Source organism: Hordeum vulgare, chromosome 6H (genome assembly GCF_904849725.1).
Source record: "Hordeum vulgare subsp. vulgare chromosome 6H, MorexV3_pseudomolecules_assembly, whole genome shotgun sequence".
In the NCBI taxonomy this organism is placed as follows: Eukaryota; Viridiplantae; Streptophyta; class Magnoliopsida; order Poales; family Poaceae; genus Hordeum; species Hordeum vulgare.
Window position 1 is genome coordinate 88415830 of NC_058523.1, and position 144179 is coordinate 88560008.

The following is a 144179-nucleotide window of genomic DNA, read 5'->3' on the forward strand; positions in this document are numbered from 1 at the left end:
AAGTTTCCATGGGCATGAACAAAGTTCAAGGCTAGCCCCCACTTGAACAATGCTCGTCCTTCTCACTTTCACTTTTCTTTCTGAAAAAGTTTTATGTTCCAAACTTTTTTTGTTTTTCATTATTTTAAAAGCGAATAACAGAATAAAATTACTCTCTAAAACTTCTGGGTTTTCTCCCTAGAAGCACTTTCTTTAAATCCATTAAGCTCAGCATATAGTGCTCAAGTAATTGATCCACCCGACTACCAAGGTATATCAAAGCCAATTTGAATTAACAATGATTTTTAATTTAGTAGTGAGCAAAAAGTGATACATATCATGTAGAAACAAAGTCTAGCTCTCTTCCCATGCATTGGCATGTCGTAAAAGAAGAAATCATTCACACAAAGTAAAGGCCAATACATAGCATAAGTAGTCTCTTGCAATTTTATCATATTGGAAACATAGAGAGGTGAAGATTTGGTTGCTATATCATAATAATTGCAAGTAGGAGCAGCAAGCACATTCATATTGTATACATAAAAATCATCACATGAAGTGGCAAAATGCACCCCATCAATATAATCCTGAATAAGTGCAAACTTCTCTGATATGGTGTACTTGGGAGAATTCAAAAATATAATAGGATTATCATGTGTGGGTGCAATAACAACAATTTCATGCTTAACTTAAGGAACTATAGCAAGTTCATATTCATAAGTATAATTCATATTGGCATCATGGCCACAAGCATAGCAAGCATCAAGTTCATCAAAAAGGGATATTTCAAACGAAACCAAGGGATCATAAAATTTATTACAAACCTTGGGAAATTTCCAAGGTTATTTGACCTTTTAAAGACATTTAAGTGGTTTTTTATCCATTTAATGACCGTAATTGAAATTTGAAATACATGTACATGCATCAGCTAACCATAACGGTTTGAAAAGTCATATATGTGTACTTTTTGTGTGTGAGTTAATTTCATGTGCAATAAATTAGGATTTTTTTTTCAAACATATTGCTGTCACGACTTGGACACATGGATGGAGTGCCATGATAACACAAAATAAGAATCCTTGCCATATTTGAGGAAAGAAAATGTAAATATCTGGCAAGACAATCGGGCCCCACACGACTGACACTCTGGTTCGCGCCTCGATGTTTTGATGGTGAGTGGCGCGGCTTATTAATTAGACGCGGTTTTGTATTGCAAATCTTCGGTTTTAAGTATAGTACTCATAAATTCCGGCTATCGGCGTTTATACTGTTCCCATCGATCTAGATTCCGGCTACCTTGATCACGTCGTCCCGCCTGCATTCTCATCTACATCCTCCCCTCGCTCCCCTCTCTCTCTCTCTCTCCCTCTCTCTCTCTCTTAAATATCTGTCATGGTGCCACCGATCTGCCCATGCGCCGACGAGGAGGCGCCGCCCCCCGAGGACTTTTAGTCAAAGAGCAGAGCCAAAGAGGACCCCTACGGGCCGTTGGATGAGGTTGTGCCTGACTCCTAACTTTGGAGTGGTTCTGGGACCAGTACGATCTTTGTGTGTGGAAGTCGATGCCGCCGTCTGAAAAAGGTAGGCAAGTGGCATTCAAGAAGGAGTTGGCGGAGGAGAAAGCCATGTACCAGGCGGTTTGTGAAGCCCGTGAGGCAGCCTGGAAAAAGGAGGCGGTGGAGCATTGGGGGCGGGGGCGTCGTCGTGCGAAGGAGGTGTACACAGATGATTACTTCACGAGGAAGGTCAAAGTTGCTAGGCGCCTTATTGCTGCGTGGAGGTGGGCCGATAAGCTCGAGCGTGCCACCTACGAGGATCTCTTGTGGGTACTCAACCAAATGGGAAGATCGTTTGTGCTTGTTGACGAGCAAGATGCAGATCGGTACGTCAAGCGCTACGAGGTGGAGGATGTGGATTACTGGCTTTGCATTGGGAAGACGCCGCACACCAGGGAGCTGGTGGCGAGGGGCTGCCAGAATACTTCCGACAAGAGGGATTATTAGTTTTAGTATTGTCGGTTTTCAATTTTATGCATTGTATATAGTAGTTAAGTATCATCACGTATAAGTGATGATATTGTATATATTCTGTGATGAAATAATGAACAATTAATATATATTATGAATTCCATTTTTCTATCTATTTTTGAATACTAACTTGTATCTAGCTATTATCATCCACATATACAAAATGGAAAGCATATGCACACACATTGAACCAAAACATATAAGAACGAAAAACAGAGTACGCACATTGAAACAGAGCAATATTATGATTATTGTGAATACATAGTGATCCACGTCGAAATGACTCAACAAAACTAAACGTGGCCATCACCAGCACCCTGGCCTACGGTGTCTCTCGGCTCCGCCTGAACTCATGCACGCGTTCGTCCAAGCGGTCGACACACTTCCGATACATCTGGAGGATGACCTTGAGCTCCAAGTTGGCTATTTAATCGGAGATCACTAGCTCAAGGATGCGACGGCCATGTTCCTCTACTGTGCCCAGGTGGACACCTGGGCCGAGGTGGTCGAGCCTAGCGACCAGCGCGTTGATGACCCACAAGTATAGGGGATCAATCGTAGTCCTTTCGATAAGTAAGAGTGCCGAACCCAACGAGGAGCAGAAGGCTCTGATAAATGGATTTCAGCAAGGTAATAACTGCAAGCACTGAAAGTGGCGGTAACAAGTGATTGTGTAGCGAGGTGAAACGTAGCAAGCAAAGAGTAACAAGTAACAAGTAGTAGCAACGGTGCAGCAAGTGTCCCAATCTTTTTTGTAGCAAGGGACAAGCCTGAACAAAGTCTTATAGGAGGGAAAACGCTCCCGAGGACACACGGGAATTTCTGTCATGCTAGTTTCGTCATGTTCATATGATTCGCGTTCGTTACTTTGATAGTTTGATATGTGGGTGGACCGGCGCTTGGGTACTACCCTTACTTGGAAAAGCATCCCACTTATTATTAACCTCTCTCGCAAGCATCCGCAACTAAAAAAGAGGAATTAAGACAAAGTCTAACCATAGCAACGCATAGACTGGGGTTTAAGCTTCTATCACTACAGCAACCCATCATCTACTTACTACTTCCCAATGCCTTCCTCTAGGCCCAAATATGGTGAAGTGTTATGTAGTCGGCATTCACATAACACCACTAGAGGAAAAACAACATACAACACATGAAAATATCGAACGAATACCAAATTCACATGACTACTTATAGCATGACTTATCCCATGTCCTCAGGAACAAAAGTAACTACTCGAAAAGCATAATCATATTCATGACCAGAGAGGTAATGAGTAGCATCAAAGATCTGAACATAAACTCTTCCACCAAGTAATCCAACTAGCATCAACTGCAAAGAGTAATCAACCATACTAGCAACCTTACAAGTACCAATCGGAGTTGCGAGACGAAGATTGGTTACAAGAGATGAACTAGGGATTGGAGAGGAGATGGTGCTGATGAAGATGCCTCCCCTCTGACGAGAGGAGTGTTGATGATGACGATGGCGACGATTCCCCCTCCGGGAGGGAAGTTTCCCTGGCAGGATCGTCCTGTCGGAGCTCTAGATTGTATCTGCTCAAGTTCCGCCTCGTGGCGGCGGCGAAACCATGAAAAAGCTCCCGAATGATTTTTTTTCCAGGCCAAAACCCTTCATATAGCAAAAGAGGGGGGCTAGTGGGCCGTCAAGCAGCCCACAAGCTTGCCCTGCGCCACCAGGGGGGTGGTGGCGGTGGGCAAGCTTGTGGGGCCCTGGTGGCCCCCCTCCGGTAGTTCTTTCGCCCAGTATTTTTTATATAATACGGAAAAAAATCCACGTAACTTTTCACGGCATTTGGAGATGTGAAGAATAGTGGACTAGGATTTTCTCCTTTTCCAGTCCAGAATTCCAGCTGCCTGAATTCTCCCTCTTCAAATAAACCTTGCAAAATAAGAGAGAAAAGGCATAAATATGGTACCACAAGTAATATAACAGCCCAAAAAGCAATAAATATCAACATGAAAGCATGATGCAAAATGGACGTATCAACTCCCCCAAACTTAGACCTCACTTGTCCTCAAGCGAAAACCAAGTTCCATAAACATGTCCACATGTTGAGGGACAAAGGTGTCGATAAAAGATAATACGGACATGAGGGCAACATGATCACACATAGAACAACAATATATCATAAAGATTCTTATGGGAAAGTAACAATTCCTTCACAAAGCAAAGCATGAAGAAAAAAACCATACCGGGAAGTAACCAACAATAGTCCATAGTCATTGAAGCAATTGCAATTTATCACAACATTAGAAAGAGTCAAATAAGAGCTTGGAAGGCAAACCCACATACTCAATCATCTCTTTTGTTTTCCAGAATTGTTACAACTCACGTGGTACTCATGGTGTCAAAGTTTTAGCTGGACACAGAGGAAGATAGGGGCTTATAGTTTTGCCTCCCAACAATTTACCTCAAGGGTAAAGTCAACAACAATAAAGCATAAGTACTCAACTCCAAGTTGATATATGAATATAGATCTTTCCCAAACATGTGACGGTAGCCAAGACAAAGGAAAAAATAGGGAATTGGTGAAGATCACCATGACTCTTACAAGGGTAAAAATTAAATGTACAAGATAGGCCCTTCGCAGAGGCAAGCAGAGGTTGTCATGCGCTTTTGAGGTTTGAATGTGTGTCCTCTTAGTGCGGAGGAACGTCACTTTATATTGCCTCCTGTGATAAAGAACTTTATTATGCAGTCTGTCGCTTTTATGTCTTCCTCATCACAGGTTCGTAGAAAGCTTATTTTCCACACACTAATAGACCATACATATTAGAGAGCAATTTTTTATTGCTTGCACCGATGACAATTTACTTGAAGGATCTTATTCAATCCATAGGTAGGTATGGTGGACTCTCATGGCAAAACTGGTTGGAGGTTTATGGATGCACAAGTAGTATCTCTACTTGGTGCGGGAGTTTTGGCTAATATGAGGTGGAAGCAATCGTCACATGCTAAGGGATCTCTAATCATATAACATTGTTTGGAACCAAGCAAACACAATTCACTATGTTGTCTTCCTTGTCCAACATCTACTCATAGGCATGTAATAGTTTGGTGAGTGCTCACAATTGTAAAAAGTGCCTAAGATGATATATTTATATGTGAACCTCTATTTCCTTATTACTTCTTATTAATTGCAACAATGACTGATTTCTATGTTGATTTATTCTCAACAAGTTTCAATCATCATACGTGTCATATGTGAAGTTATCACTTTCCATAAGATCATCTCATGATATTTCATGCTATAATTCTTTTGATACTTTTGATCATGGCACAAAGCAAAGCCCTTGACTAAGACACTCTTTATTATATAGCTCGTAAGCTCGAATACATCGGGGGAGAGACAAAAGCAATAAACTCAAACTAAAAACTTGTCACACCCTGTTTTTCACCACAAGTATTTTACGTTGCAAAAATGAGAGCTTGTTAAAACTTTTTCAAATAATGTTGTGAGTGCAATGTCAGCCCTTGTTTGAGTGAATGCTTGCTTGTTGATGACTCAAACCCATGAAAAACTTATTATTTTGCTCTCTTCGAAACCCCTTTTTCCTTTATATCAAGATCACCTTCATCATGTTGGGATACACTACTAGCTCATGAAGCCAAGTGGCACTTCCAACCAAAGTTGATGATCTGATCCAAATGTTATTTTCATTCATTAAAAACATTAATTGGTGATTTAAAATATTGTTTTCCTATTTTATATCTATGTCTGTTTCTAAGGCCAGTAATGATATTCCCACAAGGAAAATTGCTTTCATGCCTTAGCAAATTATGAGTAAATTCATGGAAGATCAGAAGGACATATATTTTCCATATATAAGATTTTCAACCCTATTTTATATTAATATTATTTGAGTAAAACCCTGAAAACCATTTCTGTCTGTTTTAGCTTTTTGAGATGTTTCCAAAGGAAATGATCTCAATAAATTCCCATAAAATTACAGGAGCCCTCCCAAGCCATATTAGGTGCTCACCTAAAATATCACCTTGATCCAAGGGGGGGAAGTGCACCTAATGAGCCCAAAACCCTCTCTGTCCAGAGTAGAGTTGGAACAACTCTACATTGCAAAGTTTCTCCAATGGAGCTGAAACTTTGCAAAGGTGTTTGACACCCCAAATGAGGACTCCACACCAAAGATGTGATTTGTGAGACTCTGGTTGGCCACACTTCCTTTGTAAAGGACAGTACTGGTCATTTTCAGGCATTTTCAAGTTTACAAAGCTAAACTTGTTCAATGGAGCTCAAATTTGGTGAAACCCCATGTTTTTACCCCAAGACCAAACCTGTTAAGTTTCATTTCCAGTGGTGGAGTGGAAGCACCCCAAGTCACTGTCGAACACCTACTGACAGGAAGGTAAAAACCCTCCTAGCCACTGTTTTACCCAATGGCAAGGCCCAAAACTTGGTGGGTTAGATCCCCAGAACACCCTGAGCACCCAGTCAATCAGCCCCTCCCCAACTCCAAGCACAAGTGACAAGAACTTCAATTTGAGCCGCAGGGCAGTACTGGCAACACTAGTGTTCCTTGCTCCCTTGACCAGCTCGGGCTCCCACTAACACACAACGGCTAGGCACACACCCAGCAACACTCAGGACATGGAGGACACGTCCCAAGTGCCCCAGAGCGCACCAGCATGCCGTGGCATGCCAAAACTGCGCTCTGCGCGCGCTGCAGAGAGCCCATAGCAAGGGGACGACGCCCCGGCCGGTCCCAACCTCCCCAGCTATGTCCAAACGCTCCCCCGACAACCATTCAGTGCAAAGCTACCCCCAGGGACCCTCTCCCCTCGCGCAAGAGCTCAGGCGACGCGTGCCCGTGCGCGCCCGACGCGGCCGAGCATGCACGATCGCTGCGGCTCGACCCCACTCACTTTCCCTCTGCGGCCGATGCACGAGGAGGTCCTAAACCACGTCCCGAACCCATGGTTTCGCGGCCAGCACCTCACTGTGCTCGCACGCGCGCCACGGTGAGTCACCGGTGCGCCCGAGTCGGGTCACCGTCGGTGGCCTATAAATAGGCCCCCCCGGAACCCCAGCACCCCCAGGCAGCTTCAGCACAACCAGTAGACTCCCAATCGAGCTCGCAGAGCCCTGGTGCTCGAGATTGACCGAGGCCCCTCCGCCTCGAAGCTCCGGTCGATCTCCGGCTACACGTAACTCCTGCGCTACCCGACCTCCCATTACACTCCCCTTGATGCCATGACCATTTCCCCCAACTTTCCTGAGTGAATTCGTGCCCCTAGCCATTGGTTCGACGCCGACCCGAAATCCTTCCGACACGGTCACCTCATCGCCGGCGACCCAGACCACCTCCGGTGATGTCTCGACCATGAGCAGGTAGGCGGAGGAACGAGGGATCCATTCCCGCTCCTAGTTTGGCCTGAGGACAACGGTAGCCTCGCCGGCGTCCCTCTCCACCTCTCTGGCTAGAGGTAGGAGAAGAACCCGACAGGTGGAGCCCACCTGTCGGTGTCCTGGGGCAGCCAGTGCGCGTAACCGCTGACGCTGACCCAGGGGCCCGCAGGTAGGTTTGAACCTGGCCCGTGCGCGCGTGGTGGCCTGTCTGCTGGCTAGGCCGGCTGGATCTCCCCTGGCCTTTTTCCTTTTATTTTAATCCAACAACTTAAATGATTTTTATAAAAATATTTAGCCAGTAGAAAAATATGATCCTTCCACCAGTAATTTTCTAAAAATGTGTAGTAATTGATTCTGTAGTGTTTGACATTTATCAAAAACATAAACTATTTTGGTATAATAAAATGATATTAAAAGCATTTGTTTGCTTCTGTTTGCTTTGAAATAAATATGCTTAGCTAATAAAAACTATAGGAAACATTTTCCAAAATAATAAACTGAATTTATTCAAGCTTTGCAACATTTTTAAAAGCACTTTGTGATCTGTTTTAGTGAGAGATATTATTTATTTATTCCTTTCTCGACGGTAGAGTTACCAAGTGACGGAGGATCCGGAGCGGAAGACCTCGAAGACCCCGGATACCTAGCTGACCAAGGCAAGCAGCCCTTTGACCATGACTTGAGCACAAACATTGTTGCATGCTAGTATAGTTGGTATTCTCCCGTTGCATGTGATCACGATGCCGGTTCATCATTGTGGTGATGTTACCGAAGGCTTCTTCGAAGCACTTGCATGGTAGTGATATTATTCATATGGCTCCTCGGAGCACAAGCATGATGAGCTTGACCCTACCATCTATGAGGATCATGCTACTGTCATGTTGACTAGTAGAGTAAGATCACTGCATCGAGCTTGACCCAACCCCGTGAGGGTCATGTTAATACCATGTTGACAAGTAAAGATAGAGCATTTTATCATGAGAATGATGATGAGTTAAATCAAAGAGTTTATGAAAACCCCGTCGGGTGCCACTAATGCCCGAGGGTGATGATGAGTTGGTGATCACTTTTGGTGAAGTGATGCACCGGGTATTTTGCGTGTGTGGTTTCGGGAATGGGATTAGATTTATGATGTGTCGACCGTCCCAACCTCTCCAGTACGACCACGTTACCCCTTTATGGGATGGGGATTTGTTGATTACTCTGGTCGGTACTAGCAAAGAGCCACATTACTAGTGGCGGGAGTGATCGGTGTCACTCTCGTGATGGGGTCGTGCCAGGTAGGACGACTATGCCATTATTATGAGTTCCAGGCACACCGTTGGTCCCTGCATGGTTGATACAGTCCAGAGTCGGTGCTCGTAAGACGTACAACATGTGGGCTGGGTACCAATCGAGTGGACCTCTTTGTCTAGTATCGTCATGGGAAAGATGATGATCGGGTACTTACCTCGGGTATACGTGATATACCGCGAGTCGTGGATGACACGGAAGTTTCCCGTTTCTCGTGGGTCCAGCGTACTACCTTTGCAGAGTGTCAAACTATTCGAATAGTCGTGTCCACGGTCAAGGACAGTTGGGTGGTGCTGCTTAAACTACATCCAGCGTTTCCGCATAAACCAAGTGTGTGTGTGTGTGTGGTGTTAAAAAGGTGTTGTTATGATAATCACAATAATATGATCAAGTATGGTGACTTGACATATAGGGTAAACCCGGATGGTTTAGCCCTCATTAATACATTGAGGTTATGACAAGTCAGATCACTTGGCGTATAGGGTGAACCCGGTGTGTTCAACCGTTAGCAGATATGTTGATATGTGTAACCTGTTCTTCAAGAGTAGTTCTTTAACTTGTTGCATATACCTGATCATTCCACCAAATTGCATTCCATTAAAGATGCATGTTACTGTTATTCTTCACTATAAATGTTCATATCATGGGCTGTTTGCGAGTACATTCAAAGTAATCATTGGCTTGCCACTGGTTATATTATTGACCAGACATGGAAGGACCGGAGTTTGGCGACAAGTACGCCGTCGTAGACGAACCTGCGATCTAGGACGCTTCCAAGTCAGAATGACTGTCGGTGTAGGCTTGATGGCATGGGCACCGCTTAGCCCTTACGAGTTTCCGCTACTCGATGTATCTGTTTAATTTGGCTTTAGGCCTCGCTCTTGAACCCGACCTTCTGGTCGTTTGATGTAATAATTTTGGTACTTGGATGTAAGACTCTATTATTCAGTATCTGTGTTCACTGAACATTGATCCTTGGGGTCACTTGGCACGGCGAACTCGAGTTGCTAGTCGGGGTCCCCACAGAACTGGTATCAGAGCCATCCTGACTATAGGAAGCCTTAGATAGCATGGACGTTAGCCGACAACGTTAGAACGCCACCCTTGCGTAAGACTTTTGCACATACAACCTTCTGACTTCTCTCCTATGCCTTGTAGATGGGTGCCGTACGTGAGACGCTTCTGGAGACCGGCTTTCCACTACTCCTGGAGGATTGTCTCGAGAAGTGCCACGTACGTCGCATGCCCATCTTCCTCTACCACGAGCACTGGTTCAACGTCGACACTAAGAAATATCACGTGGACGTGATAGTGAACGCTAATGACTCCCCGTCTAGTTGGTTCTTTGAACGACCACAGATGGGAGAGGTGATGTTGGCAGTGGAGACGGCCCCACGAGAGGTGCTCGTGCGTCTCCACAGCATTCTCCCTGAGATGGATAATGAGCCTGTCACTCGTTACCTACCCTTCATTAAGGAAGGAGTGGATGGGAGTTGGACACTCACCCCAGCCACGGAGGATGGGATGCCATTAAGGTTTCAGACCTACTTCAGCCTCTCGTCGGACACCCTGACGCACTTCCTGGTTAAGGAATCAGCCAAGCTTCGCCAAGAGCTCCACCTAGTCAAGGGCCTGCTCCACACTGAGGAGATGCAGAACCGCAAGCTAAAGAAGGCAGGCGCACCTGAAGGGAGGACAGCTGTTGCCACTAGGGGTGGTGTGTTTCCCATCCAGGCAGTCCCTCTTCGGAGTAGCCGCCTGACATTGGAAGAGTACACTGAGATCTTCGCCGCCTCGCCTAAGAGACGCCGTGATGTGAGGATTCTTTCTTCCACTCCTACAAAGGAACAAGAAGTTGATGAAGTCGAGGACAAAGATGAGGATCCTGTTGAATCCGCCTTTTAGACCGAGCAGTCCGTCGCGTAGGATTTAGCGTAGGCAATTAGGAGTACCCCGAGCAGAGGGTATCCATGTATCCATTTCTAATTTGCGTATGTGTGCATGATGTAAGTCAAGATATTGCCTTAGGCAGCCTGTAAGTGACTACATCACCTAGTTTTTATGAATGCAATTTCCAGTTTGTCAAAAACTTTGGTTTTGAAAACTTGGCGCATGCACGTATTGGACCCCCTCTTACTAGGAGCGAATCCTTGTATTCCCGAGCAAGGTGGCATTTTGACCTGTCTGTTTCTATGACAGGATGGTGAACGCAACCCGCAACAGCACCTTCGGCAACCCCGGCGCCGGCTCCTCAGGGACGCCGCAGGGAACCGAAGGAGAAGCTCACGCTGGAGGTCAGCACGAGCAGCCTAGAGACCTTCCGCCACCACCTCCTCCTGAGAACTTGACGATGGCTCAGTTCCTTCAAGCTCTTCGGGAGGAGCGTCAAGCCAGCAATGCTGCTATTCAGCAGCTGACTCAAGTCCTGGTGGACAACCCGCCACGGAATGGGAAAGGCGGTGGACGCTCTACTCTTTCTGAGTTCATGCGGACTACGCCCCCCATATTCACAGAAACGACTGAACCACTGGACGCCGATGACTGGATCCGCACCATTGAAGACCTCCTTGCGCTGGTCAAGTGCACCGACGATCATGAGAAGGTCCTTTATGCTTCTCACTGTCTCGGAGGCACCGCCTGGGCATGGTGGGATGGATTCCAGATCATGTGGATAGGGCAAGTCATCACTTGGGTGATGTTCAAGGAAGGATTTCGCGCGGCTCACATTCCACCTGGACTGATGACCATTAAGAAGCGGGAATTCTGAGCCTTGAGGCAGGGCAGTGGAACTGTTAAGGAGTACCTGCAGAAGTTTAACCTCTTGTCGAGGTACGCGCCTGAAGATGTTAACACTAAGGCCGCTAAGGTGGAACGCTTCATGGAAGGGTTACAACAGTCCCTGCAATACCAGCTGGTGGTTTATGACTGCCACACTTTCAGCGAGCTGGTTAACAAGGCGCTTATGCTGGAAGACAAGCGTCGTGCAATGGACGACACCCGCAAGCGCAAACTGATAGGCAGTGGAGGGCCCAGTAACGCAAGACCAAGACCATGGCAGTCAGCACCTGCAAGACCCAACTTTCAGCAGCAGCAGTACAAGTACCCGGTGTTCCGCCAGAATTATCAGCCTCAGCAGCAAGCCAAGCCAGTAGTCAACTCGCCGAACAATGGTGGAGTCAAGACCAACCCTCCGGGGCAACTCACCTGCTTTGGGTGTGGTCAGACCGGGCACTATTCCAGGCAGTGCCACAACAAGAAGCCCGACGCACTGCGTCCCAATGCACCCAACCCCGGTCAAGGTGCACCAGGAAGGAACCAGCCCCCCCGCAACCAGCAGTTTAATGGCAGGGGCCGGATCAATCACATCACTACAGAAGAGGCGCAGGAAGACCCGGACTGCATTCTGGGTACGTTCCTCGTCAACTCAACTCCAGCAACAGTGTTGTTTGATCGTGGTGCCTCACATTCTTTTGTTACTCAAGGGTTTGCGGAGAAGTGTGGTTTAAAACCCACTCTACTCCATGGGCAGATGGCAATTCAAACCCCGGGAGCAGTATTGAGGACCAACCTAGGGTGTAGAAGGGTAGAGATAGTTATCAATGGGACGAGTTTCTTGGCAGACCTCATTGTGCTTAAATCGCAAGGTGTAGAAGTAATCATCGGCCTGGATTGGTTGGCCAAGCACCAGAGTCTTTTGGACTGTGCCAACAGGGCCATTACCATGACAAGCAACCAAGGGGTCAAGGTCAAGTTTGTCTCTGAGCCAGTATCGGCTCAAGTGCCTTGAGTCAACAGTCTATCCGAGGTAGAGCTTGATCAAGTGCCTGTAGTGTTTGAATACCCGGACGTCTTTCCTGACGAGCTACCCGGAATGCCTCCTGACCGAGACATCGAGTTCATCATTGAGCTCATGCCCGGATCAAGGCCGATATATAAAATGCCTTATAGGATGGGTTCCGAAGAGCTGGCAGAGCTGAAGAAGCAGCTGGATGAGCAACTCAGGAAAGGGTTCATCCGTCCGAGTGCATCACCTTTTGGATCACCTGTTCTGTTTGTTTCAAAGAAGGATGGTACCATTCGACTCTGCGTCGATTATCGTTCTCTTAATGAAGTCACAATTAAGAACAAGTACCCGGTCCCCAAGATCGAAGACCTGTTTGACCAGTTAAACGGGGCCAGGGTATTTTCCAAGATCGATCTTCGATCGGGATATTACCAGTTGAAGATTCGACCCAAAGATATACCCAAGACTGCATTCGTGACCCGATACGGTCTATACGAATGCACTGTCATGCCCTTCGGTTTGACAAATGCCCCAGCCTACTTCATGTACCTCATGAACAAGGTCTTCATGGAATATTTGGACAAGTTTGTCGTCGTGTTCATCGATGACATATTAATCTTCTCCAGGTACGAAGAGGAGCATGAGCAACACCTGAAGTTAGTTCTGGGAAAGCTTCGAGAGCACCAACTTTATGCCAAATTCAGCAAGTGTCAATTCTGGCTGAACGAAGTTGGATCTCTGGGTCATACCCTGACGGCACGCGGTTTGGCCGTAGATCAGTCCAAGATTACTACAGTGACCAACTGGGAATCACCAAAGGACGTGAAGGATGTCAGGAGTTTCCTCGGGCTCGCGGGATACTACCGCAAGTTTGTAGAAGGATTCTCCAGCATCGCTCGACCTATGACTCGGCTCTTGAGGAAAGGCCGAAAGTTCGAGTGGACACCGGCGTGTGAAGCAAGCTTCCAAGAGTTGAAGAAGAGGCTAACTACTGCCCCGGTATTGGCTACCCCAGACATCAACAAGGAATTCGTGTTATATTGTGATGCCTCTGGAACCGGGCTCGGTGGAGTCCTGATGCAAGATGGTTGGGTCGTGGCGTACTTGTCATGGCAATTGCGACCGCATGAGGAGAACTAAGCCCCCCATTATCTCGTGCTAGCAGCTGTAGTGCATGCTCTGAAGACGTGGCGACATTACCTTCTAGGGAAGCGATGTGAGATATATACAGACCACAAAAGTATGAAATATATCTTCACTCAAAGGGAGCTGAATATGAGGCAGCGGAGATGGCTTGAGTTAATCAAGGATTACGACCTCAGCATTCAGTATCATCCCGGCAAGGCGAACGTGGTAGCCGATGCCTTAAGTCGGAAGGCAGACTCCTTGAACGTCACGCTCAAGGAAAGGTTACCCGTCTTGTATGAAGAGATGGAAGGCTTCGGGCTTGAGATAGTCGAACCAGGGTACCTGGCCAACCTCAAAGTCAAGCCTACTCTGGCCGACAACATCAAGGAAGCCTAGAAGGGACACAAGAGTATCGAAGGCCTCAAGAGGAAGGTGTGAGAAGGCAAAGCCCCAGGATTCTCGATTGATGAGCAAGGAGTACTGTGGTACCGGAAGCGCTTGTGCGTACCTAACAAGGCCGAACTTAAGGACTTGATCCTGCAAGAGGCTCAGGACACACCGTACTCTATCCATCCAGGTGGTACCAAGATGTACCAAGACATCCGAGAACGATTCTGGTGGCACGGCATGAAGAGAGAAATTGGCTCCTATGTCGCTAAATGCGATGTATGCCAGCGAGTCAAGGCTGAACACCAGCGACCTGCTGGATTGCTGCAACCTCTTCAAGTGTCGGAATGGAAGTGGGATAAAGTTGGCATGGACTTCATCACCGGGTTGCCCCGGTCGAATAAGGGTCATAACTCCATTTGGGTCATAGTCGATCATTTGACCAAGGTGGCCCATTTCATCCCCGTTAACACCACCTACGATGGCAGCCAGCTGGCCAGTCTGTACATTCATCGAGTGGTGAGTCTCCATGGAGTTCCCACGGAGACCGTGTCCGACCGCGACACGCAATTCACCTCAAGATTCTGGAAGAAGTTTCAAGAAGCTCTCAGAACCAAACTCTCCTTCAGTACGGCTTTCCACCCGTAGACGGGCGGACAGACCTAGAGGGTAAACCAGATACTTGAGGACATGCTCCGCGCTTGTGTTTTGACTCATGGTGCCAAGTGCGAACACTGCCTTCCGTTTGCTGAGTTTTCTTACAACAACAGCTACCAGTCCAGTCTTCGGATGGCCCCATTCGAAGCGTTATATGGGCGGAAGTGCCGCACCCCGCTCAATTGGTCCGAAACCGGTGAAGGACTAGTTTTTGGACCAGAAGCACTGCAGGAAGCAGGGGACAAGGTTCAGCTTGTCCGAGAGAACTTGGAGGCAGCTAAGTCAAGGCAGAAGAGCTATGCGGACCCTCGCCGCAGAAACGTGGAGTTTGTTCCCGGAGAGCAGGTGTACTTGCGAGTCACGCCTCTCAAGGGGACCAAGCGTTTCCACGTCAAGGGGAAGCTAGCTCCAAGGTTCATTGGACCCTTCAAGATCACGGCATGGCGCGGGGAAGTAGCTTATCAGTTGGAGCTACCTCCTGAGCTTTCGGGTGTGCACAACGTGTTCCACGTGTCACAGCTCCGGAAGTGTTTACAAGTGCCGAACTGTCCCGATGTTTACAAGGACATTGATCATCAAGCTATTGACCTTCAACCAGACCTTACCTACCGCGAGAAACCGATCCGCATTTTGGATGAAGCCGAGCGTTGCACCAGAAGGCGCACCATCAAGTTTTTCAAGGTTCAGTGGAGCAACCATACCGAAGCAGAAGCCACGTGGGAGCGTGAAGACTATCTCCGATCAGAATTTCTCGAGCTATTTAAGCTTAGCTTAGGAATCTCGGGGACGAGATTCTTGTAAGAGGGATAGGTCTGCCACACCCTCTTTTTCACCACAAGTATTTTATGTTGCAAAAATCAGAGCTTGTTAAAACTTTTTCAAATAATGTTGTGAGTGCAATGTCAGCCCTTGTTTGAGTGAATGCTTGCTTGTTGATGACTCAAACTCATGAAAAACTTATTATTTTGGTCTCTTCAAAAACCCTTTTTCCTTTATATCAAGATCACCTTCATCATGTTGGGCTACACTACTAGCTCATGAAGCCAAGTGGCACTTCCAACCAAAGTTGGTGATCTGATCCAAATATTATTTTCATTCATTAAAAACATTAATTGGTGATTTAAAATATTGTTTTCCTATTTTATATCTATGTCTGTTTCTAAGGCCAGTAATGATATTCCCACAAGGAAAATTGCTTTCCTGCCTTAGCAAATTCTGAGTAAATTCATGGAAGCTCAGAAGGACATATATTTTCCATATATAAGATTTTCAACCCAATTTTATATTAATATTATTTGAGTAAAACCCTGAAAACCATTTTTGTCTGTTTTAGCTTTTTGAGATGTTTCCAAAGGAAATGATCTCAATAAATTCCCATAAAATTACAGGAGCCCTCCCAAGCCATATTAGGTGCTCACATAAAATCTCACCTTGATCCAAGGTGGGGAAGTGCACCTAATGAGCCCAAAACCCTCTCTGTCCAGAGTAGAGTTGGAACAACTCTACATTGCAAAGTTTCTCCAATGGAGCTGAAACTTTGCAGAGGTGTTTGACACCCCAAATGAGGACTCCACACCAAAGATGGGATTTGTGAGACCATGTTTGGACACACTTCCTTTGTAAAGGACAGTACTGGTCATTTTGAGGCATTTTCAAGTTTACAAAGCTAAACTTGTTAAATGGAGCTCAAATTTGGCGAAACCCCATGTTTTTACCCCAAGACCAAACCTGTTAAGTTTCATTTCCAGTGGTGGAGTGGAAGCACCCCAAGTCACTGTCGAACACCTACTGACAAGAAGGTAAAAACCCTCCTAGCCACTGTTTTACCCAATGGCAAGGCCCCAAACTTGGTGGGTTAGAGCCCCAGAACACCCAGAGCACCCAGTCAATCAGCCCCTCCCCAACTCCAAGCACAAGTGACAAGAACATCAATTTGAGCCGCAGGGCAGTACTGGCAACACTAGTGTTCCTTGCTCCCTTGACCAGCTCAGGCTCCCACTAACACACAACAGCTAGGCACACTCCCAGCAACACTCAGTACATGAAGGACACGTCCCAAGTGCCCCAGAGCGCGCCAGCATGCCGTGGCATGCCAAAACTGCGCTCTGGGCGCGCTGCAGAGAGCCTCTAGCAAGGGGACGACGCCCCGGCAGGTCCCAACCTCCCCAGTTATGTCCAAACGCTCCCCCGACAACCATTCAGTGCAAAGCTACCCCCAGGGACCCTCTCCCGTCGCGCAAGAGCTCAGGCGCCGCGTGCCCGTGCGCGCCCGACGCGGCCGAGCATGCACAGTCGCTGCGGCTCGACCCCACTCGCTTTCCCTCTGCGGCCGATGCACCACGAGGTCCTAAACCACGTCCCGAACCCATGGTTTCGCGGCCAGCACCTCACTGTGCTCGCACGCGCGCCACGGTGAGTCACCGGCGCCCCCGAGTCGGTTCACCGTCCCTGGCCTATAAATAGGTCCCCCCGGCACCCCAGCACACCCCAGGCAGCTTCAGCACAACCAGTAGACTCCCCCTAGCCACCCAATCGAGCTCGCACAGCCCCGGTGCTCGAGATCGACTGAGGCCCCTCCGCCTCCGAGCTTCGGTCGATCTCCGGCTACACGTCGGCTCCTGCGCTGCCCGACCTCCCATTACACTCCTCTTGACGCCATAACCATTTCCCCCAACTTTCCCGAGCGAATCTGTGCCCCTAGCCACTGGTTCGACGCCGACCCGAAACCCTTCCACCACGGTCACCTCGTCGCCGGTGACCCAGACCACCTCCGGTGACGTCCCGACCACGAGCAGGTAGGTGGAGGAACAAGGGATCCATTCCCGCTCCTAGTTTAGCCTGAGGACAACGGTAGCCTCGTCGGCATCCGTCTCCACCTCTCTGGCTGGAGGTAGGAGAAGGACCCGACAGGTGGAGCCCACCTGTCGGTGTCCTGGGGCAGCCAGCGCGCGCAGCCGCTGACACTGACCCCAGGGGCCCGCATGTTAGGTTTGAACCTGGCCCGCGCGCGCCTGGTGGCCTGTCTGCTGGCTGGGCCCGCTGGATCTCCCCCTGGCCTTTTTCCTTTTATTTTAATCCAGCAACTTAAATGATTTTTATAAAAATATTTAGCTAGTAGAAAAATATGATCCTTCCACCAGTAATTTTCTAAAAATGTGTCGTAATTGATTCTGTAGTGTTTGACATTTTGGTATAATAAAATGGTATTAAAAGCATTTTTTTGCTTCTGCTTGCTTTTAAATAAATATGCTTAGCTAATAAAAACTATAGGAAACATTTTCCAAAATAATAAACTGAATTTATTCAAGCTTTGCAACATTTTTAAAAGCACTTTGTGATCTGTTTTAGTGAGAGCTATTATTTATTTATTCCTTTCTCGACGGTAGAGTTACCGAGTGACGGAGGATCCGGAGCGGAAGACCTCGAAGACCCCGGATACCTAGCTGACCAAGGCAAGCAGCCCTTTGACCATGACTTGAGCACAAACATTGTTGCATGCTAGTATAGTTGGTATTCTCCCGTTGCATGTGATCACGATGCCGGTTCATCATTGTGGTGATGGTACCGAAGGCTTCTTCGAAGCACTTGCATGGTAGTGATATTATTCATATGGCTCCTCGGAGCACAAGCATGATGAGCTTGACCGTACCATCTACAAGGATCATGCTACTGTCATGTTGACTAGTAGAGTAAGATCATTGCATCGAGCTTGACCCTACCTCGTGAGGGTCATGTTAATACCATGTTGACAAGTAAAGATAGAGGATTTTATCATGAGCATGATGATGAGTTAAATCAAAGAGTTTATGAAAACCCCGTCGGGTGCCACTAATGCCCGAGGGTGATGATGAGTTGGTGATCACTTTTGGTGAAGTGATGCACCGGGTATTTGGCGTGTGTGGTTTCGGAAATGGGATTAGATTTATGATGTGTCGACCGTCCCAACCTTACCAGTACGACCACGTTACCCATTTATGGGACGGGGCTTTGTTGATTACTCTAGTCGGTACTAGCAAAGAGCCACATTACTAGTGGCGGGAGTGATCAGTGTTAGTCTCGTGATGGGGTCCTGCCAGGTAGGACGACTATGCCATTATTACGAGTTCCAGGCACACCGTTTGTCCCTGCATGGTTGATACAGTCCAGAGTCGGTTCTCGTAAGACGTACAACATGTGGGCTAGGTACCAATCGAGTGGACCTCTTTGTCTAGTATCGTCAGGGGAAAGATGATGATCGGGTACTTACGTCGGGTATACGTGATATACCGCGAGTCGTGGATGACACGGAAGTTTCCCGTTTCTCGTGGGTCCAGCGTACTACCTCTGCAGAGTGTCAAACTATTCGAATAGTCGTGTCCACGGTCAAGGACAGTTGGGTGGTGCTGCTTAAACTACGTCCATCGTTTCCGCATAAATCAAGTGTGTGTGTGTGTGTGTGTGGTGTTAAAAAGGTGTTGTTATGATAATCACAATAATATGATCAAGTACGGTGACTTGACATATAGGGTAAACCCGGATGGTTTAGCCCTCATTACTACATTGAGGTTATGACAAGTCCGATGACTTGGCGTATAGGGTGAGCCCGGTGTGTTCAACCCTTAGCAGATATGTTGATATCTGTAACCTGTTCTTCAAGAGTAGTTCTTCAACTTGTTGCATATACCTGATCATTCCACCAAATTGCATTCCACTAAAGATGCATGTTACTGTTATTCTTCACTATAAATGTTCATATCATGGGCTGTTTGCGAGTACATTCAAAGTACTCATTGGCTTGCCACTGGTTATATTATTGACCAGACATGGAAGGACCGGAGTTTGGCGACGAGTACGCCGTTGGAGACGAACCTGTGATCTAGGACGCTTCCAAGTCAGAATGCCTGTCGGTGTAGGCTTGATGGCATGGGCACCGCTTAGCCCTTACGAGTTTCTGCTACTCGATGTATCTGTTTAATTTGGCTTTAGGCCTCGCTCTTTAACCCGACCTTCTGGTCGTTTGATGTAATAATTTCGGTACTTGGATGTAAGACTCTATTATTCAGTATCACTGTTCAGTGAACATTGATCCTTGGGGTCACTGGGCACGGCGAACTCGACTTGCTAGTTGGGGTCCCCACAAAACTAAAGACTTATTCCTCTAAAATAAGAAATAAAAACTCAAAAGGAAAGAACTAAAACGAAGGTAAAAGGAAAAGATATAAAGGTGATACGATACCAGGGCAACTCCCCCCAAGCTTGGCAGAAGCCAAGGGCATTGCCCATACCAATGCTTAGTAGTCTTCCTTTGGTGGTGATGGTGGTGTTGCTGTCGCCTTTGATTCGAAGAGAGCTATCAATCTTTGATTTATACCTTTGAGATCTGTGACATGGTTTTCCAGCAAAACAACTTCACGAGAAAGGGAAATATTGCGAGCACGAATTGTTTCACAAAACCTCAAGAGTTCAATCAAGGATGGAGACAACACGTGGAGGAAAGGTTTGAGAAAGGCTACCCCTTCAACGTCTTCAATGTTGAACATAGGTTGAACCTCCTCCCTAGCTTGGGTTTTGTCCTTAGCTTGGTCCCTGGCTTCCGTGACTTCTACTATTTTCAGATCAGCATCTACTTCCTCATGAACCAGGTGAAGATCATTCTCCCCAACAGATTCCTGAGACATCTTTGCTCTAAATCTGCGGTAGACAACAAGCTCGAAACGAAATAGAGGAAAACTGCGCGATACGAAGATCAAAACCTTCGGGCGACTATATATTGATTTTTTTTGGGCCAGAAGGAGTTCTCCGCAAGAAAACGGAGTCCGGGAGGCACACGAGGTGCCCATAAGATTGCCGTCCGCCACCAGGGGGTAGGGGGCGGTGGCAGGGCTTGTGGCTGCCTCGTTCGCGCTCCGGACTGCTTTTTATTTTTCTAATTTTCCAAAAATTCCAAAACGGAAGAAATTTCCTATTGGAAAAGTATCGGAGTCCAATTTCTTGCCAAAACAGATACATCTTCATTTTCAAGGTCTGAAACAGGCTGATAAACATCCCTTATGTACTCCTCTAGAGTTATGACACTGATGATATTGGTCTCAACATTTATGGGAGTACCAGAGATGTAATGCTTGATTCTTTGCCCATTTACCACTCTAGGAAAATTTCCTTCCGTGTTATTGATTTTGATGGCATAGGAACGATATACTTCCTCGACAACATAGGGACCTTCCCATTTGGAGAGAAGCTTGCCTGCAAAGAATCTCAAACGAGAACTCTATAGCAAGACATAGTCACCTACATTGAACTCTCGTTTCTGTATTCGTTTGTCGTGCCATCTCTTAACCTTTTCCTTGAACAACCTGGCATTCTCATATGCCTGGGCTCTCCATTCATCTAACGAGCTGATATCAAACAACCGTTTCTCACCGGCAAGTTTGAAATCAAAGTTGAGCTCTTTGATTGCCCAATAAGCTTTGTGTTCTAGCTCAAGAAGTAAATGACAGGCCTTACCGTAAACCATTTTATACGGTGACATGCCCATGGGATTCTTATAAGCAGTCCTATATGGCCATAGTGCATCGTCAAGTTTGCTAGACCAGTTCTTTCGAGATCTATTGACGGTCTTTTGTAGGATCAACTTGATCTCCCTATTACTCAAATCCACTTGACCACTAGACTGAGGATGATAAGGAGATGCAACTCTATGGTTGACATCATACTTAGCTAGCATCTTGCGGAAAACACCATGAATGAAGTGTGAACCGCCATCAGTCATCAAGTATCTAGGGACTCCAAATCTTGGGAATATGACTTCTTTAAGCATCTTACTAGAGGTGTGGTGATCAGCATTTTTAGTGGGGATAGCTTCTACCCACTTAGTAACGTAATCCACAGCAACTAAGATGTGATTGTACCCATTGGAACTCGGGAAGGGTCCCATACAATCAAAGCCCCAGACATCAAATGGTTCAATGACAAGTGAATAGTTCATAGGCATTTCCTGACGCTTACTGATGTTCCGTATCCTTTGGCATTCGTCACAAGACAAGACAAACTTACGGGCATCCTTGAAGAGAGTGGGACAATAGAAACCTGATTGCAATACCTTATGGGTAGTTCTATCTCCAGCTTGGTGTCCTCTGTAGGCTTCGGAATGACACTTGTGCAGGATCTGTCCCTGTTCATGTTCAGGCACACAACGTCTAATAACACCATCTACTTCTTCCTTATATAGGTGAGGATCATCCCAAAAGTAGTGTCAAATCAAAGAAGAATTTCTTTTTTTGTTGATAGGTGAAACTGGGTGGTATGTATTTGGCTATGATATAGTTTGCATAATCGGCATACCACGATGCACTAAGTGAAGTGCGAATGACATTTAATTGCTCATCAGGAAAGCTGTCATCAATAGGTAGTGGGTCATCAAGGACATTCTCTAGCCTAGACAAGTTATCTGCTACAGGGTTATCAGCACCCTTTCGGTCAACGACGTGCAAATCAAATTCCTGTAGCAGGAGAACCCATCTGATCTGCCTAGGTTTAGCGTCCTTCTTCTCCATGAGGTACTTAATGGCGGCATGATCAGAGTGAATAGTGACTTTGGAGTCAACTATGTAAGATCTGAACTTTTCACATGCAAACACGACGGCTAAAAATTCCTTCTCCATAGTGGCATAGTTTCTTTGGGCACTGTCTAGAGTTTTACTAGCGTAGTGAATGACATTCAACTTCTTGTCAACTCTCTGTCCCAGAACAACACCAACAGCGTAATCACTAGAGTCACACATGATTTCAAAGGGCAAGTTCCAGTCTGGTGGTTGAGCAATAGGTGAAGTTATCAAAGCCTTCTTAAGTATTTCAAAGGCTTCCGCACAATCCTGATCAAAAACAAAAGGAACATCCTTCTGCAAGAGGTTGGTAAGACGCCTAGAAATCTTAGAGAAGTCTTTAATGAATCTTCTATAGAAACCAGCATGACCTAGGAACTTCGTATACCTCTGATATCTGTGGGGCAAGGCATTTTCTCAGTTGCATCAACCTTAGACTTATCAACTTCAATGCCTCTTTTAGAGATTTTGTGTCCTAAGACGATACCTTCATTAACCATAAAGTGGCACTTCTCCCAATTCAAGATGAGGTTGGTTTCTTCGCATCTCTATAAGACTCGATCAAGGTTGCTGAGGCAATCATCAAAGGAAGACCCGTAAACGGAGAAGTCATCCATGAAAACCTCGACGGTCTTTTCACAAAAGTCAGAGAATATAGCCATCATACATCTTTGGAAGGTGGCAGGTGTGTTACATAAATCAAAAGGCATACGTCTATAGGCAAAGGTACCGAAAGGGCAGGTGAAAGTGGTTTTCTCTTGATCATATTGTGCAACAGGTATCGGCGAGAAACCTGAATAACCGTCTAGAAAGCAGAAGTGTGTGTGCTTTGATAGCCTTTCTAGCATTTGGTCGATGAAAGGCAAAGGATAATGATCTTTCCTGGTTGCCTTGTTCAGTTTCTGGAAGTCTATCACCATTCTATAGCCGGTAATAATCCTTTGTGGGATTAGTTCATCCTTATCATTAGGAACGACGGTGATACCTCCCTTCTTAGGTACGCAATGTACTGGACTTACCCAATCACTATGAGCAACATGATAAATGATTCCTGCTTCCAGAAGCTTTAATACTTCTTTTCTAAGGACCTCTTTCATCTTAGGATTTAATCTCCTTTGATGATAAGCAACTGGTTTAAAGTCAGGATCGGTTTTAATCTTAAGCTGACATAGAGTAGGACTAATACCCTTAAGATAATCAAGAGTATATCCAATAGCAGCGCGGTGCTTCCTCAGAGTTTTTAGTAACTTCCTCTCTTTGCGCTCTGAGAGGAGAGCACTAATAATGATAGGATATATCTCCTTCTCATCAAGATAGGCATTCTTAAGAGTATCCGACAACAGTTTAAGCTCGAACACAGGATCACCCTTTGCTGGGGGAGGATCCCCAAGCAGTTCAACAGGAAGATTATTCTTGAGAATAGGATATTGTTCTAAGACAATTTTATCTATCTGGTCTCTCTCCTCCATATCCATATCATTTTCATGCTCGAGCAGATATTGCTCTAAAGGATCCGTAGGAGGTACGGCAATAGAGGCAAGAGCAATGATTTCATCTCTACTAGATGACTCTCTTTCATGGGTTTGTCTTCCAAACTTGGAGAAGTTAAATTCAAGAGACACACCCTCGAAACTTACTGTGACTGTCTGCTTAATGCAATCAATGTGAGCATTGACAGTTTTGAGAAAGGGTCTACCAAATATGATGGGACAAAAGCTATCTTGTGCAGTACCAAGGACGAGGAAATCAGTAGGATACTTAGTCTTACCACACAGGACTTCTACGTCCCTCACAATTCCCAGAGGGCAGATAGTGTCTCTATTAGCTAGCGTAATAGTGACATCAATGGTTCCTAACTCAGCAGGTGCAATCTCCTCTTTGATTTCATCATATAGAGAACGGGGTATTGCACTAACACTAGCTCCCATATCACATAAACCATGGTAACAGTGATCTCTTATCTTAACAGAAACAACGGGTTGGCCAACTATAGGTCCGTGTTTGTCTTTCGCGTGAGGTTTAGCAATCCTAGCGGAGTCCTCACAAAATTTGATAACATGCCCATCTATGTCTTCGGCTAAGAGATCTTTGATAATAGCAACACTAGGTTCAACTCTAATCTCCTCAAGGGGTGCAAGTGATCTAATATAACCCTACGTATCACAGTTGGAGCTTTAGAATAATCCTTTATCCCAGCAGGGTATGGTGGTTTCTTAGTGTAAGCACAAGGAACAACAGGATCACTAAAAGCAATGACTTTCTCCTCAAATAGATTGGTTTTGGCTATGTTGCTTTCTACAGGAGGATGATATTTAAACCACTTCTCTTTGGGAAGATCAACATGAGCAGCAAAAGATTCACATAGAGAAGCTACTATCTCAAAGTCAAGTCCATACTTAGTGCTAAAATCTCTAGAAGTGTTTGTCGCAACAAAAGATTTGACGCAATCAAACTGGAAATTCATACCTGACTCCTTACCTTCCTCCAGCCCCCTATCTTCAGAGTTGCGTTTGATTCTCTCCAATAAATTCCACTTTTGAACAATATCCTTCTTCCTAAAAGAACCGGCACAAGAAGTGTCAAGCATGGTACAATATTCATGAGAAAGCCGAGCATAAAAGTTTTGAGTGATGATTTCTCTCGAGACCTCATGATTGGGGCATGAATATAGCATTGATTTAAGCCTCCCCCAAGCTTGAGCTATGCTTTCCCTGTCACGAGGCAAAAAATTATAAATAAAGTTCCGATCACGATGTACTAAATGCATAGGATAGAACTTTTGATGAAATTCCAATTTCAACTGATTGTAGCCCCATGATCCAGTATCATCACATAGCCTATACCATGTCAACGCCTTATCCTTCAAAGATAAAGGAAATACTTTCTTCTTTACCTCATCCTCGTGCAAACCTGCAAGCTTAAATAAACCACAAACTTCATCTACATAGATTAGATGCAAGTCTGGATGTGAAGATCCATCTCCTGTGAAAGGATTAGCCAGCAGTTTCTCAAGCATACCCGAAGGAATTTCATAAAAGATATTTTCAGTAGGTACCTCAGGTTGATGAGCAACTCCTCGTGCTTCCGTTCGTGGTGAAGATACCCTGAACAGATTCCTCAAAGGAACAGTTTCCATAGTGACAAGTGACAATAAATTTCAGCACAGTATATAAATGTTTCCTTACCAATTTCCACTTACCAAAGGCGCTTCACTCCCCGGCAACGGCACCAGAAAAGAGTCATGATGACCCACAAGTATAGGGGATCAATCGTAGTCCTTTAGATAAGTAAGAGTGTCGAACCCAACGAGGAGCAGAAGGCTCTGATAAACGGATTTAAGCAAGGTAATAACTGCAAGCACTGAAAGTAGCGGTAACAAGTGATTGTGTAGCGAGGTGAAACATAGCAAGCAAAGAGTAACAAGTAACAAGTAGTAGCAACGGTGCAGCAAGTGGACCAATCCCTTTTGTAGCAAGGGACAATCCTGAACAAAGTCTTATAGGAGGGAAAACGCTCTCGAGGACACACGGGAATTTCTGTCATGCTAGTTTCATCATGTTCATACGATTCGCGTTCGTTACTTTGATAGTTTGATATGTGGGTGGACCGGTGCTTGGGAACTGCCCTTACTTGGACAAGCATCCCACTTATGATTAAGCTCTCTTGCAAGCATCCGCAACTACAAAATAAGAATTAATACAAAGTCTAACCATAGCATTAAACCAGTGGATCCAAATCAGCCCCTCACGAAGCAATGCATAGACTCGGGTTTAAGCTTCTGTCACTCCAGCAACCCATCATCTACTTACTACTTCCCAATGCCTTCCTCTAGGCCCAAATATGGTGAAGTGCTATGTAGTCGACGTTCACATAAGACCACTAGAGGAAAAACAACATACAACATATCAAAATACCGAACGAATATCAAATTCACATGACTATTATTAACATGACTTACCCCATGTCCTTAGGAACGCAAAAGTAACTACTCACAAGACATAATCATAATCATGATCAGAGGTGTAATGAATAGCATCAAGGATCTGAACATAAACTCTTCACCAAGTAATCCAACTAGCATCAACTACAAAGAGTAATCAACAGTACTAGCAACCTTACAAGTACCAATTGGAGTTGCGAGACGAAGATTGGTTACAAGTGATGAACTAGGGATTGGAGAGGAGATGGTACTGATGAAGATGTTGATGAAGATGCCTCCCCTCCGACGAGAGGAGTGTTGATGATGACCAAAACCCTTCATATAACAAAAGAGGGGGGCTAGTGGGCCGTCACGCAACCCACAAGCTTGCCCTGCGCCACCAGGGGGGGTGGTGGCGGTGGGCAAGCTTGTCGAGCCCTGGTGGCCCCCCTCCGGTAGTTCTTTCGCCTAGTATTTTTTATATAATCCAGAAAAAATCCACGTAACTTTTCAGGGCATTTGGAGATGTGCAGAATAGTGGACTAGGATTTGCTCCTTTTCGAGTCCAGAATTCCATCTGCCTGAATTCTCCCTCTTCAAATAAAACTTGCAAAATAAGAGATAAAAGGCATAAATATGGTACCACAAGTAATATAACAGCCCAAAAAGAAATAAATATCAACATGAAAGCATGATGCAAAATGGACGTATCACGTGTTGGCATCGAGTGGGTCGCGGACAAGGCGAACGACCTCTTGTGCAAGTACGACACACATTGCCTCTTCTCACTCCTGGCAAGGAATGAAGGTACTGAAAGGACGTGTAGCAAGCTAAAACGCCCTGTTGATAGTAGGCAAGCACCGATGGATCCGCTCTTGTTGTGCGGCACGTCGCACTTCTCACTCTGCGGTGCTCCAACGGTATTGCTGTGCGGCGAGCCGCAACCTATTGGTGTGGAAGCACATAGCTTGCTCTAGGGCGCACCATCGATCAAGTTGTGTGGCAAGATGTAGCCTCCCGGTGATAACATGCCTATCTTGATCTGCGGCGCTAAAGCACCGTGCGCGAAGGGTCTGCTCAACCATGGTGATGACGTGCAACACAATGTCGTCCATCACATTGCCGGGGAGCGCCTCGGCCTCGATGGGCCATTGTGCCTTCTCGTTTTGCTCATTGACGACTTTGATGGCAGAGGCAGCACTTCCGTGGGTTGGCATGCAAATGTGGACGTGCTACTGGCTATGCTTGTTGCCTTGGTGCATCGCGCGCTGCCTAGGTTAATGTGCAAATATCGCTGGGTGGCGACATGAAATCGGTGATGAAATGGCGGGAAACGGTGACTATTCATAAAATGTCATCAGTTAATGGAAACTTAGCATAGAAGGGACATCGAGCGAGCACGACATGTACAGGAACATTGCTCGCCCAAGCCTATGATCCATATACATACTTGTGTGCCCAACAGAGCACACTATTCACTATAAAGAATATTGTTCCATTTATCCTAGTAGAGAAGTGGCGACAAGCGTCACAAGAAGAACTGAAGAAGTAGATGATGATCAGGCGATTATTTATCCTGGTTAATTATGCATGTAATAGTTTTTTGGTGTGTGGAAATGTCGTGTGTGTACTAGCTATCTATGTAATTGGATGTTTAATTTGGTTGTGCAATCATTTCCTTATTAGTACATATTGTTAAGTTGAACGGTTTTGTTCTCTTGGCTCGGTGCAAAGAGTTTATCCGAGTGAACTGTATGCCGAATATCGCACACACCTTTGATCTAGCAGTCCGTTTCTGTTGTGTTTCCTAATCACAAACAATTCATATGAGTGAACTGTATGTTGTATACCGCACACACCTTCATCTGGTTGCCCGTTTCTGTTGTTCTTCCTCATCGCAAACAATTCATTGGAGTGAACCATATGCCACACATCACACAAACAACTCTAATCTGAATCATGTTTGATGTCTCTCCCATCGCAAACATTTTGCATCTTTTTTTATGGTTTTTTGCAATACCATTTGCGATTAATGCATCACACACTGTTTGATCGAAGGGTCTCTGATTGTAGTGTCATGTTTGGATCATCCTGCAGTAGTGTGTGCCCGAGTTGTTTTGTACCCGGGGTCCCTGTTTGGGACTATTTTCATTTTAGCCATGACGGTGGTGACCAGAAAGGTGGTGGATGTCACGAGTTGACATCGGGGCCACCCATGGCGTAGCCCAACGAGTAGTTTGTCGAAGTGGCCGGGAGAGTGACATGCAATAGATTGTTTTTTTCGGAATGTCGTTGGTTCATACATCCGTTTTGCATCATGAATTGTTATTGATATTTGTGTTAATCTTGTCCATTATCCCTTATTATCATACAATTCTTATGTTCTTTCTCCCTGAATATGGAAGGTATATCACTAAGAGGGAAATATCTCGAAGTTTGAATTCTGGACCGATAAACTAATAAAAAGGCAGAAAAATAAACTTGCTCCAAATGACCTAAAACTTTATGGTGATGTTTTTGGAATATTTAAGATTTGTTTGGCAAAAAATATAGCAAAGAGGGGCCACCTACTGGCCACAAGCCAACAGGGCGCCCCCAGGCCGTGCCTTGATGGCTTGTGGGCCCACTTCTGGCCCTCTCGCGACCATATTCTCCTATATGGTGTGTTTTACCCTAGAAAAATTGATAAGTTACCTTTGAGCCAAAGTGCCACCGTCTCGAGGCGAAAACCTGGGTAGAGGCCATTTTTTTGTCTCCGGTAGAAATATTCTACCGGGGAAACTTCCCTACGGGAAGGGGAAATCGAAGCCATCGTCCTCACCGACGCCTCCTCCTTAGTGGGAGGATCAATCTTCATCAACATCTTCACTAGCACCATCTCATCTACAACCCTAGTTCATCTCTTGTATACAATCTCTATCTCAAAACTTCATATTGGTACATGTGGGTTACATGTTGTGTTGATTATATCTTTTAGTTGATGCTTGTTGGATTACTTAGTGGAAGATATTATGTTCAGATCCTTAATTATTATTATTACACCTTTGATCTTGAACATATTGATGATGTGTGAGTAGTAACTGTTGTTCCTGAGGACATGGGAGAACACTTGTTATAAGTAATCATATAAAGTTGGCATTCATTTGACATTTTGATGATATGGATGTTGTTACTTCGCTTAGTGGTGTCATGTGAATGTCTATTACATGACACTTCACTATGTTATGGTCTTAAGGGAAGTCATTGTGGAGTAACAAGTAGATGATGGGTTGCAAGAGTGCTAGAAGCTTAAGCCCTAGTTTATGCGTTATTTCATAATGGGCTAATTTGGATTCACATGTTTCATGCTATGGTTAGATTTATATTAATTCTTCTTTCGTAGTTGCGGATGCTTGCGAGAGGGGGTAATCATAAGCAGGTTGTTAGTTCAAGTAAAAATAAAACCTTAGCACCGTTCCACCCACATATCATATTATCAAAGTAGCGAGCACGAATCAACTCAATATGATGAACATGGGTAGACAGAAATTCCCATGTGTCCTCGGGAGTTCTTGCTTTATATAAGAGTAATTTTAGGCCTGTCCTTTGCTATAAAAAGGATTGGTATACCTTGATGCACCTTTGTTACTATTGTTACTTGTCACTTGTTATGAATTATCTTGCTAGAGAACAATCTATGACTATTACTTAGAGCACTTGTAGAGAATACTTGCTCAAAACCGCTTATCATTTCCTTCTGCTCCTTGTTGGGTTCAACAATCTTACTTATTGTAAGGAGTACGATTAATTGTGGGTCATCAAGACTCTTTTCTGGCGCCATTTTCGGGGAGTGAAGCCCCGCTAATAATTGGTAATTTGTAAGGAAACATTTTCTACACGTGCTGAAATTTACTAATGCTTGTTACTATGAACGACCACCCTTTGAGTGGTTTGTTCGGGGCATCTTCACTTCTAACTGAAGATGAGGATATTTTTCCTTAACCCACTGAACCTACTGAAAATATTTATTATGAAATTCCTTCACGTATGCTTGAAAAAATGTTATCTAATCCATATGATGGTACAACTCATCCTGATTACCATTTGATATTTGTCGATGAGATTTGTGGATTGTTTAAGCTTTTAGGTCTATCCGGAGATAAAGTGAAGAATAAAGTTTTCTCTTTATCTTTGGAGGAAAAACATTAATGTGGTACATTCTATTGGATGATATTGGATCATGGGACTGGAATCGCTTGAAGCTGGAATGTCATCAGAAGTTTTATCCTATGCATCCAATCCATCATGATCAGAATTTTACTTATAATTGCTGCCCTCATGAATGAGAAAGTATCGCTCAATCTTGGGGAGGCTTGAATATATGATGCACACTTTCCCCAACCATGCTCTTCCAAGAGAATTGATTATACAAAAAAATTATGCTCGACTTTCTCATGATGACCAATGTTACTTGATTCTTGTATTGCTGGTTCTTATATGAAGGAGACTATTGAATTTAGATGGGATCTTTTGGAAAATATTAAATGCAACTATGATGATTGGGAACTCAATGAAGGTAAAGAGTCAGGTACAAATATTGATTTCTATTTCGTTAAATCCTTCATGGAAACTTCTCCCTTTCATGAGTTTAGCAATAAATATGGCATTGACTCTCAGATAGTAGCTACTTTGTCTGTATGTTTTGCTACGTGTGTTGATCTTCCCAAAGAAAAGTGGTTTAAATATCATCCTCCCATTAAAAAATTACCCAACGAACCTTTTAGAATTAAGAAGGAAGAAATAAGTATTAACCATGTTGATCCAATTGTTCCTACTGCTTACATTGGGAAACCTCCTTTTCCTGTTAGGAATAGATACCATGCTAAGGCTACAACAGTGGTTAATAAGAGTTATGTTAGGACACCTAGACCTTCTGACCAAATAAATGTTGAGCCGAATTTTGCTATAGTTAAATGTCTCCTAGTTGATAATATTGATGGCATGTTATTTATCTCTGTGATGAAGCTCGTAGAATTGCAAAACATGTTAAAAAGAAACAAGATGAACTAGATAAAAGTAAACTACTGGCAGGCACGCCTGTTATCTCAGTTAAAATTGGAGATCATTGTTATCATGGCCTGTGTGATATTGATGCTAGTATTAGTGCTTTACTTTTTACATTATATCAAGAAATTATGCATGATACAACACCATCTGAAATTGAAGATATTGATGTCACTATTAAGCTTGCAAACCGTGATACTATTTCACCACTTCGGATTGTTAGAGATGTTCAAGTCTTGTGCGGAAAAGTCAACTACCCCACTGATTTCTTAGTACTTGGTTCAGAACAAGATAAATTTTGTCCCATTGTATTTTGTAGAGCTTTCTTGAATACGGTTAATGCTAAAATTAATTGTGCTATTGAGAAGGTCAAATTTAGTTTTGGTGATATTTCTCACGAGTTTAATTGATCCAAGTTTAGAAAACAACAACATGAAAAAGAATTGCTTAATAAGGATGAAATAATTGGTCTTGCTTCTATTCCTATATGTCCTACCAATCCACTAGAACATTATTTGCTAGACCATTAGAATGATATGCATTTGAATGAAAGGAATGAAATAGATAGGATACTGCTTGATCAACAACCTATCCTTAAACACAACTTTCCAGTTGAAATTTTAGGTGATCCTCCTCGACCCAAGGGAGATCCTGTATTTGAGCTTAAGGCTTTAATCGATATTTTGAAATATGCTTATCTTGATGACAAGAAGATACAACCTGTTATTACCATTGATAATCTTTCAGAGCATGAAGAAATAAGATTACTCAAAACTTTAAAGAAACACAGGGCTACTATTGGACATACTCTTGATGATCTTAAGGGCATAATCCCCACTCTCTGTCAGCACAAGATTAATATGGAACTGGATGCTAAACCAGTCATTGATCATCAACACCGTCTCAACCCTAAGATGAAAGATATGGTAAGAACTGAAATACTAAAAATTCCGGAAGCAAGTAAAATTTATCCTATTGCTGATAGTAGATGGGTAAGTCATGTTCATTGTGTTCCTAAGAAACGTGGTATAACTATTGTCCCTAATGAAAAAATAAACTTATTCCACAAAGGATAGTAACCGGTTATAGGATGGTAATTGATTTCAGGAAATTGAATAAGGCTACTAGAAAATATCATTAGCCCTTTCCTTTTATTGGTCAAATGTTAGAAAGGTTATCTAATCACACACACTTTTGCTTTCTTGTTGTATATTCTGCATTCTCTCAAATACCTGTGTCAAAAGAGAACCAAGAGAAAACTACCTTTACTTGTCCTCTTGGAGCTTATGCTTATAGGTGTATGCCTTTTGTTCTATGCAATGCACCTACTACCTTTCAAAGATGTATGACTTCTATATTCTTTGACTTCCGTGAAAATATTGTTGAGGTTTTCATGATTGATTTTTCTATTAATGGGACTTCCTTTGATGATTGCTTGAGAAACCTTGATCGAGTTTTGTGGAGATGTGGAGAAACTAATCTCGTACTGAATTGGGAGAAGTGACACTTTCTGGTGAATGAAGGTATGTTGCTTGGGCATAAAATTTCTGAATGAGGTACTGAGGTGGATAAACCAATGTTGATGCAATAGAGAAAATGCCTTGCCTAAATATATCAAAGGCGTAGGAAGTATTCTTGGTCATGTTGGTTTCTATGGGCGTTTCATTAAAGATTATCAAAGATTTCTAGGCCATTAACTAATCTTCTCCAAAAAATATGTTCCTTTTGTTTTTGATGATGATTGTTTAGAAGCCGCTGAAATACTTAAGAAAGCCTTAATTTCTGCACCTATTGTCCAACCACCTGATTGGAACCTACCATTTGAAATTATGTGTGATGCTAGTGATTATGTTGTTGGTGTTGTTCTAGGGCACGGAGTAAATAAGAAATTGAATGTTATTCATTATGCTAGTAAGACCCTAGACACTTCTTAAAGAAATTTTGCCACTACTGAAAAGGAATTTTTAGGAGTTGTTTTTGCATGTGATATGTTTAGACATTATATTGTTGATTCTAAAGTAACTGTTCACACTGGTCATGTTGCTATTAAATACCTTATGGAAAATAAAAAAGATAAACCTAGAATCATTAGATGGGTCCTATTTCTCCCAGAATTTGATCTGCATATCGTTGATAGGAAGGGAGCTGTCAATTCTATAGTAGATAACTTGTCTAGGATGGAAAATGTTCTTGATGACCGACTCTTATTGATGATAATTTTCCTAATGAGCAACTTGCTGCTATAAACACTTCACGTAGTACTCCATGGTAAGCGTATTATGCTAATAACATTGTTGCTAAATATATTCCACCTAGTTAACCTATCAACACAATAAAAAAATTATTCAATGATTTACGACATTACTTTTGGGATGACCCACATGTTTTAAAAGGAGTAGATGGTGTTATTAGACATTGTATACCTAAGCATGAGGAGGAACTAATTCTAAGGAAGAGTCATTCCCATGCCTACTGAGGCCACCATGCCGGTGACAGAACAACTCACAAGGTATTACAATCCGGTTTCTACGCGCCTACTCTTTTTAAAGATGCTGGTAAGTATGTCCTTTCTTGTGATGAAAGCCAAAGAGTCGGTAACATTGGTAAACGTTAGGAAATGCCTATGAACTATTGACTTGCTATTGCACCATTTGATGTGTGGGGTTTTGACTCTATGGAACCTTTTCCTTCCTCTAATGGATATACTCATATTTTAGTTGCTCTTGATTACATTACTAAGTGGGTAGAAGCTATTACAACTAGTAGTGCTGATCATAACACTTCTATCAAAATGCTTAACCACATTATCTTTTTGAGGTTTGGAGTCCCTAGATATTTAATGAATGATGGTTGTTCACATTTTATTCATGGTGCTTAGCTAAATATGATGTTAACCATAGAATTGCATCACCTTACCATCCTAAATCTAGTGGTAAAATGCATTGAGCAATCGCAAAATGGAATTAATCTTTCAGAAGACTGTCAATAGACCTAGAAAGAATTGGTGTAAGAAACTCGATGATGCTTTATGGGCATATAGAACTGCTTACAAGAACCCCATGGCGATGTCCCCATATAAAATGGTCTATTGAAAAGCTTGTCATTTACCTCTTGAGTTATAACATAAAGCTTATTGGGCAATTAAAGAGGTTTTTTGATATTAGCTCACTCGATGAATGGAGCACACAAACTTATGAAAATGATAAGTTATTCAAAGAAAATGTTGAAATATGGCATGACAAGAGAATTCGAGAATGAGAATTTAATGTAGGAGATTTAGTGCTTTTGCATAATTCTTGTTTTAGTTTTTTTGCATGGAAACTCCTCTCCAAATGGGAGGGACCGTATGTTGTCGAGGAGGTCAATCGCTCCGGTGCTATGAAGATCAATAACTTTGAAGGTAAAAACCCAAGAGTGGTGAATGGGAAAAGAATCAAGCATTATATTTCAGGTACACCCATTAATGAGGAAACTAATGTCATCCAGGTCATAACACAGGAGGAGCACATAAAGGAAGTTTTCTCGAACACTCTAGAACCCTGAAAAAGGGTTGGTATGTGGTACATTAAGTAAACCGACTCAAAAAGTTCAAAAAAATAATTTCTACAGGTTTTGGTATTTTAGAAAAAATATAAAAATAAAGTGGAGTCTAGCAGACCCATGAGGGAGGGAGACGCCAACATGGCACGACCCCCCTAGGTCGTGCCCTGATAGCTTGTGGAGTCCTCGTGTGCCTCCCGTACTTCGAATTCTTCCCGAGCACGCATTCTGACCTGGAAAAATCATTATATATACTCCTGATTGTTTTGACCACCACATAGCCATATTTTCCTCTCTTCTTGTTTCGAGCCATTTTTCTAACATATTTAGATTGCCATGACTTCACCAAGCCCATCTAAACACAAGTTCTTCGAGAAAGTCACCAACGCCTACATTCCAGAGGTGATGAAGCACCCTCAAGCCATTGAGATGCATTAGGGGGTGCTTCACATCTGAGATGTTGAAGGTCCCAAGAAGGAGGGAAGCGAGAAGGTCAGGCTTGCGGCGGTGGAGCAGGAGATCTTCAAGTACCAAGGGATGGTTCACCATGGTCTGAGTAACAACCAATCTATGATCACGGATTTCATTCGGGAAAACAAGCTGGACACAAAGAATGTGGGAGAGATTCTTTTTAAGCTCCAAGACTAGATCGACCACCTCCAAGATCAAATCTATGAACTTCAAGGCCAAAACTATGAGTATAAATCTAGGTTTCAGAGGATGAGCTTTGCTTCCGGTTTTAGTATTCATGGGACAAAATTTCCTTTCTATGATACACTAGTAGAAAACAGGGCTTTGGTTCAGGCCTGGCCAACCCATTAGTCCCGGTTCTTCACGAACCAGGACCCATGGGGGGCATTAGTCCCAGTTCATGAGCCCACGGGGTCGGCTGGGGCCTCATGGACGTTGCTCCCGTTTCGTCTGGACCCATTTGTCCCGGTTCTAGGAACGAACCGGGACTACTGGCCACGCTCCTAGCCCACATCCATTGGTACCGGTTTGTGCTTTGAGCCGGTATAGAAGGGGGGGCGTTAGTTCCGGTTTATGCCACGAACCGGGACAAATAATTTGCCTATATATACCCATCACCACGGCAGAGCACTCTGTTTTTTCTGGCCGGCAAGGGGAGGGCATTTGGGTGCTCTAGCTCACCTCCTATGCACATGAGGTGTTCGATGAAATGCCCGAGCAACACTAGTTAAGCTTTCTCCTCTCGAAGCTCGACCTCGGAGCTCCATTTTTGCCGATATTTGTCTAGATTTAGCGGTCCGTCATGCCCCATCCCAGTTTTCACCGCCGTTGATCGCCCGCGTCGATCTCGTCGCTGTTACTGCGACAACAGACCTTCCCTGGCAACGTCGCCAGGAATCCTTCTGTCATGGGCTACTCCTTTAGGGACTTCCTTGGCAAATATGCAAAGGATTTCCCCGCGGCCTTGGAGCCTTGCGTTGGTGTTCCCTCGAAGAGGAAAGGGTGATGTAGCACACCGACGGTAAGTCTTTCCCTCAATTTGACAACCAAGGTATCGATCCACTCGGAGGATCACGTCGAGTCACAAGTACCTGCATAAACACAAAGAGCTTGCACCCAACGCTATGAAGGGGTTGTCAATCCCTTATAGATTGTTTGCAAAGTGAGAACTGAAAGCAAAAAGGAAACAAAGCAAAGTAAAAGTGAAAGTCGAAATGATAGTTGTGAATAGACCCGGGGGCGGTAGTGTTCACTAGTGGCTTCTCTCATGAAAGCAAGTAGATGGTGGGTGAACGAATTATTGTCGAGCAACTGATAGAACCGCGCAAAGTCATGACATTATCTAAGGCAATGATTATATCTATAGGCATCATGTCCAAAACAAGTAGACCGATATTTTCTGCATCTACTACTATTACTCCACACGTCGACCGATATCCAGCATGCATCTAGTGTATTAAGTAGTAACACCTTAAGAAAGATGACATGATGTAGATGGACAATTTCATATCTATGATAAAAGCCCATCTTGTTAGCCTTGATGGCAAAAACACGATGCGTGCCTTGCTGCCCCTTCTTTCACTGGGAAAGGTCACCACACGGTATGAACCCAAAACCAAGCACTTCTCCCATTGCAAGAATCATAGATCTAGTTGGCCAAACAAAACCCAAGACTCGGAGAGACTTACAAGGATATCAAACCATGCATATAAGAAATCAGCAAAGACTCAAATATAATTCATAGATAATCTGATCACAAATCCACAATTCACTGGATCTCGACAAACACACCGCCAAAGAGGATTACATCAGGTATATCTTCATCAAGATCATGGAGAACTTTGTATTGAAGATCCAAGAGAGAGAAGAAGCCATCTAGCTACTAACTACGGACCCGTAGGTCTGAAGTGGACTACTCACGAGTCATTGGAGAGGCGAAGATGTTGATGTAGAAGCCGTCCAACTCCAAAGTCCCCTCCGGCAGGGCACTGGGAAGGGTCTCCAGATGAGATCTCGCGGAAACGAAAGCTTGCGGCAGCGGAAAAGTATTTTCGTGGATGCCCTAATTTTTTCTGGGATTTTAGGGAATTTATAGGCGAAAGAGCTAGGGCAGGGGAGCTCCCGGGGGGCCACAAGCCTGGTAGCCGCCGGCCCCCTTGGTGCGGCTACACGGCTTGTGGCCCCCCTCTGGCGCTCCTGCCTTGGCCCTCAAGTCCCCTGATATTCTTCCATTCTCTAAAAATTTATTTCGGGGATTTTATTCCGTTTGGACTCCGTTCCAAAATCAGATCTGAAAAGATTTAAAAACACAGAAAAAACAGGAACTGGCACTTGGCACTAAATTAATAAGTTAGTCCCAAAAAAGATATAAAAGGTACATAAAACATCCAAAGTTGACAAGATAACAACATGAAACCATCAAAAATTATAGATACGTTTGAAACGTATCAGGCATCCCCAAGCTTAACTCCTGCTCATTCTCGAGTAGGGAAGTGATAAAGAATGAATTTTTGATGATTTCATGCTACCTAGCATAGATGTCCTTTGTAACTCCTCTTATGTGACGTGTATGTTTAGATCCATTAGATTCAAAACAATAGTTTGCTATTGATGTGGAGACAATAATACTTCAAGCAAACTAGCAAGGTAATCATGAACTTTAAAAATAACGAGGCCAAAAGAAAGTTATCCCTACAAAATCATATAGTCTGGCTATGCTCTATCATCCTTGCACAACGAATTTAAATCATGCACAACCCCGGTATTGGCCAAGTAATTGTTTTCACACTTTTACTTTCTCAAACCTTTTCAACTCTCACTCAATACAAGAGCGTGAGCCATGGTTTTAGCACTATAAGTGAAATGGAGTGTGGTGGAGGTTGCAAGACAAACAAGGAGAAGATGGTCACATTAACTAGGCATATCAATGAGCTGTGGAGATACAATAGATATCAATGTGAATGAGTAGGGATTTCTATACAAATGATGCACTAGAGAAAAGAGTATGTGAAAGCTCCTAAAGAAAACTAGTGGGTGTGCATCCAAATTGCTTGCTCACGAAGACCTAAGGCAAATTTGAGGAAGCCTATCATTGGAATATACAAGCCAAGTTATATAATGAAAATTTCCCACTAGCTATATGGTGGTGACAAAACGAGAGACTCTCAATCATGAAGATCATGGTGCTTAAAAAGCACAAGTGTGGAAGGATAGTAGCATTGTCCCTTCTCTCTTTTTCTCTCATTTTTTGGTGGGCCCTTTGGCCTCTTTTTTTTTGGTGGGCATCTTTTGCCTCTTTTTGTATATGGGTTTCGCTGGCCTCTTTTATTTCCTCACATGGGACAATGCTCCATCAATGATGATCATCACACTTACAACTCAAAACATAGAGCAATGATGACTCTATATGGAATGCCTTCGGTAGTGTACCGTATCAATGATCTAGCATGGCATAGACATCAATGGAAACATCATGCTAGCTATCTTACGAACATGCAATGGCAATGTGGAAGTGGTGGCACATGTCATGGTGGTAGTTTCATGGCAATATATCTCGGAATAGCTTTGAAAAAGCCATAGTAGGTAGGTATGGTGGCTATTTTGAGGGAGGCTATATGGTGGTTTTGTGCACCGGCGAAAGTTGCACGACACTAAAGAAGATAGTGATGGTGAAAGGTGAAAGTGCATCTAAACCATGGTCTCAACATTAGTCATGAAGAACTCATATACTTGTTGCAAAAGTTTTAGTAGTAATCGAAACAAAGCATTCAACGCATACTCCTAGGGGAAGGGTTGGTAGGTATAAACCATCGCGCGATCCCGACCGCTACACAAAGGATGACAATCAATAGACTAATAATGCTCAGACTTCATCACATAGCAGTTCACCATACGTGCATGCTACGGGAATCACTAACTTCAACACAAGTATTTGTAGATCCACAAAACCATACTAACATGACTTAATATTACCACAACCACAAGTCAAAACTAATTGAGAGGAACCAAACTTCTCTAACTATTCAATGCACATGAAGGTGGAAGTTTTCATATCCCTTTGTATAACTACCCCTTTTGAGACTACTTTCATAGGATAGATCAACTACCAAGCCAGGCGGTTCCGTGCTCTAAAAGATATAAGTGAAGCACATAGAGAAAAATCAACTAGCTCAAAAGATATAAGTGAAGCACATGTGAGCTGAATTGTCTAACCAAAGGATATAAGTGAAGCTCGACAAAATCAGGGTGAGTGCATGTCTATCTATCTAGGTGTGCAACAAGGAAGATTGTGACACAACAAACATAAAAGACTCCTACGATACAAGACGCTCCAAGCAAAATAAATAACATGTGGTGAATAAAAATATAGCCCCAAGTAACGTTGCCGATGGATTGTAGACGAAATAGGGGATGCCTTCCCGGGGCATCCCCAAGCTTAGGCTTTTACGGCATCCTTGAATCAACTTTGGGTGTCTTGGGCATCCCCAAGTTTGAGCTCTTGCCACTTTTTATCTCTTTGTCCATAAGAACTTCACCCAAAACTTGAAAACTTCACAACACGAAACTTAAACAGAAACTCGTGATAACATTAGTATAAGAAAGCAAACCACCACTTCCTTAGGTACTGTAGAAAACTTAAATTATAATTATGTTGATGTTGGGTTACTGTATTTTCAATCTTCCATGGCGAAAACCCCCTAATACTATCCATAGTTTCATCAAAATAAGCAACCAACTAAACAAAAACAGAATCTGTTAACAGCAGACGAGTCTATAGCAATCTGTATACTTCGTATATTCTGGTAATTGAAAAATTCTGAAACATTACGAAAGTGTGAAAAATTTGTGTATAAATCAGCAGAAAAAATAATAAGCTCAAAAGATCTTACAGAAAAAAAATTAAAATTCTTTTCGTGAGCAGAAAGTTTCTGTCTTTTCCAGCATGACCAAACGATCATCCCCAAGACTAATCATAACGGTTTTCTTGGCACAAACGCAAAAAGAAACACAAAAAACACAATCATAACAGAATAATGAAAGTTTTGAAAACACAAAACAGAAATAAAAAGGATAGATTCATTGGGTTGCCTCGCAACAAGCGCTATTGTTTAACGCCCTTAGCTAGGCAAAAGGTGATGGAATCACGTATAGTCATCTTTGGTGCTCAAACCATAAGTAGCGTGATCGTTTATCATCTTAAGGTCTTCTTTATTGGATGACTCACCACTAGCTTTAGGAACAAAAACAGACTTGACGGTCTTTTTGAGAGTGAGATTTGGAGTATTTTTCACAGCGGCAAAAGCGCAACCCAAGTTGTTTATGACATCTTCTAGTTTGCCAATTATAGAGGAATCATTAACTATAGGTTCCTTCTCCCTTAAATTTTCCAAAACCATTCCCACTTTGGATCCGTACTGAGTAATTTGATTGTGGATCTTTCTATCCAAACCCTCAATAATTTCAATTGTGGCAAATTTGTTTTCAATAGCGTCAAGCCTTTGCATAACGTGTTCCAAGGTCAAGGTAGTTCAATTAACCATGAGCGGGGGTGAGCCTATCAAATTCATGATAGCTCCATAGGAGTCAACAGTATGGCTCCCCAAAAAATTCCCGCCTATGATGGTATCAAGAATATACCTATTCCAAGGAGAGATTCCAACATAAAACTGCGAAGAAGAACGGTAGTGGATTGCTTACGAGTAGATCTACTTTGAGCATTGCAAATCCTGTACCAAGCATCCTTTAAATTTTCTTCCTCATTCTGCCTGAAATTGAGAACTTCGTTCTCAGGGGTATCGTTTGGAGTGGTGGGTCTAGCCATTAATGGACTATCCCACACACAAACGAGTAGGCAGTAAGCGAGTGAAACGGGCAAAGGAGAAAGGCAAAAAGGCAAAAGAAAACGACAAAGGGAGAAAGGCAAATGAAAACGGCAAATGTGAAGTGGGGAGAGGAAAAAGAGAGACAACTGGCAAAAAGGTAAATGCAAGAGATGAGTTTGTGACACCTACTTGGATAGATCTTGTCTTGATCTCCTCGGCAAGCGATCCTCCTCCCCGGAAACGGCGCCAGAAATCCTTCTGCTACTGCGACAACAGACCTTCCCTAGCAACAGCGCCAGGAATCCTTCTGTCACGGGCTACGCGTTTAGGGACTTCCTTGGCAAATATGCAAAGGATTTCCTCGCGGCCTTGGAGCCTTGCATTGGTGTTCCCTTGAAGTGGAAAGGGTGAGTAGCACAGCGGCGGTAAGTATTTCCCTCAGTTTGAGAACCAAGGTATCGATCCAGTGGGAGGATCATGTCGAGTCACAAGTACCTGCACAAACACAAAGAGCTTGCACCCAACGCTATGAAGGGGTTGTCAATCCATTATAGATTGTTTGCAAAGTGAGAACTGAAAGCAAAAAGGAAACAAAGCAAAGTAAAAGTGAAAGTGGAAACGATAGTTGTGAATAGCCCCGGGGGCCGTAGTGTTCACTAGTGGCTTCTCTCATGAAAGCAAGTAGACGATGGGTGAACGAATTCCTGTCGAGCAATTGATAGAACCGCGCGAAGTCGTGACGTTATCTAAGGAAATGATTATATATATATAGGCATCACGTCCAAAACAAGTAGACCGATACTTTCTGCATCTACTACTATTACTCCACACGTCGACCGCTATCCAGCATGCATCTAGTGTATTAGGTTCATAAGAACAGAGTAACGCCTTAAGCAAGATGACTTGATGTAGATGGACAATCTCATATCTATGATAAAAGGCCATCTTGTTACCCTTGATGGCAACAACATGATGCATGCCTTGCTGCCCCTTCTGTCACTGGGAAAGGTCACCACACGGTATGAACCTAAAACCAAGCACTTCTCCCATTGCAAGAATCATAGATCTAGTTGGCCAAACAAAACCAAAGACTTGGAGAGACTTACAAGGATATCAAATCATGCATATAAGAAATCAGCAAAGACTCAAATATAATTCATAGATAATCTGATGAAAAATCCACAATTCATCGGATCTCGACAAACACACCGCCAAAGAGGATTACATCGGATAGATATCCGTGAAGATCATGGAGAACTTTGTATTGAAGATCCAAGAGAGAGAAGAAGCCATCTAGGTACTAACTACGGAACCGTAGGTCTAAAGTGGACTACTCACGAGTCATTGGAGAGGCGAAGATGTTGATGTAGAATCCCTCCAACTCCAAAGTCCCCTCCGGCAGGGCACCGGGAAGGGTCTCCAGATGAGATCTCGCGGAAACGGAAGGTTGCGGCGACGGAAAAATATTTTTTTGGATGCCCTGATTTTTTCTGGGATTTTAGGGAATTTATAGGCGAAAGAGCTAGGGTAGGGGAGCTCCAGGGGGGCCACAAGCCTGGTAGCCGCCGCCCCCTGGTGGCAGCTACAGGGCTTGTGGGCCCCCTGTGGCGCTCCTGCCTTGGCCCTCAAGTCCCCTGATCTTCTTCCATTCTGGAAAAATTTATTTCGGGGATTTTATTCCGTTTGGACTCCCTTCCAAAACAGATCTGAAAAGAGTCAAAACACAGAAAAAACAGGAACTGGCACTTGGCACTGAATTAATAAGTTAGTCCCAAAAAAGATATAGAAGGTACATAAAACATGCAAAGTTGACAAGATAACAGCATGAAACCATAAAAAATTATAGATAAGTTTGAGACGTATCAGTCGCCGGCACCACCGTGGTGAGCCTCTTGTTCTTATGTTATTTCTAATTTTCTTACTTTAGATAGAGACTTGTCTGATTTTCTTACTTTAGATAGATACTTGTCTGATTTTCTTACTTTTGACACATAATTATATATAATGCACGCAGATGAACCGGCAATGGATGTATGGTGACAGACACACCTCCGAGTACAATAAGGGCATGCATAATTTTCTCGAAGTGGCTGAGGCAAACAAGCAGAATGGTTTTATGTGTTGTCCATGCCCTAAATGTGGGAATACGAAGTCTTACTCTGACCGGAAAATCCTTCACACCCACCTGCCTTACAAGGGTTTCATGCCACACTATAATGTTTGGACAAGGCATGGAGAAATAGGGGTTATGATGGAAGACGACGAAGAAGAAGAGGACGATGACAACTATGTGCCCCCTGAATACCGTGATGCTGCAACGGGGGGAGCTGCTGAAGATCAAGAGGAACCAGACGATGTGCCCGATGATGTTGCAACGGGGGAAGCTACTGAAGATCAAGAGGAACTAGACGATGTGCCTGATGATGATGATCTCCGCCGGGTCATTGTCGATGCAAAGACGCAATGCGAAAGCCAAAAGGAGAAGCTGAAGTTCGATCGCATGTTAGACGATCACAAATAGGGTTGTACGCCAATTGCAAAGATGGCAACACAAACCTGGGTACTGTACTCGAATTGCTATAGTGGAAGGCACAGAATGATGTGCCTGACAAAGGATTTGAGAAGCTACTGAAAATATTGAAGAAGAAGCTTCCAAAGGATAATGAATTGCCACACAGTATGTACGCAGCAATGAAGGTCGTATGCCCTCTAGGATTGGAGGTGCAGAAGATACATGCATGCCCTAATGACTGCATCCTCTAGCGCGGTGCATACAAGGATTTGAACGCATCCTCGGTATGAGGTGCATTGCGGTATAAGATCAGACGAGATGACCCTGGTGATGTTGACGGCGAGCCCCGTAGGAAGAGGGTTCCTGCAAAGGTGATGTGGTATGCTCGTATAATACCACGGTTGAAACGCCTGTTCAGACACAAAGAGCATGCCAAGTTGATGCGATGGCACAATGAGGCCCGTAAGAAAGACGGGAAGTTGAGAGCACCTGCTGACAAGTCGGAGTGGAGAAAAATCAAGAGAGAGTACTGGGCTGAGTTTGCACGTGACGCAAGGAATGTATGGTTTGGTTTAAGCGCGGATGGAATTAATCCTTTCGGGGAGGAGAGCAGCAATCACAGTACCTGGCCCGTGACTCTATGTATGTATAACCTTCCTCCTTGGATGTGCATGAAGCGGAAGTTCATTATGATGGCAGTTCTCATCCAAGGCCCTAAGCAACCCGGCAACGACATTGATGTGTACCTAAGGCCATTAGTTGAAGAACTTTTTACAGATGTGGAATGGAAACGGTGTAGGTGTGTGGGATGAGCACAAACAGGAGGAATTTGACCTACACGCGTTGCTGTTTGTAACCATCAACAATTGGCCCACTCTGAGTAACCTTTCAGGATAGACAAATAAGGGATACCACACATGCACACACTGTTTAGCTGACACCAAAAGTATATACCTGGACAAATGCAGGAAGAATGTGTACCTGGGCCATCGTCGATTTCTTCCGACCAACCATCAATGTCGAAAGAAAGGCAAGCATTTCAAAGGCGAGGAAGATGACCGGAAGAAGCCCGCCATGCGTAACGGTGATCACGTACTTGCCATGGTCAATGATTTAAAAGTAATCTTTGGAAAGTGTCCCGTCGGACTATCTATTCCGGGTGACGTTGCGGGACAATCACCCATGTGGAAGAAGAAATCTATATTTTGGGACCTACCCTACTGGAAAGACCTACAGGTCCGCTCTTCGATCGACGTGATGCACGTCACGAAGAACCTTTGCGTGAACCTGCTAGGCTTCGTGGGCGTGTATGGGAAGACAAAAGATACAGCTGAGGCACGGGAGGACCTGCAAAGTTTGCATGAAAAAGACGGCATGCCTCCAAAGCAGTATGAAGGTCCTGCCAGCTACACTGTTACCAAAGAAGAGAAGGAAATTTTCTTTGAATGCATGCTTAGTATGAAGGTCCCGACTGGCTTTTCGTCGAATATAAAGGGAATAATAAATATGGCAGAGAAAATGTTCCAGAACCTAAAGTCTCATGACTGTCACGTGATTATAAGGCAACTGCTTTCGGTTGCATTGAGGGGGCTTCTACTGGAAAACGTCCGATTAGCCATTGTGAAGCTATGTGCATTCCTCAATGCAATCTCTCAGAAGGTGATCGATCCAGAAATCATACCAAGGCTAAGGAGTGATGTGGTGCAATGTCTTGTCAGTTTCGAGCTGGTGTTCCCACCATCCTTCTTCAATATCATGACGCACGTCCTAGTTCATCTAGTTGACGAGATTGTCATTCTGGGCCCGTATTTCTACACAATATGTACCCCTTTGAGAGGTTCATGGGAGTCCTAAAGAAATATGTGTGTAACCGCGCTAGTCCAGAAGGAAGCATCTCCATAGGCCATCAAACAGAGGATGTCATTGGGTTTTGTGTTGACTTCATTCCTGGCCTTAAGAAGATAGGTCTTCCTGAATCGCGGTATGAGGGGAGACTGACTGGAAAAGGCACGCTTGGAGGGGATTCAAGAATATGCAGGGATGGATATTCTTGGTCTCAAGCACACTACACAGTACTAATGAACTCTACCTTGGTGACCCCGTATGTCGATGAACACAAGAACAGTCTGCGCTCCAAACACCCGGAGCGGTGCAACGACTGGATTACAATTGAACACGTCAGGACTTTCAGTAGTTGGTTGGAAACACGTCTCAGAGGTGAGAACACTGTTTGTGTTGAGCTGTACTCGTTGTACAGGGGACCATCTTCAACTGTATTGACTTACAAAGGATACGAGATAAATGGGAATACATTTTACACGATCGCCCAAGATCAAAAGAGCACCAACCAAAACAGCGGTGTCCGCTTTGATGCAGCAACCGAGAGGGGAAAAGACACATATTATGGTTACATAGTGCACATATTGGAACTGGAATACGGACATGATTTTAAGGTCCCTTTGTTTAAGTGCAAATGGATCAATCTGTCAGGAGGCGGGGTACAGGTAGACCCAAAGTACGGAATGACAACAGTGGATCTGAACAATCTTGGGTACACTGACGAACCGTTCGTCCTAGCCAATGATTCGTCACATGTTATCTATGTGAAGGACATGTCTACCAAACCGAGAAAAAGAAAAGATAAGGAATCCAATACATCATACGATGAGCCAAAGCTCCACATAGTTCTTGGGAGTGGAGGGCAGGACAGACATGTCTCAAGATTATGAAAGGTTTCATGAAATTCCTCCCTTCAAAGTCAAGGCTGACCCAAGCATCCTGATAAATGATGAAGATTATCCATGGTTACGGCGCAATAAGGAAAGGACACAAGCGAAGAAAAAGTGAAGACTTCCTCCACAACTATTATGATGATACCATGCCAACTTTCAACCTTTTCGTAGTTCATTTGAAATGTCTGTTGAAACAGACAACTTTCGGTATGAAATCCTGATACTTCAAAAGAGATTGTCCGTTTTGTACACGACGTGCATCCAGTTTTTGCCGTAACCCTCTCAACTTTCTTGCATATGCTATGTGGATGAAATGATGATACCATGTCAAATTCCAACCTTTTTAGAGTTCATTTGAAATGTTTTTCAATTTCAGGGTCTTATAGCTCAAAATAATCAGTAAATGCATGAAAAATAACATATGAAGTCAGAAAGGGATGAAAATTAATGATGTAAGTAGAAACCAAATAAAATAAAATAAACTTTAATAAAACAAGAAGTCCTGACTAAAAGAATTATCGTAAAACAAAGTAAATAAGTAATTAGAATTTTGTTACAAACTTTAATAGAAAAAGAATTATCTGAAAAGAAAAAAAATAAGTAATTAGAATTTTGTTACAAACTTTAATAGCAAAAAGAATTATCATAAAAGAAAATAAATAAGTAATTAGAATTTTGTTACAAACTTTAATAGAAAAAAGAATTATCATAAAAGAAAATAAATAAGTAATTAGAAACAAAAAAAGAACACAAAAAAACTAGAAAAAAAATTAAACGTAGCACCGCACCGAGCCAGCACACGACCTTTGGTCCCGGTTGGTGCCAAAAAACAAAAATTTAGTTGTAATTAGAAACAGAAGAAAAAAATGAAGAAAAAACAAAACAAAAATAACGGAAAAAAATTTAAAAAATAGATGCGAATTTATAGAGAAAATTCAACCCAAATTCAATGTGCTAGTTAGCTTAACTGGCCAACTAGGACTTTAAATTTATGTTGAATTTTGTCTTTAAATTCAAACTCGATGTTGCAACAGCGGCGGAGCTTATAAATAGGTTCGGGAGGCCTTCGCTTGGTGATGTCGGACTAAATATCCAACCGCACCGCGGCTGTGGCACGCACATGCCTTTAGTCCCGGTTTGTGGCTCCAACCCGGACCAAAGGCCTCTGCTTCCCGCCCTTCGGGCTGCTGAAAAGAGACCTTTGCTCCCGGTTTGTGGCTCCAACCGAGACTAATGCCCCCTTTAGTCGCGGTTGGTCCCAACTAACCGGGACCAAAGGTCTCTGTTTCCCGCCCTTTGGGCTGCTGAAAAGAGGCATTTGGTCCCGGTTGGTGGCACTAACCGGGACCAATGCAACCCTTTAGTCTCGGTTGGTGCCACTAACTCGGACCAATGCCTTTGCTATATAAGACAACACTTTGGAAATTTTCATATTTCACGGCGCCGCGACCTCATCCAGGGCGCCGCCAGGCTGCCCCATCGCCGTCACCCGTTGCCCCTCGAGCCCACTCCGTCGCCCTCCGCCCCCCACCGCCGTCGCCGTCGCCCTCCGCCGCCCCCGAGCCGTCGCCCGTCACCGTCGCCCTCGCCCTCCGCCCACCGCCATGGTCGTCGTTGCCCTCGCCGCCCACGCCGTCGCCCCGGACGCCCCCGATGTGAGCCGCCGCCGCCATGGCTCTGTTCATTTTTTATATAATTTGTATTATTTTTTTGTTCATTGCATTTTTTCATATATATAATGTATATATGTATGTGGTAGATATATGATGAATGGATGTGGCTATGTATGTATGAATATAATCTTCAAAGCATTTTTTTGTTTATATATGTTTTTTCATATACGTATTAATTTTTTATTTAGGTTAGTAGATATCGATTTTAGGTTAGTGCTTAGTAGTTGAACTAGTTGATTTAATAAAACTACTTTATTAAATTTTACTATATATAGAAGTAGTTTATTTTTAGTAAGAACTACTTTATTTTTTTGATTTATTGTTTTTAATTTTTGACTAGTTTAACTCCGCGTTGCCGAAACTGGATGACTAAAAGAATTTTCAGTTTCATCAATGTATGAACATACCAAAACTGGACGGCTAAAATAATTTATTTACAAATCGATATAAAGATTATAAATCTTGTTTCTAATATGCATACAAATATAAGGTTACTACTTAACTTTTCTTCACAAAATTGTTTTTCAAGATTTTCTAGTGCACAATACATGATTAACTAAGTACAAGTACAGTGTGGCATATGTACCGGTATGATACTCCCTCCAATCCATAATAAGTATTGCTGTTTTGAAATAAGATTTAACCTGAGCTCAAAACCGCGACACTTACATTGGATCGCAGGGAGTAGTATATAATGCTCATCATCTCCTTTCTAATTGTATACGTCTTGATCCTCTAGGACTGTAAGATAAAAAATGCATATGCACTCGTTAGTGGGTACAAATATAAAAAAATGATGTTCCAATGAACAAAAATAGTACCATGAGTGTTGGTCCACCTCTCCGCAGCGCAATGGTGGCCTAGTACTAAAGAGAATCTAACTCACATGTTGATTGTTTTCACATAGCTCCTATTAATTGTTTACCCATAACACTCCTTGTAAACATTCATATATATATATATTACAGAATTTTTGAAACATGAGAAGGATCCCAAGGATGGTAGCACTTGATATTTTCCCAACCTACTTACTACAAAAAACAGACCTGGAGGAAAATAACATGGTTAAAGAAACAAGTACTGAACTAAAAGTGTTCTACATTCAGCTTCCTAGTAAGAAAAGCACCTCCTACGGATATGAGCAGAAATATGCTTGCTAGTAAGAAAAGCACCAGTTTTTATAAGCTTCACCAATACCTATACTTTATTGTTTATATAACCAAGATCATTGTCTTATCCTTGACATGCAAAGAGCATGAAAGATCCATGGCCTATAGGACCATAATTGTCTCATATAGTCAACACGCACTCTTTCTAAATACTGTGATGTGGTGATGTGGTAATTTGTTATTTATTTTTAGAAGCACGCTGATATAAGAAGTAGTTTATCTTTAGCAAGAAAATTAATATAACTAGTTTATTTTTTAGTTCATTTTACGATGCCTATCCCGCATCCTCGTCGTCGACTTGGCGGAGGACACCTGCTTGATCAGAGGGGCACTGTCCGTGGCTGGGATCCGCCCGGCTGGTATTGGGAGGTGCTACCTTCCGGGGGGCGTAGGTTGGTGAGGAGCTAGCCCGTTGTTGACCCGATTCTTGTTTGGTGGCGGTCGCGTGGGCCAGTGATGGTGCCGAGGCTTCCGGACACCGCAGAGGTGGTACGTCGCCGTGTCAGCGAGGAGGACGAGCACGTCCATCGCTACATGGTTGCGTTGGAGGGCAGGTTCGACAATACCTGGCAGGTTCTTTAGGGATCTCACTGGATCTATGATCCTGTGATGGTTCCTTCTCTTTGGGTGTCCACCGCCCGCACGATACCCGTCAGGCGCTACGGTTCTAGCTGTATTAGTGACGTTATATGTATGACAAGAGATGATGTAGTTTTGCTTATAATTGAATGCATGCTAATTTGAATACTACTTTATTTTACAATTTGGTTTTGCTTATGGAATGCTCAAATTGGAAAAGTACTCCTACTTTGAATGCTAAATTTGGAGAGCACTATGCAGAAAAGTCCTACATAATACTGATGATGATGTTGCTGTAAATGTTGTATGACAATGTTGTAAAGGGTAGTAATTGGTCTCTTCTGCTGCTTTTCACAGATGGAGTTCTTCACGATTATACTTGAGAAATCCTCCAGCAGGCAGGTGATGCCGGACAATTTTGTGAAGATGCCGGACGACCATCATCCACAGAACATGAAGCTGAGGCAGGCCGGCAACGGGCTTCGGAAGCTGTGGGACGTGGAGGTGGTGTTCGACACCGATGGAAGCATGTACCTAGATCGTTGCTGGAAGTAGTTCGTCCGTGCCTACGACCTGTGGCACGGGTACTTCCTTGTCTTCAGGTACGACGGCAACGCCACGTTCGCCATGAAGGTGTTCGACAGGACTATGTGTCGGAGGCGCTACCAGGACAACGACGATGCCAGTACGCTCTGTGTCTTCTTCCTCTCCATTAGGCTATGTCTCACACCCATTTAAAAAAAACTTTTTTGCATTTGGCAAGACAATGGGAGCAGGAGCAGCGAGTACTGACAATGTTGTAAAGGGTAGTAATTGGTCTCTTCTGCTGCTTTTCAGAGATGGAGTTCTTCACGATTATACTTGAGAAATCCTCCAGCAGGCAGGTGATGCCAGACAATTTTGTGAAGATGCTGGACGACCATCATCCACAGAACATGAAGCTGAGGCAGGCCGGCAACGGGCTTCGCAAGCTGTGGGACGTGGAGGTGGTGTTCGACACCGATGGAAGCATGTACCTAGATCGTGGCTGGAAGCAGTTCGTCCGTGCCTACGACCTGCGACACGGGTACTTCCTTGACTTCAGGTATGACGACAACGCCACTTTCGCCGTGAAGGTGTTCGACACGACTATGTGTCGGAGGCGCTACCAGGACGACGACGATGCTAGTACGCTCTGTCTCTTCTTCCTCTCCATTAGGCTATGTCTCACACCCATTTAAAAAAAACTTTTTTGCATTTGGCAAGGCAATGGGAGCAGGAGGAGCTAGTACTGCGACAGGTGCTATGTCTACGGCAGCAGTGACTCTGGCTACAGCAAAAGTAGCAGCGACTCTGGCTACAGCAAAAGTAGCAGCGACGATGGCCTCGCGATGGTGATCCCATAGTTGGGCGACAGGGCCATGCCAATTGTGGTAGAGGAGTACATCCCACAGCCTGGCCTGGGGCTTCGCCGCTCTAAGCGCATCAGGATGATGAAGGAGAAGGTGAAGAAGTAGGAGTGAAGATCTTAAGAACCTGATGGAGCTTTAATCTTTATAGTGTAAACCTTTTAAGTACGATAGTGTTGAATTGCTACTGCACTTTTAAGTATGATGGTGGTGTGCCTGATGAAATTTTGTGCATGCTCATGGATGAAAGATAAAATTATTTCTTTTTGTGCTTGCTCATGGATGCTCCTTGGTTGGTGTATATAACAACCTAAATTAACCCCTAAACCACCCCCTTTCAAAAAAAAACCTCAGCTTCAGCGAGGTGCTGACGCGTGCATGCCTTTTGGTCCCGGTTGGTGTCACCAACCAGGACTAAAGGCCCCCCCTGCCTGGCCTGACCGCAGCGGCCACGTGGAGGCCCATCTGTCCCGGTTGGTGTAAGAACCGGGACTAAAGGCTGAGGGCATTAGTAATGACCTTTTAGTCCCGGTTCCAATACCGGGACAGATGGCCCTTACGAACCGGGACAAAAGGCCCTCTTTCTACTAGTGATAGGGAGTCTACGCCCTGGAGGATGGAGGACACCCCTACAGCACCACCACCATCACCTGAGGAGGACGCTTGAGTACATGAGTATGGGCACCACCCTAGGCTTGTTCCAAGCTCGGGGGAAGTGCCCCGATATCGAATCACTATCACTTCCGTCATTACTATCTATCTTAGTTTGATCCTTAGTGTTTCATGATTTAGAGAAATAAATTACAGATTTGCTTTGCTTAGAACTTTTGCTTTGAGTTCCATCTATCCTTGTAATCAAGAATGCGAGTTATATAATAAATATTAGTTGAGTTTTTGTGCTTTACTTGTGTGCACCCATCATAATAGCATGTCAATAAAAAGAAATATAATAATCATGTGCTCATATCATGATAAGTAATGACTTCGCACAAAAAGGGTATAAGTGAGAAAAGTTCATTGTAAACAAACATAGTATTAGTCATTGTTGCAATTTAAGCAAAATTATGATAAAGGAGAGGAGACTCACATATAAATACACTATCTTGGAAATATTTTACGATTGTGAGCCCTCATCAAATATTATATAATGGTCAAGTGTTGATGTTGGACATGGAAGACAACATAAGATAAATCATTATTCAGTCTTAGCTATTTAAGCATGGCATGGGAAATTATAATCTCTAATTGTAATCATAAACATTCTCACTCATGATATACTGAATCGAGATTGAATGAGCTAAATATATTTAGAAGAATGGAAAACAAGAAGAGTTCATACCAGTTTCCCTTGCCACGATCACTTCATCAAATATCGTCATTATTGTCGTTCACTTGCATGACTGAATGATGTGATAATAATAATAATGCAAGAGTGTCATGGACTAAGCCGGAGTATGTGGAACCGTTTATACAAAGGAGAAGACAAGGTAATATGGGTTCTTTGTTAGATAAACATCAATGCATATGAGAGCCACTGAACATTTTCATCGTGGTCTTCTCCTTTTAATGACTGAACAAAAAGGAAAGAAATTCAGAGAAACAGATTGAAATATTTTTGGTGTTTTTGGTTTTCTTAAGAAAGAAAATAAACAAATGAGAAAACAAAACGAGAAACAATATTTACACGGGAAGCTCCCAACTTGCAAAGGAAATATTTTGGGGATTTCTTTTAGTACTACAACTGATTAAACGGGAAAGAAAAACCGAAAATAAATGGGAAATATTTTTTTGTGGTTTTCAAAGTCTTTCCAACACGCAAGATGAAAGCAGAATATAAAAACTAACATGCATATACAATGAAAGAGGATGAACACCCAGAATTTATATGAATTGTGTGAACATGAATGTATTGTCGGTGAGAAATACGTACTCCTCCAAGGTTAGGCATGTGCCTACCTTGGTTATCACCACTAATAGTAGGCATCTAGTCCAGAAAAGTACTACGACTGACGTGTCGGTGTCAAAACCGGCTGATGTTGAGTAGGGGGTCCGAACTGTGGATCTTGGATCGATGGATAACAAGGGACAAAGGATATGATATTTACCCCTTGATGGAGGTAAAACCCTAAGTCCTTCTCTTGTTGTTATTAATGAAGTAGCACAAAGTACAATGTTGATCGACCTCGAGATCGACTGATGTGGTCTAAAGCCCTAATCGCGATGAGCTTAATGTGTCCTACGAACTTTAAACCCCACGTTTATATAGATACCAGGGATATTAGGGTTATGCAAAGTCGGTTACAGTAAGGACGGAATATTCCGATCACTAAGTTGCCTTGCATTGTACGCAAAGTCTTCGGGAGAGTACATCTAGATTCCAACATCACCGATGATGATCGACCGGTCAAAGTGTCTATCCCATGAGAATAGATAAGTGGCCCGAGGACCCCTTAGTCCTAGACTCCTTGAGTAGCCCCCGAACTGGCCTCCAGTGTCGAAGTCTTCAACCTCTAGTTGCTTCAAAGAGTCTTCGTCTTGCAAGGCTAGTTCTTCTCTTCCTTTAACCGATGATAGTATGGCTGCCAATGACCTTCCTTCCTTCAAACATATAGACATATATACACATAAATAAATTTAAATTTCCAAGCTGACCGTTTGACCATGAATAGTGTTTTTCCTCCTCTATCCGAAAGGTCGCGGCTGGTCAAGGCCTACAACCCTTTATGAAAGAGCAGTTTGAGACCATTGATGTCAGCTATGCTAATTCACAAAATTCCTTCTAATGACGCCAGAAACAGGTGTGTCGACGACACCAGGAATCCTTCAGCTGCGGCTACGCCTTAAGGGACTTCCTAGCCAAGTATGGAAAGGATTTCCCCCATGGCCTTGGAGCCTTGCGTTGGTGTTCCCTTGAAGCGGAAAGGGTGATGTAGCAAGGTGATGGTAAGTATTTCCCTCAGTTTGAGAACCAAGGTATCAATCCGGTGGAGGAGTATCTCAAGATCCTGCACAAACACAAAAGCTTGGTCCCAACGCTATGAAGGGGTTGTCAATCCCTTATAGATTGTTTGCCAAGTGAGAACTGAAAGCAAGAAAGTAACAAAGCAAAGTAAAAGCGGAGGTGTAAATGATGGATATGAATAGACCCCGGGGCCATAGTGTTTACTAGTGGCTTCTCTCATGAAAGCAAGTATAGACGGTGGGTGAACAAGTTAGTGTCGAGCAATTAATAGAACCGTGAAAAGTCGTGACGATATCTATGCAATGACTATATCTATAGGCATCACGTCCAAAACAAGTACACCGATACTTTCTGCATCTACTACTATTACCCCACACGTCGACCGCTATCCAGCATGCATCTAGTGTATTAAGTCCATAAGAACGGAGTAACACCTTAAGCAAGATGACATGATGTAGAGGGATAATCTCAAACCAATGATAAAACCCCCCTCTTTTTACCCTTGATGGCAACTACTTGATGTGTGCCTTGCTGCCCCTACTGTCAGTGGGAAAGGTCACCACATGGTAGAACCCAAAACCAAGCACTTCTCCCATTGCAAGAATAATAGATCTAGTTGGCCAAACAAAACCCAAGACTCGGAGAGACTTACAAGGATATCAAATCATGCATGTAAGAAATCAGCAAAGACTCAAATATATATCATAGATAATCTGATCACAAATCCACAATTCATCGGATCTCGACAAACACACCGCCAAAGAAGATTACATCGGATAGATCTGCATGAAGATCATGGAGAACTTTGTATTGAAGATCCAAGAGAGAGAGGAAGCCATCTAGCTACTATCTACGGACCCGTAGGTGTGAAGTGAACTACTCATGAGTCATTGGAGGGGCGATGATGATGATGATGAAGCCCTCCAACTCCAAAGTCCCCTCCGACTGGGCGTCGTGAAGGGTCTCTAGATGAGATCTCACAGAAACGGAAGCTTGCGGCGGCGGAAAAGTATTTTCCAGGCTTCCCTGATTTTTTGCGGAATATTTGGGAATTTATAGGCCAAAGACGTAGTTCAGGGGGCGGCCAGGGGGGCCACAAGCCTACCCACCGCCACCTCCCCCCTGGTGGCGGAGTGGCGGCTTGTGGGCTCCCTGGAGCCCACCTGGCCTGGCCCAAAGGCCCCCTGATCTTCTTCCGTTCGGGAAAAAATAATTTCGGGGTTTTTCTTCCGTTTGGACTCCGTTCCAAAATCTGATCTGAAAAGAGTCAAAAACACGAAAAAAACAGGAACTGGCACGTGGCACTGAATTAATAAGTTAGTCCCAAAAAGATATAAAAGGTACATAAAACAACCAAAGAAGACAAGATAACAACGTGAAACAATCAAAAATTATAGACACATTTGAGACGTATCAACCATTTTTAGTAACAGGTTCCATCACACAGATCGTGTCTCTCTTTTCTAGAGATATGGTTTATGGTTTGGGTTATCCCATGCACCCATAACCGCATGATTTTATCGGGAAATGGTAGAGTTGATGGTGCAATGGTGGGGATTTTGGTATTTCAGCGAGTCATAAAAGGTAAAACCGCCAACATAGCCCCCTCACGCACTCGAGATCTCACAACTCCCTGTCCCAAAAGCTCCAGCGCTCAGGCCTTCCTTCTCCTCTCATTACCATAAATTCCTGCCTTAATCCGGCGATGACAAACTCAGGTTCCAAGGGCAGGTGTGAGGCCTCCTGCATCACCAAGAAGGAAAGCCTAGAGCTGAAGAGCTCCGGCTATGTGCCGAAGAACATAGCCCACTGTTGTCCAGAAAAGGTCAGGTTATCCCAACACCAAAATATGGGGAGAGAGTAGTTTTTTTCGTCATTTTCTTTGGGGTTTGTGTTTTCCCCTTCACCCCTTTGTTCGGGTCACCATGTTTTACTACGGGCTCGACTTCCATGATCTTCCACCTAACTCCATCACACACCTCTCAGCCTTCATCACATTCTACGAAGCATTTCTACGGGTCCAACCTCACTTCAGCCTATGGCTAAAAGTCCTCAACATCAAGACCAAGGTATTTAACAGTGAACAGGCTGACTATGGGGGTGATAATTAGCAAGCTTGCTGGGGCCAAATGGCTAAAGGGCACCTTCATAAACACCATCAAGGTCTGGCAGAAAGAGTGGTTCTACATCACCGAGCCACGCAACATGGGAGAGGCGGCCCCTCCAACATTCAGATATGTTCCTTTCACCCGTCTTGTGTCCTGGAAAGAGAAGGCCCTGGATTGGGGGGAGGGTGCGGAGGTGAATAAGCTCACAAAGAAGATTTCCAATATATTGGAGGAAAAGATCGAGCTTACAAATGTTATCTAGGTAATGCTGTATCACTGCCTTTTCCCCTGCCAACATCGGTTCATCCCGATGTGGGACCACAATCAAAAAGATCCAGGCCATGCGGCAGGCACTGTGTGGAACTTTTTCCACATTACCTGCGAGAAGTTGTGCAAGGCGCTTTCAAGCCGCGGAAGGCTTGGACCGCCGAGGAGGAGGACGTAGGCCTTTTTGTTCTTAACCCTTTTGGGATGTCAAGGTTTTTATCACATCCTTAGTTTTTATCCTTTCCTTTTAACAAGGTACTCACTTCTTCCTTCTCTCGTGCTTGCACGTCTGGATAAAAAATTCTGAGCAAATCAACTGTACGATGCCTTTGCCCTAAGACAACATGATGCCCCTACTAGCATCCATGTCGGTCGACAATCTTGTTGGTCAAGAAGCCGTACATGGCTCCGTGGGAGGAGGAGGAGAAGAATGGAAATAAGAAGATCCGGAACGGTCTTCAGTCCAAGGGTCCAACCTGGAGGGAGTGGAAGAAAATGATGAGGATGAGGTGAGTGACTCCTCCCATACTATGAAGAGAACGACGTTCGAAGACACCAGGGAGATCCAGCTCCCGTTGCTCTGAAGAGGCAACACAGGGCACCCACGGTCCTATTTGAAGATGTTCCAGACTCACACAAGGAGTCCGAGGATGAAGCACCGGTCCCCCGAAGGAACCTTAGTGTGAAACCCCAAGCATGAAGGTACTTTATAGAAAATACGAACACTCCATTCCTTTAAATGTTGTGGCTCTAACAACTAGGCTCATTATTCGTATTGTAGCCTGTAGTGTGAATTCCCCACCGATCACATTTCGGATGAGGATTTCTTGCCAGCCAATATGGGTGAAAGCGGGTATGGCTCGCCATACACAACTCCCCTGTCATCGAGGAGATCGAGGAGGTGGTATCTCTAGAAGTTCCCCAACACATGAAACCAAGGCCAGGGTGACGATATTATGGCCGAGGCTAACACCTCATCCACAAAGGACCATGAGGATGAATCCCTCTTGGCAAGAAAGGAAGGAGGGTCCGGACCATCTAGGTTCCCTCCGAAGACAACTTCGGGGGCCCGCCCATCTTCGTTACCGTCAGTAGTAGTTTCTCCGCAAAGGGAGACTACTACAACAAACCCGAAACCATCCACAATGGAGCAATTCCTAACTAGGTGGCCGTCCGTGAGGTAGGAGCGTCTCAATGACTCTTGCATTCCCGAAGACTGCTACACTCATATCAGTGCGGTAATTAAAAGCATATAGTTCATTGATGGCGGTCTAAAAGAAGCTTTTGACCTGCTGCTGGATAGCATCAAGGTAACCCTGTGCACTTTTTCCCTTTACAAAGTGATTCTGTTGTTTGTTTTAACTCTAAGCAATCTTATGCTCAGTAGCCCCCAAGCCGTGTGTGGGTTACAAAAACTCATGCGGGGGTCAGAATAGTTCTAAAAAAGTTTCATGTAGCCCCCAAGACCGTGGTAGAATGATAAAAAAACACCTTAGTAGAAGATTTTGAAAAAATTATGAGAACTATGAAAGTTTGAAAATGCTTATCTGCAGGCCTCTACTTCGGCCGCATCCCCAACTCCCTAGAGTTGGCAGAAATGAACCGAAAACTGTAGGTTTCTGAAGAGGAGCTGGTCCGCATCAACAAGCGGTATGAGGACACACAAGGTAAGTGTACAAGTCTTAGTTTTCTCATGAAAGTGAGGTGTTTTAATAATTTTTCCTCTAAGTGTGATTTATTTACATGACCATCATAGTTGTTGCTGCTGATGTCGAGCAGCTCAAAGCTGAACTAGACAAGGCCAAGCATGAGGTTGCCGACGAAAGAGCAATGGCCAAATAGACCAAGTGTGCTAGTGATAAGTCGAGGTCAGGGTCACTCAGGTCCAGCAAGAGGTCAAGGAAGCCATAACGAAGAATTTGGTATTTGAGCAGAAAAATAAAGAGAAATTTGTCAAGCTGACCTCGGTAACTTCCATACTCCAAGAAGCACGAAAGGAGGCACACAATCATCAGAAGGAGATCCATCACATCAAGCAAATTGCAGATGGTAAGAGGTATTTACTATAGTGTATGTTCGGCGGACAAAGATTTGCATTGCTTACTCGAGTGTGGAGTTCTCTAGGTGCGATTGCAGATCTCCCGAAGAATGCAGCGGAAGCTGTGAATCACTATGCATCCTAGGAGGGTGAGGTCCAGCAAAGGCTATTCTGGGGGCAATTTGGAGCCACCGAGCAATCCCTGCTTGTTTCCGATCTGTTGTAACAAATGATGGAGATACACAAGATCATAGAGTTAATCATTAAAGATATTTGCATCAGGCTTTGGTCGACAGAGCCGCTACCCAACAGCTATTTTGGCTTGGTGCAAAAGCTGATTGTCGTTGCGCCCTAGATTGATGTCATGAAGTGCTCTGTCTGCATCGAGGGAGCTCGAATGTCCTTTGCAAGGTCAATGATGCATTGTCCAAAGGTGGAGCCCTTCAAGATGGCGACCGCACCTCTGCTGCCCAGAAAGGAGCATAGACGCCCGGAGATGTATTTCTCCACTGCCATGGAAGGTGCTCGGGATGTAGAAGCGCAATGCTCCAAAGACTTGATCTTTGGTTGAAAATCTTATCTTGTAAAAGAGGCTGTATGATACAATGTTTTTCAATTTTTGCATGGCACACCATGTCTTTTTAATTGCAACTCATGTGTGGTTGTTTTAATACTCAAAGTTTCCAATCGTCGGCTTCAGCCCCCTGGCAGATACTAGCGGGGGTGTTTTTGTCCTCCACATTGTTACCTCTAGCCAATGTCTTGGCACCCTAAGATGGTAATGTAGCAGAAACATAAGGCAATGAGACTATGTGGCTTTACATCTTTCACTTAACCATAGGAGCTTGACTGTGTGTGCCAATTAGAGCCCCTTTGTGAAGCATGATATTTAGCTTATGCCATGGTACAAGAACCTATAATCACTTGGTCTGAATGATTTCAAACCTTTCATAGAACGCGATGACCTGATACGTCTCCAACGTATCTATAATTTTTGATTTTTCCATGCTATCATGTTATCATTTTAGAACAATTTTTAGGCACTTATCCACCGATTTATATTATTTCTGATCACTAACCTATTAAACCAATGCCCAGTGCTAATTGTTCTTTTCTTCATGTTTTTCCACTTTTCAGGTTCCAATACCAAATGAAACCCAATTGACCTAAACCTTTTTGTTTATTTTTTCTGGACCAATAGAAGACCGTGGAGCATCGTAAGAAGGCCCCCACAAGCCATCAGATAGTGGCCGAGGGGGCGCGACCTGATGGCTTGTGGCCACCTCGTGGTTCTACCAACCCTGTTCTCTGGCTTATAACTTCCTATTTATCCTAAAATCTCCAGAGGAGGTTCTCAAACACTTTTTATGCTGCCACAAGTCGCTGTTTTGATGGAAGACTATCTAGATCTCTCTTTGGCACTCTGCCGGAGGGGGGGTCAATCATGGAGGGCTTTTTTATCAACCTTGATGCCCTCATTATGATGTGTGAGTAGTTATCCATATACCTACAGGTCCATGGCAGTACCTAGATGGCATCTCTCTCTCTCTCTCTCTTTGATCTTCAAAACAATGACCATCGCATCTTCACTTTGATCCATATGATGTAACTCTTTTGTACAGTGTGTTTGTTGGGATCCGATGAACTGTGGGTTTATGTTCACATTACTCATGATAAATATTTAAGTCTCCTCTGATATATAATACGATTCTTATGTGCATGGTTATGACATCTTCGTAATTCTCTCCGATCTATTGAAATAGTTTGGCCAACTAGATTGATATTTATTCGGTGAGAGAGGTCCGTTGTAGTAGGTTCAACCTGGCGAGTTTCTATATACCAGTAATAGAAGGGGAAAAGTTGCGACTTTGTGTTGCTGGTACTAAGGGTAAAACAGTGGGGCTCATTCATATTAGTTGATTTTACTTTGTGTACATCATGTTATCTTACTCCAAGCATTACTCCATTTATCATGAACTTACTATGTAGAGAGTCAAGCATGGAAGCGCTCTTGAAGTGAATAAATAGTAATAGATGCAGGAAGGATTCGTACTATTTGTTTATGGATGTGATGCCTATATTTACATGATCATTGTCGTGAAAATCGCATAACTATCCACCCTTCTATCAATTGCCCAACAGTAATTTGTTTAGCTATCGTATGCTTATTTTCATGAGAGATTCCACTAGGGAAAGCTATGCCCCCGGGTCTATTCACAACATATTGTTAAAACCTTTATTACCTTGATGCCATTTATTTTATTTTATTTTATTTTGAATATTACAATTATCTACACACCTCATTCACTTGCAAATAATGAGATCGAGGGGATTGACAACCGTCTTGCCTGCATTGGGTGCAAGCTGTTTGTTCTTTTTTGTGCAGCCGGTGAAGACGGTTGTGTATTGATATTCCTATTTGTTTGATAAACCTTGGTTTCATAACTGAGGGAAATACTTACCCACTTTGTGCTGCGATTACCCGTTCCACATCACGGAAAACCCAATGCAGATCACGAGTATCATGAACCCCTAGCTGTTCTTTAGTTTAACACTTGTCTTCGGATCACACACCAGTTCTCACTTGTTAGCGATTCAGTTTTCGGCTTTATCCATTGAGGTACTTAACTAGACTAGCTGGAAGTACAATCACAGTGGTTCTCCCTTTGTCGTGTTAGCTGAACTAGCACAACATAAAGGGGTAAGCACAGAACTGGGGCAACCCAACTTTTGAACCAAGACATAGTTCGGAACCGATGCATATAACGCGAATCCAAGAGTTTGGACATGTGAATGCTAAATAATATTGCAATGGTTCGAAGGGCGGTCATGATGGCCAAGCCTCCCGTCAATTTAGCTAATACCTAAAATGTGCATAAAAATAGGCCTGTGTTGGTGTTAGAAAAACAGTTCACAAAAACGAGGAGGCAAAAGACATTGGAAAGCTCGTGAACCACAAAGAGCGTTCCTTATTTTGATAGTGTTATAATCGCACAATTCGAACTCACCAAGTGATTGTTCATATATATATAAATGGAAAAAGTTTATAGAGTAAAGGTTCACACAGGGTTTCGTATAGGTGGCCTGATATTCCTTAAACGCCCTGCTGCACGTGTACTCCTTCACTCTTGAGGAAATATTCCTTGAAAGGCGAGAACTTGAATGAAGAGTTCTTTAAACAACGATGGTCTTGAGAAGCTGCCGATGTAGGGGTTTGCTTGATGTAGAATTGGTCGTTAACGGTACCTATATGTGTCTGAGGACTATACTGGCCATAGTTCGCTTTACCCGAACACTAGGTCGTATATGATTAATATCCATAGATGCCCATGGTATCTTATGCGCAACATTATGCGTTCGAGGCACATACTTTGCTAGAGGCGAGGTGCTACTATCGGGAGTGTATCCCAATTTAGTTGGAGTGATATGTAACTGCAGCGAGACACGAGCTTGTTTATGCTCCTTAAGAGTTAGCTTTGACTTTAGAGCAATGTCTCCGGGTTGTACTACGGCTGCCAAAGCCACAATGTGTTCCTCAGTGCGAAGGGATCGCTTGGTCTTACCATTGAATGTAATGACACCCTTAGGTCTTCGCATCTTCAACTAGAGGTATGCATAATGGGGGAGGACAATAAAGCGGGAGAATGCTATACGACAGAGAAGTGCATGGTACCCGCTGTAGAAGGGGACAATTTCGAAGATCAAATCTTCGCTGCAAAACTTGTCTGGTGAACTGAACACTACTTCTAGAGTTATCCTTCCCGAACAGCAAGCCTCGAGGCTTGGAATTACTCCTTTTAAGGTGGTTTTTCTCGGTTTGATTCTTGATGGATCAATGCCCATTTTTCAGAATATATCATCATAAATTAGATTGAGCTTTCTACCTGCATCCACGAGGACTCGCGTGAGGTGATACCCATCAATGATGGGGTCGACTATCAAGGTCGCTGATCCCCCGTGCCGAATATTGGTAGGGTAATCCATGCGATCATAAGTGGTCGAACATGCCGACCATGGGTTGTACTTCGGGGCTACTGGCTCTATGGCGTATACATCCCGATGTCCTTGCTTCCTCTCCTTTTTCGGTAGATGAGTGACATAGATCATGTTCATGGTCTTTACTTCTGGGGGAAACTGCTTCTGTCCCCCATTGTTTGGGCGACTAGGTTCCTCATCGTCCTCCTTACGAGGGCTCTTGGCCTGGTCTTTGGTCATGCTCTTGCTCACCACCTTGATCACCCAAGAGTTAGGTTGGCGTGAGTAGCGGGTTTGTTTTGAGTGTTCTATATCTGACAAGGCCTCTCGAGTATTTTGACCAGCGTGGTCGTGCCATCCCGATTTCCTTTAGAAGGCTTCTTTCTGGGTCCGGGACTGGAGTTGCTGAATCCGGCATTGACAGCCATGTCATCGGCTTCACCACTACTGTGTCGATGCTTTTTCATGTTGCATTGTGACTTTCTGTTGATGTCCTAGACTATGGAAGTCTCGGGGTTTAACGGAGGATTGTTCTGACAGGCTAGCCAAGTATCCTCACTCGCGCAATGGCAGGTCATGAAAGAGGCTAGGGCGGCCATTGTCCTCGACCTCTCCTGTCCGAGCGTATGGTCTAGCCATTCGTCTCGTATGTTGTTCCGAAAGGAAGCTTATGCCTCGGCGTACGAACAATCAACAATCTGATTTTTCTTGCTGACAAATCTATTTAGAATTGCCAAGAAAACTCATCGGGTTGCTAGATGATGTGGCTCAAGTCATCGGACCTAGGTGTCCTGACATAAGTTCCCTGAAAGTTGTCTCAAAAGGCATCTTTGAGATCCTCCCAACTCCGAGTGGGGTTATTCAGTAGGCTGTTCAACCAGTGCCAACTAGCCCTTTGAGTTTTAGTAGTAAGTATTTGATGGCGTGGAGTGATACGCTCATGTTGCATCATGAATTACTATTGATATTTGTGTTGATCCTGTCCATTATCCACTATTATAATACAATTCATAATCCTTTTCTCTCTGAATATGCAAGGTACATGACTGAGAGGGAAATATCTCTAAACTCGAATCCTGGACCGGGAAACCAAGAAAAAGGCAGAAAAATCAACTTGCTCGAAATGACGTGAAACTTTATGGAGATTTTTTCTGGAATAATTAAGAATTTCTGGGACAAAAATAAACCGGAGAGGGGCCACCAGCTCGGCACAAACCATGAGGGCCCCGGTTTATGAAGCGCCGCCGTCTTGATGTTTCGGGATGAAGCGCCGCCGTCTCGATGTGGAAACCAAGGCAGATGCCCGATTGCTCTCCGGTAGAGAGATTCTGGTGGGGGAATTCCCCTTTAGGAGGGGCAAATCAAAGCCATCGTCATCACCAATGCTTCCTCCTTCATGGGAGGACCAATCTTCGTCAACATTTTAACCAACACCATCTCATCTCCAACCCTAGTTCATCACGTGTATTCAATCTTTGTCTGAAAACCTCAGATTGGTACATGTGGGTTGCTAGTAGTGTTGATTACAAATTGTATTTGATGCTTGTTGGATTACTTGATGGAAGAAATTATGTTCAAATCCTTAATTATTGTTATTATAGCTCTGATCTTGAACATGTTGATGTTGATTGAGTTTTAACTATTTTTCTTGAGGACATGGGAGAAGTCTTGTTATAAGTAATCATGTAAAGTTGGTATTCGTTCGATATTTTTATGATATGGATGTTGTTACTTCTGTTAGTGGCATCATATGAAGTCGACTACATGACACTTCACCATGTTATTATCCTAAGGGAAGTCATTGTGGAGTAAGATATAGATGATGGGTTGCGACAGTGACGCAAGCTTAAACCCTAGTTTATGCGTTGCTTCATGATGGGCTGATATGGATCCCATGTTTCATGCTATGGTTAGATTTATTCATAATTCTTCTTTAGTAGTTGCGGATGCTTGCGACAGAGGGTAATCATAAGTAGGTTGTTAGTTCAAGTAAGAAAAACACCTTAGCACCGGTCCAGCCACATATCAAATCATTAAAGTAGGAAATGCAAATCTACTTAATATGTTGAACATGATTAGAGTGAAGTTCCCTTGTGTCCTCGGGAGCGCTAGCTTTACATAAGAGAGCTTTCAGGCCTGTCCTTTACTATAAAAAGGATTGGGGTATCTTGCTGCACCTTCTCTACTAATTTTAATTGTCACTTGTTACGAATTATGTTGCTACAAAACTATCTGTCAGTATTACTCACAACACTTGCACAAAATTACTTTGCTAAAAACTACGTATCATTTCCTTCTGCTCCTCATTGGGTTGGACACTCTTACTTATCTAAAGGACTACGACTTATCCCCTATACTCGTGGGTCATCAAGACTCTTTTCTGGCACCGTTTCCAGGGATGAATAGACTTTGGTAAGGAAACATTTTCATTATGTGCTAAAGTTTACTTTTTCTTATCAGTATGAACGGTCAACCTTTGAGTGGCTTGTCCGGGGCATCTTCGCCTCGAACGGAACTTGATGAAGTCATTCCTCAACCTCTTGAACCTACTGCAAATATTTATTATGAGATTCCTTCAAGTATGGTAGAGAAACTACTGGCTAATCCTTGTAATGGTTCAACTCACCCTGATTACCATTTTATATATGTCGATCAGCTATGTGGATTGTCTAAGCTTTCAGGTTAGCAGTTGACAAAGTTAAGTAGAAATTGGATCATGGGATTGGATCATGGGATTGGAATAGCATGAAGCTGGAATTACATCAAAAGTTTTATCCTATGCATCTAATTCATCATCATTGGAATTTTATTTATAATTCCTAGCCTCGTGAAGGAGAAAGCATCACTCAAGATTGGAGAGGCCTAAATCTATGATGCACACCAGCCATAACCATGAGCTCTCGAGGGAACTGATTTTACAAATGTTTTTAGTCGACTTTCTCAAGATTATCAAACATTACTTTATGCTTGTGCTATCAGGTACTATATGAACAAGACTACTGAATTCAGGTGGGATCTTCTGTAAAATATTAAACGCAATACCAAAGATTGGGAACTTGATGAAGGTAGAGAGTCAGGTATAAAGCTTAATTTTGATTGTGTAAGATCTTTTATGGAAAATTATCCTTTTCACGAGTTCTGCAACAAATATGGCATTGAAACTGGGATAGTAGCTTCTATCTACGATCTTTTTCTACCTATGTTGACATGCCTAATGAAAATTGGTTCAAATATCATCCTCCCATTGAAAAATTACCCGAGGAACCAGTTAGAATTAAGAAGGAAGAAATAACTGTTAACCATATTGATCCAATTGTTCCTAGTGCTTACATTGAGAAACCTCCTTTCCCTGTTAGGATTAGAGAACATGCTAAGGCTACATTAGTGGTTAATAAGTGTTATTTTAGAACACCTACACCTTATGAACAAATAAATGTTGAGCCTAATGTAGTTATAGTTAAAGATATCCTAGTTGATAATATTGATGGGCAGGTTATTTACCTGTGTGATGAAGCTGCTAGGATTGCAAAACCTGTTAGAAACAAACAAGATGAACTAGATAAAAATAAACTAGTGGTAGGCACACATGTCATCTTAGTTAAAATTGGAGATCATTGCTATCATGGGTGTGTCATATTGGTGCTTGTATTAGTGCTATACCCTTTACATTATATCAAGAAATTGTGCATGATATAGCACCATCTGAAATTGAAGATATTGATGTCACTATTAAGCTTGCAAACCGTGATACTATTTCACCACATGGGATTGTTAGAGATGTTCAACTCTTGTGCGGAAAAGTCAAGTACCCCACTAATTTCTTAATACTTGATTCGGAACAAGATAACTTTTCTACCATCATATTTGGTAGACCATTCTTGAATATGGTTAATGCTAAAATTAATTGTGCTACTGAGAAGGTTAAAGTCATCATTGGTGATATTTCTCATGAGTTTAACTTCTCTAAATTTAGAAAGCAAGCACATGAAAAATAATTTCTTAGTAAGGATGAAATAAGTGGTCTTGCTTCTATTCTCGTACCTCCTTCCAATCCACTAGAACAATATTTCCTAGACCATCAGAATGATATGCATTTGAATGAAAGGAATGAAATAGATAGGATACTCCTTGATCAACAATATTTCCAATTTAGGTGATCCCCCTCCAGCCAAGGGAGATCCCATATTTGAGCTTAAGCCTTTACCTTTTGAAATATGCTTATCTTGATGACAAGAAATATATCATGTTATTATTAGTGCTAACCTTTAAGAACATGAAGAAAGGAGATTACTCAAAACTTTAAAGAAGCACAAGGCTGTTATTGGATATACTCTTGTTGATCTTAAAGGCATAGGCCCCACTCTCTGTCAGCACAAGATTAATATGGAACCTAAAGCTACACGAGGTGATGATCATCAACACCATCTAAACCCTAATATGAAAGAGGTGCTAAGAACTAAAATACTAAAACTTTTGGAGGCAGGTATAGTCTATCCTATTGCTGATAGTACATGGGTGAGTCATGTTTATTGTGTTCCTAAGAAAGGTGGTATAACAGTTGTTCCTAATGATAAAAATGAACTTATTCCACAAAGGATGGTAACTGGTTATAAGACGGTAATTGATTTCAGGAAATTGAATAAAGCTACTAGAAAAGATAGTTACCCCTTACCTTTCATTGATCAAATGTTAGAAAGATTATCTAAGCACAAACACTTTTGCGTTCTTGATGGTTACTTTGGATTCTCTCAAGTACATGTGTCAAAGGAGGACCAAGATAAAACTACCTTTACTTTCCCCTTTGGAACTTATGCTTATAGGCATATGCCTTTTGGTCTATGCAATGCATGTGCTACTTTTCAAAGATGTATGACTGCTATATTCTCTGATTTGTTTTTGAAAAGATTGTTGAGGTCTTCATGGATGATTTTTCGGTTTATGGGACTTCCTTTGATGATTACTTGAGCAACCTTGATCGAGTTTTGTAGATATGTGAAGAAACTAATCTTGTCTTTAATTGGGAGAAATGTTTCTTTATGGTGAATGAAGGTAAACTGCTTGGGCATAAAATTTCTGAACGTGGTATTGAGGTGGATAAAGCCAAAGTTCATGCAATTGACAAAATGCCTTGCCCAAGAGGTATCAAAGTATGAGAAGTTTCCTTGGTCATGCTGGTTTCCATAGGTGGTTCATTAAAGATTTCTCAAAGAATTTAGGCCATTAACTATTCTTCTCCAAAAATATGTTCCTTTTGTTTTTGTTGATGATTGTGTAGAAGCCTTTGAAATGCTTAAGAAAGCCTTAGTTTCAGCACCTGTTGTTCAACCACCTGATTGGAACCTACCCTTTGAAATTATGTGTGATGCTAGTGATTATGTTGTAGGTGTTCTTCTAAGGAAAGAGTAGATACGAAATTTAATGTTATTCATTATGCTAGTAAGACCATAAACACAGCTCAAAGGTATGCTACTATTGAAAAGGAATTTTTAGCAGTTGTGTTTGCACCCGATAAGTTTGGGATTTACATTGTTGACTCTAAAGTAACTATTCACACTAATCATGCTTCTATTAAATACCTTATGGAAAAGAAAGATGCTAAACGTAGACTCATTAGATGGGTGTTATGACTCCAAGAATTTTATTTTCATATCGTTGATGGGAAGGGAGCTGATAACCCTGTAGCAGATAACCTGTCTAGGATGGAAAACGATCTTGATGACCAACTACCTACTGATCATAATTTTTGGGATGAGCAACTTGCTGTTATAAACACCTCACGTAGTACTCCATTGTATGCCGATTATGCTAATTACATTGTTGCTAAATATATTCCTCCTTGTTTCACCTATCAACAAAAGAAAAAATTCTTCTACGATTTACGACATTACTTTTGGGATGACTCATGTCTTCATAAAGAAGGATTAGATGGTGTTACTAGACGTGTATACGTGAGCATGAGGAGGAATAAATTCTATGGAAGTCTTGTCCTGAGGCCTATGGAGGACATCATGCCAGTGACAGAAGTGCACACAAGGTACTACAATCCAATTTCTATTGGCCTACCCTTTTTAAATATGCTCGTAAGTATGTCCTTTCTTGTGATGAATGCCAAAGAGTTGGTAATACTGGAAATTGTGAGGAAATGCCTATGAACTATTCACTTGCTATTAAACCATTTGATGTGTGGGTTTTTGACTTTATGGGACCTTTTCTTTATTCGAATGGATATACTCATATTCTAGTTGTTGTTGATTACGTTACTAAGTGGGTAGAAGCTATTCCAAGTAGTAGTGCTGATCATAAAACTTCTATTAAAATGTTTAAAGACATATCTTTCGAGGTTTTTTGTCCCTAGATATTCAATGACTGGTGCTGGTTCACATTTTATTCATGGTGCTTTCCGTACACTGCTAGCTAATATGATGTTAACCATAGAATTGCATCACCTTATGATCCTCAGTCTAGTGGTCAAGTTGAATTAGCAATCATGGAATAGAATTTATCTTGCAAGAGAGTGTCAATAGGTCGAGAAAGAATTGGTCTAAGAAACCTGATGATGCTTTGTGGGCTTATAGGACTACATATAAGAATCCCATGGGGATGTCTCCATATAGAATGGTCTATGGAAAAGCTTGTCATTTACTTCTTGAGTTAGAATATAAGGCATATTAGGAAATTAAAGAACTTATTTATAATTTTAAACTTGCTGGTGAGAAAAGGTTATTTGATATTAGCTCACTAGATGAATGGCACACACAAGCTTATGAAAATGCTAAGTGGTTTAAAAAAAGGTTAAAAGATGGCATGAAAAGAGAATTCAATATAGGAGACTTAGTGCTTTCGTACAATTCTCGTTTTAGATTTTTTGTAGGGAAACCCCTCTCCAAATGAGACGGACCTTATGTTGTCGAGGAGGTTTATCGCTCGATGGTATAAAAATTAATAACTTCAAAAGTAAAAACCAGAGATTGGTGCATGGGTAAAGAATCAAATACTATATTTAGGTACACGCATTAATGAGGAAACCATTATCATCCAAGTCATAATACTAGAGGAGCACATAAAGGAAGTCTTCCAGAACACTCAAGAAACCTGAAAAAGGGGCAGGTACATGGAACGGTAAGTATACCGACTCCAAAAATTCCAAAAAAGTATCGTTTGCTGGTTTTTGTATTTTATAAAAAATACAAAAATAAAACAGAGTCTAGGGGACTCGCGAGGGAGGTACAAGCCAACAAGGCATGCCCCCCTGGCCGCACCCTCATAGCTGGTTGGGCCCTCGAGCGCCTCCCCTAGTTCGAAATCTTCCCGAGTACATATTCTTACCTAGAGAACTTCATAATATATACTCTCGTGTGTTTTGACCACTACATCGCGAGATTTTCCATCGTTCTTGTTTTGAGTTATTTTTCTGAAAAAATTGGATTACCATCACTTCACCTAGTCGTTCCAAGGACAAGTTCTTCGAGAAGGTCATCAACCACTACCTGCTAGAGGTCGCAAGAAGGCTAGGCTTCCAGCGGTGGAACAGGAGATCTTCAAGTGCGAAGATATGGTGGAGCGTGGTCTGAGTGGTAACCACTCCATGATCATGGATTTCATATGGGTAAGAAAGCTGGACACCAGGAACATGGGGGAGATTCTCTCTAAGCTGCAAGATCGAATCGACCACCTCCAAGATCAAATCTATGAACTCCAAGGTCAAAACTATGAGTATGAATCTAGGTTTCAAAGGATGAGCTTCCCTGCTGGTTTCAGGACTCCTGAGACAAGATTTTCTTTCTATGACATGGAGTCTACCCACTGGAGTACTAAGGACACTCATGCTACATCACCACCATCACCTGAGGAGGACACTTGAGTACATGGGTATGGGCACCAACCTTGGCTTCCTCCAAGCTTGGTGGAGGTGCCCTAGTATCGTATCACCATCACTTGCATCATTATCATCTATCTAAGTTCGATCCTTAGTTGTCTAGTGATTTACTGAAATAAATTTAGGATTTACTTCGCTTGGGACTTTTGCTTTGAGTTCCATGTATCCTTGTAATCGAGTATGCGAGTTATATAATAATGATTATTTGAGTTTTTTTGGTTTACCCATGGGCTCCCATTATAAAAGCATGCCAATAAAAAGAAAGATAAATATCATATGGTCATCTCATTAGAAGTAATGGCTTCAGTGAAAAAGGGTATATGTGACAAAAGTTGTTGATAGTAACCAAACATAATATTAGTCATTGTTGCAATCTAAGCAAGATTTTGGTAGAGGAGAGGAGACTCACATATAAATATACTATCCTGGACATCTTTTATGATTGTGAGCCTTCATCAAATATTATATAATGAAAAAGTGTTGATGTTGGAAATGTAACACAACATAATGATCATGGTAGTTTATATTCACATAGAAGTTATATGGCCTTGGATCCTTCAACATGTGATGCTTGCCTTAGATCCGTTCCTATTCCAAAAATTCTACAACAAGTAAATAAAGTACTTGTGCATACATAACCTAAAATCCTGTTTCTTGCCATGAGAGTCCACAATACCTACATATGGATTGAGTAAGATCCTTCAAGTAAGTTGTCGTTGGTGCATCAAGCAATAAAAAATGCTCCTAAATATGTATGATCTTTTACTGCAAAGCAAAAGAAGCTTTGTACGTTCTTGTGATAGGAAAGAAATAGAAGAGATAGAGTGAATAATAAAGTTTGCTAGTATAAGGGCAATATAAAGTGGCGCTCCTTTACATTAAGAGTTCGTACATCCAACAAATTAAAAGTGCATGACAACCACTACTTCCCTCTGCAAAGGGCCTATCTTTTACTTTCAGGAGTTTAAATCTATGCTTGAGTCGATAAAGTTTGTTCCTCTTCCAATCTATTAATTCTATAGTGGCAAACATCATGTGTTAAGCAAAGATTCAGATTCATATATCCAAGTGGTTGTAGAGGATTATGACTTATTATTGGTGACATTATCCTTGTGATAAATAAGTTGGGTTGCAAATCATTTAAGCCCTATCTTCCAATGTGTCCTATGGACACTAAATGATAGTTGAGTATGTGAACTTGCCATAAAGAAAGCTCTTATATAGACTGTTGGGGAACGTTGCATGGGAAACAAAAAATTTCCTATGTGCAGACACGACCTATCCATGGTGATGACCATCTAAGAAAGGACAACAAGTTTGTCAGAATCGCGATGATGAATCGGATTGGAGCTCCCTTGGTAGGATCGTGAATCGTTGAATCATAACTACTAGGATTGTAGAAACTTAGATTCTATGAACAAAATCGTAAAATCGGAGGGGCTAGTTTTGATCTAAAGTCGTAAGATTCTAAGACTTGAGTCACGATTCTGACAACTTTGGAGGAGAGATTGAATCTACATACCCTCGTAGATCACTAAGAGGAAGCATTCAAGAATGTGGTTGATGTAGTGGTACGTCTTCGCAATCAAATCATGAACCATCCCGTGATCTCGCGATCAAGTGCCGAATGGATGGCACCTCCGCGTTCAACACACATACAACTTGGTGATGCCTTCATCTTCTCGATCTAGTGAGCGATGGTGAAGTAGTAGCCCGACTCCTCCGGCAACACGACAGCGTGGTGAGGTGTTGGTGATGATAGCTCAGCAAGGCTTTACCGTGGGGTATTTGGAGGAGAAAACTATGAGGAAGAGGAGGTGAAGCGCCACGACAAGATTGTCATGTGGCTGCCCTGTCTCTAGCTCTCTATATATAGGCGGAATGGAGAGGGGAGGGCTCCCTAGGGTTTCTCCTTCGGGGCCGGTGACCAAGAAAGCTAGGGTTGGGTGGCCCCTCCTACTTGGGTGCCGTGCCACCCAAGTTGGCTGACGGCGCCGGAAGGACGCCCACCTCCCTTCGGTCGAAGTGGGCTGGGGAGAGGGGCTTCGCCGAACCCCCTGGTAGGTTGCGTTGCCCCCTCTCCTTGGCCCATGAGTCCCACCAACAATGCCGGGGCCTCCGGAAACCCCTTTCGACACTCCGTGAATCCCTTGGTACACCTCGGAACACTTCCCCACAATGATGAACTTCATCCTGTATATCAATCTTCACCTCCGGACTATTCCGGAGTTCCTCGTCATGTCTGGGGTCTCATCCGGGACTCCGAAAAACCTTCGGTCACCAACACAATGTCTCATTTTTTCTTATATCTTCACCTAACTTTAAGTGTGTAAACCCTACGGGTTCGAGAACTATGCAGACATAACTGAAACACTCTCTGGTCAATAACAAATAGCAGGACCTGGATGCCCATATTGGTTCCTACATATTCTACGAAGATCTTCATCGGTCAAACCTCAGTGTCAAGGATTCGATCAATCACGTACGCTATCCCCTTTGTCCATAGATATGTTACTTGTCCCAGATTCGATCGTCGGTATCTCCATACCTAGCTCAATCTCTTTACCGGCAAGTCTCTTTACTCGTTCCGTAATACAAGAACACGTGGCCAACTCCTTAGTCACATTGTTTGCAAGCTCATTGTGATGTTGTATTACCGAGTTGGCCCAGATATACCTCTATGTTATACGGAATGACAAATCCTAGTCTCGATTAATGCCAATCCAACACACACCCTCGGAGATACCTGTACAACACCTTTATAGTCACCCAATTACATTCTGACATTTGATACACACAAGGCATTCCTCCGGTGTCTTGGAGTTGCATGATCTCATGGTCATAGGAACAAATACTTGACATGCAGAAAACAGTAGCAGTAAACTGACATGATCATATGCTACGTTTACAGTTTGGGTCTTGTCCATCACATCATTCTCCTAATGATGTGATCCCGTTATCAAATGGCTACTCATGTCTATGGTTAGGAAACCTTCACCATCTTTGATCAACGAGCTAGTCCATTAGAGGCTTACTAGGGACAGTGTGTTGTCCATGTATCCACACATGTATTTGAGTTTCCAATCAATACAATTCTAGCATGGATAATAAACAATTATCTTGAACAAGGAAATATTATAATTACTTAATTATTGCCTCTAGGGCATATTTCCTACAGTCTCCCACTTGCACTAGAGTCAATAATTTGGCTCACATCACTATGTGATTTACATTGTAATGAATCAAGCACCCATACAGTTTTGGTGTCGATCATGTTTCGCTCGTGGAAGAGGCTTAGTCAACGGTTTTGCAACATTAAGATCCGTGTGCACTTTGCAAATATTTATGTCCTCCTCCTTGATGTAATTGCACATGGAATTGAAGCGACACTTTATGTGTATGGTCCTCTTGTGAAACCTCGGTTCCTTGGCTAGAGCAATGGCACCAGTGTTGTCACAAAACAAAGTCACTGGATCCAGTGCACTTGGCACAACTCCAAGATCTATCATGAACTCCTTCATCTAGACACCTTCTTTAGCCCCCTCTGAGGCAACTATATACTCCGCTTCGCATTTAAAATCAGCTGAATGGACCCCCATGGAGAATATATACGTATCCGGTTTGAGACTTAGAGTCATTCGGATCAGTGTCAAACCTTGTAGCTACGTAACCCTTTACGACAAGCTCTTGATCACCTCCATACACGAGAAACATTTCCTTAGTCCTTTTCACGTACTTCAGAATATTCTTGACCGGTGTCCAGTGTTCCATTCCTGGATCACTTTGAAATCTTCCTACCATACTTATGGCAAGGCTGACATCGGGTCTTGTGCACAACATTGCATACATGATAGAGCCTATGGCAGAAGCATAGGGATGACACTCTTCTTTTCCCTCTCTTCTGCCGTCACTGGGCATTGGGTCTTACTCAACTTCATACCTTGCAACACATGCAAGAACCCTTTCTTGGACTAATCCATTTTGAACTTCTTCAAAACCTTTTCAAGGTATGTGCTCTGTGAAAGTCCTATTAAGCGTCTCAATCTATCTATATATATCTTGATGCATAATATGTAAGCATCTTCCCCTAGGTCCATCATTGAAAAAGTCTTGTTCAAGTAATCCTTTACACTTCCCAAAAATCTATATTGTTTCCAATCTGCAATATTCATCCACATATAATATTAGAAACACTATAGAGCGCCCACTCACTTTCTTGTAAATACAAGCTTCTCCACAAACTAGTATAAACCCAAACACCTTGATCACCTCATCAAAATGTTGATTCCAACTCCGAGATGCTTGCACCAGTCCATAAATGGATCGCTGGAGCTTGCACACTTTGTTAGCATTCTCTGCATCGACAAAACCTTCCGGTTGCATCATATACAACTCTTCCTCAAGGAAACCGTTAAGGTACGTTGTTTTGACCTCCATGTGCCAAATTTCATAATCGAAAAATTCAGCTATTGCTAACATGATTATGACGAACTTAAGCATCGCTTCGGGTGAGAAAGTCTCATCATAGTCAACTCCTTGAACTTGTGAAAAACCCTTTGCCACAAGTCGAGCTTTATAGACGGTGCTATTACCGTCGGTGTCCGTCTTCTTCTTAAAGATCCATTTATTCTGAATGGCCTTTCGCCCTTGAGGTAATTCTTCCGAAGTCGACACTTTGTTTTCATACATGGATCCTATCTCGGATTTCATTTCCTCTAACCATTTGTTGGAATACGGGCCCACGATCACTTGTCTATAGCTCGTAGGTTCATCGTCGTCCAATAACATGACTGCTAAGTCAGGGTTACCGTACCACTCAGGAGCGGTGTGTTCCCTTGTCGACCTACGAGGTTCGATAGCAACTTGATCCGAAGTTCTAGGATCATCATGATTATCTTCCTCTTCACCTGATGTAGGCTCCACAAAAACAACTTTCTGTGTTGCGCTACTCTCCGGTTGAAGTGAAGGTTCAATAACCTCATCAAGTTCTATCTTCATCCCACTCAATTCTTTCGAGAGAAACTATTTCTCAAGAAATGTTCTGTTAGCGACAAACACTTTGCCTTCGGATCCTAGATCGAAGGTGTACCTAATTGTCTCTTTTGGGTATCCTATGAAGACACATTTCTCCGCTTTGGGTTCCAGCTTTTCAGGCTAAAGGTTTTTGACATCAGCATCACATCCTCAAACTTTAAGAAATGAAAACTTTGGTTTCTTACCAAACCACAGTTTATATGGCATCTTTTCAATAGATTTTGATGGTTCCCTATTTAAAGTGAATGCATTTATCTCTAATGAATAGCCCCAAACTGATAACGACAAATCGGAAAGAGACATCATAGAATGCACCATATCCAATAAAGTACGATTACGATGTTCGGAAACACCATTGTTGTGTGGTGTTCGAGGTGGAGTCAACCGTGAAACAATTACACATTCTCTTAAGTGAGTGCCAAACTCATAACTCAGATATTCCCCTCCTCCATTAGATCATAGGAATTTGATCTTCTTGTTATGATGATTCTCCACTTCACTCTAAAATTGCTTGAACTTTTCAAACGTTTCAGACTTGTTTTTCATTAAGTAAATTTAAGCATATCTACTCAAGTCATCGGTGAAGGTGAGAAAATAACGATATCCACCACGCAACTAATGCTCATCGGACCGCACATATCAGTATGTATGATTTCCAATAATTCACTTGCTCGCTCCATTGTTCTGGAGAACGGAGTTTTAATCATCTTGCCCATGAGGCATGGTTCACATGTGTTAAGTGATTCAAAATCAAGTGACTCCAAAAGTCCATCAGCATGGAGTTTCTTCATGCGCTTTGCACCAATATGACCTAAGTGGCAGTGCCACAAGAAAGTGGTACTATCATTATCAACTTTACATCTTTTGGCATCAATGTTATGAACATGTGTTCAATTACTAGCGATATTAAATAAGAATAAACCCTCACATTGGACGCATGACCATAAAATATATTACTCATATAAATAGAAAAACCATTATTCTCTAATTTAAATGAGTTACCATCTCGCAATAAACAAGATCTAGATATAATTTTCATGCTTAACGCAGGCACAAAATAACAATTATTCAGGTTCATCAGTAATTGTGATGGTAACTGAAGTGAGAGCATGCCGACGGCGATCACACTAACCTTGGAACCATTTCCCACGCGCATCGTCACTTTATCCTCTACCAACCTTTGTCTATTCCGAAGTTCCTGTTTTGAGTTGCAAATGTGAGCAACCAAACCGGTATCAAATACACAGGCACTACAATAAGAGTTGGTGAGGTACACATCAATAACATATATATCATATATACCTTGTTTGGCGTTGGCCACCTTCTTGTGGCCAGATACTTGGGGCAGTTCCTCTTCAAGTGACCAGTCCCCTTGCAATGATAACACTCTGTTTTTGGCTTGGTCTCAGCCTTGGGTTTCTTCATGGGAGGGGAAACAGTTTTGCCACTCTTCTTGAAGTTACCATTCTTGCCCTTACCATTTTCCTTATAACTGGTGGTCTTATTGACCATCAACACTTGATGTTCCTTCTGGATTTCTGACTCAGCCAATTTCAGCATCGCAAACAGCTGGCGACTTATTTATTCATCCCTTGCATGTTGTAGTTCAACACAAAGCTTTTGTACCTACGTGGTAGTGATTTCCTCTGGCGGGAGAACAAATCCCAACTCAGCCACACGGTTGGCATATCCACACATTCTGAGTACATGCTAACTGACAGACCCGTTCTCCTCCATCTTGCAAGCACATAACTTATCAAATGTCTCATACCTCTCGATTCAGGCATTCTTCTCAAAGGTAAACTTTAATTCCTGGAACATCTCATATACTCCATGATGTTTAAAACGTCTTTGAAGTCCCGGTTCAAAGCCATACAAGATTGCACAGTGAACTACTAAGTAGTCATCGAAACACTACCAGATGTTCATATCATCTTGGGTCGCCGATTGGGGTGGCATGTTACCTAGCGGTGCATCAAGGGCATAGATCTTTTGGGAAACCGTGAGGACAAGCCTCAGATTACCGGCCCAGTTAACAAAGTTTCTCCCATCATCTTTCAGCTTGGCTTTCTCTAGGAATGCATTAAAATTCAGGGGTGCTATTGCGCGAGCCATTGATCTAAACATAAATTTGCAAAGATTACTTAGACTATTGTTCAAGATAATGAGCTTATTTAATCATACTACTAAGAAGTCCCACTCAAATTGACACATGATCCAAATCCACCAGCCCAAGTCCTGTCATCACGTGAGATGAGCTGGTTTCAATGGTGAACATCTTCATGTTGATCATATCAACTATATGACTCATGTTCGACCTTTCGATCTCTTGTGTTCTGAGGCATGTCTGTACATGTTAGGCTCATCAAGTTTAACCCGAGTGTACCGCTTGTGCAAAACTATCTTGCACTCACTGTATGTGAACGTAGAGTCTACCACACCCGATCATCACATGGTGTCTTGAAATGACGAACTCCCGCAATGGTGCGCACTCGGGGAGAACACAATTTTATCTTGAAATTTAGTGAGGGATCACCTCATAATGCTAACGTCATCCTAAGAAAAACAAGGTGCATAAAAAGGATTAACATCACATGCAAATAATAAGTGACATGATATGTCCATGATCTTGTGCTTTTGATCTCCATCTTCAAAGCACCGGCATGATCTCCATTGTCACCGGCGCCACACCATGATCTCCATCATTGTGATGTCGTCGAGGTTGTCTCGCCTTCTATGTTTGTACTACTGCTACTAATTTAGCAATAATGTAAAGCATCATTAAGCGTTCAAAAATTAAAGACAACCCTATGGCTCCTGCCGGTTGCCGTAGCTTCGACATGCAAGTCGATATTAACTATTACAACATGATCATGTCATACATCAAATATACATCATCATTTCTTTGGCCATATCATATCACATGCATACCCTGCAAAAACAAGTTATACGTCCTCTAATTTGTTGTTGCAAATTTTACGTGGCTGCTATGGGTATCTAGCAAGAATGTTTCTTACCTACGCAAAACCACAACGGTGATATGCAAGTTGCTATTTAACCTTCTACAAGGGCCTTTTGCCGAATCCGATTCAAGGAGAGACTCACACCTGCCAGCCATCTGTATGCAACCAGTTTCATGTCAGTCGACGGAACGGGTCTCTCGTATGTGGCCAAGTAAAGTTGGCCCGGGCCGCTTAATCCAACAATAACTCTGAATCAAGAAAAGAATAAGGAGAGAAGCAATCGGAATATCAATGCCCACAAACTTCTTCCTGTTCTAGTCGAGATGTCATCTATCCATAGACCTAGCTCATGATGCCACTGTTGGGGAACATTGCATGGGAAACAAAAAAAATCCTACGTGCAGACATGATCTATCCTTGGTGATGACCATCTACGAGAGTGGAGATTGAATCTACATACCCTTCTAGATCGCTAAGTGCAAGCGTTCAAGAATGCGGTTGATCTAGTGGTACGTCTTCGCGATCCAATCATGAACCATCCCGCGATCTCCCGATCAACTGTCAAACGGATGGCACCTCCGCATTCAACACACGTACAACTTGGTGACGCCTTCAACTCCTCGATCCAGCGGGTGATGGTGAAGTAGTAGCCCGAGTCCTTCGGCAGCACGACGGCGTGGTGAGGTGTTGGTGGTGACAGCTCAACAGGGCTTTGTCGTGGGGTATTTCGAAGATAAAACTAGGAGGGAGAGGAGGTGTAGCACCGCGGCAAGATTGTCGTGTGGCTGCCCTCTATATACCTCTTTGTATATAGGGGAAAGGGAGAGGGGAGGGCGCCCTAGGGTTTCCCCTTAGGGGCCGGCGTCCAAGGGAGAGGGGGCGGCGGATAGGGTTGGGTGGTCCCTCCCACTTGGGTGCCTTGCCACCCAAGTTGGGCTGGCGGCTCCCCAAGGAGGCCCACCCCCCTTCGGTCAAAGTGGGTTGGGGACAGGGGATGTGCCCAGCCCCTTGGTGGGCGGCAGTATCCTGTCTCCTTGGCCCATGACACCCCAACAATTGTCGGGGCCTCCCGAAACCCCTTTCGGCACTTCGTGAATCCCTCGGTACGCCTCAGAACACTTCCGAACTCCAATGACCTTCATCCTATATATCAATCTCCAACTCCATACTATTCTGGAGTTCCTCGTCACGTTCGGTATCTCATCCTGTACTTCGAACAACCTTCGGTCACCAACACAATGACTCGATTATGCTTATATCATCACCCAACGTTAAGTGTGTAGTCCCTGCGGGTTCAAGAACTATGCAGACATGACCGAGACACTCTCGGGTCAATAACCAATAGAGGGACCTGGATGCCCATATTGGTTCCTACATATTCTACGAATATCTTCATCGGTCGAACCTCAGTGTCAAGGATTCAATCAATCCCGTATGCTATTCCCTTTGTCTATCGGTATGGTACTTGCTCGAGACTCGATAGTCGGTATCTCCATACCTAGATCAATCTCTTTACCGGGAAGTCTCTTGCTCATTCCGTAATACAATATCCAGTGACCAAGTCCTTAGTCACATTGCTTGCAAGCTCATTTTCATGTTGTATTACCGAGTGGGCCCAAAGATACCTCTCTGTCATACACAGTGACAAATCCCAGTCTCGATTCATGCCAACCCAACAGACAACCTTGGAGATACCTATAGAGCACCTTTATAGTCACCCAGTTACATTGTGACGTTCGATACACACACGTTATTCCGGTGGTGTCTTGGAGTTGTATTATCTCATCACCCACATCCAAGTGTATATATTTGTCTAGATCATTCCCGAACACATGACGCTTTGCAAAAGATAAAGGTGAAATAAAGGAAATGGTGAATACCACCACAACACGTACATAAAGGTGAGTACTAGAAAGGAAAGGTAACAGATAGGCCCTTCGTAGAGGGAAGCATAGATTGTTATGCACTTTTATAGTTGGATGCACAGTCTCTTAATGCAAAATAAAATTACTTTATATCTCTCCTTGTGATAAATAACTTTATTATGCAGTCCATCGCTTTTATTTCTTCTATATCACAAGTTCATATAAAGTTTATTTTCCTAGCACAAATAAACCACACATATTTAAAGAGAAATTTTTATTGCTTGGACCCATGACAACTTACTTGAAGGATCTTACTCAACACATAGGTAGATATGGTGGACTCTCAAGGAAAAACTGGGTTAAAGGTTTTTGGACGCGCAAGTAGTATCTCTACTTGGTGCAGGAATTTCTAGCTAATATGAGGTGGAAGAAAGCAACACTTGTTGAAGAATCTACAACCATATAACTTATATTTGAAAATAAGCAAACATAACTCATTATATTGTCTTCCTTGTCGAACATCAACCTTTTGGCATATAATATTTAATGAGTGCTCACAATCATAATAGATGTCAAACGTAATATATTTATATGTGAACCTCTCTTTCTTTATTACTTCCTTTTAATTGCAACAATGACCAATAGCTTTGTTTGTCAACTCACAACAAATTTTAATTAACATACTTTTTATATGTGAAGTCATCACTCCCTATAAGATCATTATGTATGCTCTTTTGCTCTTATTTTATACTTCTTTCTATTTGTTTTTCTCTAGATCGTAGCAAGAAGGCAAAGCTCTCAACTCAAAACTACTCTTTATTATATAACTCTCGGACTTGCTTACATAGGGGGAACAAAAAGAAAAACTCAAAACTAGATCACACTAAAACTTTATTCCACTAGATGAAGATATAACTAAAAGGATCGAATGAAGAAAAATGAAAAAAGCGAAAAAGGGTGTGGTGGTGATACGATACAGGGGAGCCTCCCCCAAGCTTGGTACTAGCCAAGGGGAGTGCCCATACCCATATGTCCAGTTGTCTTCCTTCGAAGGTGCTGATGTTTGAGTTGTTGGTGAGGTTGAAGGTTTTTCCTCCGTCTTCCAAGGCATGGGCGCACCATAGTGAAAAGATGAACTGGTTTTCGGGATCCACAAGCCTGCAACCAAACTCATTTTCCTAAATCTGTATTCATACTCACAGTTTTGGTTTTGGAGGTCATAGATCTAGGCTTGGAGGTGCTCGATTTTCCCTTGAATCTTGAAGATGTGATCCCAGACGTCCTTGGCGTCTAGCTTGTGCTTATGGGTAAACTCCATGATCATCATGTGATTGGCATTAAGTCCTTGTTCCACCATCCATTGGCACTTGAAGACTTGTTCCTCCATCGCTTCGAGCCTTGTCTCCACACTTCCGGTCTTCTATGGCCCCTTAACATCACGGATGTGCAGCACCCCCTCATGCATCTCAATGGTTTGAGGGTGTTGCAACACCTCCGAAAGGTAGGGATTAATGACCCTCTCAAAGAACTTGTCCTTCAGGGAACTTGGAGACGTCATGTTGGTCTAAATTTGTGACAGAAACAGATCGAAACGGAAACATGACATATTGTTGAGATACGGAGGTCAAAACCTTCGGGAGATAATATAATATAATTTTTGCCGACCCAAAGGAGTATTCCACAAGAAAGCAGAGTCCAGAGGGTGCACGGGGTGGCCACAAGCCTGGTGGGTGCAATCAGGGGGGTAGGTTGTGTGCCCCTGGTATGTCTCCTCCTCGTGCACGCTTCGCATTGCTTTAAAATTTTCTAATTTTTTAAATATTCCAAAACTGGTAAAAATTGCCATTGAAAACGTTGGAGTCGGTTTGCTTACCGTAGCACATACCTATCCCTTTTCGTAGTCCGAGACATTCTGATAGGTCTCCCAAATGTACTCTTCCGGGGTTATGGTATTGATAATATTAGTTTCAACATTTATGGGAGTAGCTGAGATATAATGTTTGATTCTTTGCCCATTTACCACCTTCAATTTGTGACTTCGACGTTGTTGATCTTGATGACACCGGAACAATATACTTCCACGATAATGTAAGGCTCTTCCCATTTAGAGAGAAATTTTCGTACAAAAAATCTTAAACGGGAGTTGTATAGCAAGACATGATCACCTACATTGAATTCACACTTTTGTATCCTTCTATCATGCCATCCCTTTTTTATACAACTTGGCGTTCTCATTGGCCTGGGTTCTCCATTCATCAAGTGAGCTAATGTAAAATAACCTCTTCTTACCGGCAAGTTTGAAATCATAGTTAAGATCTTTAATTGCCCAATAAGGTTTATGTTCTATCTCTAAAGGTAAGTGACATGCTTTACCATAAACTATTTTATAAGGAGATGTACCCATAGGGTTTTTGTAAGCGGTTCTATATGCCAATAATGCATCATCAAGTTTCTTAGACCAATTCTTTCTAGATCTATTAACGGTCTTTTGCAAGATCAATTTTATTTCTCTATTTCTCAATTCTACTTGCCCACTAGGCTGAGGATGATAAGGAGATGCAATTCTATGATTAACATCATACCTATCAAGAAATTTATGGAAAGCACCATGAATAAAGTGTGAACCACCATCAGTCATTAAATATCTAGGGACTCCAAATCTAGGGAAATAACTTCTTTCAACATTTTAATAGAAGTGTTATGATCAGCACTACTAGTTGGAATAGCTTCTACCCACTTAGTAACATAATCAACATCAACTAGAATATGAGTATACCCGTTGGATTTTGGAAAAGGTCCCATATAATCAAAACCCCAAACATCAAATGGTTCAATAACTAGAGAGTAGTTCATAGGCATTTCCAGACGTCTACTAATGTTACCAATTTTTTGACATTCATCACAACACAAGACAAACTTACAAGCATCCTTAAAGAGAGTAGGCCAATAAAAACAAGATTGTAATACCTTCTGTGCATTTCTATCTCCAGCGTGATGTCCTCCGTAGGCCTCGGAGTGACACTTGTGAAGGATCTATCCCTATTAATGATCAGGTGCACAACATCTAATAATACCATCTACTCCTTTATAAAGGTGTGGATCATACCAAAAGTAATGTCTTAAATCACAGAAGAACTTGTTTTTGTTGGTATGTGAAGCTAGGCAGTATAAATTTAGCAACAATGTAATTAGCATAATCAGCATACCAAGGAGCATTGCCTGAAGCATTTATGCCAGCCAATTGTTCATCACGGAAGCTATCATCAATAGGTAGTGGGTCATCAAGAACATTCTCTAATCTAGACAAGTTATCTGCTACTGGGTTATCAACGCCCTTTCTACAAATAATATTCAGATCAAACTCTTGTAGCAGAAGGACCCATCTAATAACTCTAGGTTTATCATCTTTATTTTCCGTAAGTTACTTAAGAGCAGCGTGATCAGTGTGAACAATTACTTTGCAATCAACAATATAAGGTCTAAACTTATCGTAAGCAAACACAACCGCTAAAAATTCCTGTTCAGTGGTAGCGTAGTCTCTTTGAGCACTATCAAAAGTTTTACTAGCGTAATGGATGACATTTAATTTCTTATCAACTCTTTGTCCTAGAACATAACCAACAACATAATCACTAGCATCACACATAATTTCAATGGGTAGGTTCCAATCAGGTGGTTGAACAACATGTGAAGTGACCAAGGCTTTCTAAAGAATTTCAACTGCTTGTACACAATCATCATCGAAAACAAATGGAATATCCTTTTGCAAAAGATTAGTGAGAGGCTTAGAAATTTTAGAGAAGTCTTTAATAAATCTCCTATAGAAACGAGCATGACCAAGGAAACTTCTTATACCTTTGATATCTGTTGGACATGGCATTTTTTCAATAGCATCAACTTTAGGTTTATCGACTTCAATACCTCTTTCGGAGATTTTGTGTCCCAATACAATGCCTTCATTAACCATAAAATGGCACTTCTCCCAATTCAAGACAAGATTAGTTTCTTCACATCTCTACAAAACTCGATCAAGGTTGCTCAAGCAATCATCAAAAGAAGTTCCGTAAACGGAAAAAATCATCCATGAAAACCTCAACGATCTTTTCATAAAAGTTGGAGAATATAGCCATCATACATCTTTGAAACGTAGCAGGTGCATTGCGTAAACCAAAAGGCATATGTCTATAAGTGAAGGTACCGAAAGGGCAAGTAAAAGTAGTCTTCTCTTGATCCTCTTTTGATACAGGTATTTGAGAGAAGCGAGAATAACCATCTAGAAAGCAAAAATGTGCATGTTTGGATAGTCTTTCTAGCATTTGATCTATAACAATTCTTTGCGGGATTAATTCATATTTATCATTAGGAACAACGGTAATACCTCCCTTTTTAGGGACACAATGAACGAGACTAACCCATCTATTATCAGCAATAGGATAAATTATACCTGCCTCCAGAAGTTTTATTATTTCATTTCATACCACTTCCTTTATTTTAGGATTTAATCGTCGTTGGTGATCAACAATTGGTTTAGAATCAGGCTCCAAATTGATTTTGTGCTGACATAGAGTGGGACTAATGCCCTTAAGATCAACAAGAGTATATCCAATAGCAGCACGGTGCTTCCTCAGAGTTTTCAATAATCTCTTTTCTTCATGCTCTGAAAGGTTAGCACTAATAATAACAAGAAATGTATATTTTTCGTCAAGATAAGCATACTCCAGACTATTAGGTAATTGTTTTAGCTCAAACACGGGATCACCCTTAGGTGGAGGAAGATCCCCAAGCTTTTCAATAGGCAGGGTGTGTTTCAGAATAGGCTGCTGATCACAGAAAATCTTATCTATGATCTTCCTTTCATTCATATGCATATCATTTTCATGTTCTAGCAAAAATTGTTCTAAGATCAGTAGGAGGCACATCGATAGAAGCTAGACCAATAAGTTCATCTTTACTAGGCAATTCTTTGTCATGGGGTTATCTACAAAATTTAGAGAAGTTGAACTCATGAGATGCATCCCCAAAACTTATAGTAACCGTTTATTTTTGACAATCAATCTTAGCATTAGCAGTATTTGATATGTCTCCAATGTATCTATAATTTTTGATGGTTTCATGCTATTATCTTGTCAAACTTTGGATGTTTCGTATGCCTTTTATATATTTGTTGGGACTAACTTATTAACTCAGTGCCAAGTGCCAGTTCTTGTTTTTGACCCCTTTCAGAGGAGATTTTGAAACGGAGTCCAAAAGGAAGAAAATCCCAGAAAATATTTTTTTTGGAACGAAAGAAGATAGGGAAGCTTGGGAGACAAGGCAGGGGAGCCACAGGGGCCCCACAAGCCCCCACCCCGCGGCCAGGGGGGAGGCCGCGCCATCCAGGCTTGTGGGCCCCCTGGACGCCCTTTGCCCTAGGTCTTTCGCCTATATATTCCCATAAATTCCAGCAAAAATCAGGAAATCATCGAAAGTACTTTTCCGCCGCCGCAAGGTTCTGTCTCCGCAAGATCCCATCCGGGGCACGTTCTGGTGCCCTGTCGGAGGGGGGATTCGGACACGGAGGGCTTCTCCATCAACACCATGACCTCTCCGATGACGCGTGAGTAGTTCACCATAGACCTACGGGTCCATAGTTAGTAACTAGATGGCTTCTTCTGTCTCTTGGATCTTCAATACAATGTTCTCCATGATCTTCATGGAGATCTATCCGATGTAATCTTCTTTTGCGGTGTGTTTGTCGAGATCCGATGAATTGTGGATTTATGGTCACATTACCAATGAATCTTATTTGAGTTTCTTCTGATCTCTCTTATGCATGGTTTCATATCCTTGTAATTCTCTTCGAGTTGTGGGTTTTGTGTGGCCAACTAGATCTACGATTCTTTCAATGGGAGAAGTGCTTGGTTTTGGGTTCATACCGTGCGATGACCTCACCTAGTGACAGAAGGGGTAGCGAGGCACACATCTTGTTGTTGCGATCAAGGGTAAAAAGATGGGTTTTCATCATTGGTTTGACATTATCCCTCTACATCATGTCATCTTGCTTAAAGCGTTACTCTGTTCGTCATGAACTGAATACACTAGATGCATGCTGGATAGCGGTCGATGTGTGGAGTAATAGTAGTAGATGCAGAAAGTATCGGTCTACTTGTCTCGGACGTGATGCCTATATGTATGATCATTGCCTTAGATATCGTCATGACTTTGCGCGGTTCTATCAATTGCTCGGTAGTAATTTGTTCACCCACCATAACACCTGCTATTTTGAGAGAAGCCTCTAGTGAACACTATGGCCCCCAGGGTCTACTCCACACCACATTTTCAGCATGACACTTTTTACTTCATTGCATTTTCCGCCTTCAGATCTCACTTTGCAAACAATCTTGAAGGGATTGACAACCCCTTTGAAGAGTTGGGTGCAAGCTTGTTTGTGTTTGCGCAGGAACTCTGGACTTGACGAGACCCTCCTTCTGGATCGATACCTTGGTTCTCAAACTAAGGGAAATACTTACTGCTCCTATGCTGCATCACCCTTTCCTCTTCAAGGGAAAAACCAACGCAAGCCCAACCTCTATCAACGTGTCAATTTCTGGCACTGTTGTCTGTGGGATAGCAGAATTCAAGAAGGGTCTACCGAATATAATGGGACAAAAATCATCTTCTGGGTTACCAAGAACAAGAAAATTAGTAGGATACTTTATTTTCCCACACAAGACTTCAACATCTCTAACAATCCCAATTGGTGAAATAGTATCTCTATTAGCAAGCTTGATGGTAACATCAACTTCCCGTAATTCGGCTAGTGCAATATCATTCATAATTTCTTGGTATAAGGTAAAGGGAATTGCACTCACACTAGAACCCACATCACATAATCCATGATAACAATGATATCCTATTTTAACAGAAACAACAAGCACGCCAACAATAGGTCTATGTTTACCCTTAGTATCAGGTCTAGCAATTCTAGCGGCTGCATCACAGAAATGAATGACATGCCCATCAATATTATCAACCAACATATCTTTAACCATAGCAATATTAGGTTCTACTTTAGTTTGTTCATGAGGTATACGTGTTCTAGCACAACTCTTACGAACCATAGTTGAAGCTTCAGCATGTTCCTTTATCCTAACAGGAAACAGTGGTTTCTCAATATAAGCAGTGGGAATAACAGGATCAACATTATAAATAGTAGTTTTTTCTTCAACTTTAATAGGTTCTACCACTTTAACTTCAATGGGACGATGATATTTAAACCACTTCTCCTTAGGGAGATCAACATGAGTAGCAAAAGATTCAGAAAATGAATCTACTACCTCATAGTCAAGTCCATATTTAGTGCTAAAATCATGAAAAGCATTGGTGTCTAGAAAGGATTTAACACAATCAAACTTAAGGCTTATACCTGACTCATTACCTTCGTCAAGTTCCCAATCTTCAGAGTTGCTTTTAATTCTTTCCAATAAGTCCCATTTGAATTCAATATCTTTCTTCATAAAGGAACCAGCACAAGAAATGTCGAGCATGGATTAATCATTACGAGAGAGCCGATTATAAAAATTCTAAATAATAATTTCTCTCGGGAGCTCATGATTGGGGCATCAATATAACATTGAATTAAGCCTCCCCCAAGCTTGAGCGATCCATTCTCCTTCATGAGGCCAAAAATTATAAATATAATTTCGATCACGATGAACCAGATGCATAGGATAAAACTTCTGAGGAAATTCCAATTTCAATTGGTTGTAGTTCCACAATCCAATATCATCACATAGCCTATACCATGTCAACGCCTTTTCCTTCAAACATAAAGAAAAGAACTTCTTATTTACATCATCCTCGGGTAGATCTACAAGCTTAAATAATCCACAAACTTCATCCACATAGATTAGGTGCAAATCAGGATGTAGTGTTCCATCTCCTGCATAAGGATTAGCTAGCATTTTTTTATCATACCCGAAGGAATTTCATAATAAATACTTTCAGTAGGTGCAGAAAGTTGAGGAGCATATCTTTGTGCTTCCGGTCGGGGTGAAGATACCTCGAACAAGCCCCTCAAAAGATTATTTTCCATAGTGACAATTGACAGTAAATTTCAGCACAGTATATAAATTTTTCCTTACCAAGTTCCACTTACCAAATGCGCTTCACTCACAGGCAACAGTGCCAGAAAAGAGTCTTCATGACCCACAAGTATAGGGGATCTATCATAGTCCTTTTGATAAGTAAGAGTGTTGAACCGAACGAGGAGCAGAAGGGAATGAAGCGGTTTTCAGTAAGGTATTCTCTGCAAACACTGAAATTATCGGTGACACAAAGTTTTGTGATAAGATAATTTGTAACGGATAACAAGTACAAATTGTGACAAAGGTTCCGCAAGGTGGCCCAATACTTTTTGTAGCAAAGTACAAGCCTGGACGAACTCTTATATAAAGAAAAGCGCTCCCGAGGACACATGGGAATTTATGTCAAGCTAGTTTTCACCATGCTCATATGATTTGTGTTCGTTACTTTGATAATTTGATATGTGGGTGGACCGGTGCTTGGGTGCTGACCTTACTTGTACGAACCTCCCATTTATTATTAACCTTTGTCGCAAGCATCCATGACTCCGAAAGAAGAATTAAGATAAATTTAACCATAGCATGACACATATGGATCCAAATCAGCCCCTTACAAAGCAACATACAATCTAGGGTTTAAGCTTCTATCACTCTAGCAACCCATCATCTACTTATTACTTCCCAATGCCTTCCTCTAGGCCCAAATAATGGTGATGTTTCATGTAGTCGATGTTCACATGACACCACTAGACGAGAGACAACATATATCTTATCAAAATATCGAACGAATACCAAATTCACATGATTACATATAACAAGACTTATCCCATGTCCTCAGGAACAAACGTAACTACTCACAAAGCATATTCATATTCATGATCATATGAGTATTAATAATCATTAAGGATCTGAACATATAATCTTCCACCAAATAAACCAACTAGCATCAACTACAAGGAGTAATCAACACTACTAGCAACCAACACGTACCAATCTGAGGTTTTGAGACTATGATCGGATACAAGAGATGAACTAGGGTTTGGAGAGGAGATGGTTCTGATGAAGTTGTTGATGGAGATTGACCTCTGCTCGATCAAAGGATCTTTGGTGATGACGATGGCTTCGATTTCACCCTCCATGAGGGAAGTTCCCCGGTGAAATAGCTCCGCCGGAGATCTAGATTCGTTGTGTCGAAGGTCCGCGTCGAGACGGCGGCGTCACGTCCCGAAAGCTCTGATATGATTTTGTTCCAGGTCAAAACCGTTTGTATAGCAGAAGATGGGCACCAGAGGCCTGCCAGGGGGCCCATAAGCCTGCAGGGCGCGGCCAGGGGGGTTGGCCGCGCCCCCTCGCTTGTGGCCTCCTGGTGGGTCCCCTCCGGTACTTATTTCTCCCATTAAGTTTTGTATATTCCAAAACAATTCTCCATAACTTTTCAGGAATTTTGGAGCTATGCAGAATAGGTCTCTCAGATTTGCTCCCTTTCCAGTCTAGAATTCCATCTATCGGCGTTCTCTCTCTTCATATAAATCTTTTAAAATAAGAGAGAAAAGGCATACGTATGGTATCATAATGTGTAATAACAGCCCATAGTGCAATAAATATCGATATAAAATCACGATGCAAAATGGACGTATCAGTCCTCCTCCTCGATTGGAGGGATGTAGTTGATGTCTTCAAAATCGCCGAGATTGGAGGGATTGTGTGGATCCATGTAACCTGGTAGGTCGGGTCGTATTTGGTGTCTGCTGGTTTTGGGGATTTGGCGGGATTTTTTGTATCCTCGGGGTTGAGGTTATCTCTGGTTCCCACATTGCTTTCCTTGCCCATACAACCTTTCGGCTTTTTGCACTAACGACGGCCCCTGACGGGTTCGTCGCCACTTTTTTTGACCGGGGTGTCATCATTGCTTTTCCTGTGGTGCTCTCATCCCTAGGGGTGTCCACCATGTAGAAATCGTACATGGAGGTGGCAGTCCATCGTCCCGTTATGGGAGGACTAGGAGATCTGATAGACATGTCCATATCTTCGGCTTCCTCTGAGGAGAAGTCTAACAGATTGGTTAGATCTTCGATGATGGAAATGAATCCTTGTGGTGATCCTACAATGGAACTCTCAATGAAAGCACCAATGTTAGTGTCAAAATAGACTGATCTCGAGTAGGGTTCCGAACTGTGGACCTTGGATCGATGGATGACAAGGGACAAATGAGACAATATTTAGCCAGGTTAGGGCCCTCTTGATGGAGGTAAAACCCTATGTCCTACTCTTATTGCTATTGATGAACTAGCACGAAGTACAATGTTGATCTACCACAAGATTGACTGTTGTGGTCTAAAACCCTAATGGTAATGAGATTAATGTGTCCTACGAACTATGAACCCGTGGTTTATTTACATACCAGGGATGCTAGGGTTACACAAAGTCGGTTACAATAAGGAAGGAATATGTCGATCACTACGTTGCCTTGGATTTTACACCTAGTCTTTGGGAGAGTCCATCTCGATTCCAACATCACCAATGATGATCGAACAGTCCAAGAAGCCAGCCCATGAGAATAGATAAGCGGCCCGAGACCCCTTAGTCCCAGACCCCCTCACGAGGCACCCAAGCATCCCATTCCTGAGCAGTGACTTCGGCCTCAGCCAGCTCATTCTAGTAAGTGATTATGCCTGGTGGCATGATGGCGTATCCATTCCTCACATGATAGTTAAACAAAGAGGGAGCAGGCAAGACAATAACATCGCGAGTCTTCTTGTCGTATACTAAGTTATAACGAATGTGATGTGGGGGTTTAGGTTCATCAATGAACTAGTTCTATAACATGGACTGGTGATCAAGATAAACCTTAGGCAATAGGTAATTAGTTAGGCGTAAGGCAACGTTAAAGTGATTTGCTAGACGAGTGGTGTTGGGGATATTACCCGCAGTATGACACGCCCTATTGGGGCGGGTCAGGTGAACATCGATTCAACATTCATAATTGCTACCGCGACAATTGACCTTCCCTGGTACGGCGCTAGGAATCCTGCTGCTACGGCTACGCCTTTAGGGACTTCCTTGGCAAATATGCAAAGGATTTCCCCGCGGCCTTGGAGCCTTGCGTTGGTGTTCCCTTGAAGAGGACAGGGTGATGTAGCACATCGGCGGTAAGTATTTCCCTCAGATTTGAGAACCAAGGTATCGAACCAATGGAAGATCTCGTGAAGTCACAAGTACCTGCACAAACACAAAGAGCTTGCACCCAACACTATGAAGGGGTTGTCTATCCCTTATAGATTGTTTGCAAAGTGAGAACTGAAAGCAAAGAGTAAACGGAGCAAAGTAAAAGTGAAAGTGGAAACGATAGTTGTGAATAGACCCGGGGGCCGTAGTGTTCACTAGTGGCTTCTCTCATGAAAGCAAGTAGACGGTGGGTGAATGAATTACTGTTGAGCAATTGATGGAACCGCGCAAAGTCGTGACGTTATCTAAGGTAATGATCATATCTATAGGCATCACGTCTAAAACAAGTAGACCGATACTTTCTGCATCTACTACTATTACTCCACACGTCGACCGCTATCCAGCATGCATCTGGTGTATTAAGTCCAAAAGAACAGAGTAACGCCTTAAGCAAGATGACATAATGTAGATGGACAATCTCATATCTACGATAAAAGCCCATCTTGTTACTCTTGATGGCAACAACATGATGCGTACCTTGCTGCCCCATCTGTCACTGGGAAAGGTCACGACACGGTATGAACCCAAAACCAAGCACTTCTCCCATTGCAAGAATCATAGATCTAGTTGGCCAAACAAAACCCAAGACTCGAAGAGACTTACAAGGATATCAAATCATGCATATAAGAAATCAGCAAAGACTCAAATATAATTCATAGATAATATGATCACAAATCCACAATTCATCGGATCTCGACAAACACACCGCCAAAGAGGATTACAATGGATAGATCTCCATGAAGATCATGGAGAAGTTTGTATTGAAGATCCAAGAGAGAGAAGAAGCCATCTAGCTACTAACTACGGACCCGTAGGTCTGAAGTAGACTACTTACAAGTCATTGGAGAGGTGATGATGTTGATGTAGAAGCCCTCCAACTCCAAAGTCCCCTCTGGCAGGGCACCGGGAAGGGTCTCCAGATGAGATCTTGCGGAAACGGAAGCTTGCGGCGGCGGAAAAGTGTTTTCGTGGATGCCCTGATTTTTTTCTGGATTTTAGCGTATATATAGGCGAAAGACCTACGTCAGGGGGGCGCCAGGGAGGCCACAAGCCTAGTAGCCGCCGCCCCCCTGGTGGCGGCTACAGGGCTTGTGGCCCCCCTGTGGCTCTCCTGCCTTGGCCCTCAAGTCCCCTGGTCTTCTTCCGTTCTGGAAAAAAATATTTCGCGGATTTTATTCCGTTTGGACTCCGTTCCAAAATCAGATCTCAAAAGAGTCAAAAACACAGAAAAACAGGAACTGACACTTGGCACTGAATTAATAAGTTAGTCCCAAAAAGATATAAAGGGTAAACAAAACATTCAAAGTTGACAAGATAACAGCGTGAAACCATCAAAAATTATAGATACGTTTGAGACGTATCAAGCATCCCCAAGCTTAACTCCTGCTCGTCCTCAAGTAGGGAAGTGATAAAGAATGAATTTTTGATGCTTTCATGCTACCTAGCATAGATGTCCTTTGTAACTCCTCTTATGTGACTTAAATGTTCAGATCCATTAGATTCAAAATAACAGTTTGCTATTGACGTGGAGACAATAATAATTCAAGCAAACTAGCAAGGTAACCATGAACTTTCAAAACAACAAGGCCAAAAGAAAGTTATCCCTACAAAATCATATAGTCTGGCTATGCTCTATCATCATTGCACAACAAATTTAAATCATGCACAGCCCCGGTATTGGCCAAGTAATTGTTTTCACACCTTTACTTTCTCAAACTTTTTCAACTCTCACCAATACATGAGCGTGAGCCATTGTTTTAGCACTATAAGTGGTGTGGAGTTTGGTGGAGGTTGCAAGACAAACAAGGAGAAGATTGTCACATTAACTAGGCATATCAGTGAGCTGTGGAGATGCTCATCAATAGATATCAATGTGAGTGAGTAGGGATTGCCATACAAATGATGCACTAGAGCTAAGAGTATGTGAAAGCTCTTAAAGAAAACTAGTGGGTGTGCATCCAACTTGCTTGCTCACGAAGACCTATGGAAATTTTGAGGAAGCCTATCATTGGAATATACAAGCCAAGTTATATAATGAAAATTTCCCACTAGCTATATGGTGGTGACGAAACGAGAGACTCTCAATCATGAAGATCATGGTGCTTAATAAGCAAAAGTGTGGAAGGATAGTAGAATTGTCCCTTCTCTCTTTTTCTCTCATCATTTTTTTGGTGGGCTCTTTGGCCTCTTTTTTTTTTCTTTTTTTGGGTGGGCATCTTTGGCCTCTTTTTGTATATGGGCTTCGCTGGCCTCTTTTATTTCCTCACATGGGACAATGCTCCATCAATGATGATCATCACACTTACAACTCAAAACTTAGGACAATGATGACTCTATATGGAATGCCTTCGGTAGTGTACCGTGACAATTATCTAGCATGGCATAGACATTAAAGGAAACATCATGCTAGCTATCTTACGATCATGCAATGGCAATGTAGAAGTGGTGGCACATGTCATGGTGGTATTCGTATGGCAATATATCTCGGAATGACTTTGAAAAATCCATAGTAGGTAGGTATGGTGGCTGTTTTGAGGGAGGCTCATGGTGGGTTTTGTGCACCGGCGAAAGTTGCACGACACTAATGAAGATAGTGATGGTGGAAGGTGAAAGTGCATCTAAACCATGGACTCAACATTACTCAAGAAGAACTCATATACTTGTTGCAAAACTTTTAGTAGTAATCGAAACAAAGCATTCAACGCATACTCCTAGGGGAAGGGTTGGTAGGTATAAACCATCGCGCCATCCCGACCGCTACACAAAGGATGACAATCAATAAACTTATCATGCTCAAACTTCATCACATAGCGGTTCACCATACGTGCATGCTACGGGAATCACTAACTTCAACACAAGTATTTCTAGATTGACAACACCTTACTAATATAACTTCAATATTACCTTAACCACAACTCAAAACTAATTGAGATGAATCAAACTTCTATAACTATTCAATGCACATGAAGGTGGAAGTTTTCATATCCCTTTGGATAACTACCCCTTTTGAGACTACTTTCAAAGCATAGATATACTACCAAGACACGCACCACCGTGCTCTAAAAGATATAAGTGAAGCACATAGAGAAAAATCAACTAGCTCAAAAGATATAACTGAAGCACATATGAGCTGAATTGTCTAACCAAAGGATATAAGTGAAGCTCGACAAAATCATGGTGAGTGCATGTCTCTCTCTATAGGTGTGCAGCAAGGATGATTGTGACACAACAAAAATAAAAGACACCTACGATACAAGACACTCCAAGCAAAACACATAACATGTGGTGAATAAAAATATAGCCCCAAGAAACATTTCCGATGGATTGAAGACGAAAGAGGGGATGCCTTCCCGGGGCATCCCCAAGCTTAGGCTTTTACGGCATCCTTGAATCATCTTGGGGTGCCTTGGGAATCCCCAAGCTTGAGCTCTTTCCACTCTTTATCTTTTTGTCCATAAGAACTTCACCCAAAACTTGAAAACTTCACAACACGAAACTTAAACAGAAACTCGTGATAACATTAGTATAAGAAAGCAAACTACCACTTCCTTAGGTACTGTAGCAAACTTAAATTCTACTTATGTTGATGTTGGGTTACTGTATTTTCAATCTTCCATGTCTAATACCCCCCGATACTATGCATAGTTTCATCAAAATAAGCAACCAACACAACAAAAACAGAATCTGTTAACAGCAGACCAGTTTGTAGCAATCTGTATACTTCGTATACTTTTGTTACTTCAAAAATTCTGAAAACTTACGACAGTCTGAAGAATTTGCGCAGCAATCAACAGCAAAAAGAGTCAACTCAAAAGCTCTTATAGAAAAAATGAAAATTCTTTTCGTGAGAAGAAAGTTTCTGTCTTTTCCAGCATGACCAAACGATCATCCCCAAGACTAATCATAACGGTTTTGCTTGGCACAAACGCAAAAAGAAACACAAAAAAAAATCATAAAAGAATTATGAAAGTGTGGAAAACACAAAACAGAATGAAAAAGGATATATTTGTTGGGTTGCCTCACAACAAGCGCTATTGCTTAACGTCCTTAGCTAGGCAAAAGGTGATGGAATCACGTATAGTTATCTTTGGTGCTCAAACCATAAGTAGCCCTCATCATAGATTCATAAGACAATCTTATTTTCTTTCTAGGAAAATTCTCCATGCCCTTCTTTAGGGGAAATTGAAATCTAATATTCCCTTCCTTCATATCGATGATAGCACCAATAGTCCTTAGGAAAGGTCTACCAAGAATAATGGGACATGAAGGATTGCAATCTATGTCAAGTACAATGAAATCCACGGGTACATAGATCTTATTTGCAACAATAAGAACATCATAGATCCTTCCCATGGGTTTCTTGACAGTAGAATCCGCAGGATGCAAATTAAGAGAACACTCTTCAATCTCATGAAAACCAAGAATATCATATAAAGACTTTGGAATCGCGGAAACACTAGCACCCAAATCCCACAAAGCATTGCATTCATAGTTTTTGATCTTGATTTTGATAGTAGGTTCCCACTCATCATGAAGTTTTCTAGGTATAGAGACTTCTAATTTGAGCTTCTCTTCAAGAGATTTCATCATAGCATCTACGATATGAGCGGTAAAGGCTTTGCTTTGGCTATTAGCATGTGGAGAGTTTGCAATGGATTGCATCAAGGAAATGCATTCAAGAAAGGAGAAACTATCATAATTGAATTCCTTGAAATCCAAAGTGGGAGTTTCATTATTTTGATTTCTTCTACTACACTCTCCACACCTTTATCATCAATATTGGTGGACTCCGAATCATTGGGGCGTTTTTCAACCAAAGTGGATTCATATCCAGCCCCTTCATCAATAGGTTTGACACGAGAAAACAAATATTCAAGGGGAGTCACACCAAGCACTTTAAGATCTTCGTGATTTGCATCACTAGAACGCACCCTTTTAAACCATTCATGCCTAGCGTGAATTTGGGTGGTTCTTTCTTTGCTCTCATTCATGAAGACACACATAGCTTTTAAAGTTTCATCCAAGTTGACCTTGGGAGGAGCACATCTAACTTTCAAAGCATCAATATCACAAGACATCCTATCAACGCTCTTAGCCAAATCGTCAATTTTGAGTAGTTTTTCCTCTATGGATGCATTGAAAATCTTTTGAGAGTTAATAAACTCTTTGATATTACTCTCTAAATCAGAGGGTAATTTGTTGTGATTTCCATAAGTGTTGTTGTAGGAATTGCCATAATTGTTAGAGGAGTTACTATGAAAAGTCCTAGGAACATAGTTTCCTCTAAAAGCATTGTTGTTGCCAAAATTGTTCATACCAACAAAATTAACGTCCAAACTAGCGTTGCTACTCTCAATCAAGGAAGATAGTGGCATGTCATTAGGATCTAAACGAGCATTTCTATTAGCAACCAAATTCATTAACTCGTCCATCTTAGCACTAAGCGAGTTAATTTCTTCTATAGTGTGTAACTTTTTGCTAGCAGGTGACCTTTTAGTGTGCCACTGAGAATAGTTGGTCATGATATTGTCTAGTAGTTTTGTAGCGTCTCCTAACGTGATTTCCATGAACGTTCCACCTGGGGTGGAGTCCAAGATATTGCAAGAAGTGAAATTCAAACCAGCACAAAAGATTTGTATAATCATCCACAAACTCAAGCCATGAGCGGGACAATTTCTAATCATTAACTTCATCCTCTCCCAAGATTGTGCAACGTGTTCATGATCAAGTTGCTTGAAATTCATGATATCGTTACAAAAGGAGATAATCTTAGCTGGCAGAAAATACTTGGATATGTAAGCATCTTTGCACTTATCCCAAGAATCGATACTATTTTTAGGCAAAGAAGAAATCCAAGTTTTTGCGCGATCTCGCAACAAGAAAGGAAAAAAGCTTCAACTTAATCACGTCATTATCCAGATCTCTTTTATTTTGCATATCACAAAGCTCAATGAAGATATTGAGATGGCATGCGACATCTTCACTAGGAAGGCCAGAGAATTGCTCTTTCATAACAAGATTCAGCAAAGCTGCGTTGATTTCATACAATTCCGCACTAGTGGCCGGAGGAATCGGAGTACTAATAAAATCATTATTATTGGTACTCGAGAAGTCATAAAGTTTGGTGTTTTTAGCCATGATGACTTCAACAAACATACAAGCACACAAGCAAGCAAGAAAACCAGCAAAGGAAAACGGCAAAGGGCAAAAGAAAGCGGCAAAGGAAAACGCCAAAAAGGCAAAAGAAAAAGGCAGAGGAGAAAGGCAAATGAAAATGACAAATGTGAAGTGGGGGAGAGGAAAACGAGAGGCAACTGGCAAAAAAGGTAAATGCAAGAGATGAGTTTGTGACACCTACTTGAATAGATGACTTGATCTCTCCTCGTTGCACCAGAAATCAGCACGTTGAAGAGAGACTATTCTCGACTTGATCCTCCCCGGCAACGGCGCCAGAAATCCTTCTGCTACTGCGACAACAGACCTTCCCTGGTACGGGGGCAGGAATCCTGCTGCTATGGCTACGCCTTTAGGGACTTCCTTGGCAAATATGCAAAGGATTTCCCCGCGGCCTTGGAGCCTTGCGTTTGTGTTCCCTTGAAGAGGAAAGGGTGATGTAACACAGCGACGGTAAGTATTTCCCTCAGTTTTGAGAACCAAGGTATCGAACCAATGGAAGATCTCGTCAAGTCACAAGTACCTGCACAAACACAAAGAGCTTGCACCCAACGCTATGAAGGGGTTGTCAATCCCTTGTAGATTGTTTGGAAAGTGAGAACTGAAAGGAAAGAGTAAACAGAGCAAAGTAAAAGTGAAAGTGGAAACGATAGTTATGAAAGCAAGTAGACGGTGGGTGAACGAATTACTGTCGAGAAATTGAAAGAACCGCGCAAAGGCGTGATGTTATCTAAGGCAATGATTATATCTATAGGCATCACGTCCAAAACAAGTAGACCGACACTTTCTGCATCTACTACTATTAATCCACACGTCGACCGCTATCTAGCATGCATCTAGTGTATTAAGTCCAAAAGAATAGAGTAACGCCTTAAGCAAGATGACATGATGTAGATGGACAATCTCATATCTACGATAAAAGCCCGTCTTGTTACCCTTCATGGCAACAACACGATGCGTGCCTTGCTGCCCCTTCTGTCACTTGGAAAGGTCACCACACGGTATGAACCCAAAACCAAGCACTTCTCCCATTGCAAGAATCATACCGTGCGGTGTCCTCACCTAGTGACAGAACGGGTAGCGAGTCACGCATCATGTTGTTGCCATCAAGGGTAAAAAGATGGGGTTTATATCATATTGCATGAATTTATCCCTCTACATCGTATCATCTTGTTTAAGGCATTACTCCGTTTGTCATGAACTTAATACACTAGATGCATGCTGGATAGTGGTCGATGTGTGGAGTAATAGTAGTAGATACATAAAGTATCGGTCTACTTGTCTCGGACGTGATGCCTATATGTATTATCATTGCCTTAGATATCGTCATGACTTTGCGCGATTCTATCAATTGCTCGATAGTAATTTGTTCACCCATCGTAATACTTGCTATCATGAGAGAAGACTCTAGTGAACACTATGGCCCCCGGGTCTATTTTACACATTATATATTTAGATCTACATACAAAAATACCAAAAATAGCTTGCTGCACTTTTATTTATATTTACCTTTCATCACTATCAGATCTCACCTTGCAAGTAATCGTGAAGGGATTAACAACCCCTTTATCGCATTGGGTGCAAGTTTGTTTGTTTTTGCGCACGTTCATTGGTGCCTCATCTTCATACTCCTACTAGATTGATACCTTGGTTCTCAAACTGAGGGAAATACTTATCTCTACTTTGCTGCATCACCCTTTCCTCTTCATGGAAAAAACCAACGCAAGCTCAAGAAGTAGCAAGAAGAATTTCTGGCGCCGTTGCCGCGGAGTATTCAAGTGAAGCATATCTACCGAGTACCAATCGCAAACTCATCTCTTGCATTTACATTATTTTCCGTTTGCCTCTCATTCTCCTCTTCGTCACTTCTAAAACAAAATTTACAAAAATATTTGCCTTTTTAGTTCGCCCTTTCTATTGCTTGCTTTCGGTTTGCTTGTGTTGCCATGTGCCTTCTATTTTCTTGCATCTTCGCTTACTAAAAATCCATTGATATGGATCCTCATCCACTTGCTAATCTTTTCAAAAGACCAAATTATGATAAACAATTTGCTAGTGAGTTGAGTGCACTTGAATATCTCTATGGAGTTTTGTTTGAAAATCATGAATCTGAAAATTTTGATGAAGTGTTGAAAGAAGAAAATTATAAAGTGGTTCATGATATCTGCTTGAATGAAAAACATGATTGCCATGTTGTTAGTATGAATTCTCTGAATATCTATGATGCTAATGATATGCAAAACCACAAGCTTGGGGATGGTATGCTTGATGAAGATCATATCTTTTGTTTCCCAAGTTTTGGTGATGACCCTTATGCTATAATAGATCATGAAAAGAATGCTTTGTGTGATAGTTATATTGTAAGATTCCTTCATTTGTTACTGAAAATTACTATGAGAGAGGAACATATGCTTTTACATATTGCAATAACATTAAGCTTCCTCTCTATGTGTTCAACGTTTTGAAGTTATGCTTGTTTTGCCTTCCTATGCTAGTTAATTCTTGTTACCATAAATTGTTTGCTCAAAAAATCCCTATGCATAGGAAGTGGGTTAGACTTAAACATGTTTTTTTCCATTCATGATGCTCTTTTGCATATCTCAACTACTACTTTTTATGTGAGCATCATTGAAATCGTTAAGCCTAGCTAGGGGCGTTAAACCATAGCGCTTGTTGGGAGGCAATCCAATGAATAAATTTATTTTTGCTTTTCACTTTCTGTTTTGTTGAGTCCACACCATCATGATTGTGTTATGATTGTGTTTTTTATGTTTTAATTAGTGTTTGTGCCAAGTAGTTCCTTTATGATTAGTTTTGGTGATAGTTGTTTAATCATGTTGAAAAAGAAAGAAACTTTGTGCTGACGAAATTATTTTTATTTCGCATCCAGAAAGATATTTTGAGTTGATTCTTTTTGCTGCTGATTTATATGCAAATTTCCCTAATTGTCATAAATTTTCAGAATTTTTGGCATAGCAGAGGTATACCAAGTCTACAGATTGCCACAGACTATTCTGTTTTTGGCAGATTCTGTTTTTGTTGTGTTGATTACTTATTTTGATGAAACTATGGTTAGTATCGGGGGGTACGAGCCATGGAAAAGTGAGAATACAGTAATATAACATCAATATAAATGGAAACCAAGTTAACTACATTACATAAAAAGTTGGTGGTTTGTTTTCCTATCCTAATGATATCACGAGTTTCTGTTTAAGTTTTGTGTTGTGAAGTTCTCATGTTTTGGGTGATGCTCTTATGGACAATGGAATAAAGAGTGGAAAGAGCCTAAGCTTGGGGATGCCCAAGTCATCCCAAGCCAAATTCAAGGACACCAAAAAGCCTAAGCTTGGGGATGCCCCGGGAAGGAATCCCCTCTTCTGTCTTCAATCCATCGGTAACGTTACTTGGAGCTATATTTTTATTTAACACATGATATGTGTTTTACTTGGAGCGTCGTGTATTATAGGAGTCTTTGCTTTTTGTTTTATCACAATCATCCTTTATGCACACCTTTTTGAGAGGGACATGCACTCATCGTTAATTTGTTAGAATACTCAATGAGCTTCACTTATATCCTTTGAGCTAGGCAATTTAGCTCCCATGAGCTTCACTTATATCTTTTGAACTAGATAATTTTGCTCCCATGATCTTCACTTATATCTTCTGAGCTAGATGATTTTGCTCTAGTGCTTCACTTAAATCTTTTTAGACCACCACGGTGTCATATTTTGTAGAAGTAAAAACTTTCGATCTTCACTTATATCATTTTGGGAGTGCCCTCTTTAAGTAACTTGGTAATTGGCGTGTCTTATGAAATTAGTCCTAAATATGATAGGCATCCAAAGAGGATATAATAAAAACTTTCGTATTCAAGTGCATTGATTAGTATGAGAAGTTTGATTCCTCTCAATTAGTTTTGAGATATGGATATCACTACTGGAATTGAGAAATTTGCCATCTGCGATGCCTTTGCCGTCTGCTAACGCATGGCAAAGACCCTCTTTGCCGTCAGCTGGCACAAAGCAGACGACAAAGTGGTTGCTGATGGCAAAGGTTTTATTTTCCGTCGGCCACCTCTTTGCCGTCTGCTGACGCATGGCAAAGGCCCCAGAGGCGGACGGCAAAGAGAACCCAGTCGGCAAAGGGGCGCCACCCTAATGGCCGAAGCCCGCCCCACCCCACCCACCCCTTTGCCGTCTGCCTCCCAGCTTCTGCAGACGGCAAAGGGAGGCTCCCCCTAACGGCACCCAGCCCCCACCCCCGCTCCCCTAACGGCATGCTCCACCCCCGCTCCCCTCGATCTCCTGCCTCTCTCGCGCGCGCCCCTGCCCACTACAGCGCCGCCGCCACCACCCCCTTCATTGCTATGGCCCAGCGCCGCCGCCCACGACCGGAGCTTCCCGCTCCCCTCCTCCCCGCGTCCCTCCTCCCTGCGGCCCTCCTCCCCGCGGCCCTCCTCCCCGCCGCCAAGGACCGGAGCTCCCCGCTCCCCTCCTCCCCACAAAGGGGCGCCACCCCCACGGCCGGAGCTCGCCCTCCCCTCCTCCCCGCACACGTCCTCCCCACGCCCCTCCTCCCCACCGCCCAAGGACGGAGCTCGCCCTCCCCTCCTCCCACTGCCCTCCTCCCACTGCAGGTAAGTTTTTTTTTCTTTTTTTCTTTATTTCCTGTTTTTTCTTTTAAACTAGTAGATAGTATATAGTATAGACATATAGTGTGTTAGTTAAATGACACTTTTGATGGCTGAAAATATTAAGAGGTTGTACCTATGAAGAAACTGGACTACATAATAAAGACCTCCAAGTTAGTAGTGCCTATGAAGAGATGGCTGAAAATATTAAGAGGTTGTCACAATGAAAAATATGAAAGATAATAAATAAAAAAGAAAGGTTGCAGCAACAGCATTAGTATATAATTACAGTGGTCAATTGTCCATCAGTAGATATGTGGATACCGTATATATAAAAAGAAAGCTTGCAACAGCAGCATTAGTTTCTTAATCTCATCTCAGCCCGTTCTCATCTTGTTTTCACGCCAGTATCTTCAGCTCTTCACGCTTGTTTTGAAATCATGGAGCAAAAAAATTGACCACAAACAGAGTGAGATGCATGATAGATCGCACCTCCACACCACTACAATCGTCCGCCTTGCTGATGCCACTGGCTTGGACAGGAGGTTTATCCTGCTCGGCTGACGCCGGCCTGACCAAGTAGGACGTCTGCAACAATGTAGTGGCTCGTGGCTAAAGATGGCTCACAATATAACTCTTTTGCTACCCACCATGGTATTCGAAGTATTGTTAGTTTATTTTCTATTTTTTCTGTTAAATTGGATAGTTAGTTTATTAGGTAGAAAAAGTAGATAGAGAAGAAAACAATAGATAGAAAAAAACTTAGAAGAAAATTAGAGAATAATAAACTAGAAGAAAAAGGAAGAAGAAGAAGAAGAAAGAGGAAAGGAGGAGAAAGATAACAGAAAGAAGAAGAAGAGGAGGAGGGGGAGGAGGAGGAGGAGGAGGAGAAAGAAGAAGAAGAATAATAATATGATGATCAAGAAGAAGAATAAGAAGAAGAGGAGAGAGGAGAAGAAGAAAGAAAAGGACCCCGACCCCCAACACCCGACACCACCAACCCCCGACCCTCGACCCCCGACCTCCGACGCCACCGAGACCCGACTCCCGACCCCTTACGCCCAACACCACCGACCCCCGACCCCGACTCCCGACCCCCGACTCCACTAACCCCCGACCCCCGATGCCTGACGCCATTGACCCTCGACTACAGAAGCCACCGACCCTCGACCCTCGACCCCCGACGCCCGACGCCACTGACCCTTCACTCCCGACGCCACTGACCCCCGACCCCCGACGTCCCTGACCCTCGACCCACGGCCCCCTACCCCGGACCCCCGACACCATTGACCCCCAACCCCCGACCCCCGACACCTCTTCGGCCTCTTGTTGACCAAAGAGACCCCAACCCCCGACGCCAGTGATCCTCGACCCCCGACAACACTAACCCCCGACCACCGACACAACTAACCACCAACCGCCGACGCCACCGACACCCGACACCACCGACCATCGACGCCACTAAGCCGACGGGGTCATTATTTTGTAAATTATGAGTTAGGTCACATATTTTCCGATTATGTTAATTATAAAAACATCATATTTGTGTTGATCGGGTGAATTTCAATGTGCAGTTGTTCGACGACCTCCACGTGCGTTGGACGAGCTCTGCCCTTGCGTTTGTTGGTGAGCACAAATGACTTCTCCTCCTACCCCCTTAATTTGCTGTGTCCCGATCTTCGTGCCGATGAAACTTGCTAGCTATAGGTTTCTTCAATCATGAGTATGCGTGACCAGTATGCGTCTCCCGTTCGAAAGGGCGACATCTATAAATATGCAATTCTTTGCATATTTATAACCGCCATCCTTTCGAATTGTCCAACATTATCCATGGACGGCCCGAGTATGTGTAGATTGGGTTTGTTTTCCCGTATGCTGTGCTCCGGATCCGATGCGGAATTTCGTCAGTGCCTCCCCTGTTGTTCTCCGGGTACACATCCTCTTTGCTTATTGCCGAGACGTGTATCAGGAGAACAGCGGGGAGGTGCTGCCGAAATTCTGCGTCGCATCTGGAGCAGAGCATGGGAAAACGAACCCAGTCTACACATATTCGGGTGGGATTAGGACCTATCTTTACCTATTAGCGTGTAGGTTGCATGGACGTAATAAAACTGACAAACTTGATTAGCGTATGAATATAGATGATGAATTATATATTTATTTCTTGTGCCCCCATAGGTAGCTAGGCAACATGAGTGATCGTGCTTGGATGTACACTGGTCACCCTACTCAGAAAGACATGACCCATGAATGGTTAACAAAAACCAGGGGGTTTGTGAGAGCCGCATTTGCAAATGGCCAGAATAAAACATGGTGCCCCTGTCCCAACTGCGACAACTGGAAAAAGCAGACAGAGTTTGAAATGGGTAAACACCTGCAGAAGTGGGGTTTTACGCCTAATTATACGGTGTGGACTTTTCATGGTGAGTCTGACCAACGTGCCAGAGCTGAGGTGATTCGTCGTCGCACCGATGAGCATTGTACCGGGATTGAAGACATGGTGCAAGACTTTGATGATGCTCGTGATTCGGACGATGAGATGGAGGAATCTGCAAAGGCCTTCTATGAAATGCTGGAGTCTTCAAAATGTCCTCTCCACGAGCAGACTGAGCTTTGTCAGCTGGATGCCATCGCGCAAGTAATGGCTCTGAAGGCTCAATTCAACCTAGGCAGAGAATGCTACGACGCGATGATGACGATATTTGGACGCTATCTACCCAAAGGCCATGTACTGCCTGCAAACCTGTACCAGTCAGAGAAAATCCTCCGTGTACTTAAGATGCCCTATGAGAATAAACATGCCTGTGAGAATGGATGTCCCTTATTTAGGCTTGAGTATGCGGCCTTGAACTATTGCCCCATTTGCAATTCTTCCAGGTATATGGTGGTAGACAACGGCATGGGTGAGAAGAATCAGACCAAAATCCCCATTAGTGTTCTTCGATATCTGCCAATCGTACCAAGACTTCAACGTCTTTCCATGGTCGAAGACACGGCCAGACAGATGACATGGCACAAATTGGGCAAAAGAACCGAACTAGATGCGGATGGGAACAAGATGCTGGTACACACTTCAGATGGTTTTGCGTGGAGGCACTTCGATGCATTACATAAGGATAAATCGGAAGATCCAAGGCAACCTAGAGTTGCCATCAGCACGGATGGGTTCAATGTGTATGGTATGACGGCAGCACAATACAGTTGTTGGCCTGTATTTGTCATTCCACTAAATTTGCCACCCGAAGAGATTATGAAAAGAAAGAACATTTTCCTGACGTTGATAATTCCAGGGCCCAACTATCCGGGGAAGAATATGAATGTGTACATGCAGCCGCTTAAGGATGAGTTGCGAGAAGCCTGGGATAATGGGATCAAGACCTACGACGCGGCTACCAAAACAAATTTAAAAATGCATGTGTGGTACATGTACTCGACACATGATTATCCGGCGTTTGCGCTATTCGCTGGCTGGTGTGTGCATGGAAGGTTCCCGTGCACCACATGCAAGGCAGCTCTTCAGCTCCGTTGGCTGCAGGCTGGTCGCAAGTATTTTGCTTCGACATGCATAGACAATTCCTGGATCCTGACCATAAGTTCAGAAAAGAAATGAAGAATTTCATCAAAGGTAGAGTTGTCAAAAACCCTGCACCAGCGGCGTTGACAGGCCAACAGACCCTTGATCAGTTAAACGCCCTCAAGCCTGATCCTTTGCGTCCAGGATACTTCAAAGGGTATAATACAAAACACGCCTGGACTCACAAGTCATGCTTATGGGATCTCCCTAACTTCAAAGACCTCCTTTTCCACACAACATTGACGTGATGCACACTGAAAAGAATATTGCGGAGGCCATTTTTGGTACATTGTTCGGCATAGAGAGGAAGTCAAAAGATAATCCTAAGGCTAGAATCGACCTGGAGGCTCTATGTGATAGACTGTTGCAAAACTTGCGACAACGGAAAGGAAAGCAAAGCATAGCGAAGCCAAAGGCATGGTTCAATCTTGAAAGGCCAGCTATGAGGGAAATGCTATTGTGGGTGAAAATGCGGTTGATGTTCCCCGATGGGTATGCTGCGAATCTAAAGAGGGGAGCGAGTCTTGAGAAATTGAAAATATTTGGGCTCAAGAGTCATGATTGGCACATATGGATTGGGCGGGTAATGCCGGTGATGTTGCGTGGCTTTATCCCTGAGGATGAATGGCTAGTACTGGCAGAGCTGAGCTATTTCTTCCGTTTTCTTTGTGCAAAAGAACTATCGCCTGGCGTGCTAGATGAAATGGAAGAGTTGGCGCCGGAGTTGATCTGCAAATTAGAAAAGATCTTTCCACCGGGCTTCTTTAATCCAATGCAACATTTGATTTTGCATCTCCCGACCGAGGCAAGAATGGGGGGGGGGCGTTCAAAATCGATGGTGCTACTCAACTGAGAGGATGCAGAAGACGCTTCGAGCTAAGTGTAAAAATAAACGTAGAATTGAAGCATCGATGTCCGAGGCATTCATTACTGAGGAGGCGGCAAACTTCGTGACAGCACACTACGAAGCCAAAAATCATCATTTGCATAACCCGAAGCCTCGGTACAATGATGGCGATCGAGAAAAAGTTCGATCCAACCTCAGCCTACTGAAAGGTAAGCTCGCACCATCCGGTGCTTCGAAAGGGAAATCGTTGGATGTCGAAGAATGGCGGACCATTTCATTGTATATCTTCACCAAACTAACAAAAGTGTGGCCGTACATCGAGTAAGTTCTCGGTAATTTATTGTTCCGCAACTTCTAATTGCTTTGAACTACTCTTATTCCCTGATATTTGATATAGTCGATACGTCGCCAAATTATCGGATGGACCGGTCATCGAAAAGGATTCCGTTGAAGAGTATGAGCTTCTCGCAAAGCATGGAGGCGACTATCCCGGTTTCATCTCTTGGTTCAAACAAAGGGTAATTAATTACCATTAAGGTCCCATTTGATTTATTGGTCTAATTTGCGGCTAATGCATCCATTATTTCGTATTAAACTTGTAGGCTAATGCAGAGTCTATGGACGCCGAGTTGAGACAAGTCACTAATGGTTTTGACTATAAGGTCCTTTCATTTGACAAATACAACATCAACGGGTATCACTTTCGTTCCTTTGGCAAAGAGCTATCTATGCCCGACCTAAAGACTACAAATTTTTATGTCTCTGCTATCGGCGAAGGAGACACCGAGTATTATGGAAGAGTTGAAGCAATTTATGAACTTCTATTCTATGGTGAAAACCCACCGACCATCGTATTTTTCAAATGTTATTGGTTTGAGCCGAGGGAGACTAGAAGGACTCATGAACATATAGGACTAGTCGAAATCAACCAAAACACCCACTTAGATGTTCCCGATGTCTATATTATGGCTCAACAGGCGACACACGTTTTCTATCTACCATGGGCCTGCCAAACTAATCCAAATCTCAAAGGTTGGGATGTCGTTTACGAAGTGCCATCACATTTTAGACCACCTACCCTCAATGAAGAGGATTATGAACCTCACATTAACCCAGACACATATGAAGGAGAATTCTTCCAAGAAACACGTATGTCCAAGAAACGTTTCAAGAACCGCTCTACTTCACCCCAGAACATTGAAGTAGACAGCGACAGTGAATCCGTCTTAACCCCTGAGCCCGAACAGGAAGAGCTGGAAGAAGAAGAGGTTACTGCTGCGGATGACCTGTCACTTCTTGACCGATTACATAATGGTGGCCTTCCACATGTTCTTCGTGATAGTGATGATGATGATGCATTTATTGATAATAGTGATGATCATGATGCATTTATTGACCCCGAAGCATATATAGACGAGGACGATTGTTATTAGTTCATGTCAGGTATTCAACTATTATACTATATATAAATTTTGAGTTCATGTTAGGTATTCAATTTTTATTAGTCATGTTGGTATTTATGACGATGATACACTTAAATTATATACATTTTATTACTCCTGTTGGTATTTATGTTGTACTAATTTCATTTACTCTTTGTCATGACAGGTGTTGAAAGATGGTGGGAAAGGGTCGAAAGCACTCCGCGGCTTTTTCTTCGTCGGCGGGTGATGGGATGGGTACTTCCATTCCTGCCTCGCCTCTTCGGAGAGTGTTGCTCTCTACTTCGCAAGGAGCGCCCCCCGTGAGAGGAGGTCGACCCCCGCGAAGCCGAGAGGCACTAATGGTACACGTTGTATTCATGTTGGTATTTATGTTGTACTCATGTTGTATGCATATTGGTATTTATATACATTTTATTACTCATGTTGGTATTTATGTTGTACTAAAGGTACACATGGCCGCGGGAGAGGTAGGGCTACACGGTCTCCGCCACCACCCCAAGCTGATTCACCTGAGCACAGGACTTCTAGGGTGGATTCGTCTGAGGTGGAGGCTACACGGTCTCCGGTTCACGAGCCTCGGGTCGACGAGCCTCCGACCCACGAGACTCGTGTCCCAGAGGCTTCCTTCCAGACGACTCCGGAGCAAAGCATGGATGAGGGTACGTCCCAAGAGACCTAGTGGGATACCTGGCCTGAGCCAAGTGGCCATGCTGGTAGCGACGAGGAGCTGGGTGACGGGGCTACCATCTACCTGCGTGGTTGTTCGGGGCTCCCGCTCGTGCCAGCGACCGCCGAGGAGAGGTGGTCGATTAGGCCAAATGGGGACAAGTAAGTTAATTTACTCTTATTTAACCTTTTTCCTTCGCGTTTTCTCAAATATCTAATGTTTTGGCTTTAATTTGTCATACTGTAGGGGTTGGATTGTTGCCAAGGGTGTCCGCAAGCCCAACAGCGTCCTTGGTGTTCTTTGCCGTCAAAACTTCCCAGGGTTTGTTACGTTGCCCGGTCGGGAGCGAGAGGTAGGAATGACTTGGGAGCACTACTTGGGTGCCCCGGCCCCGCCGGAGGTGGAGATCGACGGTGTTTTGTGTGACACGAGGGCGGACATGGTGATCCGAAAGTTCTGGGTAATTTCTCTTTCACACAATTATAAATCAACCATAGCTATTTATTGTACTAATCGGTGTTGTCTCATTTGTAGACCTACTACAGGTGTGAGGCGGGATACGAGGAGGACGCGACAAAGGTTATCGAAACCGAATGTCGCCGCCTACTTCAAAACTTTCGGCACAAGGCTCGGGTGCAGGCTGTTCGAGACTACTATGCCACGCGGCGTATAGGCTTGACAAGGCGAAGTGCCTTGATGCTAAGATGGAGAAGGAGCATTACATGAAGGTAATTACATATTATTAAGGCTTTGTAGTTAGTTTCCTTGATTTGGTTCTTACGCGCTCAAATTTCTCTCCAGCAGATAAAGGCACGCCAAACGAGCTCTTGTCCGGAGATAACACGTCGTCCACGGCCAGTCGAGCTCGCCATCGAGGTTAGTTTAATGGACTCAACTATCTTTCCGCATTATGTTGTGCGTTGGAACCAATATGATTACATTGCTAACAATGAGTTGTGTTGTAGGCTGCTATTCAGAAAGAGAGAGAGGCAATGCAGGCGGCTATGGCGTAGAAGGATAAGGAAATTAGGGAGCTGGAGGAGAGGACGACTGCATTGGTGGAGGCGGAGAGGGCACGGAATGATGCATCTACCAGGGCCATATACGAGCTCTTCATGGTAAGTTTCTTCTTCATGTTATTTCAAATCTTGCATTTGAATGTCCGTTTCATTAATAAATAAAAAGTTTGACTTGTCGAAACCAAATGTACAATCTATGTGCGAGAAGAACAGCCAAGTCCCTCCGCCGATGCCAGTCATTAACGTGGCGGGGACGGTGAGTTTCATTTCAGTGGAGTGATCTTAAGAGTTCCCTCATGCTAACTACACATTGCAAACGATGTTTGGTGCAGAATATGTCCCGAAACGCATCGCACGACCCTTCTACAGTCGAGCCTTCTACAGGGCAGCCTTCTCTAGGTGAAACAAGCCAGAGCCACCGTGCTTGACCCTAACTTAGGTATGTTATTTCTAGTGTTTTAATAAAAGATAGCTAGATGACATAATTACCTTAGATAGCTCCAAAATGACCTATTTAATAAAAAATGATCTATACTTAGCTAATTATCCTCGAAATGACATAATTAGCTCCAAACTGGCATTCTTAGCCAATTTAGCCCGAAGAAGGGGACAAGAGGAGAAGAAAGAGGAAAAATGCAAGGAAGGAAGAAGAAGAAGAGGAGAAGAAGAAGAAGGAGAGGGAGGAGGATAAGAAGAAGGAGAAGGAGGAGAAGAAGGAGAAGGAGCTCCTCCTTCTCCTTCTTCTTCCTCCTTCTTCCTCCTTCTCCTTCTCCTTCTTCTTTTCTTCTTCTTCTCCTCTCCTTCTCCTCCTCCTTCTCCTCCTCCTTCTTTTACTTCTTCTTCTCTTTCTCTTCTTCTATGTAGCTTAGACTCATCCAAGAAAGCCTAAATTGGCTAATTATGCATCTAAATGACATAATTAGCTTAGTTAGATCCAAAATGACCTATTTCATAAAAAATGACCTGTACTTAGCTACTTATCCTCGAAATGACATAATTAGCTCCAAAAAGGCATTCTTAGCCAATTTAGCCCAAAGAAGGGGACGAGAGGAGAAGAAAGAGGAAAAATGAATGGAAGGAAGAAGAAGAAGAGGAGAAGAAGAAGAAGGACACGGAGGAGGATAAGAAGAAGGAGAAGAAGGAGGAGAAGAAGGAGAAGGAGCTCCTCCTTCTCCTTCTTCCTCCATCTCCTTCTCCTTCTTCTTTTCTTCTTCTTCTCCTCTCCTTCTCCTCCTCCTCCTCCTCCTCCACCTCCTCCTTCTTTTACTTCTTCTTCTCTTTCTCTTCTTCTACGTAGCTTAGACTCATCCAAGAAAGCCTAAATTGGCTAATTATGCATCTAAATGACATAATTAGCTTAGTTAGCTCCAAAATGACCTATTTAATAACAAATGACTTATACTTAGCTAATTATCCTTGAAATGACATAATTAGCTCCAAAAAGGCATTCTTAGCCAATTTAGCCCGAAGAAGGGGACGAGAGGAGAAGAAAGAGGAAAAATGAAAGGAAGGAAGAAGAAGAAGAGGAGAAGAAGAAGAAGGAGAGGGAGGAGGATAAGAAGAACGAGAAGGAGGAGAAGAAGTAGAAGGAGCTCCTCCTTCTCCTTCTTCTTCCTCCTTCTTCCTCCTTCTCCTTGTCCTTCTTCTTTTCTTCTTCTTCTCCTCTCCTTCTCCTCCTCCTCCTCCTCCTCCTCCTCCTTTTACTTCTTCTGCTCTTTCTCTTCTTCTACTTAGCTTACACTCATCCAAGAAAGCCTAAATTGGCTAATTATGCATCTAGATGACACAATTAGCTTAGTTAGCTCCAAAATGACCTATTTAATAAAAAATGACCTATACTTAGCTAATTATCCTTGAAATGACACAATTAGCTCCAAAAAGGCATTCTTAGCCAATTTAGCCCAAAGAAGGGGACGAGAGGAGAAGAAAGAGGAAAAATGAAAGGAAGGAAGAAGAAGAAGAGGAGAAGAAGAAGAAGGAGAGGGAGGAGGATCAGACGGAGGAGAAGAAGGAGAAGGAGCTCCTCCTTCTCCTGCTTCTTCCTCCATCTTCCTCCTTCTCCTTCTCCTTCTTCTTTTCTTCTTCTTCTCCTCTCCTTCTCCTCCTCCTCCTCCTCCTCCTCCTTCTTTTACTTCTTCTTCTCTTTCTATTCTTCTATGTAGCTTAGACTCATCCAAGAAAGCCTAAATTGGCTAATTATGCATCTAAATGACATAATTAGCTAAGTTATCTCCAAAATGACCTATTTAATAAAAAATGACCTATACTTAGCTACTTATCCTCGAAATGACATAATTAGCTCCAAAAAGGCATTCTTAGCCAATTTAGCCCGAAGAAGGGGACGAGAGGAGAAGAAAGAGGAAAAATGAAATTAAGGAAGAAGAAGAAGAGGAGAAGAAGAAGAAGGACAGGGAGGAGGATAAGAAGAAGGAGAAGAAGGATGAGAAGAAGGAGAAGGACCTCCTCCTTCTCCTTCTTCCTCCATCTCCTTCTCCTTCTTCTTTTCTTCTTCTTCTCCTCTCCTTCTCCTCCTCCTCCTCCTCCTCCTCCTCCTTCTTTTACTTCTTCTTCTCTTTCTCTTCTTCTACGTAGCTTAGACTCATCCAAGAAAGCCTAAATTGGCTAATTATGCATCTAAATGACATAATTAGCTTAGTTGGCTCCAAAATGACCTATTTAATAAAAAATGACCTATACTTAGCTAATTATGCTCGAAATGACATAATTAGCTCCAAAAAGGCATTCTTAGCCAATTTAGCCCGAAGAAGGGGACGAGAGGAGAAGAAAGAGGAAAATTAAAGGAAGGAAGAAGAAGAAGAGGAGAAGAAGAAGGAGAGGGAGGAGGATAAGAAGAAGCAGAAGAAGGAGGAGAAGAAGGAGAAGGAGCTCCTCCTTCTCCTTCTTCTTCCTCCTTCTTCCACCTTCTCCTTCTTCTTCTTCTTTTGTTCTTCTTCTCCTCTCCTTCTCCTCCTCCTCCTCCTCCTCCTCCTACTTTTACTTCTTCTTCTCTTTCTCTTCTACTACGTAGCTTAGACTCATCCAAGAAAGCCTAAATTGGCTAATTATGCATCTAAATGACATAATTAGATTAGTTAGCTCCAAAATGACCTATTTAATAAAAAATGACCTATACTTAACTAATTATCCTCGAAATGACATAATTAGCTCCAAAAAGGCATTCTTAGCCCATTTAGCCCGAAGAAGGGGATGAGAGGAGAGCAAAGAGGAAAAATTAAAGGAAGGAAGAAGAAGAAGAGGAGAAGAAGAAGAAGGAGAGGGAGGAGGATAAGAAGAAGGAGAAGAAGGAGGAGAAGAAGCAGAAGGAGCTCCTCCTTCTCCTTCTTCTTCCTCCTTCTCCTTCTCCTTCTTCTTTTCTTCTTCTTCTCCTCTTCCTTCTCCTTCTCCTCCTCCTCCTCCTCCTTCTTTTACTTCTTCTTCTCTTTCTCTTCTTCTACGTAGCTTAGACTCATCCAAGAAATCCTTAATTGGCAAATTATGCATCTAAATGACATAATTAGCTTAGTTAGCTCCAAAATGACCTATTTAATAAATAATGACCTATACTTAGCTAATTATCCTCGAAATGACATAATTAGCTCCAAAAAGGCATTCTTAGCCAATTTAGCCCGAAGAAGGGGACGAGAGGAGAAGAAAGAGGAAAAATGAAAGGAAGGAAGAAGAAGAAGAGGAGAAGAAGAAGAAGGAGAGGGAGGAGGATAAGAAGAAGGGGAAGAAGGAGGAAGAAGAAGGAGAAGGAGGAGCTCCTTCTCCTTCTTCTTCCTCCTTCTTCCTCCTTCTCCTTCTCCTTCTTCTTTTCTTCTTCTTCTCATCTCCTTCTCCTCCTCCTCCTCCTCCTTATTTTACTTCTTCTTCTCTTTCTCTTCTTCTACGTAGCTTAGACTCATCCAAGAAAGCCTAAATTGGCTAATTATGCATCTAAATGACATAATTAGCTTAGTTAGCTCCAAAATGACCTATTTAATAAAAAATGACCTATACTTAGCTAATTATCCTCGAAATGACATAATTAGCTCCAAAAAGGTATTCTTAGACAATTTAGCCCGAAGAAGGGGACGAGAGGAGAAGAAAGAGGAAAACTGAAAGGAAGGAAGAAGAAGAAGAGGAGAATAAGAAGAAGGAGAGGGAGGAGGATAAGAAGAAGGAGAAGAAGGAGGAGAAGAAGGAGAAGGAGCTCCTCCTTCTCCTTCTTCTTCCTCCTTCTTCCACCTTCTCCTTCTTCTTCTTCTTTTGTTCTTCTTCTCCTCTCCTTCTCCTCCTCCTCCTCCTCCTCCTCCTACTTTTACTTCTTCTTCTCTTTCTCTTCTACTACGTAGCTTAGACTCATCCAAGAAAGCCTAAATTGGCTAATTATGCATCTAAATGACATAATTAGCTTATTTAGCTCCAAAATGACCTATTTAATAAAAAATGACCTATAGTTAACTAATTATCCTCGAAATGACATAATTAGCTCCAAAAAGGCATTCTTAGCCCATTTAGCCCGAAGAAGGGGATGAGAGGAGAGCAAAGAGGAAAAATTAAAGGAAGGAAGAAGAAGAAGAGGAGAAGAAGAAGAAGGAGAGGGAGGAGGATAAGAAGAAGGAGAAGAAGGAGGAGAAGAAGCAGAAGGAGCTCCTCCTTCTCCTTCTTCTTCGTCCTTCTCCTTCTCCTTCTTCTTTTCTTCTTCTTCTCCTCTTCCTTCTCCTTCTCCTCCTCCTCCTCCTCCTTCTTTTACTTCTTCTTCTCTTTCTCTTCTTCTACGTAGCTTAGACTCATCCAAGAAATCCTTAATTGGCTAATTATGCATCTAAATGACATAATTAGCTTAGTTAGCTCCAAAATGACCTATTTAATAAATAATGACCTATACTTAGCTAATTATCCTCGAAATGACATAATTAGCTCCAAAAAAGGCATTCTTAGCCAATTTAGCCCGAAGAAGGGGACGAGAGGAGAAGAAAGAGGAAAAATGAAAGGAAGGAAGAAGAAGAAGAGGAGAAGAAGAAGAAGGAGAGGGAGGAGGATAAGAAGAAGGGGAAGAAGGAGGAAGAAGAAGGAGAAGGAGGAGCTCCTTCTCCTTCTTCTTCCTCCTTCTTCCTCCTTCTCCTTCTCCTTCTTCTTTTCTTCTTCTTCTCATCTCCTTCTCCTCCTCCTCCTCCTCCTTATTTTACTTCTTCTTCTCTTTCTCTTCTTCTACGTAACTTAGACTCATCCAAGAAAGCCTAAATTGGCTAATTATGCATCTAAATGACATAATTAGCTTAGTTAGCTCCAAAATGACCTATTTAATAAAAAATGACCTATACTTAGCTAATTATCCTCGAAATGACATAATTAGCTCCAAAAAGGTATTCTTAGACAATTTAGCCCGAAGAAGGGGACGAGAGGAGAAGAAAGAGGAAAACTGAAAGGAAGGAAGAAGAAGAAGAGGAGAATAAGAAGAAGGAGAGGGAGGAGGATAAGAAGAAGGAGAAGAAGGAGGAGAAGAAGGAGAAGGAGCTCCTCCTTCTCCTTCTTCTTCCTCCTTCTTCCACCTTCTCCTTCTTCTTCTTCTTTTGTTCTTCTTCTCCTCTCCTTCTCCTCCTCCTCCTCCTCCTCCTCCTACTTTTACTTCTTCTTCTCTTTCTCTTCTACTACGTAGCTTAGACTCATCCAAGAAAGCCTAAATTGGCTAATTATGCATCTAAATGACATAATTAGCTTAGTTAGCTCCAAAATGACCTATTTAATAAAAAATGACCTATACTTAACTAATTATCCTCGAAATGACATAATTAGCTCCAAAAAGGCATTCTTAGCCCATTTAGCCCGAAGAAGGGGATGAGAGGAGAGCAAAGAGGAAAAATTAAAGGAAGGAAGAAGAAGAAGAGGAGAAGAAGAAGAAGGAGAGGGAGGAGGATAAGAAGAAGGAGAAGAAGGAGGAGAAGAAGCAGAAGGAGCTCCTCCTTCTCCTTCTTCTTCCTCCTTCTCCTTCTCCATCTTCTTTTCTTCTTCTTCTCCTCTTCCTTCTCCTTCTCCTCCTCCTCCTCCTCCTTCTTTTACTTCTTCTTCTCTTTCTCTTCTTCTACGTAGCTTAGACTCATCCAAGAAATCCTTAGTTGGCTAATTATGCATCTAAATGACATAATTAGCTTAGTTAGCTCCAAAATGACCTATTTAATAAATAATGACCTATACTTAGCTAATTATCCTCGAAATGACATAATTAGCTCCAAAAAAGGCATTCTTAGCCAATTTAGCCCGAAGAAGGGGACGAGAGGAGAAGAAAGAGGAAAAATGAAAGGAAGGAAGAAGAAGAAGAGGAGAAGAAGAAGAAGGAGAGGGAGGAGGATAAGAAGAAGGGGAAGAAGGAGGAAGAAGAAGGAGAAGGAGGAGCTCCTTCTCCTTCTTCTTCCTCCTTCTTCCTCCTTCTCCTTCTCCTTCTTCTTTTCTTCTTCTTCTCATCTCCTTCTCCTCCTCCTCCTCCTCCTTATTTTACTTCTTCTTCTCTTTCTCTTCTTCTACGTAACTTAGACTCATCCAAGAAAGCCTAAATTGGCTAATTATGCATCTAAATGACATAATTAGCTTAGTTAGCTCCAAAATGACCTATTTAATAAAAAATGACCTATACTTAGCTAATTATCCTCGAAATGACATAATTAGCTCCAAAAAGGTATTCTTAGACAATTTAGCCCGAAGAAGGGGACGAGAGGAGAAGAAAGAGGAAAACTGAAAGGAAGGAAGAAGAAGAAGAGGAGAATAAGAAGAAGGAGAGGGAGGAGGATAAGAAGAAGGAGAAGAAGGAGGAGAAGAAGGAGAAGGAGGAGGAGGATAAGAAGAAGGAGAAGAAGGAGGAGAAGAAGGAGAAGGAGCTCCTCCTTCTCCTTCTTCTTCCTCCTTCTTCCACCTTCTCCTTCTCCTTCTTCTTTTCTTCTTCTTCTCCTCTCCTGCTCCTCCTCCTCCTCCTCCTACTACTACTACTACTTTTACTTCTTCTTATCTTGCTCTTCTTCTACGTAGCTTAGACTCATCCAAGAAAGCGTAAATTGGCTAATTATGCATCTAAATGACATAATTAGCTTAGTTAGCTCCAAAATGACCTACTTAATAAAAAATGACCTATACTTAGCTAATTATCCTCGAAATGACATAATTAGCTCCAAAAAGGCATTCTTAGCCAATTTAGCCTGAAGAAGGGGACGAGAGGAGAAGAAAGAGGAAAAATGAAAGGAAGGAAGAAGAAGAAGAGGAGAAGAAGAAGAAGGAGAGGGAGGATTCTAAGAAGGAGAAGGAGGAGAAGAAGGAGAAGGAGCTCCTCCTTCTCCTTCTTCTTCCTACTTCTTCCTCCTTCTCCTTCTCCTTCTTCTTTTCTTCTTCTTCTCCTCTTCCTTCTCCTTCTCCTCCTCCTCCTCCTCCTCCTCCTTCTTTTACTTCTTCTTCTCTTTCTCTTCTTCTACGTAGCTTAGACTCATCCAAGAAAGCCTAAATTAGCTAATTATGCATCTAAATGACATAATTAGCTTAGTTAGCTCCAAAATGATCTATTTAATAAAAAAATGACTTATACTTAGCTAATTATCCTCGAAATGACATAATTATCTCCAAAAAGGCATTCTTAGCCAATTCAGCCCGAAGAAGGGGACGAGAGGAGAAGAAAGAGGAAAAATGAAAGGAAGGAAGAAGAAGAAGTGGAGAAGAAGAAGAAGGAGAGGGAGGAGGATAAGAAGAAGGAGAAGAAGGAGGAGGAGAAGGAGAAGGAGCTCCTCCTTCTCCTTCTTCTTCCTCCTTCTCCTTCTCCTTCTTCTTTTCTTCTTCTTCTTCTTCTCTTCCTTTTCCTTCTCCTCCTCCTCCTCCTCCTCCTCCTTATTTTACTTCTTCTTCACTTTCTCTTCTTCTACGTAGCTTAGACTCATCCAAGAAAGCCTAAATTGGCTAATTATCCATCTAAATGACATAATTAGCTTAGTTAGCTCCAAAAGGACCTATTTAATAAAAAATGACCTATACTTAGCTAATTATCCTCGAAATGACATAATTAGATCCAAAAAGGCATTCTTAGCCAATTTAGCCCGAAGAAGGGGACGAGAGGAGAAGAAAGAGGAAAACTGAAAGGAAGGAAGGAAGAAGAAGAGGAGAAGAAGAAGAAGGAGAGGGAGGAGGATAAGAAGAAGGAGAAGAAAGAGGAGAAGAAGGAGAAAGAGCTCCTCCTTCTCCTTCTTCTTCCTCCTTCTTCCTCCTTCTCCTTCTCCTTCTTCTTTTCTTCTTCTTCTCCTCTTCCTTCTCCTTCTCCTCCTCGTCCTCCTCCTCCTTCTTTTACTTCTTCTTCTCTTTCTCTTCTTCTACGTAGCTTAGACTCATCCAAGAAAGCCTAAATTGGCTAATTATCCATCTAAATGACATAATTAGCTTAGTTAGCTCCAAAATGACCTATTTAATAAAAAATGACCTATACTTAGGTAATTATCCTCGAAATGACATAATTAGCTCCACAAAGGCATTCTTAGCCAATTTAGCCCGAAGAAGGGGACAAGAGGAGAAGAAAGAGGAAAAATGAAAGGAACGAAGAAGAAGAAGAGGAGAAGAAGAAGAAGGAGAGGGAGGAGGATAAGAAGAAGAAGAAGGAGAAGGAGCTCCTCCTTCTACTTCTTCTTCCTCCTTCTTCCTCCTTCTCCTTCTCCTTCTTATTTTCTTCTTCTTCTGCTCTCCTCCTCCTCCTCCTCCTCCTTCTTTTACTTCTTCTTCTCTTTCTCTTCTTCTACGTAGCTTAGACTCATCCAAGAAAGCCTAAATTGGCTAATTATCCATCTAAATGACATAATTAGCTTAGTTAGCTCCAAAATGACCTATTTAATAAAAAATGACCTATACTTAACCAATTATCCTCGAAATGACATAATTAGCTCCAAAAAGGCATTCTTAGCCAATTTAGCCCGAAGAAGGGGACAAGAGGAGAAGAAAGAGGAAAAATGAAAGGAAGGAAGAAGAAGAAGAGGAGAAGAAGAAGAAGGAGATGGAGGAGGATAAGTAGAAGGAGAAGAAGGAGGATAAGAAGGAGAAGGAGCTCCTCCTTCTCCTTCTTCTTCATCCTTCTTCCTCCTTCTCCTTCTCCTTCTTCTTTTATTCTTCTTCTCCTCTTCATTCTCCTTCTCCTCCTCCTCCTTCTTTTACTTCTTTTTCCCTTTCTCTTCTTCTACGTAGCTTAGAATCATTCAAGAAAGCCTAAATTGGCTAATTATCCATCTAAATGACATAATTAGCTTAGTTAGCTCCAAAATGGTCTATTTAATAAAACATGACCTATGGTTATCTAAGTTCTCTCCTAAATGACATAATAAGGCTTACATAGCTGCAACATGACCTATTCCCCTAACTTAGGTGTTAAATGGCATATAATTAGCCTAGCTAGATCAAAAATGGCTTCATAAGCATAGTTTGCTCCGGAATGACCTATTTTACCCAAGTTAGCTCCGAAACGACCTAGAGTTAGCTAGGGTTCCACCTAAATGATATAATTAGCTTAGTTAGCTCCTAAATGGTCTATACTTACCTAATTTCTCTCCGAAATAACCTATATACACACTACTTCATCTAGTATTATTCTTCTCACTTTCTTATTCGTCATTTTGCAGATTACCTTCACTTCACGGGAAGCTTGGAAAATATTGATGGAATGCTTGAAGATGATTTCTTGTACCATGGGTTGTATTGAAACTATTGTAGTATATGAATATATGAAACTTTGTATGCACGTGGATGAAACTGGTGTAATATGTGAAACTTTGTATGCACGTGGATGCAACTTGAAAGATGGATATAAGAGGTTATTTTAATATGGTCATGAGTACGGAAAGAAATTTATTTATGTCAAATATATATATATATCCTGATTATTGTTAAAAATGTTGGATATAACAAAAAATAAATAAATAAGTGGCTGGTTCCCCTCTTTGCCGTCTGCCCCGACATGGCAAAGGGGGGAGGCAGACGGCAAAGGGGGGAATCTGCCCCCTCTCTCCCCTCTTTGCCGTCTGCCCCCACATGGCAAAGGGGGAGGCAGATGGCAAAGGGGGGAATCTTCCCCCTCTTTCTCCCCTCTTTGCCGTCTACCCCCACATGGCAAAGGGGGGGAGGCAGACGGCAAAGGGGGGAATCTGCCCCCTCTTTCTCCCCTCTTTGTCGTCTGCCCCCACATGGCAAAGGGGGAGGCAGACAGCAAAGGGAGGAGGCCTGCCGTTAACACTTAACGGGGACGTTGCAATATATGTCGTCCCAGTTAATTTGCCGTCTGCCCCCTCATGGCAAAGATTCTTTGTCGTCCGCTTTGGGAAAGCAAATGGCAAAGAACCTCTTCACCGGATTTTTTTACCGTCTACTTTGCCGTCAGCTGACCGACGGCAAAGCCTTTGCCGTCCATGGTTGCACCCTTTGCTGTCCGCTTTGGCAGACGGCAAATTTATGAATTTCAGTAGTGTATGGTAATATTAGAGTTATGTTAGTAGGGTGTTGTGAATCTAGAAATACTTGTGTTGAGGTTAGTGATTACCGTAGCATGCACGTATGGTGAACCGCTATGTTAGGAAGTCGGAGCATAATTGATTTATTGATTGTCATCCTTTGTCTGGCGGTGAGGATCGCGCGATGGTTAACACCTACCAACCCTTCCCCTAGGAGTATGCCTTTAGCACTTTGTTTCGATTACTAATAAAACATTTGCAATAAGTATATGAGTTCTTCATGACTAATGTGAGCCCATGGTATAGATGTACTCTCACCTTCCACTATTGCTAGCCTCTCTAGTGCCGCGCAACTTTCACCGGTGCACAAACCCACCATATACCTAACTCAAAATAGCCACCATACCTGCCTATTATGGCATTTTCATAGCCATTCCGAGATATATTGCCATGCAACTTCCACTGTTCCGTCTCATGACATGTGCCGTCATTTTAATTTTTCCATTGCATGATCGTAAGATAGCTAGCGAGAGGTTTCGACGACATACGCTAACCTAGATCGTTGCACATCCCGGTACACTACCGGAGGCATTTCATATAGAGTCATTATTGTTCTAAGTATCGAGTTGTAAGTAAAAAAAAGTGTGATGATCATCATTATTAGAGCATTGTCCCATGTGAGGAAATAAAAAAAAGATTCCAAAGATGCCCACCAAAAAAAGGCCAAAGAGCCCAAACAAAAAAATGAGAGAAAAAGAGAGAAGGGACAATGCTACTATCTTTTTCCACACCTGTGCTTCAAAATAGCACCACGTTCTTCATGATAGAGAGTCTCTTGTTTTGTCACTTACATATACTAGTGGGAATTTTCATTATATAACTAGGCTTGTATATTCCATGATGGGCTTCCTCAAATTTTCCCTAGGTCTTCGTGAGCAAGCAAGTTGGGTGCACACCCACTAGTTTTATTTTTGAGCTTTCATACACTTATAGCTCTAGTGCATCCATTGCATGGCTATCCCTACTCATTCACATTGATATCTATTGATGGTCATCTCCATAACCCATTGATACGCCGATTCAATGTGACCATCTCCTCCTTTTTGCCTCACAACCTCCACCACACTCTATTCCACCTATACTGCTATATCCATGGCAAACGCTCATGTATTGCGTGAGAGTTGAAAAAGTTTGATAAAGTAAGAGTGCGAAAACAATTACTTGGCCAATAAGGGGTTGTGCATGATTTAAATTCGTTGTGTGGGGATGATGGAGCATAGCCAGAATATATGATTTTGTAGGGATAATTTTCTTTTGCCTTGTTATTTCAAAAGTTCATGGTTACTTTGCTAGTATGCTTGAAGTATAATTGTTTTCATGTCAATTTTAAACTATTGTTTTGAATCTTACGGATCTGAACATTCATGCCACAATGAAGAAGTTACAAATAACAAATATGTTAGCTAGCATTCCACATCAAAAATTCGGTCTTTACCACTTCCCTACTCGAGGAAGAGCAGGAGTTAATCTTGGGGATGCTTGATACGTCTCCAACGTATCTCTAATTTTTTATTGTTCCATGCTATTATATTATCAACTTGGTATGTTTTACATGCATTTATATGCCATTATAATATCAACCTATTAACTCAGTGCCTAGTGCCAGTTTCTGTTTTTTTCCGTGTTTTTGACCTTTTTCAGAAAACAATATTAATCGGAGTCCAAACGGAATAAAACCTGCGGGATGATTTTTTCCATAACATAAGATACCCAGAAGACTTGAGAACCAAGGCAGGAGGTCTCATGGGAGGTCACGAGCCCCCTAGGCATTCCCTAGGGGGGGGAGGGTGTGCCTAGCAGGCTCGTGGCCCCCCTTGCCTCCTCTGCCCTACCTCTTTCTCCTATAAATTCCCAAAAATCCCGAAACCAATAGGTAGAGCCATGAAAATACTTTTCCACCGCCGCAAGCTTCTATCTCCACGAGATCCCATCTGGGGACCGTTCTCGTGCCCTGCCGAAGGGGGATTCGGACACGGAGGGCTTCTTCATCAAAACCATTGCCTCTCCGATGATGCGTGAGTAGTTCACCACAGACCTTCGGGTTCATCACTAGTAGCTAGATGGCTTCTTCTCTCTCTCAGATCTTCAATACAAAGTTCTCCATGATCTTCACGGAGATCTATCCGATGTAACTTTCTTTTGCGGTGTGTTTGTCGAGATCCAATCAATTGTGTATTTATGATCATATTATCTATGAATATTATTTGAGTCTCCTCTGATTTCTTATATGCATGATTTCATATCCTTGTAATTCTCTTAGAGTTATGGGTTTCGTTTCGCCAACTTGATCTATTATTCTTGCAATGGGAGAAGTTCTTGGTTTTGGGTTCATACCGTGCGGTGTCCTCACCTAGTGACATAAGGGGTAGCAAGGCACGCATCATGTTGTTGCCATCAAGGGTAAAAAGATTGGGTTTATATCATATTGCATGAATTTATCCCTCTACATCATGTCATCTTGCTTAAGGCGTTACTCCATTTGTTATGAACTTAATACACTAGATGCATGCTGGATAGCGGTCGATGTGTGGAGTAATAGTAGTAGATGCAGAAAGTATCGGTCTACTTGTCTCGGACGTGATGCCTATATGTATGATCATTGCCTTATATATCATCATGACTTTGCGTGATTCTATCAATTGCTCGACAGTAATTCGTTCACCCACCGTAATACTTGCTATCATGAGAGAAGCCTCTAGTGAACACTATGGCCCCCGGGTCTATTCTACACATTATATATTCAGATCTACATACAAAAATACCAAAAATACCTGGCTGCACTTTATTTATATTTACCTTTCATCACTATCAGATCTCACCTTGCAAGTAATCGTGAAGGGATTGACAACCCCTTTATCGCGTTGGATGCAAGTTTGTTTGTTTTTGCGCAGGTTCATTGGTGCCTCATCTTGATACTCCTACTGGATTGATAGCTTGCTTCGCAAACTGAGGGAAATACTTATCTCTACTTTGCTTCATCACCCTTTCCTCTTCATGGGAAAAACCAACGCAAGGTCAAGAAGTAGCAGTGGCGAGCTGATACGTCTCAAACGTATATATAATTTTTGATGGTTTCACGCTGTTATCTTGTCAACTTTGGATGTTTTGTTTACCTTTCATATCTTTTTGAGACTAACTTATTAATTCAGTGCCAAGTGCCAGTTCCTGTTTTTTCTGTGTTTTTGACTCTTTTCAGATCTGATTTTGGAACCGAGTCCAAATGGAATAAAATCCCCGAAATAAATTTTTCCAGAACGGAAGAAGATCAGGGGACTTGAGGGCCAAGGGAGGAGAGCCACAGGGGGCCCACAAGCCCTGTAGCCGCCACCAGGCTTGTGGCCTCCCTGGCGTGCCCCTGACCTAGCTCTTTCGCCTATATATTCCCTAAAATCCATAAAAAAATCAGGGCATCCACGACAACACTTTTCCGCCACCGCAAGCTTCCGTTTCCGCGAGATCTCATCTGGAGACCCTTCCTGGTGCCCAGCCGGAGGGTACTTTGGAGTTGTAGGGCTTCTACATCAACATCATCGCCTCTCCAATGACCCGTGAGTAGTCTACTTCAGACCTACGGGTCCATAGTTAGTAGCTAGATGGCTTGTTCTCTCTCTTGGATCTTCAATACAAAGTTCTCCATGATCTTCATGGAGATCTATCCGATGTAATCCTCTTTGGTGGTGTGTTTGTCGAGATCCGATGAATTGTGGATTTGTGATCAGATTATCTATGAATTATATTTGAGTCTTTGCAGATTTCTTATATGCATGATTTGGTATCCTTGTAAGTCTCTTCGAGTCTTGGGTTTTGTTTAGCCAACTATATCTATGATTCTTGCAATGGGAGAAGTGCTTGGTTTTGGGTTCATACCGTGTGGTGACCTTTCCCAGTGATAGAAGGGGAAGCAAGGCACACATCGTGTTGTTGCCATCACGGGTAACGAGCTGGGCTTTTATCGTAGATATGAGATTGTCCATCTACATCATGTCATCTTGCTTAAGGCGTTACTCTGTTCTTTTGGACTTAATACACTAGATGCATGCTGGATAGCGGTTGACATGTGGAGTAATAATAGTAGATGCAGAAAGTATCAGTCTACTTGCTTTGGACGTGATGCCTATAGATATAATCATTGCCTTAGATAACGTCACGACTTTGCGCGGTTCTATCAATTGCTCGATAGTAATTCGTTCACCCACCGTCTACTTGCTTTCATGAGAGAAGCCACTAGTTAACTATACGTCCCCCGGGTCTATTCACAACTATCGTTTCCACTTTCACTTTTACTTTACTCTGTTTACTCTTTGCTTTTAGTTCTCACTTTGCAAACAATCTATAAGGGATTGACAACCCCTTCATAGCGTTGGGTGCAAGCTCTTTGCAGGTACTTGTGACTTGACGAGATCTTCCATTGGTTCGATACCTTGGTTCTCAAAACTGAGGGAAATACTTACCGCCGCAGTGCTACATCACCCTTTCCTCTTCAAGGGAACACCAACGCAAGGCTCCAAGGCCACGGAGAAATCCTTTGCATATTTGCCAAGGAAGTCCCTAAAGGTGTAGCCGTAGCAGCAGGATTCCTGGCGCCGTACCAGGGAAGGTCTGTTGTCGCAGTAGCAGAAGGATTTCTGGCGCCGTTGCCGGGGAGGATAAAGTCAAGAATAGTCTCTCTTCAACGTGCTGATTTGTGGTGCAAGGAGGAGAGATCAAGTCATCTATCCAAGTAGGTGTCACAAACTCATCTCTTGCATTTACGTTTTTTGCCAGTTGCCTCTCGTTTTCCTCTCCCCCACTTCACATTTGTCGTTTTCATTTGCATTTCTCCTTTGCCTTTTTCTTTTGCCTTTTTGCCGTTTTCCTTTGCCGCTTTCTTTTGCCCTTTGCCGTTTTCCTTTGCTGGTTTTCTTGCTTGCTTGTGTGCTTGTTTGTTTGTTGAAGTCATGATGGCTGAAAACACCAAACTTTGCGACTTCTCGAGTACCAATAATAATGATTTTATTAGTACTCTGATTGCTCCCGCCACTAGTGCGGAATCGTATGAAATCAACGCAGCTTTGCTGAATCTTGTTAAGAAAGAGCAATTCTCTGGCCTTCCTAGTGAAGATGTCGCATCCCATATCAATATCTTCATTGACCTTTGTGATATTCAAAAGAAAAGAGATGTGGATAATGACGTGATTAAGTTGAAGCCTTTTCCTTTCTCGTTGCGAGATCTCGCAAAAACATGGTTTTCTTCTTTGCCTAAAAATAGTATCGATTCTTGGGATAAGTGCAAAGATGCTTACATATCCAAGTATTTTCTGCCGGCTAAGATTATCTCCTTATGTAACGATATCATGAATTTCAAGCAACTTGATCATGAACATGTTTTACAATCTTGGAAGAGGTTGAAGTTAATGATTAGAAATTGTCCCGCTCATGGCTTTAGTTTGTGGATGATTATACAAATCTTTTACGCTGGTTTGAATTTCGCTTCTCGCAATATCTTGGACTCCGCCTTAGGTGGAACGTTCATGGAAATCACGTTAGGAGACGCTACAAAACTCCTAGACAATATCATGACCAACTACTCTCAGTGCCACACTGAAAGGTCACCTGCTAGCAAAAAGGTACATGCTATAGAAGAAATTAACTCGCTTAGTGCTAAGATGGACGAGTTAATGAATTTGGTTGCTAGTAGAAATGCTCCTTTAGATCCTAATGACATGCCACTATCTTCCTTGATTGAGAGTAGCAACACTAGTTTGGACGTTAATTTTGTTGGTATGAACAATTTTGGCAACAAAAATGCTTTTAGAGGAAACTATGTTCCTAGGCCTTTTCCTAGTAACTCCTCTAACAATTATAGCAATTCCTACAACAACACTTATGGAAATCACAACAAATTACCCTCTGATTTAGAGAGTAATATCAAAGAGTTTATCAACTCTCAAAAGATTTTCAATGCGTCCATAGAGGAAAAACTACTCAAAATTGACAATTTGGCTAAGAGCATTGATAGGATGTCTTGTGATATTGATGCTTTGAAAGTTAGATGTGCTCCTCCCAAGGTCAAATTGGATGGAACTTTAAAAGCTATGCGTGTCTCCATGAATGAGAGCAAAGAAAGAACTGCCCAAATTCGCGGTAGGCATGAATGCTTTAAAAGGGTGTGTTCTAGTGATGCAAATCACAAAGATCTTAAAGTGCTTGGTGTGACTCCCCTTGAATCTTTGTTTTCTCATGTCAAACCTATTGATGAAGGGGCTAGATATCAATCCACTTTGGTTGAAAAACGCCGCAATGATTCGGAGTCCACCTATCTTGATGATAAAGGTGTGGAGAGTGTAGTAGAAGAAATCAAAATTTTGGGCAGTAATGAAACTCCCACTTTGGATTTCAAGGAATTAAATTATGATAGTTGCTCCTAGTTTGAATGCATTTCCTTGATGCAGTCCATTGCAAACTCTCCACATGCTTATAGCCAAAGCAAAGCTTTTACCGCTCATATCGTAGATGCTATGATGAAATCTCTTGAAGAGAAGCTCGAATTAGAAGTCTTTATACCTAGAAAAATTCATGATGAGTGGGAATCTACTATCAAAATCAAGATCAAAAACTATGAATGCAATGCTTTGTGTGATTTGGGTGCTAGTGTTTCCGCGATTCCAAAGTCTTTATGTGATATTCTTGGTTTTCATGAGATTGAAAAGCTTTCTCTTAATTTGCATCTTGCAGATTCTACTGTCAAGAAACCCATGGGAAGGATCGATGATGTTCTTATTGTTAGAAATAAGAAGTATGTACCCGTGGATTTCATTGTACTTGACATAGATTTTAATCCTTCATATCCCATTATTCTTGGTAGACCTTTCCTAAGGACTATTGGTGATATCATCGATATGAAGGAATGGAATATTAGATTTCAATTTCATCTAAAGAAGGGCATGGAGAACTTTCCTAGAAAGAAAATAAGATTGCCTTATGAATCTATGATGAGGGCTACTTATGGTTTGAGCACCAAAGATGACTACACGTGATTCCATCACCTTTTGCCTAGCTAAGGGCGTTAAACAATAGCGCTTGTTGGGAGGCATCCCAACAAATCTATCCTTTTTCTTTCTGTTTTGTGTTTTCCACACTTTCATAATTCTGTTATGATTGTGTTTTTTGTGTTTCTTTTTTGCGTTTGTGCCAAGCAAAACCGTTATGATTAGTCTTGAGGATGATCGTTTGGTCATGCTGGAAAAGACAGAAACTTTCTGCTCACGAAAAGAATTTTTCTTTTTTTGTAAGAGCTTTTGAGTTGATTCTTTTTGCTGTTGATTGCTACGCAAATTCTTCAGACTGTTGTAATTATTCAGAATTTTTGAAGTACCAGAAGTATACGAAGTATACAGATTTCTACAGACTGGTCTGCTGTTAACAGATTCTGTTTTTGTTGTGTTGGTTGCTTATTTTGATGAAACTATGGATAGTATCGGGGGGTATTAACCATGGAAGATTGAAAATACAGTAACCCAACATCAACATAAGTAGAATTTAAGTTTGCTACAGTATGTAAGGAAGTGGTGGTTTTCTTTCTTATACTAATGTTATCACGAGTTTCTGTTTAAGTTTCGTGTTGTGAAGTTTTCAAGTTTTGGGTGAAGTTCTTATGGACCAAAAGATAAAGAGTGGCAAGAGCTCAAGCTTGGGGATTCCCAAGGCACCCCAAGATGATTCAAGGATGCTGTAAAAGCCTAAGCTTGGGGATGCCCCGAGAAGGCATCCCCTCTTTCGTCTTAAATCCATCGGTAACATTACTTGGGGCTATATTTTTATTCACCACATGTTATGTGTTTTGCTTGGAGCGTCTTGTATCGTAGGTGTCTTTTATTTTTGTTGTGTCACAATCATCCTTGCTGCACACCTATAGAGAGAGATATGCACTCACCGTGATTTTTTCGTGCTTCACTTATATCCTTTGGTTAGACAATTCAGCTCATATGTGCTTCACTTATATCTTTTGAGCTAGTTGATTTTGCTCTATGTGCTTCACTTATATCGTTTAGAGCACGGCGGTGCGTGGCTTGGTAGTTTATTTATGCTTTGAAAGTAGTCTCAAAAGGGGTAGTTATCCAAAGGGATATGAAAACTTCCACCTGCATGTGCATTGAATAGTTAGAGAATTTTGATTCATCTCAATTATTTTTGAGTTGTGGTTATGGTAATATTGAAGTTATATTAGTAAGGTGTTGTGAATCTAGAAATACTTGTGTTGAAGTTAGTGATTTCCGTAGCATGCACGTATGGTGAACCGCTATGTGATGAATTCTGAGCATGATTATTCTATTGATTGTCATCCTTTGTGTGGCGGTCGGGATCACGCGATGGTTTATACCTACCAACCCTTCCCCTAGGAATATGCGTTGAATGCCTTGTTTTGCAACAAGTATATGAGTTCTTCATGACTAATGTTGAGTCCATGGTTTAGATGCACTTTCACCTTCCACCATCACTATCTTCTTTAGTCCCGTGCAACTTTTGCCGGTGCACAAAACCCACCATTAGCCTCCCTCAAATCAGCCACCATACCAACCTACGATGGCTATTTCAAAGTCATTCCGAGATATATTTCCATACGACTACCACCATGACATGTGCCACCACTTCTACATTGCCATTGCATGATCGTAAGATAGCTAGCATGATGTTTCCTTTAATGTCTATGCCATGCTAGATCATTGTCACGGTACACTACCGAAGGCATTCCATATAGAGTCATCATTGTTCTAAGTTTTGATGTGTAAGTGTGATGATCATCATTGATGGAGCATTGTACCATGTGAGGAAATAAAAGAGGTCAGAGAAGCCCATTTACAAAAAGAGGACAAAGATGCCCACCAAAATAAAAAATAAATAAAGAAAAAAGAAAAAAAAGAGGCCAAAGAGCCCACCAAAAAAATGAGAGAAAAAGAGAGAAGGGACAATGCTACTATCCTTCCACACTTGTGCTTATTAAGCACCATGATCTTCATGATTGAGAGTCTCTCGTTTTGTCACCACCATATAACTAGTGGGAAATTTTCATTATATAACTTGGCTTGTATATTCCAATGATAGGCTTCCTCAAATTTGCCTTAGGTCTTCATGAGCAAGCAAGTTGGATGCACGCCCACTAGTTTCCTTCAAGAGCTTTCACATACTCTTAGCTCTAGTGCATCATTTGTATGGAAATCCCCACTCACTCACATTTATATCTATTGATGAGCATCTCCACAGCTCATTGATATGCCTAGTTAATGTGACCATCTTCTCCTTGTTTGTCTTGCAACCTCCACCACACTCCACACCACTTATAGTGCTAAAACCATGGCTCACGCTCATGTATTTGTGTGAGAGTTGAAAATGTTTGAGAAAGTAAAGGTGTGAAAACAATTACTTGGCCAATACCGGGGTTGTGCATGATTTAAATTCGTTGTGCAATCATGATAGAGCATAGCCAGACTATATGATTTTGTAGGGATAACTTTCTTTTGGCCTTGTTATTTTGAAAGTTCATGGTTACCTTGCTAGGTTGCTTGAATTATTATTGTCTCCACGTCAATAGCAAACTATTGTTTTGAATCTAATGGATCTAAACATTCACGTCACATAAGAGGAGTTACAAAGGACATATATGCTAGTTAGCATGAAAGCATCAAAAATTCATTCTTTATCACTTCCCTACTCGAGGACGAGCAGGAGTTAAGCTTGGGGAGGCTTGATACGTCTCAAACGTATCTATAATTTTTGATGGTTTCATGTTGTTATCTTGTCAACTTTGGATGTTTTGTTTACCTGTTATATCTTTTTTGGGACTAACTTATTAATTCAGTGCCAAGTGCCAGTTCCTGTTTTTCTATGTTTTTGACTCTTTTCATATCTGGTTTTGGAACGGAGTCCAAACGGAATAAAATCCCCAAAATATTTTTTTCCAGAACGGAAGAAGATCAGGGGACTTGAGGGCCAAGGCAGGAGAGCCACAGGGGCCCACAAGCCTTGTAGCCGCAATCAGGGGGGCGGGGGCGGCGGCTACCAGGCTTGTGGCCTCCCTAGCGCCCCCCTGACCTAGCTCTTTCGCTTATATATTCCCTAAAATCCAAAAAAAATCAGGGCATCCACGAAAACACTTTTCCGCCGCTGCAAGCTTCCGTTTCCGCGAGATCACATCTAGAGACCCTTCCCGGTGCCCCGCCGGAGGGGACTTTGGAGTTGGAGGGCTTCTACATAAAATTATCGCCTCTCCAATGACCCGTGAGTAGTCTACTTCACACCTACGGGTCCGGAGTTAGTAGCTAGATGGCTTCTTCTCTCTCTTGGATCTTCAATACAAAGTTCTCCATGATCTTCATGGAGATCTATCCGATGTAATCCTCTTTGGCGGTGTGTTTGTCGAGATCCGATGACTTGTGGATTTGTGATCAGATTATCTATGAATTATATTTGAGTCTTTGCTGATTTCTTATATGCATGATTTGATATCCTTGTAAGTCTCTCCGAGTCTTGGGTTTTGTTTGGCCAACTAGATCTATGATTCTTGCAATGGGAGAAGTGCTTGGTTTTGGGTTCATACCTTGTGGTGACCTTTCCGAGTGAGAAAAGGGGCAGCAAGGCACGCATCATGTTGTTGCCATCAAGGGTAACAAGATGGGCTTTTATCGTAGATATGAGATTGTCCTTCTACATCATATCATCTTGCTTAAGGCGTTACTCTGTTCTTTTGGACTTAATACACTAGATGCATGCTGGATATTGGTCGACGTGTGGAGTAATAGTAGTAGATGCAGAAAGTATCGGTCTACTTGTTTTGGATGTGATGCCTATAGATATAATCATTGCCTTAGATAACGTCACGACTTTGCACGGTTCTATCAATTGCTCGACAGTAATTCGTTCACCCACCGTCTACTTGCTTTCATGAGAGAAGACACTAGTGAACACTACGACCCCCGGGTCTATTCACAACTATCGTTTCCACGTTCACTTTTACTTTGCTCTGTTTACTCTTTGCTTTCAGTTCTCACTTTGCAAACAATCTATAAGGGATTGACAACCCCTTCATAGCGTTGGGTGCAAGCTCTTTGTGTTTGTGCAGGTACTTGTGACTTGATGAGATATTCCATTGGTTCGATACCTTGGTTCTCAAAACTGAGGGAAATACTTACCGCCGCTGTGCTACATCACCCTTTCCTCTTCAAGGGAACACCAACGCAAGGCTCCAAGGCCGCGGGGAAATCCTTTGCATATTTGCCAAGGAAGTCCCTAAAGGCGTAGCCGTAGCAGAAGGATTCCTTGCGCCATACCAGGGAAGGTCTATTGTCGCAGTTGCACGACCCACAACCTCGAATCTCTTCCCATCCACGGAAATTATCTGGCTGAGGTAGAGGTAAGGAACACCATTGAGATGTTAAAAATGGCGGTGGTCCAACAGGCGCAATATTCATATAGCCGCGAGTGGCTACACTCCACACCTCAAGCAAGTGATACCAGGAGTCGTCATGATGACCCGTCTGCGGTGTCCAGCAGTGAACGACGACGTCTTCCGCAGATCAACCCGCCAAGGATACCTGACACACGGACTCAAGACCTCGTGGATGCAGCACGAGTCGCTCGCCTGATGGAGATGGCGGCCGCGGCGGGTCAAGGTTATCCGGCTTATGTGCTGCCTTCCCCCACGCAGGCCGGGTCAGGTGGTAGGAATATTGGGATACCTTGTCTATCACCCGCCCTCCGCAACGAGCGTATGCCGAACGATTTCAAAGGCCCATGCAATGTTCCCAATTACACGGCGGATCTAGAGCCAGGGGCATGGATTGAAAGCTACGGGCTTGCAATGGATATGTTTGATGTTAATGAGGCAGTATATGCCAAGTATTTTACAATGATGCTTGAAGGGACAGCGTGCACTTGGCTGAAGAACCTGCCATCCAACTGTTGGAATTATGCCCTAGAGGCAATAATAAATATAGTTATTATTATAATTCCGGAATCAAGATAATCGTTTATTATCCATGCTATAATTGTGTTGAATGAAGACTTATATACATGTGTGGATATATAGACAAAACACTGTCCCTAGCAAGCCTCTAGTTGGCTAGCCAGTTGATCAAAGATAGTCAGTGTCTTCTGATTATGAACAAGGTGTTCTTGCTTGATAACTGGTTCACGTCATTAGGAGAATCACGTGATGGACTAGACCCAAACTAATAGACGTAGCCTGTTGATCGTGTCATTTTGTTGCTACTGTTTTCTACGTGTCAAGTATTTGTTCCTATGACCATGACATCATATAACTCACTGACACCAGAGGAATAGTTTGTGTGTATCAAACGTTGCAACGTAACTGGGTGACTATAAAGATGCTCTACAGGTATCTCCGAAGGTGTTCGTTGAGTTAGTATGGATCTAGACTGGGATTTGTCACTCCGTGTGATGGAGAGGTATCTCGGGGCCCACTCGGTAATACAACATCACACACAAGCCTTGCAAGCAATGTGACTTAGTGTAAGTTACGGGATCTTGTATTACTGAACGAGTAAAGAGACTTGCCGGTAAACGAGATTGAAATAGGTATGCGGATACTGAGGATCGAATCTTAGGCAAGTAACATACCGAAGGACAAAGGGAATGACATACGGGATTATATGAATCCTTGGCACTGAGGTTCAAACGATAAGATCTTCGTAGAATATGTAGGATCCAATATGGGCATCCAGGTCCCGCTATTGGATATTGACCGAGGAGTCTCTCGGGTCATGTCTACATAGTTCTTGAACCCGCAGGGTCTGCACACTTAAGGTTCGACGTTGTTTTATGCGTATTTGAGTTATATGGTTGGTTACCGGATGTTGTTCGGAGTGCCGGATGAGATCACGGACGTCACGAGGGTTTCCGGAATGGTCCGAAAACGAAGATTGATATATAGGATGACCTCATTTGATTACCGGAAGGTTTTTGGAGTTACCGGGAATGTACCGGGAATGACGAATGGGTTCCGGGTGTTCACCGGGGGGGCAACCCACCCCGGGGAAGCGCATAGGCCTTGGGGGTGGCGCACCAGCCCTTTGTGGGCTGGTGGGACAGCCCAAGAAGGCCCTATGCGCCATAGGAAGAAAATCAAAGAGAAAAAAAAAGAGGAGGTGGGAAAAGGGGGAAGGACTCCTCCTTCCAAACCTAGTTGGACTCGGTTAGGAAGGGGAGGGTTGCCCCCCTTGGCTCGGCCGACCCCCTTGGGAGTCCTTGGACCCCAAGGCAAGGCTCCCCCTCCTCCCCCTATATATATACGAAGGTTTTAGGGCTGATTTGACACAACTTTGCCACGGCAGCCCGACCACATATCTCCACGGTTTTTCCTCTAGATCGCGTTTCTGCGGAGCTCGGGCGGAGCCCTGCTGAGATAAGATCATCACCAACCTCCGGAGCGCCATCACGCTGCCGGAGAACTCATCTACCTCTCCATCTGTCTTGCTGGATCAAGAAGGCCGAGATCATCGTCGAGCTGTACGTGTGCTGAACGCGGAGGTGCCGTCCGTTCGGCACTAGATCGTGGGACTGATCGCGGGACGGTTCGCGGGGCGGATCAAGGGACGTGAGGATGTTCCACTACATCAACCGCGCTTCTTAACGCTTCTGCTGTGCGGTCTACAAGGGTACGTAGATCGAATATCCCCTCTCGTAGATGGACATCACCATGATAGGTCTTCGTGCGCGTAGGAAATTTTTTGTTTCCCATGCGACGTTCCCCAACAGTGGCATCATGAGCTAGGTTCATGCGTAGATGTCTTCTCGAGTAGAACACAAAAGTTTTTTTGGGAGGTGATGTGCGTTTTGCTGCCCTCCTTAGAATTTTCTTGATTCCGCTTTATTGTTGGATTGAAGCGGCTTGGACCGACATTACTTGTACGCTTACGAGAGACTGGTTTCATCGCTACGAGTAACCCCGTTGCTCAAAGATGAATGGCAAGTGTCAGTTTCTCCAACTTTAGTTGAATCGGATTAGACCGAGGAGGTCCTTGGATGAGGTTAAATAGCAACTCATATATCTCCGTTGTGGTGTTTGCGTAAGTAAGATGCGATCCTACTAGATACCCATGGTCACCACGTAAAACATGCAACAACAAAATTAGAGGACGTCTAACTTGTTTTTGCAGGGTATGCTTGTGATGTGATATGGCCAACGATGTGATGTGATATATTGGATGTATGAGATGATCATGTTGTAATAGTTAATATCGACTTGCACGTCGATGGTACGGCAACCGGCAGGAGCCATAGGGTTGTCTTTATACTAATGTTTGTGCTTGCAGATGCGTTTACTATTTTGCTAGGATGTAGCTTTAGTAGTAATAGCATGAGTAGCACGACAACCCCGATGGTGACACGTTGATGGAGATCATGGTGTGGCGCCGGTGACAAGAAGATCGTGCCGGTGCTTTGGTGATGGAGATCAAGGAGCACGTGATGATGGCCATATCATGTCACTTATGAATTGCATGTGATGTTAATCCTTTTATGCACCTTATTTTGCTTAGAACGACGGTAGCATTATGAGGTGATCTCTCACTAAAATTTCAAGACGAAATTGTGTTCTCCCCGACTGTGCACCTTTGCAACAGTTCTTCGTTTCGAGACACCACGTGATGATCGGGTGTGATAGACTCAACGTTCACATACAACTGAAAGGTCGATGAGCCTAGCATGTGTAGACATGGCCCCGGAACACATGAGACCGAAAGGTCGATCATGAATCATATAGATGATATGATTAGCATAGGGATGCATACCACTGAAACTATACTCAACTCACGTGATGATTGGACTTGAGCTAGTGTAAGTGGATCATGAACCACTCAAATGACTAGAGAGATGTACTTTTTGAGTGGGAGTTTAGCGATTAATTTGATTAAGTTTAACTCTAATTATCTTGAACATAGTCTAAGTCCACTTTGAATATATTTGTGTTGTAGATCATGGCTCCCGCGACAGTCACCCTGAATTTTAATACGTTCCTAGAGAAAGCTAAGTTGAAAGATGATGGAAGCAACTTTGTAGACTGGGCTCGTAATCTTAAGCTAATCTTACAAGCTGGGAAGAAGGATTATGTCCTTAATGCTGCGCTAGGAGATGAACCACCCGCTATGGCTGACCAGGATGTTAAGAACGCTTGGTTAGCACGTAAGGAGGACTACTGAGTAGTTCAATGTGCAGTCTTGTATGGCTTAGAACCGGGACTTCAACGTCGCTTTGAGCGTCATGGAGCATTTGAGATGTTCCAGGAGTTGAAGTTTATCTTTCAGAAGAACGCCCGGATCGAGAGGTATGAGACCTCCGATAAATTCTATGCTTGCAAGATGGAGGAGAACTCGTCTGTCAGTGAACATGTGCTCAAAATGTCTGGGTACTCAAACCATCTAGCTGAGCTGGGGATTGAACTCCCGCAAGAGGCTATCACTGACAGAATCCTTCAATCACTGCCGCCAAGCTATAAAGGCTTTGTGTTGAACTACAACATGCAAGGGATGAACAAGTCTCCCAACGAGTTGTTTGCGATGCTGAAAGTCGCAGTGTCTGAACTCCGTCAAGAGCATCAAGTGTTGATGGTGAATAAGACCACTAGTTTCAAGAGAAACGGCAAAGGCAATAAGGGTAATTCAAAGAAGAGCGGAAAGCCTGTTGCAAATCTGACGAAGAAACCCAAAGCTGGACCTAAGCCTGAAACAGAGTGTTACTATTGCAAGGGTATGGGTCACTGGAAGCGCAATTGCCCCAAGTATCTGGCTGATAAGAAGGCGGCCAAAGAAAAATCAGGTATATTTGATATACATGTTATTGATGTGTACTTAACCGGCTCTCGTAGTAGTGCCTAGCTATTCGATACCGGTTCTGTTGCTCACATTTGCAACTCGAAACAGGAACTGCGGAATAGACGAAGGCTGGCGAAAGATGAAGTGACGATGCGCGTAGGAAATGGTTCCAAAGTTTGATGCAATCGCCGTCGGCACAGTTTCACTTCAGTTACCATCAGGATTAGTTATGAACTTGAATCATTGTTATTTAGTGTCTGCGTTGAGCATGAACATTATATCTGGATCTTGTTTATCGCGAGACGGTTACTCTTTTAAGTCAGAGAATAATGGTTGTTCTATTTCTATGAGTAACATCTTTTATGGTCATGCACCCAATGTGAGAGGATTGTTCATATTGAATCTTGATAGTGATACACACATACATAACATTGAGACCAAAAGAGTTAGAGTTAACAATGATAGCGCCATATTTTTGTGGCACTACCACTTAGGTCATATTGGTGTAAAGCTCATGAAAACTCCATGCCGATGGGCTTTTGGAGTCACTTGACTTTGATTCACTTGACACGTGCGAACCATGCCTCATGGGCAAGATGACTAAAACTCTGTTCTCCGGAACAATGGAGCGTGCAAGTGACTTGTTGGAAATCATACATACCGATGTGTGCGGTCCAATGAGCGTGGAGGCACGCGGCGGATATCGTTATTTTCTCACCTTCAGTGACAATTTGAGTAGATATGGTTATGTCTACTTAATGAAGCACAAGTCTAAAACATTTGAAAAGTTCAAGCAATTTCAGAGTGAAGTTGAAAATCATCGTAACAAGAAGATCAAGTTCCTACGGTCTGATCGTGGGGGTGAATATCTGAGTTTCGAGTTTGGTGCTCACTTAAGACAATGTGGAATTGTTTCACAGTTGACACTGCCTGGAACACCACATCGTAATGGTGTGTCCGAACGTCGTAATCGTACTTTATTAGAGATGGTGCGATCTATGATGTCTCTTACCGATTTGCCGTTATCATTTTGGGGTTATGCATTAGAAACAGCTGCATTCACTTTAAATAGGGCACCATCAAAATCCGTTGAGACGACACCATACGAACTGTGGTGTGGCAAAAGGCCAAACTTGTCGTTTCTTAAAGTTTGGGGATGTGATGCTTATGTCAAAAAACTTCAGCCTGAAAAGCTGGAACCCAAAGCGGAAAGGTGCATCTTCATAGGTTACCCAAAAGAGACAGTTGGGTACACCTTCTATCTCAAATCCGAGGGCAAAGTGTTTGTTGCTAAAAACGGAGCTTTTCTCGAGAAGGAGTTTCTCTCGAGAGAATTGAGTGGGAGGAAGATAGAACTTGATGAGGTTGTCGAACCTCTAATCCCTCTAGATGGTGGCACAGGGCAAGGGGAAACCTCTGTCGTTGCGACGCCGGTTGAGGAGGAAGTTACTGATGATGATCATGAAACTCCGGTTCAAGTTTCTGTCGAACCACGCAGGTCGACGAGACCACGTGCTGCTCCAGAGTGGTACGGTAATCTCGTCATGTCAATCATGTTGTTAGACAACAATGAATGTGCAAATTATGAAGAAGCAATGGTGGGCCCAGATTCCAACAAATGGCTAGAAGCCATGAAGTCCGAGATAGGATCGATGTATGAGAACGAAGTGTGGACTTTGGAAGTACTACCTGAGGGCCGCAAGGCTATTCAGAACAAATGGATTTTTAAGAGGAAGACGAACGCTGACGGCAATGTGACCGTTTATAAAGCTCGACTTGTGGCAAAGGGTTTTTCACAAGTTCAAGGAGTTGACTACGATGAGACATTCTCACCCGTAGCGATGCTTAAGTCCGTCAGAATCATGTTAGCAATAGCTGCGTTTTTTGATTATGAAATCTGGCATATGGATGTCAAAACGGCGTTCCTTAACGGTTTCCTTAAGGAAGAGTTGTATATGATGCAACCCGAAGGTTTTGTCGATCCTAAGAATGCTAACAAAGTGTGCAAGCTCCAGCGATCCATTTATGGACTGGTGCAAGCATCTCGGAGTTGGAACAAACGCTTTGATGAGGTGATCAAAGCATTTGGGTTTATACAAGTGGTTGGAGAATCTTGTATTTACAAGAAAGTGAGTGGGAGCTCTTTGGCGTTTCTAATATTATATGTGGATGACATATTGCTGATTGGAAACAACGTAGAGTTTTTGGAGAGCATAAAGGATTACTTGAATAAAAGTTTCTCTATGAAGGACCTAGGAGAAGCTGCTTACATTCTAGGCATTAAGATCTACAGGGATAGATCAAAACGCCTGATAGGACTTTCACAAAGCACATACCTTGATAAGGTTTTGAAGAGGTTCAAAATGGAACAATCCAAGAAAGGGTTCTTGACAGTTTTACAAGGTACGAGATTGAGTAAGACTCAGTGCCCGGCAACTGATGAGGATAGAGAGCATATGAGCACCGTCCCCTATGCTTCAGCCATATGTTCTATCATGTATGCAATGTTGTGCACTAGACCGGACGTTAGCCTGGCCATAAGTATGGCAGGTAGGTTCCAGAGTAATCCAAGAGTGGATCATTGGACGGCGGTCAAGAATATCCTCAAGTACCTGAAAAGGACTAAGGAGATGTTTCTCGTGTATGGAGGTGACGAAGAGCTCGCCGTAAAAGGTTACGTCGATGCAAGCTTTGACACAGATCCGGACGACTCTAAGTCGCAAACCGGATACGTATTTATTCTTAATGGGGGTGCGGTAAGCTGGTGCAGTTCCAAGAAGAGCGTCGTAGCAGATTCTACATGTGAAGCGGAGTACATGGCTGCCTCGGAGGCGGCTAAGGAGGGTGTCTGGATGAAGCAGTTCATGACGCATCTTGGAGTGGTGCCAAGCGCACTGAATCCAATAACCTTGTTCTGTGACAACACGGGTGCCATTGCCCTAGCAAAGGAACCACGGTTTCACAAGAAGTCGAGACACATCGAACGACGCTTCAACCTCATCCGCGACTACGTCGAAGGGGAGGATGTAAATATATCCAAAGTGCACACGGATCTGAATGTAGCAGACCCGCTGACTAAACCTCTTCCACGGGCAAAGCATGATCAACACCAGAACTGTATGGGTGTTAGATTTATTACAATGTAATTCGCATGATGATGTGAGGGCTAGATTATTGACTCTAGTGCAAGTGGGAGACTGTTGGAATTATGCCCTAGAGGCAATAATAAATATAGTTATTATTATAATTCCTGTATCAAGGTAATCTTTTATTATCCATGCTATAATTGTATTGAATGAAGACTTATATACATGTGTGGATATATAGACAAAACACTGTCCCTAGCATGCCTCTAGTTGGCTAGCCAGTTGATCAAAGATAGTCAGTGTCTTCTGATTATGAACAAGGTGTTGTTGCTTGATAACTGGATCACGTCATTAGGAGAATCACGTGATGGACTAGACCCAAACTAATAGACGTAGCATGTTGATCGTGTCATTTTGTTGCTACTGTTTTCTGCGTGTCAAGTATTTTTTCCTATGACCATGAGATCATATAACTCACTGACACCGAAGGAATAGTTTGTGCGTATCAAACATCGCAACGTAACTGGGTGACTATAAAGATGCCCTACAGGTATCTCCGAAGGTGTTCGTTGAGTTAGTATGGATCTAGACTGGGATTTATCACTCCGTGTGACGGAGAGGTATCTCGGGGCCCACTCGGTAATACAACATCACACACAATCCTTGCAAGCAATGTGACTTAGTGTAAGTTACGGGATCTTGTATTACTGAACGAGTAAAGAGACTTGCCGGTAAACGAGATTGAAATAGGTATGCGGATACTGACGATCGAATTTTGGGCAAGTAACATACCGAAGGACAAAGGGAATGACATACGGGATTATATGAATCCTTGGCATTGAGGTTCAAACGATAAGATCTTCGTAGAATATGTAGGATCCAATATGGGCATCCAGGTCCCGCTATTGGATATTGACCGAGGAGTCTCTCGGACCATGTCTACATAGTTCTCGAACCCGCACGGTCTCCACACTTAAGGTTCGACGTTGTTTTATGCGTATTTGAGTTATATGGTTGGTTACCGAATGTTGTTCGGAGTCCCGGATGAGATCACAGACGTCACGAGGGTTTCCGGAATGGTCCGGAAACGAAGATTGATATATAGGATTACCTCATTTGATTACCGGAAGGTTTTCGGAGTTACCGGGAAAGTACGGGAATGACGAATGGGTTCCGGGTGTTCACCGGGGGGGCAACCCACCCCGGGGAAGCCCATAGGCCTTGGGGGTGGCGCACCGGCCCTTAGTGGGCTGGTGGGACAGCCCAAGAAGGCCCTATGCGCCATAGGAAGAAAATTAAAGAGAAAAGAAAAAAAAGAGGAGGTGGGAAAAGGGGGAAGGACTCCTCCTTCCAAACCTAGTTGGACTCGGTTTGGAAGGGGAGGGTTGCCCCCCTTTGCTCGGCCGACCCCCTTGGGAGTCCTTGGACCCCAAGGCAAGGCTCCCCCTCCTCCCCCTATATATACGGAGGTTTTAGGTCTGATTTGACACAACTCTGCCACGGCAGCCCGACCACATATCTCCACGGTTTTTCCTCTAGATCACGTTTCTGCGGAGCTCGGGCGGAGCCCTGCTGAGATAAGATCATCACCAACCTCCGGAGCGCCGTCATGCTGCCGGAGAACTCATCTACCTCTCCGTCTCTCTTGCTGGATCAAGAAGGCCGAGATCATCGTCGAGCTGTACATGTGATGAACGCGGAGGTGCCGTCCGTTCGGCACTAGATCGTGGGACTGATCGCGGGACGGTTCGTGAGGCGGATTGAGGGACGTGAGGACGTTCCACTACATCAACTGCATTTCTTAACGCTTCGGCTGTGCGGTCTACAAGGATACGTAGATCGAATATCCCCTCTCATAGATGGACATCACCATGATCGTGCGCGTAGGAAAATTTTTGTTTCCCATGCGACGTTCCCCAACACCAACTCCATCAACCTGTGGGCCGAGTTGAAGGAACATTTTGTCAAAAACTTCAGAGGGACTTGCAAGCGCCCGATGACTATTGTCGACTTACAACACTGCATCTAGCGCCCAGATGAGTCGGCCCATCATTGGACGCGGCGGGTTGCAGAGGTGCTCCACTCATCGGATGGCATTTTGTCGGCTTAGGCCGTGCTGATCTTGGAGAAAAACTGTCAATACCAGCCTTTGGTTTTGAATCTTGGGAGACTCAAGCGCAAAGTGCAAGATATGGGGGAACTGATGGACACTCTGACTAGGTATGCCGAGTCAGACGATACCAAAGATCCCGGGGAGGATGATGATAAAACCAGCACCACCAGGAGGGGGAGTCATCCAGAGGCCACTCTCAGTCCCAGGCGCAAGGGAAGAAAAGGCAGCAGGAAGGCGCCACTGATTTCGTGGCCAATACTAACTCTGGGAACGGGAACCAGCGTTAGAAGAAAAGGGGCTTTAGCGAAAAAAACCACGCAATTATCACAAGATTCTCAAGGCCCCTGCCAAGAACATACCTCCGTGGAAGGTCCATCCACCCATTTTTGGGAAGACTGCTATGTGATGCAGGAGTTTTGTGCCGAGGCGCTCAAAAACGGGGAAGGAAGCTAGTGCTATGTGATCAGTCTGGGCCGAGCGGCTCACACAGAAATCTATGTGGTGGTTTTCCTACCCCATGTCCACACGGTAGGTCGCAACCTAATGCTGGGCAGTATCAAGTCCAGAACAATCAACAATATAATGTGCAGGGCGGTTTTTAGCAGCAACTTCAACAACACGGCTCACAATAGCAGAATGACAGCGGCGGCTCCAGAACAATCCTAAGCAATTCAACAGTGGGCAGTATCATGTGTTCACCACCAGTACTTGCAAAAGGGACCAAAAGGTCAAGCACATAACCTTCAGCGTCATTGAGCCGGCGCTCCCCAGGTACGTCAATTGGTCCGAGCAGCCCATTTTCTGGAGTAGGGAGGATCACCCGCCTCGGGTTGACAATCCTGGCGACTTCGCATTCATCATGGCGCCACAGGTAGGGGGCTATACCCTCTCTAACGTCCTCATGGACGGAGGCCGCAACATCAACATCTTATAATACAACACTTTTTGATGAATGAATTTCTCGGAAGGCAATTGATACATCTCCAACGTATCTATAATTTTTGATGGTTTCATGCTATTATCTTGTCAAACATTGGATGTTTTGTATGCCTTTTATATATTTTTTGGGACTAACTTATTAACTCAGTGCCAAGCGCCAGTTCCTATTTTTTTCCATGGTTTTGACCACTTTCAGAGGAGATTTTGAAACGGAGTCCAAACGGAAGAAAATCCCCAAAAAGATTTTGTTTGGAACGGAAGAAGATCGGAGAACTTGGGAGCCAAGGCAGGGGAGCCCCAGGGGGCCCACAAGCCCCCACCCCGCGGCCAGGGAGCCGCGCCATCCAGGCTTCTGGGCCCCATGGAGGTCCCTTGACCTAGGTCTTTCGCCTATATAATCCAAAAAATTCCACAAAAATAGAGAGATCATCGCAATTGCTTTTCCGCCGCCGCAAGCTTCTGTCTCCGCAAGATCCCATCTGGGGCACGTCCTGGTGCCCTGCCGGAGGGGGGATTCGGACACAGAAGGCTTCTCCATCAACACCATGACCTATCCGATGATGCGTGAGTAGTTCGCCATAGACCTACGGGTCCATAGCTAGTAACTAGATGGCTTCTTCTCTCTCTTGGATCTTCAATACAAAGTTCTCCGTGATCTTCATGTTGATCTATCCGATGTAATCTTCTTTTGCTATGTGTTTGTCGAGATCCGATGAATTGTGGATTTATGATCAGATTATCTATGAATCTTATTTGAGTCTCTTCTGATCTCTCTTATGCATGATTTCATATCCTTGTAAATCTCTTCGAGTTGTGGGTTTTGTCTGGCCAACTAGATCTATGACTCTTGAAATGGGAGAAGTGCTTGGTTTTGGGTTCATACCGTGTGGTGACCTCACCCAGTGACAGAAGGGGTAGCGAGGCACGCATCGTGTTGTTGCCATCAAGGGTAAAAAGATGGGGTTTTCATCATTGGTTTGAGATTATCCCTCTACATCATGTCATCTTGCTTAAAGCGTTACTCTGTTCGTCATGAACTCAATACACTAGATGCATGCTGGATAGTAGTCGATGTGTGGAGTAATCATAGTAGATGCAGAAAGTATCGGTCTACTTGTTTCGGACGTGATGCCTATATGCATGATCATTGCCTTAGATATCGTCATGACTTTGCACGGTTCCACCAATTTCTCGACAGTAATTTGTTCACCCACCGTAATACTTGCTATTTTGAGAGAAGCCTCTAGTGAACACTATGGCCCCCAAGGTCTACTCTGCACCATATTTTCAGCCTTACACTTTTTACTTCGTTGCACTTTCCGCCTTCAGATCTCACTTTGCAAACAATCTTGAAGGGATTGACAACCCCTTTGAAGCGTTGTGTGCAAGCTTGTTTGTGGTTGCGCAGGTACTCTGGACTTGACGAGACCCTCCTTCTGGATCGATACCTTGGTTCTCAATCTGAGGGAAATACTTACTACTCCTGTGTTGCATCACCCTTTCCTATTCAAGGGAAGAATCAACGCAAGCCCAGCCTCTGTCAACGTGTCAACTTCTGGCGCTGTTGCCTGTGGGACAGCAGATGAATTTCTGGCGCCGTTGTCGGGGAGGAAGATCAAGTCAAGAACTGATTCAATTAGGTGTCGCAAACTCATCTCTTGCATTTACTTTGTTTGCCCGTTGCCTCACGTTTTCCTCTTCCCCACTTCAACAATTTGCATTTTTCGTTCGCCCTTTTTATGGCCTACTTTTTGTTTGCTTGTGTGCTTGCTTGCTTGCTGAAGTCACCATGAACGAAAACACCAAACTTTGTGACTTCTCGAATACTAATAATAATGATTTTATTAGTACTCCGATTGCTCGCGCCACTAGTGCGGAGTAATACGAAATCAATGCCGCTTTGCTGAATCTTGTTATGAAAGAGAAATTCTCTTGCCT